At 40.0% G+C, this 144,179-nt stretch overlaps 8 protein-coding genes and 1 pseudogene across 33 annotated transcripts; 7 read left to right on the forward strand and 2 right to left on the reverse strand.

Moving 5' to 3' along the window:
* The first annotated feature begins 2,472 nt into the window (after positions 1-2,472).
* On the forward strand, positions 2,473-14,030 carry LOC103719273 (Noc2p family). 2 transcript variants are annotated; one of them, XM_089929437.1, is made up of 13 exons: positions 2,473-2,732; positions 5,637-6,063; positions 6,171-6,265; positions 8,585-8,656; positions 8,737-9,261; positions 9,422-9,736; positions 9,888-9,956; positions 12,016-12,345; positions 12,422-12,628; positions 12,735-12,821; positions 12,911-13,005; positions 13,216-13,347; positions 13,440-14,030. In XM_089929437.1, exons 2-13 carry the CDS (start codon positions 6,042-6,044, stop codon positions 13,747-13,749), a joined length of 2,259 nt encoding a protein of 752 aa, XP_089785563.1. In that variant the 5' UTR covers positions 2,473-2,732; positions 5,637-6,041; the 3' UTR covers positions 13,750-14,030. The 2 variants fall into 2 exon arrangements, with proteins under 2 accessions (XP_089785563.1, XP_089785564.1); XM_089929438.1 differs by lacking the exons at positions 5,637-6,063; positions 6,171-6,265 and having other exon boundaries at positions 2,478-2,732.
* Positions 14,031-16,580: 2,550 nt separating this feature from the next.
* LOC103719274 (vacuolar-sorting protein BRO1-like) lies at positions 16,581-32,124 on the forward strand. Its single transcript, XM_008808433.6, has 8 exons — positions 16,581-17,487; positions 17,972-18,922; positions 20,944-21,033; positions 25,772-25,840; positions 28,258-28,398; positions 29,979-30,027; positions 31,027-31,130; positions 31,359-32,124. Exons 1-8 carry the CDS (start codon positions 16,819-16,821, stop codon positions 31,863-31,865), a joined length of 2,580 nt encoding a protein of 859 aa, XP_008806655.1. The 5' UTR covers positions 16,581-16,818; the 3' UTR covers positions 31,866-32,124.
* A 5,082-nt stretch (positions 32,125-37,206) lies between these two features.
* On the reverse strand, positions 37,207-49,917 carry LOC103719275 (uncharacterized). 24 transcript variants are annotated; one of them, XM_088717716.2, is made up of 9 exons: positions 49,472-49,917; positions 48,423-48,839; positions 46,665-48,317; positions 46,419-46,555; positions 43,843-43,921; positions 42,646-42,735; positions 42,448-42,550; positions 37,822-38,001; positions 37,207-37,681 (listed from the first exon to the last, which is right to left on the reverse strand). In XM_088717716.2, the coding sequence occupies exons 1-3, from the start codon at positions 49,851-49,853 to the stop codon at positions 46,774-46,776; spliced, it is 2,343 nt and encodes a 780-aa protein (XP_088573842.2). In that variant the 5' UTR covers positions 49,854-49,917; the 3' UTR covers positions 37,207-37,681; positions 37,822-38,001; positions 42,448-42,550; positions 42,646-42,735; positions 43,843-43,921; positions 46,419-46,555; positions 46,665-46,773. The 24 variants fall into 24 exon arrangements, with proteins under 24 accessions (XP_088573842.2, XP_089785565.1, XP_089785566.1 ...); XM_089929439.1 differs by having other exon boundaries at positions 43,843-43,926; positions 48,412-48,839; positions 49,472-49,900; XM_089929440.1 differs by having other exon boundaries at positions 48,412-48,839; positions 49,472-49,884.
* Positions 49,918-52,099: 2,182 nt separating this feature from the next.
* Positions 52,100-59,276, reverse strand: LOC103719282 (uncharacterized; annotated as a pseudogene).
* LOC149767882 (pentatricopeptide repeat-containing protein At3g09650, chloroplastic-like) lies at positions 59,199-61,084 on the forward strand. The gene is made up of 3 exons (XM_089929368.1): positions 59,199-59,511; positions 60,326-60,361; positions 60,450-61,084. Exons 1-3 carry the CDS (start codon positions 59,199-59,201, stop codon positions 61,082-61,084), a joined length of 984 nt encoding a protein of 327 aa, XP_089785494.1.
* A 17,671-nt stretch (positions 61,085-78,755) lies between these two features.
* Positions 78,756-79,918, forward strand: LOC103719276 (ferredoxin-thioredoxin reductase, variable chain-like). The gene has a single exon (XM_008808452.5). It carries the CDS (start codon positions 79,068-79,070, stop codon positions 79,557-79,559), a length of 492 nt encoding a protein of 163 aa, XP_008806674.3. The 5' UTR covers positions 78,756-79,067; the 3' UTR covers positions 79,560-79,918.
* A 20,428-nt stretch (positions 79,919-100,346) lies between these two features.
* LOC103719283 (uncharacterized) lies at positions 100,347-102,885 on the forward strand. Its single transcript, XM_008808458.6, has 2 exons — positions 100,347-101,512; positions 101,646-102,885. The coding sequence occupies exons 1-2, from the start codon at positions 100,445-100,447 to the stop codon at positions 102,633-102,635; spliced, it is 2,058 nt and encodes a 685-aa protein (XP_008806680.3). The 5' UTR covers positions 100,347-100,444; the 3' UTR covers positions 102,636-102,885.
* A 17,442-nt stretch (positions 102,886-120,327) lies between these two features.
* On the forward strand, positions 120,328-122,581 carry LOC120103909 (Hus1-like protein). Of its 2 annotated transcripts, none has more exons than XM_039116918.3 (6): positions 120,328-120,607; positions 120,703-121,148; positions 121,592-121,769; positions 121,863-121,949; positions 122,033-122,102; positions 122,191-122,581. In XM_039116918.3, exons 1-6 carry the CDS (start codon positions 120,556-120,558, stop codon positions 122,261-122,263), a joined length of 906 nt encoding a protein of 301 aa, XP_038972846.2. In that variant the 5' UTR covers positions 120,328-120,555; the 3' UTR covers positions 122,264-122,581. The 2 variants fall into 2 exon arrangements, with proteins under 2 accessions (XP_038972846.2, XP_038972845.2); XM_039116917.3 differs by having other exon boundaries at positions 120,338-120,607; positions 121,863-121,945.
* Positions 122,582-128,178: 5,597 nt separating this feature from the next.
* On the forward strand, positions 128,179-140,468 carry LOC103719277 (katanin p80 WD40 repeat-containing subunit B1 homolog KTN80.4). The gene is given in 13 exon segments (XM_088717290.2): positions 128,179-129,098; positions 129,409-129,539; positions 129,657-129,772; positions 129,882-129,994; positions 129,997-130,109; positions 133,563-133,738; positions 138,620-138,812; positions 138,913-138,987; positions 139,060-139,260; positions 139,331-139,400; positions 139,459-139,557; positions 139,731-139,844; positions 139,847-140,468. Coding segments are annotated over 13 exon segments (1,596 nt in total). The 5' UTR covers positions 128,179-129,067; the 3' UTR covers positions 140,011-140,468.
* Positions 140,469-144,179: the final 3,711 nt, after the last annotated feature.

Genomic DNA, 144,179 nt, shown 5'->3' on the forward strand with positions numbered 1-144,179 from the left:
AACACACAATGCCTGAATTCTGTTTTGCTTGTCTTTACAATTTTTTGTTGCATTCATGCCAAATAATCTTTGAAGTCTCCCTCGCTCACTAGTTTCATGTTGGATTTTGAAAAATAAAAATAAGGGAGACTAGAAAAAAGAAAGGTTTTTGAACTTTTCAAAAAATTTACCAACCATTTAAATGGCAACAGAGAAAAAAGGCAAGCCTGATCCTCGCCAGTAATTATTGGACTGAGGAGAAGGATGCTATGTAAAGCTTGTTTTCCACACCATAAGGATTTGAAAAGCATAACTTCTTCCTCGTACAGGAAGGGATGGTGTATAACCCTCTGAGCTAAGGCCGGTTTGCAGATCCCCATTTTATTTTGTATATTGTTGTCATTATTAATATATATCAACATCATTAATGCTTTATGTATCAAAATAACTTTAATGAATATTTTCCTTTTCTTCATTAAATTAAGGAAAAAGCTTCCCTATTGAAACATAGCAGAAGAGATCTTATCACAAGCAACAATAAAGAGACTATCACTATTACCACCATGGATTATTACTACCACTACCACCGTCATAATCCAAATAACTATCACACAATTTTTAGATTTTAGTTTCAAAAAAAATGGTTTTGGTTTCGAGGAAAACGGAAATAGAAAATGATGCCAAAAAAAAATCCTAGTGTTTGGTTTTCACCATTACCATCTATTTAAGGATTAATTATGTTCACAGTGATATGGAGAATTTTCTGGTACACGTATGATAATTCAAAATTTATTTGAACAATGTTTATAGCCTTTGTTTAAGGAGGGTTGTCATGAAAAAAATACAAATTGAAATCTACATTGTTGAACATGATATACACATCATAAAACATATATAAACAAAATTTGATAGATTCAGATGTTTCTAGATTATAAATCATGAAAAAAATCATATCAAACTATTAAAATAATTTTATGTTTTGGCTGCTTGATGTATAGATAAATGACCTCCAAGAAACTATCTCCTAATGATTTTTACAATGTAAATCATAATCAATGGTATATATCTTCCCTATAACATGTCCTTATTATGGACACCAACTCTAAAGTATTCAGCATAAACACAATGGAGGGGTAGAGCCTGGTAGAGCTTTTGAGCTAGACTACAATGAAACCTTCAATTAGGTATAGTAACGAATATCACTGGCATTGAAGGGTTGGTCTTGACCAACTTTGATAGTTTAGAAAAACTAACAACTCAAACCTCGGTCATTTATTAAAGGGTTTTTTGCATGAATACCCACTAAAGATTCAAATTTTCGTGAATACCATCTTAGAATTTATATTTATTTCTGTACCCTCATAGAACACAGTTTTTGCACAAATGCCCTTAATATAACAGTTCTTCTAACATCGTTAATACAAACTATATTTATTTTAATTAAAAATAAAATAAAATTGTGAAATTACTTTTTTGTCCACCATCGCGATTGTCTTGTTTCTTTTTGCACATCTACTCATTAAGGATATTTTAGTCATTTTAATTTGAAACTGTTAATTTTTTAATGACGTTAGATGGCGTGGATACATAAACAAAAACAAGGATAAAAAGGGTAAAATAGTAAAATAAATATTTTACGAGGGTATACATGCAAATTTTAATTTTAGAAAGGTATTCATGCAAAATTCGATATTTATGAGGATATTCATACAAAAAAACCTTTTATTAAATGTCATATTTTAAAATCCAAATGACTCATTAAAAAAATAAGCAGACCCGATCACCTATCTATGATAACACTTAGCTTGCCAATCTAACATGTTTAACTTATTTAGTCGACATGGTTAATCTATTTTGACACAAGTAAACTATTAAATTGACATAATTGGATTTTTTATGAGATATATAATCCAAGTCATAGTTCTTGACTATAAATATATCCAACTAGATCATAAGGTTCAACAATCCAAACCCAAATACAACCTTTTTAATGAATGTGCTGGTTGGGTCAACCTATTTAGGACATGAACTACTTTATCAAACTTCATAAAATTAGCCCGCTAATTTTGTTCCAGCTTTGTGTAGGCAGGTCAAGAATTGCCATACATTACAAGAGTCAAGACTAGTACAGATTGGGAGGCCTGAAAGTAGCAAGGAACTTGGATTAGTAGAAATTCGGGTCGGATTTGAGTTTTGGGTAGAGTTAGCAGGCTCTGGATCCGACCCAATACCATCTATTAATCCGTCCTATTTATGCCGTCCAAATCCGTGGAGCCAGATAGCTCTCGCCCGACTAGAGGTGATCACGGGCCTTCTGGCCCGCCCGGCCTGGCCCGAAATTTTTCGGGCTTGGGCATTGAAAAAGGGCTCATTGGTCGGGCCTGTGCAGGAAAAATGGCCCGATCAAAAAAATTGGACTGAGCCTGGAAACTTTTAAAAATGGCCCGGTTCGGCCCGACCCGGCTATAAAACACTGATATAATATATTAAAAAAAAATAAAGAAACCCTAAAACTAAAGTCCTAAACCCCCCAGCCCCCCTCCCCCTTCCCTCGCTGAGAGCCGCCGCGACCCCGCCACCGCCACACCCCCCCCCCCCCCTCTTTCCGATAGCCGCTCCCTGTAGCCGGTTTCCCTGTAGCCGCCGCCTCCTCTCGGTGTCGTCGCCTCTTCAACGACCGACCGGCGGCTCTTCGCGTCCTTCTCCCCCGGACGGCAACCTCCGCGGCTCCGGTCACCGACTTACAGTCACCGGTAAGATTTTTCTCCTCCTCCTCCTCCTCTTCGAGCTCGATCCCGGATGATTTTTGCCCAAGCTCGGAAGTAAAGCCCCATATAGCTTCAAGCCCGGATGGAAGAGAGAGAGAAAGAGAGAGAGAGAGAGAGAGAGAGAGGGGGGGGGGAGCGAGAGAGCTCGGAACTTCCATTAGGTTTTGAAATATTTGGGACTCCAGAGCTTCCCCATCGGGCCGGATTTTGAGGTGGGGGGGCGGGGCGGGGCGGGGGCGGGGGGGGGGGGGGGGGGGGGGGGGGGCAGCCCGAGGCATTCTTTAACGAGGCGTCCGCCCCTCGGCCTCCGCTTCTGATCGCTTTTCTCTCTTTCTCTCGTTCTCTCGTTCCAAGCCTTCGTTGTTTTTGGTAATCGAAAAGTGAAGGCCGATCACAGGGAAAACAACTGGTTTGTTTTTGATAACCCTCGGCGAGGGTGCATCTCAACGTTTTGTTTTCGTATGTTTTCTTCTTTGATTGCTTCTATACTAGCCTTTAGTAGGATTGATTTATTGCTTATCAAGTATTTTTCCCCCTTATTTGGTCGAATTTGAATGATTTGATCGATCAGAGCCAAGAGCGGTCCTGGAAGGTGACTAGAGTTTGAGGATCTTGAGTTGATATCTCTTGCTTTTGTTAAAATATTCTGTATCTTGATCAATTATTATTTGCACAACACGGTTGGATGATTTGTATACTAGCAAACTGGCGTGTCCTACGCACGTTTAAAGAAGTCCATATCAACAAGTAATACTGTGCTTATGAATAGATTGTCACTTAAATTTGTACATCTCACAGATGCTTGTCTTTTCTTTGGAGCTGTTTGTTAAGAATTATGTAAATCAGATCTTTGTTGTCAAAATTTAAAATCTCGCAGATGTATGAGTCTCTTTAATAGATGAGGAGGTTGTCGGAAAGATGTTTGGCTGGAATTTTAAATTGGTGGAAAGTTTTCAAAAATAAATTTAACTGAACTAAGAACGTTAATGCTCCCTATAAACTATTTTAAGATATCATCTTCAATTAAGCTTTATTAATTAAGTTTAATAACATTTTAGTCTACCTAATGACATAAAAAATATTTTTGGCATATTCCTCTCTCATTTTATGATGTAGTATAGATATTAAACGCCTTTAATTTAGCTGGGGCTTCGGTCTTTGTGATATCAGTCATAAATGTGGCTCTATGATTCTTATTTGTGTTAAGTCATATTCCCTGTTCCATATGACTTGGATAACAAAAATGGAAAAGGAAAACGATAGTTAAACCCAAATTTGGGATAGATTACATGGGACAGTTGACATGGCATGCCAAGTTAGATCCCATCTAGATATTTCTCAGATAAAAAAAGTCCATTTACTTTCTCATTGTGGAATGATAGGACAACAAAACTAGAAAAGGGAATGCTGGTTGGCGAGACATGTGGTGGTTGCTGGTGGTTTGGCATTAAAGCTTGAGAAAAATCAAGGTAGGGAGCATGAATACTAAGGACAGGGAGGGTGCAAAGTAAAGGCAAGGGGACAAGATGAAGGTGTCGACTAAGACGTCAAAGCAAGGCCCCTATACCGGTGCCACACTAGCACAGTCTTAGTACAGTACGATACAGAGTTTTTTTGGCGTACCAAGTGTCGGTACACCACCGGTATTGAATATCGGTACCAAACTGGTACGGTACGCGTTGTACCATTCGGTTCGTGCCAGTACGGCGTACTATGGGTCAAAGAGAAGTGATGGCAAGATTTTGGTCCTGAATGGCGGCGAGGTGAAGGGAGAAGGAGACAGGTATGATGGTGGCAGGGTGTTGGTGGGGCAACATAGTAGGCTTGGACGACATGGATGTTAGCGACAAAGGTTAGGTGGTCGTTAATGCTAACACTATGGATGAAGGGATGTGGCAGGCAAAGAGGGAATGGAGAAAGAGGGCCTCCATTAATGGTGGCCTTCAATGGGAGGCAAGTTAATGTGTAGAGCGAAAGGGCCTCCATTAATGTCTAGTGGAGCTTGGAGCTAACCTTGTTGAGGGATCCTCGCTGAACTCCAGGAGGTGGTGCTGTCAACGATGGCCTTGGGCCATGATGGATAGAAGGAGGGGATGGTGGGGGAAAGGAGAAAGTAGAGGGTGTGGCAAGGCAAGAAGACATAGGTTGGCTAGTGATTGCAAACGACAAGCAGGTTGGCGTGACAGAGGAAGATGAAGGTGTTGTTGGGCCGTTTCTTTAATTCTAAAAATCACTCCCGGGTTTAAGTTATCTAGGTGGACATTTACATAATAGCCATCTCAACTTGCCACGTCTATTGTCCCCTGTTTCTGTCGCATCATGGATTTCGCTAGCATTGCTTGTAGGAAAAGAGATGCTAACATGTCCAACATGCCAGCTGTCAGTGATCAATTCATTGCTTGTGGATGCCCTGCTTGCAGCCAATCATGTCTTGCCATTGTTTGCATGTAAGGCCATGTGTGTAGGAGTGTTTACCAGCATAGGAGCTGTTGATAAAAAAAAGAGAATCATGATTATCATTGACTGGAAGTCTCATTATAAGTTCTTTCATCTTGAAATAGTCATTTGACTTAGTGATAGACTAATTGGGACTTTAAGATGCTCATTTATGCAAAATTAGTTAAAAAGTGCAATATTTTATGCTTGTTCTTACCTTCATTATATAATATTAGGGATTGGTTGCTCTCCAAAATATTCTTCACCACTACTTATCAATCTTATCTTCTCAATGACAATTCTAACATGGCTAATTCTAGGTTACTGTTGGCTGTTCCAATATTTTCATTTTGTCTGCCTTTTACGAGATTTGATCCTTTCAATGATTCTCTAGTGTTTACTAAATATATTTCTGCTACTTTTGAATGTTCAAATGCCTTTCGCTGTTAACAGTTTTTCGGCGAGCCTCCAACCACCTCTTCTCTCGGTCGCCGGCGTCGTCCGGCGAGGAGCCTCCACCTCTTTTGCTTCTTCTCTTGGAGGCGGCGCATTGCGATCAGGGACGAGGAGAGCGCCGATAGGGAGAACAGGGAAGAAGAATTACTGGGAGTTGGGGCCCCGTCGAATCGCAACTGAACCAGCAAATCCGTTTCGACGAGTTACAAACACTATAAAACCCAATCCCAAACCGGTTCATGTGCATCGACCTAGCCGAAGTGCTCTCGAGTCTTTCCCGACTGGTTTCCTCTCCTCTAGGGAGGGATATTAGGGCGGCTGCGTGCAGCAAGAAGCTTTTTGTTTTTTAGTTTTTTCCGCCTCTTATTGCGAGAACGACCAGAGTAGAATTCAAGCAGACTCATGTCGGATATCGAGGATACAGGTCTGTTCCGGCAACTATCGTTTCCTTGCTTGGTGTTTCACATAATAATAACAAGAATGGAAGATCTCGTCGTTTAACTTGGCTCTAATTTTGTCTCTTGGGATTAGATCATAGCAAGCATGCTGAGGAAGAAGAAAGTCCCTCTCTTTCGCGGAGAAAAGCTAAAGAGCATGTCGAACAGTTGGAAAGACTTAAAGAAAAGGTGGGCGGCTCTCCTTCTTCTCTCATGTTGCTGCCTAGTATAATAAGATTTCATTTGCTTATTTGCATCCAAGAAAAATTTCTATCTGAGAACTTTGTTGATGCGGAAAAGCAACATTTGGATAAATGCTCATGCTGACAGGAAAAAATTGTTACCACATAACATGTTGATGTATAAGCATATTTTAGTCTTATATTATGGGTCCACACATTTTTCGCGAAATAAAATCAAGTTATGAATTTTATATCTGACATCTGTGGTGAAATAAAGCATGTTTCATAGATATCTTTTAGAAATTAAAGTGCAAATACCTACGAATATCGAGTCAAAATGCCTTCATCGTGTTGCTGGAATTGTTTTCTTAGGTGTATTTTATGATTTAGGTACATTTTAGTAATCTAGGGGGTCATAGGTTGCAAAATTAAGAAGCTATATATTTTGGGTCATTCAAAGTCTTGCTAAAAATTTGACAATGGTGTCTCCACCCTGTTGAACAATCACTTAGTATATGTGATTTAGATATGCCTATCATATCAATATGACTGTTGGTAATGTTCTTCCAATGAAGATGCAAAGAATGGTTGCATTGCCAAATTATGTAAATCGCATGGAGGTTTCAACTTTCAAGTGTCACAAGACATAAAATATTTGTTGATGTATCTAATATGGGTTATATCTTATGACCAGCTATCATATCGATTGGCCACATTTGTCAGCTTAATAGATTTCAACCTTGCAGCTGACAAGTGGCTAAACTTTAAGTTTGCTTTCTGGTTTAAACTATTGCTCCATATGATACCATCTTGTATGACATGTATAGCATGGAGGTCTGGTTGATGCACATCCTCTGTACTTTGCTGAGTGCGCATTGTGTATATGTTTGATTTTTAGATGAAATGATACCAATATGATACATAAGATTCTATAGTAAAGGATTAACCTATTTCAGTTGATTGAGGAAATGAAAGAAAAAAGAACACAAAAAATGGTTTCCTTTTGTTTAATTAAGCTGCGAAAACTATGGAGAACGTCTTAGATATAGTGTTTGTGAGTCAGCTATCCACTTGATATTAGGTGTGTCTGATGGGACTTATGGCATTTTGTTTTTTCCCGCTCCCTCTCTCGTTGTTAGATTTCATCACCAAAGATCAGAGAAGAAGATTCTCCTAGCACTAACTTTGTCTTCTTTAGTTCCTTAGAAAGAAATAGGGCCTTAATACTTTTTAAGCCCAAATATTTAAAGAATGTTCATTTGTAAAATTTTCGTTTCTTCATGATTCTTGTTTTTGGTAAGTTTATGGTTTTGAACTGTGAATATCTTGCTTGTTTCTAGTGATGCTCATCAAACACAAATGTTTTCACTGTTTTTTCATGCTCATTTGGTTCAAACATAGGTACAGTATTCAAAAGTCAAAACACTACATGCTAGGCATTTTAAAATTACATTCTAGGATGAAAAGTTTCATCTAGACCTAAGACCTTTCTTCTGGTTTAACACAATCTCTTCTGTCACCTCCCATTTTTGCAAATTAGACAAGATGTTTATTAATTAAAGGGGACTAAATTTGATTGTTTATAAAAAACATTTGCTAGAATGAAAAGAAATTCTGCTTTTTTTGAAGGGTTGTGTTCACTAATTCATTTATATGCTCACACAATTCACTTTTAACCACCGCTTGTTTCTGATAATTTTTCTTCATGAATTGAATACTTTCTTGTGCATAGGATCATGCACATTTTGATTACTGAAATTTTATATGTGACACTAGAAAAGATGGTTTCTCATAAATCTTTAGAAAATGGTAGATTATGATTTTTAACATTCTGTTGCCTTGAAGCTTCATGCATGAGTTGTGTGAACCCATATCATCACATTTATTTATAAGGTAACTTTACTCTTCCAACTGTAAGCCAGAACGTTTACAATGGAAACTGACCGACAAAAAACTAAGCATCTGCAAGTATTAGGACATAGTAGCCAATTTTGGTCTTGTAGCTAATCTGGGATGATGTGGGCTTGTATTACCTAAGGTTGGCTTTTGCCTTCATTGTTTGCTGATTAAGTGAATGAAAAAAAAGAAGGAACTGCAATTGTCAATATCCAACACTAATTCTATGAGTTTGCTTTCCCCCTCTCCATTGTTCAGTAAGATATGTTTCTTATTTTACTAACAAGTGTCTTTCTTTTTAACCATTCATGGAATTTTACATCCTGGGAGGTTCCAGAGAAATGATTATCAATCAACAAAAAAAATCCTTGATGGCATTCATCTGATTATGTTATCTGATTACTTTGCAATGGCATTTTTCACCCTGCAGGATCCAGAATTCTATCAGTATCTGAAGGAGCATGATAAGGAGCTTTTAGAGTTTGATGATGAAGATATTGATGTGAGTATATATTGATTTCTTTATGACATTCTTGGTGTAAGAAACTGTAAATCAAACTTTTTGCTGAATGGGCTATTTAGGAGGGTGAAGGAACTGATTTGGAGGAGGATGTGGAATCTCAGCCTACTCGTGAGAAGGAACAGAAACCAAAAGCCAAAGTTATCACAACTGCAATGGTTGATTCATGGTGCAAAGCAGTCAAAGAAGGTAGTAAACTTGGAGCAGTTCGATCTCTGCTGCGAGCTTTTAGGACAGCATGCCATTATGGAGATGATGGAGAAAATGGTTCAGCACCAAAATTTAGTATCATATCTAGCAATGTATTTAATAAGATAATGGTGTTTGTTCTGAATGAAATGGATGGAATTCTTCGTGGGATGTTGAATGCCCCTAGCTCTGGTGGGAAAAAGGAGACCATTATGGATCTGACAACAACTCAAAATTGGAAGAAGTATGGCAGCTTGATGAGGCTATATCTTGGTAATGCACTTCATATATTAACACAAATGACAGATGAACAGATGATCTCATTCACCTTAAAGCGTGTCAAGGCATCAGCTGTCTTTTTAGTTGCCTATCCTGCTATCTTGAGGAAGTATGTTAAGGTACATAAGTGTTTATGCCCTCCTGCCATCTATAAATTATAAGCAGGATGTCTGGTCTTCCTTTTATGTGCATGCATATAGTTTCAATTTTCAAAATGTTGTATGTGAATAAGAAACTTTTGGTCCTGGATGCCACTGCTAATTGTTTTTCTATTTACAGGTTGCCTTACACTGTTGGGGTACTGGAAAAGGTGCTCTGCCAGTTGTTTCATTTCTATTCCTGAGAGACTTGTGTGTTCGTCTTGGTTCTGATTGTCTTGATACATGCCTTAAGGGTGTATACAAGGCTTATGTTTTGAATTGCAAACTATCCAAATCTGTAAGTAGATCAAAGTTGCAGCACATTCAGTTCCTTGGGAATTGTGTCAGTGAATTATATGGTCTGGACCCACCAGCCGCATATCAACATGCATTTATTTTCATTCGTCAACTGGCAGTGATATTACGGGGTGCCCTCACTGAAAGGGGGAATAAGGTAATGTTAAATCCATCATCCATCTCTTAGGTTTCTTATATCTTGGATTTCCAATTTAATTTTTGTTCACATATTATCGTAATGCTTTTGATTTGGTCTGCATTACTTACTCTAGTTGTTCTGCTGTTGCTCTTTTTGTTGTTCTTCAAAGGCAGTAAAAGATAAAAAGAAAGGAAAAAAGCAGCAAGAAAGCAACAAGAGCACGAAGAAACAAGTTGAGGTGAGCTTTGTCAAGATTTTCTTAAGCCTCTCCTCATAATTATTGTGTAGTTTATGATCTTCAGCATAATTGCTTTGCAAGCGAGAAACCTAGAGTTTATGTCTACATTCAAGTTGGACTGTGAGTTTTAGCCCCATTATCACTATAATGGAAACATATAGAAAGGTAGTATTGGTCCCTGTTTGGATGCAAAAATATACTACCATCAAGATATGCTGCCCTCCTTTTTGCTCCAGTAGCACATTCTCCTCCTTTCTTCCTCCAAAAGTTATTGTAGGAATTCTCCCTCACCCTTTCCTTCTCCAAAACCCGTCCACCTCTGCCATCCCATATGCAAACACAACCCTTTCCTAAATCTGCAAATGATGTCCTATTTTCTCTCCTTTCCTCCATTAATAAATGACAGTCACTGCATGGTCATTAATGAGCGACACAATGATTTTTCCACCATTAATAATTCCCTATTCTTGCTTGAACTATTGTTGCTGGGTTGGTTGAATAAGCAACATAGATATACAGGACTTGAGCCAACACTTGGTTTCACATGCATATATATATAATGTTTATTGATGTAATGAGTTTTCTTACCTCTGAAAGATTGTAACTTTCCAAATGATAACAGTTTTTGCTTGGTTGTAGTTATATTTGCAGCTGAACATACATGCGGTCTCTCTCGCACATTTTGGGGTGGGCTTGTGAGCATGTGCATGGGTGTTGGACAGGCATGAGTTCACCTGCATTTGTTGGACAGGCATGAGTGCACCTGCATTTGTATGCAGCTCTACTAATGTTCCTGAAGTATGAATTCAGTTCCTTTTATATCAAACCATGCCTCCTTCCATCTCTACCTAGACTATTCACAAGTTGAGTACCATGCCTTCCTCCTGTTCTATCTGGGCTCTTTCGAAGTTTAGGGGTAGCTTCTTGATTGCATGAAATTGGACTATAGGACCAACTAGCTAGGTCTCCCACCCTGCTTGCTACTTATAAGCTGTCCAAATCCCTTCCCCCCTTCCCCCAAAACCATTGACTAGAAACTTGATACTAATTATCTTCTGTTTACCTTTTTTCTTTTTTGGTGTGGACTGTGGAGGGTTGGGGGTGATGATTGATAGTCATGGCAATACCCTTGAGCACTGATCTGGAAATCTACTTGTTAGACAGTGTTGAATTATGACATTCCATGTCATATCCTCAGATATGTTCACATGAAATATTTTGTTATTTTGCTTTCTTCTGGAGGGAACTAGCAAGAGGGCTATCTATATACTTAAAAATACTAATGAAGAAACAATACTGAACTAGCAAGAGGAACCAATATGTGCATTTTTTTTTCTGTTTGCAAGCATATTGTTAAATGTTGGATTTATGGAAAAAACAGTACTTTGATGGGTTATGTAATTGTTAGTGATTAAGACAAAACATTTCATACCTCTCAGTAGCTACAGCTCTGTAGTCACAAGTGAAAAATCTTAATGGAAAGGTGGTTGTAGCTCTAGCAGCTGTTCGTCGCTTGGTCTGCAGCATCTATAATCTATAGCCAAAGATGATATGCTCGCTTTGCATGCCCATGTTGCACTGTTCGAAATCTACAATCCTTTGATTTGATATCCTACAGTAATTCTTTGTTTGAGAATAAATGATATCTATGGTACTTCTGTATGTGTACATCGATTTGCTACTTCTTCAACCATGCAAGTCCGTGAGTTAATCGAGCTTTTCAGTATAGAATGTATAAGTTTGTGAGGTTTTTTAAATTCAGCATCTTACTTTGTCAATGCATAGTGCCCAACAACAATTATTTATATTGCTAGCTAAATGCAGCGGACCGGCATTTACTTATTGTTGAACAATTTTAAAAGAATTAATCGAAAAAAGGACAAGAATTAGGTTTACACTTTACATTATATTTTCTGGCATTGGGAAAATACACGTAGACATTCAATTTACTTCAGTGTTTGCATTTTTTTTTTTTTTTGCTAGTCATTATTACTGAATATTGGTTTATTGCTTCCTACTGATTATGGTTTAATGGATGTGTTTTTCCTTCTTTGTCCAGAAAGCATACCAAAAGGTCTATGATTGGCAGTTCATATTCTGCCTTGAGCTCTGGACTGGAGTTATATGTGCCTACAATGCAGAAGACGATTTCCGACCTTTGGCTTACCCACTTACTCAGATAATTTATGGGGTGGCAAGTTTAGTTCCAACTGCTAGGTACTTCCCTCTCAGGTTGCGTTGTGCAAGGATGCTCAACCGTGTTGCTGGAGCCACTGGTACCTTTATTCCTGTGTCTTCGCTCCTGCTTAGTATGTTGGAAATGAAAGAATTGAATAGGCCCCCTACTGGAGGTGTTGGTAAAGCTGTCAATTTGCTTAATGTTAAACAGGTGAAATTTATTCTGATAATTTTACCATCCAAACTGAGCATGTTGGAGGGAAAATAACCTGAATCTTCTATTGCAGGTAGACAAGACTACATTGAAGACACGTGGTTTTCAGGAGGCATGTATATATTCAGTGATCGAGGAACTTGCTGAACATTTGTCTCAGTGGAGCTACTCTGTTGCCTTCTTCGAGTTATCTTTTATCCCAGTTGTTCAGCTCCGTAGCTTTTGCAAATCCACCAAAGCTGATAGGTTTAGACGAGAAATAAAGGAGCTCATCCGCCAGGTGTTGTAGAATATGCACATATATAATCATTTAATTAGCTGTGTAAATACCAATTAAATTAAGGAAAATGATGATGTTTTCATGGTTCTTGATTTCTTCTTGCCAGGTGGAGGCCAATTGCGACTTTACAAACTCCAAACGAATTGGTATTGAATTCTCACCGAGTGACCCTGCTGCAGCATCATTTCTCAAGGTATGAACTGGGGCCCCATTTTCGCTTTTTCTCTTCATTTGTTTGATGTGTCCGTTATCAGAAACTAACGATATTTGGTTTTGCTATAGGCTGAAAAGGAATCTGGGAGCAGTCCTCTTTCAAAATTTGTTGCTAACTTGCACCTGAAGGCTCGACGGAGGATTGATTCAATGGTGGAATCCAGGTTTGTTTTATTGTGTCACAATTGAACAGTGCTTGTTAATTGACATTTTACCTGCACATTTTAGCATGCGATGCCTATTAAAATTCCTAATATCTTCACATTGTAGAATTTAGCACACCCCCTCCCCCCCAACACGCGCGCACAAAAAGTTTTGTCAATGTTGGAAAGTACTACTTTTGGTTATAAATACTTGTGCTTTCCTATTGCCAGTGTCCTTGTGGGTGCAGAATCTTCTGTTTTTGCCAACAAGCTATCTGAAATGAGGGAACAAGATGATGATGGGGATGTTGAAGAAGGTGCTGCTGTGTTCAGCTCATCCTGGTTGCCTGAAAAGAAATCCAAGTAGGGCTACTAATTATTATTATTATTCAATGTCCTTCCTACTTTCTCTGTCAATATGTCTGGTAAATCTGATAACATACATTGGCATGCAGAGTTAAGCATGAGAAAAAGAGTTCGAAAAAGCGAAGCCATGAAAAGGAGCAAGATGTAGGCGCAGATGAGGATGTGGTGGAAGATCTTGTCCTAAGTGATGATGACGACGACGGTGAAGATGAGGGCTTGCCTTCTGATGAGGAAGACCATGACTCAAAGAGAGCATCACTAAAGCAGGAGGGCAAGAGACAGAAGCTGGCCTCCTCATCAAAGCAAGGGAACAAGAAACATAAGTTGGCTACTGCATCTTCGAAAAAGAGAGGCAGGCCACGCCCTAAGAAGAAGGCTAGGAAGGGTGCAAATAATTAGCATATAGATCGGTATCTCAAAAGGAAACTTCTGTTGTTTTGCAGCGCAGCCCAGGGGCTGAAGATTGGTCTTGGATAGATAAACCCAATTTTGATGTCAGAGAGCAGATTTTTACTTTGTATAAGGCTAATCTGACCATAACACATTAGTTGGTGCCCTTAATTTTTGCATAAAATTCTCGTAAAAATTCTGAGAAATCTTGATGTTAGAGAAATGCATTTCTAGATGTAATTACTTGAGAGCATCATTCAGTAAACATATTCCAGCTTTCTTTTGGTGTATCTGGATTCATGAGAGATGCATCTTTTGTCACTTCAAATTATTAACAGAACTAATTCATGCGACGGTCATCAGCAACTTCTTGAATGAGCAAATTCCTAGATTTTATTCCTTCCGTGCTAGTATCAAAAATGCTGAGCAGCCAGATCTTAAGCAACTAGAATCACAGAAGTGTATGTAATTGGAAATTTGAGTCATGCTTGGGTGTTGCTTTAATAAATGCCCTCAACTGCCCGAAGCTGCTCCACCTTGAGCTGTGTTTCTCTGTTGGTTTGACTTGAGCTGGACGGACGCATGCATTTACTAGCTACCTTCACTGATGCCATAACAAAAGATCATAACCAATAAAATACCTGTCATTCTATAAAATTTTTGGTCTCCAGTTTTCATTATAACCGTTTGGCATTTAGAAGTGATTTTTGAGAAAAACATATTCTATATACTTAGCATTAAGTTAACTGTAGTATTGTAAGTTTGTATTATTTGTTATTCAAATAATTTGATTTATGTTGGTAATTAGTTGAATTGCTGAGTATTGTATTACTATTTACTACATTTATCATTGCTATATGATAGCTATTCTTGCTAGACTTTTAAGCTGTTTACATGCAATTATTTCGCCATTATTTAAACTAATATTATCATTAAGGTTCGCCATTTTAGTATCAGACTCCGTACCGGTGCCATACAGTATAGTATCAGTACGGTATGAAACAGAATTTTTTTTGGCATTTCAAATATGGTATACCATTTATATCAGTTACTGATATCAAACCGATATAATATGGTATGTTCTCGTCCACTCGTGTGCGGTACGGCATATTATAAATAGTTACACCACATCAAGAATTTTATATATATATATATATATATATATATATATATATATATATATATATATATATTGCTAAAACAAAAAGGGGAAGGGGGAGGAAGAGACAAGCCCACCCTTGCGTAGCAGTGCTCACTGGACCTTTATCCCGCCAGGAGAATGTTCGATGCGGGCAGAAATGACCGTGTGTTGGGCACGCTGGTCGGTTTTACTCATACTCTCCCCACTCGTGGGCCCGGCTCGTTACCCCTCTGGGCTTCGATACGGTTACCTTCCGTGTAAGTACGTCACACCTAGCACCACCGAGGCTACCAGCGGACCAATAAGCCCTTCCAGACCACGTGTCTGAGCAAGGAGTATCCGGTCTTCACAATTTAATCGACGCCCGCGTGTTTCGAATTCGGAACCACTTGGTTGGAAGTAAGGCCCAGTTTCACTAAGCTACCACCTCGGTGGCAATTTAGGTCCTGTTTGGGGGACCTGTTAGTAGTAGAGCTTTTGGAAGTAGAGCTGTCTAAAGCAGAGCGTTTATAAAAAGCTGTTTGCTGTTTTGTAACTACATTTCTAAAGTGCTGTGGCACTTTAACATGTGTTTGGTAAACAAACTGAGAAAGTATTTTTTGTGTGACAAAATGATCATAAAGAACATTACCAGTATTATACAACAGAGCATAATAAAATATGATATATATTAATACATAAATATATAATATAGTATAATATTAATATAATGTAATATAATATTATTATAATATAATACTATAACATTATGTATTATAGAATAATAATTTAATATAATATTAAATTATTTAACATAACATATCAATGTATTATGATATAATGTAATATAATATTATATTTATAGTATAATACAATAATAAATATATAAAATATTATAATTATTAGTGTAAATTAATTTTTCATCCTTCTAATAACCATTTATCTCTCTAATAAATTTTCTAGCTAGGTGATAAAATTGATTAAATAATTATTAATATTATTTATTTATTTATTTATTTAGATCAGATTATTTGCCACTCACTCATTATTTTTCTTTTTATTTATTTATTTATTTATTTATTTATTATTTTATTTCATTGAAATATAGAGGGGTCGCCGGCCATGGGTGGTGGCCAGTATGGTGGCTGCCACCATGGGCAACCACGAGCTCCCAACACAAAAAAAAAAAATAAAAAAAAAGAAGAGGAAGAAGGAACAGTGACGGCGGCGTTGAGAGGAAGAAGAAGATAGAGAGGGAGAGGAAGTGGATGGGTGAGAGAGGAAGAGGCAGGATGAGGGTTTTGGGAGAAAAAAGTGAGATTTAAATGGGGTATTTTGGTACAAAAACAGTTTCCCGACAAAGCTGAAAATAACGTTTTCAGAAAGCTCCAAATTGGAGCTTCTCCCTAAAAGCTGTTTTCAGCTTCCCGCAAAAGCTGAAACAGCTTTCCGAAAATTTTACCAAACACCATTTTTTATCTAAAAGTACTTTTAGAGGGCCAGAAAGTGCTTTTTGGCCCTCCAAAAGCTCCCCAAACAAGGCCTTATTTATTTTTAATGATAAATGTTTAGAACTCAAAAGTTTGTCATAGTAAAGATGTCAAGAACTCCATATATTCCTCAACAAGTTTTTAGTTGTTTTTGATTTTGATAAGCTCTATCAATCCATCCTGATGCGACATCTAATAACATTAAATAGAGGGCCGGCCCAAATGAGACCCACAAAATATACATAGTTCATACGGACATCAGAGATGGACGGCCAGGATACGACCGTAACACGACTCCTTATCCCTGTCTTCTCGTCAAATGTTCGGAAAAATCCTTCCCTTTTCTTCGTCTTCCTCTTGAAGTAAAATGCCCCCTCGTCCCCTTCTGTCGATTTGACCGAGAAAAAAAAAAGAAAAGAAAAGAGAAACCCTCGCTCCCGGTGATCCGATCCATTCCTTCTACCGGCGATGGCATCTCCGGCGGTGGTGAACGTGATGTTGGCGGTGCACGAGAAGAAGACGGCGGCGGTGGACCTCTACCGCCCCCTGCGACAGTACATCGCCACCACCTTCTCTGAGCGCGAGGCTCAGGCCAACGAGGACGACCTCGAGGCCGTCCGCCAGATGCGCTCCGACCTCGAGAACCCCTCCTCCGCCGCTCCCTCGCCGGAACTCCGCCGCGACCTCCTCCAGCACTACTTCCGCGCCCTCGCCCTTATCGAGCCCCGCTTCCCCATCTCCCCCGACCGCTCCCACGTCCACTCCCTCCTCTTCACCTGGCACGACGCCTTTAAGCCCAACAAGAAGGTATCCCTTCCCTCCATCCACCTCGAGAAGGCCGCCGTCCTCTTCAACCTCGCCGCCGTCTACAGCCAGATCGCCCTCTCCGCCGATCGGTCCTCACCCGCCGGGCTCAAGCAGGCCTGCAATTCATTCCAGGCTGCTGCGGGGACCTTCGCCTTTCTCCGCGATCAGGCTGCCGCCAAGGCGGTCGCCGCTGGGGCGACGCTTGATTTGTCGCCCGAGTGTGCGTCGATGCTCGAGCGCATCATGCTCGCCCAGGCGCAGGAGTGCTTCTATGAGAAGGTTATTGCTGATGCGAAGCCTCCTGGGCTCTGCTCCAAGATCGCTCGGCAGGTATGCGCCGGATCTCTCTCTCTCTCTCTCGATCTTGAATTCTTGATTGATTTATTAATTGGAGATTAAGAATTGAAGATATTGTTCTATGATTTTTTTAAGAAATTGGATTTGTGCCCCAGAATTGTTCTGTTTATACGAAGGTCATATAGATTTTATGCTTTCATCTATATGCTTCATACTTCACTCTGTTTTGGTGGATATTAAGTTATTTGAAGTCTTTTTGGTGATTTAATCAGAATGAATGATTTTTTTCGATTATTCGTCAACTATTATAAGCAGTTCTTGAATTCTTGCGCCTTGTTCAAGTCTATCATGCTTTTCCTTAAAAATCTGGCTTAATATCTTTTTTTTTCCCCTAGTTTCAACAATTTTGTAACTTAGCTGAGATTCAGTGGAATCACAACTTTTATGGTGCTTTCTGAAGTTTTACAATCTCTGAGATTATGTCGTGAAACCTTTTGGTGTGTGGTGACTGCTGTAGGTGGGTCTCTACTATGAGGAAGCGTATGCAGCCATCAATGCTTCTCCACTCAACCAACACTTTGACCGGACATGGGTCTCCCATGTGCAATTGAAGGCATCCCAGTTCTATGCAGAAGCTTGCTATAGATATTCCTTAGAGCTTCATGAAAAGGATGAGATTGCTGAGGAGATTGCTCGGCTAAAGATTGGATTAGGTGCCCTCACGGATGCAAAGAAGTCTGCTAAGGGAGTTGCTCAACCTCTCATAGATGCTGTCTCCAGATTGGAGAGCAACATGAACCGCAACCTGGAGAGGGCCACCAAAGAGAATGATCGTGTGTATCTCATGCGGGTCCCAGCTGCTGGTTCCTTGTCGGCTCTACCAGGAGCCTCTCTTGTCAAGCCTACACCAATGGGTGAAGTTTTAGACGCTAAAAAGGAGAGGTTGTTCTCAGGTCTCGTCCCAGACAGCAGCACCAAGGCCCTTTCCAAGTACACGGAGATGGTTGATGATATTATCCGAACCCAAGCAGAGAAGCTGCAGCAAGGAAGTGAGATAACAAGGGTTAAACTTAAGGATATGGATCTGCCTGATTCTATTCTAGCTCTGGAAGGTAATTTCAGCTTGCCTATGGATCTTAAGGAGGATATTGAGGCTGTACAGATCAGTGGTGGCCCTTCTGGCCTGGAAGCGGAGTTACAGCAAATCAGGGATTTGAGAAGGGTCAATCAAGAGCTTTTGGTGCAGACTGAAGAGCTACTCCAAAAGGAAACGAATGAGGATACTCAATTTAGGACCCAATTTGGGACTCGGTGGACGAGACCTCAGTCCAGCACCTTGACAAAAAACCTGCAGGATAGATTAAATAGGTTTGCTGCAAATCTTAAGCAAGCTGCTGACAGCGATATAAGGATTGAGCGAGCTGTAAAAGACAATGCTGCACTTATGGCGATCCTCGATCGCAGGCCGGTATGTTAGTTGCTTTATATGCATGTATTTTTTTCATTTTTATAGAAATGTTGCTAGCTTGTGAAAAATTTACATGAAAGACATTGACAGCTTTCTGTTCGCAAGACATGTCATATGTTGAACAACAAGCTTATGTTCACAAATATGCTTAGACACAGGTAGGTAAGGGTGTAAGAGTGAAAATGATTTAGAGAATTACTATTCACTCAAAGCATGTTAGCCACTCAAGATGATTTGTCCAGCTGGTCCCTTGAAGTCACTATTATCTAGCAAGCAGGAGATACTATAAATTGCATGTTGTGTCCATATTTGATATGTCTCAGATGCTGATACCTGTTACATATGATAGGATACTTCTTAGATGCTTATTTTAGATACCCTAAAAATGGCTTTGGATACCTCTGCAGACTTCTCTGAGGAGTTTATACTTTATAATTTTACCTGGGACCTCCTTGGATGCTTAGCACCTCCTGCTATATTTCAGGTTGAGCAAAATATTGTATGAGATCAACGTCTGTAGCTTTTGTTCTTATTTTTCTTCAAAATGGGTTCAACTTTCAACATTGATATTGTTGATATCTGGTACATGTTTCACTAACGAAGCACTAAATAAACTGAATACAAACTTATTGTACAGTATAGGAAGACAAGCCCAACCGATATCTTTGTAAGATTTATAAGGATTCTGAAGAAATAAAGACAAGGCCAGAGAAGTCATATACTATAGATTCATATGTATGTATGGATAGATACTCATATTAGTTTCCATTTCTATCTAGTGATATTTAACGAATGCATTGACTATTCTGGCAGCTTAAAATGATTTAGTTTTAGTGTATCACTAACAATCGATGCTATATTAAGACCTAAAAAGGAACCTGGTACTAAGATGTTATCAACAAGCAAAGCCAGATAATGGTTTTTTTTGGGGTAAAAAGCAGCAATTCATATAGCTCTAACGCGAGTACATCCTGCCAAGTCAGAAGAAAGTAAAAAGTACAAAGGGGGCGGAAGCCAGATAATGTTTGCAAAAATTGAAAGCCAAAGGTAAGAACAAGAAAGACTTTCTGCCCTTCACCAAGGTAAAATTATGTAGCAGACCATGCATCTCTTCAAGCTCTTCACCCAAAAAAGAAGAGAAAGTAGGGTTGCTTATTATTATGTTATATGAGCCCTTAAAACATTTTGCCAACACTTTAATATACATATATAGAATACTGCAATGTAATTGTTCTCTTAAATAAAATGAAAATCCAAAATTGATCCTACTTGCTAAATATACCTAATCAAATGGAGAAATGATCCATAAATAGAAACAAAATTTCAGTTAGTCCGAGTGTGAAACTGACTGAAAGCCTGAAACTGACTATCTACACCAAAACTAGTTACTTTGGGCCAAAATTGACTGAAACCATTGAAACCTGAAATCAGCTAGTTTCAACTTGGTCTTAGCTGAAAGCAGTCCATTTTGATCGAAACTTGAATTCTCGATCCTAATTATGCCTTATAATTTATTCTACCCATTTAGTTTAAGCATTTCTCCAACTAATTAAATCTTGATTAACATCCGACCTTTTTGGTCCGTTAACTTATGTTACTTTGCTTGATACCAATTTGAATCATGCTCTTATTTCTCATATTTTAAGTTCATTTGTTTTCCAAATCCTCTGTTTTTTTTTTTTTTTAATCTTTCTTCTAATTCACTTTTTTATTGTTTGAATTTTGAATACTTTCGATTCAAAATTTTGATCTTATATTAAATGTTCAAATCCATCAATTGCTTCCTTGGCATGTAACCTGTAGTCCTGGGCATTTTGTAGCACTAAGAAGCTACTCTTCTTTGAAACATTTTGTTTTATTTTAGAAGCTTTATGTGATTACTTATTGCTAGGGGTATAATTATTTTTTATGCTTCTTTCTGCATTTTGTTTTGTATATGCCAGTTCTGGTTTGTGTTTTGTTTTGTCTTTATTCTTGTTTGTTTCTTTGCATCTGTTTTTTTAATTTATTATATATTGCAGATAGAATCAGCCCTTCCAAGTCTTGCAAGGCCAATTATGTCTTTGGATGGCAATGAAGATGCAATAGTGGGAGCCCTCAAACAAAGCTTGGTAATTTTCTCTTAAATGTTCCACTTTCCTTCCATTTGACGAAATATTGCAGGAATTAATTTCTTTGATAAATTGTGAGGACTTGGTTGATCTTGTCTTGAATTATCTTCCATTATACTCCCTTACCCCCCCCCCCCCCCCCCACCCACCCACACACATAAAAAAAATAAAATAAAATCCCACAGGGCGCTGCCAGTCCCCCCAAATTCCCTTTCCCCTCTAATGCATGCAGACCTTTCCTGGTCTGACACTATCTTGAACTTGAAACATTGAGCATGTTGTCATCTGTTCAACAAAATATTATAGTTTGAAATTTGTAAAAGTAAGGCTGTAAGACTTACACCATATTCACAATTGCTCATCCATATACCAGGTAGATATAGGCTAATCTTTCCTTCATCTCATCATTTTTATTTACATGCATTTATGTTCATTCTCTCTTTTTTTATATATGTAAATTTCTGGCGATGAATTATTTTGGTTTTCATACTGTGTTATTATCATGGTATGCCATACCGGCCCGAATCGGACGGTATGGAGTGTACCATACCATACCGGTTCGGTACCGGTACCGGTACGGGTACGGGTGACATATCGACATTTGGTATGCCAAAAAATTTCGTACCGTACCAACTGGGTCCAGTACCGAGACAGCGAACCTTGGTTATTATTAATGATCAAAAGATACTTACAATTTATGGCTAACCCTAGTCTATTGGAGATGGTTGAATAGATCCCACGAATTTCTATGTTGTGGGAATGAGCTTATTATATGTTTTTGAATTACCTGAATGAGGATGTTTTTTTATTTCCACACATTGGTGGTCTTGAGTATATAATTTGTTAATAGTTTAGATTTGGTGTGCTCTTATTTTGATTTTTAAAAAGTTTGGAAGTCATGGCCAATTAAACATTGGTCAAAAGTGAAAGTTAGAAGACATGGATTTTAGGCAAGATCTGTTTTTGCATTTGCCTTAGACTACCAAAAGAGAAGACTTAACAGAGGGGGAAATCCAAAAGGAAAAGTCAAGCTTAGAGTTTGGGAATGAAGAGAAAAGAGTTAAGTTAAAAAAGAACATAAAAAAGAACTAAAGATTTTTTTCCCCTTTTATGTGTGTATGTGTTTTTGTATTGGGGATTGGTCATGGTGAACCTACAAGATTGCTGCAGTTTGGGCATTGCAGAGTGAATCTGAATATTTTTTAAAAAATTTATTGATAAAATCTAATGTCTGTGCAATTTATATAGCATTTTATGTATATGAAGCTTGACCATTTATATCTGGTGTTTGATTTATGCCATGAGTGTGCTATTTTGGATTCTTGTGACTTCCAGAACTTATTACAATTATGATAAAATTTAAATTTCTAAATATTATTGTATTTGGCTATTGTCAATCTCCTTGATTTAGTGGCTGGATTGAGTCATCTTCTTCATCAAAAACATTCCCATGTTCCTCATATTTTGGGTAAAACTAATGTTGAAAATTCTTGGGATGTGTTCTTTATTGCTCAAGAGAATAAATTTTGTTTACAAATTAGCTGTTTGAATACAAAACTACAGATAAAAGAAGGACTATTGTACTATATATGGTCTTTGTTTCATAGATGAGGAATGCTAAGATCTCTTATATGCTTGTAATTCAATTGCATTCTTTGTTTTGGCCATTAGATTTCAGGGAAGAAAAATTGGTAAAGGATGAGTGACCTCATCCTTTTATTGTTTCTGAGTTTTGTGATGTGGAGTTTGTGACCATCATGTATTGTGATCTTTAATCATCTTCTATAATTAGCCTAATCAAGATACAAGTGTGTGAAGTATTATAATTCTTGGTAATATGCTCTTAAAACATTCAAGTTGTGGCTTCAACTGTTTAAAAGGATTCATTTGGGCCTGCCTCACCTGAAACCTGGATACACGTAATGAGTACATCGTCATCAATTAGTGAGATTATATGTTAGTTTATATGATAAATCACTTGAAACCATGCAATGCACATGTGAAAACAGCAATCAACATTTATATCTAAATGCATCTTCATAGATTAGTTAGCAACCAATCCATTCAAACCGTGTCTACAGATCAGCCAGGCCCTGTCTAGTTGAAGTCTTTATACAAACTAATGTATCTTTTACAACATGGCATGCGATGCATATCATGCCATTCCCTAGCGGAATCGGGTTGTATCTTTCACGAAAGAAGGATTCTTCTTCCTTCACGTGAAACCACAGTTGGATAAACCACGGCAGGATCACCCACTGCACAGATCTCATAGCACTCCGAACTTTGTCATTCATCCATCAGCACAGATCTCAAAGCAAGCAGCTGATGATCTAACAGTGGATTCATGCGAAAGAAGGTGAATCCTTCTTTCGCATGAAAGATACACCCCTGTCCCTTCCCTAGCTCTTGCTGACACAATATGTTACTTTGATCCTTGGATCTATAGTAGAGTTTTCCTGAGTCTTCACTTGAAGTGGTAGATAATTGTCAATGATCGTGACATCTTCTAAAGGTAGGAATCATTCTTTTGGTATATAACCTATCCAAAAGTAAATCTTTAGTGTCATCTGTTATGAGTGTATTTCAAACCACAAATTGCAAAAGAATGTTATTTCTTGTCTTTTGTTTCTTTCATGATTGTTTGGTTCTGCTCATTATTCTCTTTTCTAGTTTCTAGGGTCAACCACCTAGTTTTCCCTCTATGTCCAAAGCAAGGATAATGCTGTATTGGAATCACCAGAGAATGATGTGTATGATATGAACAAGAAAAAATTGTCAACCCAAGATAGAGTTTTCAAATCACGTTTTGACTCTAAAACATTCAAATAAAGCTGTGATGAGCATAATAATTAGACTATAGGCAAAGGTTATTACTTTTTGGTTATGACACCAGTTTGCAAATGGTTCTAGTTGGTGTTACATAGACACATATGAGAATCAGATTCAGACATGTCAAAATGTCTGACTTGGCTAGAGGCAAAGCAGGACACATGGGAGTAATAGAAAAATAATTATAACAAATATGCTTTGTCTGTTGTATAAAAGAAAATATCAAAAATTATTCTTTGGTAATTATGCATGAATCTAATTTAAACTTACTAATTATCTTAAGGATTATACAAAATGATGCTTTGCGAATTTTGTTTCAATTTCTATGTTTTTGACCATTCTCTAAGAAGGAACAAAACTCACTTTTTAAACATTATTATACTGCATCAAACTCATTGTTGGGGCAATCCAACTCTACCAATTTCTAGAAGCTGCAAACAAAAATATCTGACAAATAGTGTTTGACATGTATCCAATATGGATTCTAAGAGTTGGACATGAGTGTCCGGGTAACACAGGCTCTGTTGTCCAAATGAGGGTGTTTTAATTGAAATGAAACATGCACAGTTGATTAGCGCAATGTCTAGCTGTTGTATGGGATTGGGACTTGTGGCAGAATGTGTAAGAAATGCTAGGCCTTCCATACTTAAGTTTTAGGCAACAAGGATGAGTATTCTTCCTTCTGTATTCCATGTTTTGTTTCTCCTAAGACTAACATGTTTGGATTACTTGGAAGTTGGAACCCTTGTGGTTCAACAAAATTTCGTCAATGCTTCACCTTTTCCATGTCATGATGTATTCGCAGTTGAACCTTGCCAACACAATCAAATATGTCTTTTTTTTTATAAAGAAAACAATACAAACAAACTATGGAACTTTGAAAATTCTTTGTTCTAAAATTAATTGTTAACTTGAATAACAAGTCTTTTACTTCTTTTTGCAAGATAAATTTTTCGGTTGTCTCCCTCATTCTCTGTGTAGTAGAGTCTCTAAGAGTACATTAAGAGACATAGTTATTCATCTGTATAATCTCGTAAACTGATTCTTGGTGATTGTATCATCAGATTAGTACTTCATAAAACGATTACTAGCTGTTGTCTTCTTTTTTTTTATTGTATCCCTTAATTTACCATGTTATACTCTTTTTTCCATTATTGCATGTATGAATTAGTGTAATATCTTTGAGCTCTAGTAACATGTGAATGTTATATATGGGTTGTACGAAAGTGTGCAGTGCGTTGAGTTTTTGCTGTTTCTTTTATGCGCAATGGAGGCACCTTTAGATCTGGTGTCTTTCACCTAATTTAATAATGACTTAACAAGTACATAAGAATATAGAATTCTAATGTTATTCTTTGTTTGCATTTGCTTGTATGTTTTAGAGGTGGCAATGGCTTCAATGAATGTATGTATTTTTCACTTTTACTGCAATTATAACTTGTACTATTTTTTATTGATGCTAAACATATTAATTGTGCTGCCAGGTGTATTTCTTTGTTTGTGTTTTATTTTTGTGTGTTGTGACTATCTCAATAAGCTAGTAGCATGTGTTTTTAAAGCTGTCTAAAGGCAGCCAACTACTAGGGGAGTGAATTGGTGCTGAATCTCATCTGGGCAGGGCTGAAGAACTTACAAATGAGGCCTTGAACATAAATAAGGCTACAGTGTTTAATCTGTTCGTTTAACTTCATTAACATTCTCACAATATACTTGTATGCATTCTTGCTGCCTAACCTTTTATTATTGTTCTATGTTCTGTTGAGATATCAGATGTCAGGCTAAAACAAGGAAAATGAGTACTATTTTTTCCTCTTTTTGTCATAAAGTTTTTCTTGATTTTTCTTTAGTTTTATCTGTAGTCATGCATGAGCTAACTGTTACCCTAACAACCTGCTTGTCTACTCAGAGGCAATTAGAGATTTTGGGTGCACAGAGGGCAGGCCTTGAAGACATGTTAAAGGAGATGAAGAGAAAGGTGAGTTTCATTATAGATCATAATGTTATCATCCTGTCTGTCATATTGGTTCCTTAAGATTGCCTAATTTGGAAAACCAGCATACTTCGATGTGTCTTTTACATGCTTGGTGAATATATAAGTAAACATAAGAATAATAGAAGACAAAACATTGATACTTCTATGCATGGCTTTAAGCGGTAATCATCATGGCCCAATATGTACCATGCCATTTCTTTCTGGCGTGTGGCACTAGCATGGTGCTGGCTGCATGCCAGTATTTGGCATGCTTCCATGCCAAGCATTCCAAGTGTGCCAAGCACTGGCCCTAAACATTACAACTTGATGCTTACCATGCTATTGCTAGGGTATCACATCACTGGTATGTGATACTAAATTCCTTGCTTTTGTGTAAGTAAGCAGTGAAGCAAGGTTTTCTATACCAATACGTTCCACCCTATACCAGGCATATTGTACCGTATCGGTATCGAACTGAGACTTGGTATGGGGGTGTACTAAGTCTCAGTATGCCAAACCGACCCTCATATCAGGCATACCAACACTGTATCTGCATGGTACCATTACAAGGTCCGATACCGAGATTGCGGATCTTGTAGTGAAGGCTTGTGGTTGACATAGAGAATTGCCAATTAACACACTACCGCATATGTACATTATAACTATTAGAACAGTGCTATGAAGTGGTTGTAAAGCATGTCAAACTATATGTGAAATATATAGTATTATTTTAAATTAAACTATCCATAAATCAGACCATAATAATATTATTTAAATACAAAATAACATGATTTAAATATAGATTATGAATGATGTTGTTATTTTCAATTATTGCCTGTTATATCCCAATGAATTGGCTATTACCATTGTCATAACCTGAAACTAAACATAGTTGTCCATTTCATGGATACTGTTCCTAACAAATTGAGATGCATGCAAGCAGCCTACACACTAATACTGCACAGGACAAGTATTATAATGACCATTGTAGTTGACATCCTTTTTGTTGTTGTGAAATAAAATGATATGCATACAATAACCAAGAGTGAGAAATTAATTTGAAGAATAATATCATGATATAATAAATTATGACTTGTCACATAATGACACTATTAGGTTGTTATTACCTGCTATGTAATGTTAAAGCCATGATTTTCATTTCAAACAAGATGTCGATATTAATTAGTATGGGCCACTGAAGTGATAATATCTTGACATATCAACTACTATGCTATGACTATCTAAAGCATAGGAGGAAGAAAGCACTTGGAATAGCGGAGAAGATAGTAGGGGAATGGGAGATATCAAGTGGAACCCACCACTATTCAAAGAAACGAACTCAAATACACTATTTCTTCGCTCTTCATTCATCGTCTACCATATCAGTTTATATAGACATCATATAACTCTTTGTATCCCTTAATTAATACATGAGTACTTTCGATGAGGCACAAACAACAATTGCCTTTATAAACTGTAAAGAGGCACATGCACGAATTGTAATTAATAATGACTAGAAACCCTAAAAGACATATTCCATATTTATGATACAGAATAAAAGCTTAACAACTGCCCATTATTAATGGCTAATAATTACTGTATGACAAGACTTTCACTTGTGATACTAAATTTGAACTAATCAAATGGGCTCTCCAGAATGGGCTGATATGAAATGACTGGTCTGCCTCTCCTGCATCAGTTTCATTTCAACATTCTATGTCTCTAGACCATTTTATTGACTATGTTTCTGTGCTTTTTCCTGAATAATTAAATGTTAAAACCAATTAGAAAACCATGGTTAATCTTATTGTCCTTATGTCAGCTTTCAATTTTGATATCTCAGCCATTAATTATATTGTCAACTTAAATATCTGAATATCTAAATGATTTTAAAAGTCATTTAACCCTCACTTGAAAACTACTGCTTAGTTTATCCCCATGTTAGTCACCCACCAACATTGTGCTAAACAAGATTAGAATTTGAAACCTTTGTTTATAATCTATAACCTGTATATAAAGTTACTAGCAAATCTTGCTTTGGCCATTGTTGTTATTCAAAAGAGACCTGGTCAAATACTAGACTTTTGCAAATAAGAGATATGATGTAACAGTAACCCTCAAGAGCCTCCTGATCCATTATTATCATTCTGACAGAAAAAGCAATAATTATTTGCTCAATTCAACCTTTAAAAGAATTTGTTTGAAAAGCAAAAGAGATACCATTATAACATCAGTTAAAATGGGAAATGACAATTTAATAACATCATAATTTGAGTACGCTATTATTTTTTATTATGTACAAAGTATCTAGGGTCTTTGCTTTCTTACATATCCAAAGAAAATTGCAATATCTATCAGATTTGACAAGTCCACTATGTCTTAAACTTCATGCATATTTCACCATTCTGCATTTATTGCAGGATGATATACTACCAAAACTGATGACAAGCACCGGGTCACATGAGGATCTTTTCAAGAAGGAGCTAGCAAAGTATGACCAAATCTGTGAAGAAATTGCTCAAAATATTGAGGCACAGGAGCAATTATTGCTTCAAATTCAGGTAGGCTATTTTCTTGTTTCTTCTTTAGAATCGTGAAATTATTATCTCATGATACGTCGTGTGAGTCAATTTTTTTAGATTTTTGCCAGGAATTGCACCTGTTCTCAGATAGGGAGTCATTTAAGTTTGCAGTCACTACTTGCCTTATGTTTTAACTCTTGGGAGCAGTCACAATATTATTAATGCTGGTCAATGATAAATCCTATCACTGCAAGTAAAATGTTGCTTCTACACTGACCAATTAATCTTTTTAAAAGAAAGGGTGGAAGTATGTTCTCATTGCATTTCTGTTGAGACTATTCCTTGTCATTTTAATCAAGCTCAACCAAGTTTGGGTCTTAGGTATTGGCCTGGAACTCGAAAGGTAATAATAAGCCAGGAAGAGAAAAAAACGGAGGGACTAACAATTTATGTTTTCTACTTGTTTGCTTGAAGAATTAGCTCATTCTTTTCCATCAATCGATCAATGTCATGAATGAACAGCAGATGTTGAATATTTCCTTTTATGCAATTACTAATCTGAATTGATTAATTATTATCACAGGCAGTGCCTAGGCACCTAGGTGACCGCTCAGGCAATAAACAAGCCTCATGATGCATAGGCAACATCACCTAGACCATCATGCCTAAATTTGTGCATGCAAACTAAAGTATGCATGCACACATACGCATACAGAGAAAGAGATATAAACTTCTACTATTATGACAGATACTAGTCTGAGCCTTTGTTTGTGGTTCCTAAGCCTCTAGACTTGCCCAGCATAAGCAGATAACTATCTATCAACAGCACACTTGCTGCTACCTGAGTCCTCTTTCTCAAATCCTTACCCCGCTTCACAAGTCATGACAACATTCTAAGTTTTAATGCAGGCAATTGCAAAGATACTTGTCAGAACCGGCATTGATGGTGAGGGTCACCATGAACTAATGTGAATTTCAAGTATGATTAATGCAATGACTATTATCTATCCTAACAAAACTCACAAAACCTCACCCGCCTGAGATTTGTTTCCATGAGGGGCCTTCACCAATTTATATAGATAAATTGTGGCCCTTTGATTTTTTTCTAATGCCAAACATTAGAAAATTTTCTTTCAACTAACATTCTCAACAACCAAACATAGCTTCAATGCCTGTAAATCTCCTACCAGCTGTTTGCATTAAATACATCCAGATGTTCAACTCATGCACAATAAAAATGAAAAATATCTTAGTCGGCTTTAATTGGATTTGTCACTGAATAGGAGTGGCTTGTAGAAAGTCTCCCCTTTGGTTAGAACTTATAGGTTTGCTGGGCAAGCCCAAGCTTGGTAGCTAGGTCTGCTGGGATTAACTTTAGGCCCAGAACTTAACCTACTTCATTCCTCTATATGTTCCTGACTAGTCAATCTCTATTTCTTTTCGCTGTTGCAAGAATCCACTGAACACTATAATGGTATAATGTTGTTCTAATCCTAACATTCCAATTGCTGCCTTTATGCAGAAAATGATGATTGTGCTTCCTCTTTCATGAATCATTTACATTTATGATGATTTTAGCTGTGCATCCTAAAAAGAAGCTATGTTTATTTTTTCTGCAGGCACAAAATGATGAATTTGCTTCTGTATTCAATCTAGAAGACTACAAAGGTGTTCTATCTTTTATCTGTTTTTCTGGTCACTTTGGGTATAGAATTGCTCATATTCTCTGACAATAAAGGATTTCTTTAAAGAAAAATCGAAGCCTGACTGGCTACATATTATATTATGCATGTTTTTTTCACTAAACTTTCTTCTCATAGACTTTTATATCTTTCATTTATTTAATGGTTGTCCTGAATTAGTGCAAAGTTTGTGCTCTTTCGGTATTGAAACTGTAGATATCTTATCATTATGACGAAGGTGCATATCCATAGATTTCTGGTTTTTCTTATTAGTCCTAAAAATTATTCATTAAGAAAACATAAATTTCTATTTTACTGTGTCTAGCTATTATTGGCATGTTATTTTAAGTTAATTTACTGTGAGTTAAGTCTTGGGTTACATATACATGTAAATTGATGGTATATTGTTATATCAGGAATCTGTGGCTGAAATAGCTGGTTAATGTCCAACCGATCATTTATGATTCCAATGAATTGGCTACATGAAAGAATGTCATGGTTTTTAAATTTACTTTTGGAATTACCAATCACAGGTAGATTTTAACTGAATTCTGTTATTCATGTGAGGTATTGCTTTTGTAGGAGAATTTTTGTGGACATGACTTGTTTCTTTCTGATATCCTTAGTTTATTTTCGAGTATAAAGCTGGTGGAATGTGATTATATTTGTATTAACAATACTACAATTATAACACTTTTGTGGAAGGCTTCCCATATTCCAGTTTTTGTTTCTGATATTTTCGATAGTTGACATAAATTATTTGACTTTGTTCCAGTTCTTTTGTGGAAGTCTTTTGACTTTTGTGGAAGCCTGGTGTGTGGTCCATGCTAAGTGGTTATAGCTGTTCATCATAAGCCTTATGCTATGGATTCTTCTAAGATAAATTATTCCATAAGCTTAAGTTGACTATTCTTTTATATGCCTGATAGCTCATATATCTATATGCTCCCCTCACTGATATTAATTCAGAAAATTTTATTTCCAGTTGCTCGGGAGAAGTCTTACAAACAGATCTCTGCCGCCATAGCAAAATATCGAGAAATCAAAGAAAACATCAACGAGGGATTGAAGTTTTATGTTACTCTTCAGGTTTGTGAATTTTACACTATTTCTCTTATTGAATCTCTGCTCAATCTGCCATAATCACATAATGGTTCATGAGCTCCATGTGCTTGGTAACTTTACATCACAATAACTGGAAGCATGTTGGTGATGATGATTTATTAAGTCTCTGTACTATGTAATGCTCCAGTGTAAATTTACATGTGCTTTGTTACGAAAGTACGAACTAATCTTCAAACATGTTCTGCGCAACAGGATGCAATAACAAGCATAAAGCAGCAGTGCAGTGATTTCGTGATGACCAGAAATATCCAATGCCGGGAAATGATTGAAGATGTGCAGAGGCAGATTGCTGGTCTCAACTTCAGAGCTGATGGGAAAACAGGCTACAACTACCCTATGCCCGGGCAGCCGAGCTCACAAAGAAACGCTCCTCAACAGCCAGAACCACAGAGTGCTCCTCCTCCATCTCATCCTCAGCCATCATACCATCACCCATCTGGCGAGCAGCCGAGGCCTGGATATTCTCAGCCATACCCTGCTTATGCTACTCCCCAGCCGCCACCATACTATGCCCCCAGCAGTCATTACCAGCGTCCTCAACAGCCGCCCAGCCAGGAGTATGGGCAACCAGCATATCCCGGATGGCGCGGACCATACTACAACACGCATCAACAGCAACCAGGTTCGCATCCTCCGCCCCCATACACTGTGCCAGGTCCTTATCCCCCTCAACAAGGCAGTTACTATCGGCCTCAGTAAAGTACATACAGTGTCCCGACTTTATTAGCTGCATCATCCCCTTTGTTCCATCGTGAATGTCTATGAGAGATCATATTCGTTATCGTCTGCTCTCTGTATTCTTATGCATAGTTTGTGTGATTAATTTGTTGTTCTAGAATAATTTCATCCAGTGATTGAGCAGGAAGATACTGTGCTTGATATGCTCTGCATGTTGTTGGAAAGTCATGCTGAAACTGTTAGAACCATATTTTGTATTGGAAGGGTTTTGATGGAGAAAGCGAGTGTGAGTGAGCTTGTGCCACCATATAATGGTAATAATACAATGCATAGCTTATACGTTGCTACCTAGATGTACACAGGATTTTCAGGAGTGCCAACAAGACAATCGGAGAAAATGTGCATCGAATTGCTGGAGCAATATCATGGTTGGATTGGGGACAATTATCAATATGTCATGGCAGCGCTTGACTGGAACTTGCTTCAAAATATAAAACAGTAAACATCAAATATAACATAAGCATTATGTGGCCAGATCGGAGCGGCGGTCCAGAGAGGGCCATAATTATAAGTTATGCAAATCCAGCGACATGATAGTATCAAGTCTTGTCCCTTGAAGGGAACAAAGTTAAAAAAAAAAAAAAAAGGGTACGAATGATGGTAGTTGCTGCAAACAGGATGAAGTAACGTGAGATGAAGGCATCCATAGTCAGCGATACGAACATCAAAATCAACCTCTATGCCACTGCAAGCACATTCCTTGACCTTTATTTTGGGGACCTTTCGAGTGCCGGATATTAATGTAATTACCATACGACCCTAAAGCCTCCTGATGTATCAAACACTTCTCGTAAATGGCACCCGAGAAGCCCTTGACATGCTACCGGCATTTTGCTGATGAGTCATAGATACCTGGTGGTGCAGTCCAACAAACACAACGTACAGTAGCCTGCACCTTGTCCCCATATCCTCAAACAAAATTTATATGGGACGGGCACAATAGAATATAATATAGGATGGAGCTCTTATTTTGACATGTTTCTTTTAATGCTCACATTAAAGAAGAAATCAAGAAGTTAAATAGGGCTAGAAGTACTCTTACTAACAGAGTCCGTCAATTTCATAATTTAAAAAAAATAAAAAAAATAAAATTACACACACCAAGAGAGATCGTCTATGGAGAGAGATCATCCGCATCTTTATTTCCTCGTGCAACCTTTCTATCTATCTTCTTCATTATCAAGCCATCTATCCCATCCATGAAGTCTTCTTTCTCCTTCTGAGTCCCTTTTTTTCCTCCTACAAATTCCTCTTTTTTCTAGAATTTTTGCATCTAAAAGTTAATGAAATCCAAGGAATGATATGCATATAATTTCTTAGGTTAACAAAGCTAGAAAACTATGTATTGATAGTTTGATACTGATGAGCACTATGCTTTGAAAACTATGTATTGATTTATTTAGATATGTGAATTGGCTTGAGAGATGATTAATTTGCTTGGTGTGTATCACCTGACCATATAGTATGTACTAATTAAAAATATATTATAAAAACTGTATATCGATTCATCTGGAGGTGTGTATTAGATTATTGCTAGTTGTATATCAAATAAACTTGTAGTCTATATCAGGAAGTCGATAATTATGTGTCCCGGGTCATTTAGTATGTACTAGTAAATATGATATTCTGCCTGTGTATTAACTTGCTTGGAGATGTATATTTGGTTGTTAGATGGCTAATTTGCTAAGTATGTATCATCTGAATATTTACTGTGTACTGGTGAACATCACGTTGCAGAAACTATATATCGATTTACCTAGATGTATGTATTGGCTTGCTAAATAACTAATTTGCTTGATATGTATTGCTTGGTTATGTAGTTTGTACCGTGATTTTCTTTTTTTTTTTTATCATGGGACTAATAACTCGGTTAGTAGAAAAAATCTATGACTTTTCCGTTTCTTCTTTAAGATAAGCACTAAAGAAATTGTGGCAAACTATGTAAGTTTGCTCCATATTTTTTCTCTGGTGCCCGCCGCATATGATTTTTGTTCCATATCCTTCATGTTGCCCCAGTGGCCGGCAAATAATATTTGTCAAACAAAACAGTAAGACTATATTAAATTACAAATTTAATTAAATATTATTTGACTGTTATGTGCTGAGCCCTAACCTATTCTTGCATGATGATTCCATGCAGAGTCGTCCCTCTTCATCTCTCGTCTCTCTCCTCAATATCCGCAGCATTCTCATCTAAATAATCTATCCTCATATTGAAATTTTTGTCATTGCCCTGGTTGCATCTTAGGAAATTATAGATCATGCAACATGCCATGATAATATTCTGTACCTACAAAGGATGCACGGCACAACAACGGACTGCAGGACCATGAAGAGGCACTTGAGAATGCAAAGGGCCTTCCCCACAGCATTCCTAAGTTGTGGTGCATACTGGAGATTATTGAACCTATCTTTTTTATTCCGATACGTCCTGTTCTATGGTCCCCGTCGTTACTCACCATCTTAGCAGCCCTTGACGGAGAGCTATGAACTTATCCAAGTTGGCATAAGAAGAGTCCATTGAGATAACATTTTCCTAAAATTGAAAGGAAAGATGCTAAGAAAGTAGTAACAAGGCATGCCACAAAAAAAAAAAGAAAGAAATGTTGGAGTAGATCATATAGCATGTGGAATGGTGAAGCCTCCCTCTTATAAGAGGGAAAAAAATTTAAGGGCAAGCCAAATTAGTGCACAGTTCTACCGTAAACAAGGAAGCCACATTTCTTTTTCTTCAGAAGGAAAATAGGGAAAAAGAAGGAAGCAGTAAGTGACCACTCACCATAAATCCAGGAAACCATCTGGTGGTGGTGCAGGTGCTGGCAGGAGAAGCGGCACCTCAGCAGGAGCGGGAGGAGGAGGAGGGGTTATCTAATCCAGTCAGTAAGAATGACGAAGAGAAAAACAAGTGGTTACCCCCTCAGTTGCTTGCAGGAGTTGACTCCAGCCCTGCAGGAGTCGGCTCGAGGTCTGCTCGAGTCGACTCCAAGATTGAAGGAGTCGACTCTCTCAGGAAGACAGAGCGTGCTATTTTTCGGTGTCGATCCCTTGAGCCGACTCGAGGATTTCCGAGTCGACTCGAGGATTTCCGAGTCGACTCGAACTTATCAGGAGTCGACCCCTGAAAGTGACCAGTCGACTCCTGATCACGAGATTGATTGAAATGGTGGCAAGATGGGCTTTTGACTTAGGGTTTCGTAGGAAAGTTTTCTTATGTGTTGGAAACCTACAAATAGGGGTCTTTTGTGAACCCTAAAGTTGTTGTTGAGAGTTTTGTTTTGAGTCCTATCTCTCTTGTAACCCTAGAAGGTTTGGATCTCTCTTGTAAGCCCTAGTTGTACAATCTCCAACAGAGAAGAGAAATTGTTGTAACCCTTGCTGAATATATTTTGAATCTGTGTGTGTGGCCTCTGTGGACGTAACCCGTATTGGGGTGAACTACGTAAAATTGTTGTTTTTGTGATTGTTTGATTTATTCTCTACTACTTCTTCTCGATTCGTCTTTCCGCAATTTGGATCCAAAAAAGGAAATAGCACGATCGAAGGGTGAGTGCTTTCATCCCCAACAGTAGGTTGGTATTTGAGTAAATGTAGATTAAGAAATTAAAACTGAAAAAAAGAAAAAACTCTTTGAACCTTTTGGCAAAATTCCTTTTATCATAACAGAGTAGAGCACACCAAATTCTACTTTAAGAGAGCATTGCATACAGCATGCCTTAAAATAGAAAGCATTATACCATTTTTTTTCGTGTTTTGTTTCTTATTTACATTTAAATAGTCTTTGAACTCTGTTAAATAAGAGAAATCATTCCAAATCATTATAATTAGTGCTCCTCCAGCTTTCACTCTCTTCTAACAACATTTAGATTTTTGGCTCGGCTTGAGATTCATTCTGAACCAGTTCTACTGGTTTGCGCTTACTTTGGTTGGTAAGCTTCAAACTGAGCTTGATTCCAGGTTTTTTTACTGCTGATTTGGTTTGACACCTCTAGTAAGGAACTCTGAGAAAATTTTGATGCAACGTCCGGAGATTAAACACTATTTTTTTTACCTGAAATTTGTGGGGGAGTGGTTTGCCAAGGCATGGGTAGCACTTGATGTCTCTGCGCAGGCCCATGGGAAGGCCCAGGAGCTGGTCTTCTTCGACCACTCCTTGGGTTGCCAGCATCTGCCTTGGGTTGCCAGCCAACTGCAGATGCCGGTGACGCATCCATTGCTCCGTGTCAGTGCTCTTAATCCTCCGTTCGGCCGATCGGACCATTGTTGCTTGGAGATAGAACTGTTGAATAACCAAAAAAATAGAGGAGGAAAAAGACTAGTACTTGCATCATGCTACAACTTTACTAGGAATCGCTGGTCTCAACTTATTTCTTTGATGGCGAAGCTTGTATTAGCATCCAATAATTGTTTGCTTGTCTAGCTCCTCCTCTTGTACTTGTCCTTATAAATCTTGTTCCTAAGGATTCCAGTGAGGAATTGTTTCTTGTAGTTCTATTATGGAATTTCTTTACGAGGAGGAGGAGAGGAGATTAATATCTCCCTTATAAATCTTGTTCTGATGGATTTCTTGCTTCACTTGGAAAGGTGATTAATATTTGCATGTTGAGCTTCTCCCTTGCTTTCCTCTCTTATGTTCGTTGTCTTTGAATCTATTAATTATGAGTTAATTTATCGTTGGGATTTGTTGCTTGTTAGTCTCCGTGTTGAAAAGACCGTGAGTAGTCCATGAAAATGAAATAAGATATCATTTGGATTTTTGAGAAATACTGGAATGTACAAACTTGCATATTTCCAATGAGCAATCCAAAGAGCATCAGTCCAAGAATGGCGATGATAATGGCAAAATATACAAAATATGCGCTTGTTGAGAGGTTTTGCTCCAAAATATACAAAATATCAGGGACACATATAGTTCGGATTACACATTTCAAGGATGATCCAGATATAATGCTTACCTTAGATTCTTCAGTCCCCACCAGAAGTAGCAGCAGTACTACTGAAGGAACGGTGAAGATGTGACGCTAGTAGAGAACATATATCGACACATTAGTTTATCAGAGAACATATATCGACACATTAGTTTATCATCACAAGTTTGCACCATTCTCAGCTTTTGGTAGCTTGGTGGTTGGGGCTGATTCAACAAGCAGAGCCTCCAGATGAAAACCATGAGAAGATCCTTACGCACTCTGAACGGTAGGCACGCTGGCTTAGAGCTGAACAAAACGAAGAACACACTCTGGAACGCCATTCACTTCAAACAGCCACCAACTTCGTTAAAAGATCATTCCACCAATTATCTTGATTTCTTTAAGAAAGTAGGCGTACTCCAATTCTCTGTTATTTAATCCTCGTACAAAGGACTTCGTTGTGTATTTTCCCTATGAACTACAATCAAAGGAGATACGATACCTATAACTACATAAGAACCATTACAGGTTCTACTCACAAGTTTTCCAAGCATGGGTGCTGTATGCGTACAAATATGAATACGGTGCCTTCGAATTTTTCTCAGTAAGAACAAGACTATTAGATGAGGTAGTAAATTAAATCATCTGAAATACGAAGTCTACCCTCAGTGTGATTAGAGCCTGCTATCTTAGTTGCAGAACTACCAGATACTAATAAATTTTGGCACAGTAAGACTTGGAAAAACTCCACATGCTGTAACCCTAAACTGGAGGTCCTTCAGGAAAATGAGATCATAATGGTAGGGGTCGCATTCAAACAGTGGTGGGCAGCAGCTTGCAGATCGTCCGCAGCAGGAGAGAGACCGTAAGCTGCAGTATGTATAAGGGGGAAAAAAGTTTTAAGGGCAAGCCAAATTAGTGTACAGTTCTACTGTAAACAAGGAAGCCACTTTTCTTTTTCTTCAGAAGGAAAATAGGGAAAAAGAAGGAAGCAGTAAGTGACCACTCACCATAAATCCAGGAAACCATCTGGTGGTGGTGCAGGTGCTGGCAGGAGAAGCGGCACCTCAGCAGGAGCGGAAGGAGGAGGAGGGGTTATCTAATCCAGTCAGTAAGAATGACGAAGAGAAAAACAGATGGTTACCCCCTCAGTTGCTTGAATATAGCTCCTGATCAACCACCAACTATCACTGAAATCATCAGTATCCAGCTGATAGTCAGCAACATGACAATCATGATTCGAAATACATAAGGAGTAGTTATGGATTCTTAAAATTGCATCGAAATGTATCATATAACACATGAGAAGCAAAGAGCCAATATAATAACATCCATAGCAACTAAAATCCATTACAAAAACAACCTATAGCAAATGAAGTTTGACACTTGTAGCACTTGGGTGTAGGGCTAAGATTGAATTAGATACATATCGGATACTAGTATATTTATATTCATATTTATTTTGTTTGATAAATATAAATATAGATACAAATATTAGTTAGATATAAAAATTCATATCAATATTTATTTTAAACGGATACCAATATAAATCGGATCCCGAAATGCTTACGAGACAAACAACAAAAACGCGGGCAAAAGGAGTCCACGGGTCAGGATCCAACTACTGAAAGTATGAATAATTAAGCTTTATATTCACAAAATCGAAGATATTACTAAAAAGATGATAAATCAAGTTAATAGCATATCAATATAGTAGTTTACTTCACTTAAAAGTTTATGCGTGCTACATAAAATTAAATAAGACTACAAATAAAATCAGATATTCAAATACGAATCGAATAGCTCTCTATCTATGTCTATATATATATATATTGACAAAAATGGATACAATTTTTTACCCATAACTAGATAGATTTGAATATGAAAATGGATATGAATGTGAAAAATTCCACATCGGCTAAACTCATTTCAGAGCCTGAGCATATGAGGAAGGTATTTCCAAATCCTGCAGACACAATTTGGGTGGAAAACAAAACTCGAAAGGGGTCTGAGCGGAGCGCGCGCGCGAACCCCAGAACCGGACAATATCTGGCAGGGAAGTCCCGTGTTCCCCCTCAAGTGGCCCCCACGTGGGCACTGGGTGCCTCACATGCCCCGCGTAGGCGGGGGCGTGACATTTGGTATCAAAGTCGAGGACGACTCGTCCGAAGATGGGTGAATGAAAGATCCCACATCAGCTAGACTCGTTTCAGAGCCTGGGCATATGAGGCGGGTGTCTCCAAATCATGCAGACGCGTTTTGGGTGGAAAACAAAACCGGAAAGAGATCTGAGCGGTGCGTGTGCGCACGTGCAGGCTCCGGAACTGAACAATATCTGGAAGGGGAGCCCCGTATTCCCTCCTCATGTGGCCTCCATGTAGGCACTGGGTGCCTCATGTGCCCCGCGCAGGCAGGAGCGTGACATTATTTATGTGAGGACCCGTGCGGGCATGTGTTTAGTCCCACATCGGTTATTCGCTGGGTAGATCTTGGGTACTTATACAGGATCAAGGAACCAAATAATACCTTCTGGCTAGCCATTTTGGGTGAGATCCTCGGTTGTTACAAATGGTATCAGAGCGAATTCAGCTCATAACCAATATGGATTAGGGGACACTGCAACACGTAGCCTAACGAGAACATCAGAGCTTGAACGGAGGGAGTATGTGAGAACCTGTGCGGGCATGTGTTTAGTTCAACATCGGTTATTCGCTGGATAGATCTTGGGTACTTATACAGGATCAAGCAACCCAAATAATACCTTATGGCTCGCCATTTTGAGAGAGGTCCTTAGTTGTTACCGAATGGATATTATCCGATCTATTTTCATCTCTACTTGCATGGCAAAAATTGTCCCAAATTTTCTAAAAGGATGGAGTTAATATGGTAATATGACATCATGAATATGAACGCTAGGTGTAGTACGAACATTTTAGGGGCGGACACGGGGTTGAAGAATATGAAACAAAAGGGCTAACGTCGGAGAGGTTGTAGTGATACCAAGTAAAGTTTGAAAAGACGGGAACTTTCTTTCTCACATCCTTTCTGTTGTTGGGATTTAGACAAGCTACATGGTTACAATCGACTCTTGACTCGTGGGATCATTGTTACAGAAGATAAATATATAGGAATATCATTCACAAAAGGATAAAACACATGATCGAGCTAAACAAGACACTATCTACTATAACTTGGAGTTAGCTACTAAAAGTTACTTTTAGTAAAGTGACATGCATCCATTTCACCCCAACGAAATATTAGATAAAAGTGTAAAAGTAAAAGATAAAAGTCATGGCATCCATCCAAAATAACTAGAATGGGGTCGATTGATTATGAGCCTCCCATGCCCCGAAGTCATTTGAAAATGGAGAGATTGAGAGAAAAAGAATATCTTTCACTTTGTGCCCATTTTTCTTGATGTTGACTACATTCATAATTTTACTAGTTAAATAACATTAATGATAATATAATTTATTGTTAATAATAAATAATAATACATATATGTATGATAATAATATATTTACTTATGTATATTTATATGTAGATATATTTATATATTTAAATACTATATATACGTATATGCATAAACATATACATATAAATGTGTATATATGTATATGCATATATACTATATGATTAAATGAAAGAGAGAAATGCTTTTTTAGATTCTTTCTGTTAAAATTTTGTGACTACAATATCCTTAGTTTCTCTCTTCAGAAATATCTGAACAAAAAAATATAATTAAGAAATTAGTAGTGCAACTCTACTTTTCATTTGCTTTTATTTCTTATCAATATAATTTTTTTAGATATCCCAAACCAATTCGATTCTATTTAGGAAAAATAAGCCGCTATCTATCTCTTATCCACATCCCAACCCACTGGCTTCTTTTTTAAATTGGACTTTTTCAAAATTTAAAAATAAAAAACTATTTATCTAATCCAGGTATATCATCACTCTTATCATTTAGTTTTTTAAAAAAAATTATTTTTTACTATATTGTATGTTTATATTTCTGGTGTATATATATCTATATATACATATATATATACATACATGCATACATTTATAGATAGATAACACACACACTCTACACTCTATGCAACTTTCGTCTCTTGAGAGGAGAAAGTATCAACTTGTCTCAAGTTTAAAAATCACGTATTTTAGTTGTCTTTAACCTATACATCAATTGGATACAAAAATATTTGATTAAAATGATATAAGATCATATTTTTCTATGACCTAATTATTAAAATTTATCGGTTTCCAATCTATATATATTTTAATATGTATAAGTGATGAATTTTATCATATATTTTAGCACAGTAGTACAATAGAAACTATTCATTTTTGCATTCATTTGATGTAGTTAGAGATCACTAAAATATATAATTTTTAGTTCATAGATACTTTTAGCAACAAAGACCATGATTAATGATGTTAATCTTTGATTTGGATAATGCATTACTAATTTTGGATAAGTACAAAATCCCCTCTTTCTAAGAGAAGCTTAGTCAAACTGGTATATAAAGTCTAGTTTTATCACACACATGGAGCAAAGGTGGGTTTACACTTAGCTTTTCCATCATTGGATAAACATTTCACATGCAGATTTGTGCAAGGTTAAATCCTTGAGCAATTTAAAAGCTTATGTTCATTAAATAAATTCCAAGCCAAAAGGGAGGAAGAAAATATTAAAATAAAAAGAAACTCTTCCAACCTCTTATGATGGTAATATATTAAATGCACTATGGGAGGAGAAGCAACTTTTGGTTCTCGAGGCCTCATTTTTCTCTCTCTACCAATTTTTCAGGTAGAAAGAAGTCTAACTATCAACTAAAAAAAAAAATTATCTCTTAGGCTCCATTTGAGGATGCCGTAGCTTTTGGCTTAGATAACTATTTTTTTTGGCAAAAACTGTATTTTAAGATTAAAAACCATTTTTAAGCGAAGTAGTTTTTACTATAAAAATATTTAGCTGTCAAGAACCAATAGCTGTCATGAAGCTGTAGAAATGATTTGCTATATATTTGACCAGCAAATCTAAAGCTATTTTTCAGTAACAATGACCTAAAAAGATAGATACCAAAAAAATGATTTAAAATTGTTTGGCTATAAGGCAATTGCTAAACATAAACAATCAAAGATAATTCTCTAGTTAATTGCATATGGAACATACTGCAGATAATGAATATCCTAAGTAAACAAAGTCATTAGGTAGAACCATTGATATCAATCAAATGCCAAGAAACCACTCAAATAGTAATCTAATTCAATTCGGTCATACAAATCCAATTACTTGCGAGAAGAATATTAGAGAGCAAGTGCAGAGGCCCAACTTCGGCACATCTTGCCAACTTCGGCACATCAAACAGAACACACCAACCCAAGAAATTAGAGCATTATATTGATCAGGAACAGAGATCACAAACATCAGGAAACCAACATAGAAAAGCCCATCTATAAGAACTTCAATATCAAATCCAGGGTTTAAAAAAAGATCAAAAAAAAAAAGAAAAAACAGAATTTAAAAATTGATAATTTGCCAAAAGTCCTATTCCATCCTGCTGTCCAATAAACCCAATTTATAAAGAAGGATAAGAGAGAGGAAAGAAAGAGAAGCAAAAAAAGGACACCTTATAGCAATCCTCCAAGTGCCAACGAACTCTTAACAATTACTTGAAAATTAGAAGCAGCAATCCGACCTCCCTGCATCGCACTCATCCTGTGCACAAACCTCTGATCAAAAAGTTAAGCATAAACACTCCCAATACATTGAAAAACAACACAAAAAGAAACAAACAACATATGGATCAATGATGTAAGCAAAGTACCTTCTGAGAATAATAGAGATGGTGGAGAGGAGATAAGTGAAGGAACCCCCTTCTGCAACAGAGTATTGGTATCACCCTCCCCTTCTGCTCCTGCCTCCATTTCATATCAAAAAACAGAGCAAATAGATGAAACAGAGAAAAAGGTGGCACCCTTGAGTCAAACAGGTCAAAACAGAGAAAGAAAGAAATGCCAAGAAATTTTGTACCAAGTATATAGAGCAAATTCAGAGTCACAATCAATTATGGCCATATCATATATTCATGTAAATTGAAAATCTTCATAACCGTTATAAACTTTTGAATCAACACTATACTTATTGATTCTCAACGATATTATAATTGCTGTATCTGTTCATCTCTTCTTTTCTTAAGCAAAGCCTCCTATAGATATTAACAAGATTTGAAATATCATGGCCTATATGCGTGTATGTGTATGTGTCTTCTAGACTTTGAGATAGTGCAAGTCTAATTGGAGTTCTAGGTTAAAAATGTTTGTGCTTATGTTTTGTACATTACAAACTTCCACAAACTTTGGATGATTTTTTCATAATTCTAAATTACTTTCGACATAGAAAGAAAAGACAACATATAGGATGGATAGAAAGAGCCCTTTCTTCGACTTGACCTGTAGCCTAAAACTACAGGATATAAAATGATCCAACAATTTAAGACTCACCAAAACAAGCCTCTTAATAAACTACTAATTAACAAAATAATTGAGATGTGTTCAAATGCTATTTGCTTCAAAATGCACTTTAACTTCCACATAGAGAAATCTCCATTTTGCAAAATAAGAACATTAAATAGCTAAAGACCTATATATCTTAGCATTATCAAACCAAATTTGCTTCAAAGCTCGTTAAGTATTTGTTCTTAATTCCCATGGAAAGCTCTTAGTCTCAGTCCAAACGACTTAACTTTCATCTACAAAATGGAGAATTAATCTTCAGTGACCAGTAAGAATAGAAACAATGAAGCTGACCACCGATAGAAATAGTTAAAATTTACGAACTACAAATTTCATTTGCAAAGAGAAGTAAAGATATCATTTTTGTCTTTATTTTTATGAGTAGTATATTATACATGCTCACTATAATCGATCTAATTTGTTCATACCGTGAGAATGAAATGTCATTAATTGACCAACATCTATAAGATTATGTGCACTTAAGTATTACGTATTACTTCATAGGGTACCTTGAGCTGTGGATGCTGACTGCTAGTATTCACCAGATGCAAGAAATGGTTCATATTGCTAGGCCATTATACAGTAAAACTGGCCTAAAAGAAAACCATAAAAAGAATCAAATTTTTGATACAATTAGAAAAGATAAATGAAAGCCTTGTTGTAGGAAAGAACGATAAATTATAATATAATATCATATACCATGCATGTACATGAAATTGTTCATGTTGATTTATACTATTAATTTAATTAAACAATTCAAGATTGAAATCAGATCGAAACTTGATGGAACCTCAAATTGCCAAGGAGACATAAATCTTAAGTTTTTCTTTCACATGATTATTCATTAAAAGCAATTAAAAAGATATCAAACGGACCACAACATTCTTGGCTCTTTTGGGATTTAATGGACAAGTACAAAACTACCATGGTCTCCAAATCCTTTAGACATTCTGTAATTTAGAAAAATGTTTTGTTATCATTTTCTCCAAAGTAGACTTCATTCTAGCATTAAAAACTCTATATTTAACATTGGCATGTTTGAGATCTTGTATAGTCACCTTATTCGAAGCAATGCTCATTTCATTCAGTTCTGCGAAATTTATCTCATCTTTTAATTGCATTACCATGGGTATTCCTTGCATCCTCTAGTATAACCAGTGATTTAGCTCCAGCCTAAGCTTCCTTAAAGGCTTACAATTGCTACATGATAAACCTCTATGGACAAAGAGGGCACCTCTGTAACCCTTATAGTCTCAAACTAAAAGCTATAATCATCAAATACTTCACCGGTCTTGGCATGTCTTCTCTATATCACTTCAAGCCATAGCAGCTAGAGAGATCCAAAAATTGATTTTAAAGATAGTCAAAATATATCTATACAAAATGTCATCAACTTCATACTGACAACCATAACTTGCCTCAATATTCTCACTGTTAAATTTTACTACAAAATCACCTCATGTCTCATTAGCTTCCTTCATGTTGTCTCTTTAGCTCCATCTTGGATCGCTACGCTAACAAGACTTTTACCTTCCTTTTTTTTTTGGAGACATGAAAAATTCAACTCTAGCAAGCAGATTAGTACTTGTTCTTCCATATGAAAAGAGAAAAAAAAGGAGGGGAAGATGTTCCTAAATATCTATTAGATATCAGTTAACCTCTATAATCTTTTATTAGATGTTCCTGAATTTTTGGAGAACCTGATGTTAGCAGGGATGCACATTGGGTGATGCACAATGGCCTACTCAACCCAGCTCTTATTATCGAAAGATTGGGTCAATAATTTTCATAGGTCTATCTGAGCTTAGGTTATAAAACTTTTGAGTTCGGCCCGGTCTAAAACCGGCCGAGCATGGAGCAATAATTTATGAGCCCAATAGCCCAAACTCGCGGACCCGATATTTATATAACATATACATATATATTTAGCATATCACATAAGTATGATAAAAAAATATACTGCTAAAAATTGCCGGTCATACTAGTGGTTTAATTAAAAAAATGTCTTCGATTAGGTCAATCGACTAGGTTTGATGGTACTACTAACTAGATGTTCTATTGCAACAACCATGCCTACAAGTAAGAAGTAGACATGTTGCTTTTGCTAATAAAAATAATAAATAAGAACCAAGCTCAAACCAAACATTGGACATTGATGAACTAATTGATAAATCACCAGACTGTCACTTTAATTGGGAACAGTTGCCCCATTATTCCATTATTCTGTCCACTGAGATTCATTACTTGTCCTATACTTCTTCCCTACTTATTAATTTAAGCAACTTGCTATAATATTAGATTACAGGTGGTGATGGGCAGCAGCAAGATCCAGAAAATGCTTGGGCCCCATATTGGTAGCCTCATGCACTCTCTCTCTCTCTTCTAAGTGTCTTTGTATTATATTTGGTTGTTAAAGGACATAATTGCATTCCAAGTGGAAACAGGGGCTGCTAGCTGCAGGGAAGGAGAGGCTTGGACTGGGTCAAAGTGGAGTCAGAAAAGTTGAAAAGGGCCACACTTTGGTGGTACCACAACCAAAGGTGATGCATGACATCCACATGAAGAATATATGTGGAGTAGGTAACAAAAGCCTAATATATGTGATAACATGAAAATTTAACTTGTCCATTTTGAAATGATCCCATAAAGGGTACATGCACCACCATAAAGCTTAGAGGCAGTGATTGGTATTCGAAGTAAACAAGTAAAAACAAAGATTCTAGCAATCAATTTCATGACAGAAAGATTCAATTGAAAAGCATGGTACGGATGATGAGCAGGTGGGTGGGATCTCTGTTTTTGGAAAAATATAAGCTTAGATGAAAATTTTAAGCAAGCGAAATTACTCATAACAGAGCATCTTTCTAAGGAATAAAGAAAAAAGAGAGCAAAGTAAAAACAGATGGAAAAACCTCAGCACCAAAAACAGGTATGCTTGAATTTTCTTTTCAGAATTCTTCTCTACATTTAATATTTCAGAGAATAGACAAAATGGTGAAATGAGCAACAGCTACATAAAAAAGTTTGACCTGACAAAACCATATCATCATCAACAGGAATATGTTACATAAGATGTTTATCATACCTTGACCTCGCCGATATCTCCTGATGCGACAAATTTCCCCTCAAATATTGAGGTCATCATATGAATCACTAGACTACTTCATGCTTCAATTATCTTTCCTTGCTAGATAATTGTTTCGAAATAGATAATTTGAACCCCTACAAGATTGATAAGTAAGTTATACACAGAACAAAATTGATAGATGAAGCTTAAGATCACAGCATATAAGACAAAAGAACTAACAGTCAGTGCTCGTGTTAAACTAACTTTTGTTGAAAGAATTTCCGGGTACAATAGCTCATGCATATAAACACAGTGCCATCAAGCTTGAACATATAAAGTCCCTTGAATTTGCTATGCTTCATAAATAAACTCCTTACTGGATATCCGGGGCAAGAATACCACTTTTGACAATCATAGCTTGCAACGCAAATAATGACTGCAACTCATTTTTCTTGATGAAAGCACTACATATAACAGTACACAACTCCTCATCCGGGTATATGCCAACATACAACATCATCTTTAGAAATATTGTTGCTTCATTTACAAAATTTCTTTTGCATAATCGATTGATTGCTGCACTGAAATCTTTGATTGAAACTTCAAACCCAGATCTTATAATTTTGTCAAAGAGCATAATAGCTTTACCCGGCATTCCTTTTGCACATTGTGCTTTGACTATTGTGGTATAAGCAAATTTCCTCAACCTGACACCCTTATCCAGAAGAGAATCTAGAAACTTTTCAGCACAGTCTACTTTGCCTTTCAAGCAAAGGATATTAATAAGAAGGTTATATGTTACAGGAGTAGGCATAAGATTGTGTTGTAACATTTCGTCATGTATGCGAAAAGCCATTTCTATGTTTTGCACTTCACAAAATCCTTGCATAAGTATATTATATGTAATTTGATCAGCACATATACCTGATATATGCATATCCTTGAGAATGTCAATAGCCTTTTGTAGCCTCCCTTGCTTACAGAGCCCCTTCATGACTACACTGTATGTAATAACATTGGGCATGATTGCTTTCTCAATCATTTCATTGAACAATCTTAACATTGAATCAGTATTTCCAGCTCCAACAAAGGCATTCATAAGAGTGGTGTAGGTCACTACTGTTGGATTTATTCCATTAAGCTCAATTTGCCTAAGAAAGTGCTCTGCCACAGTTAACTTTTCAATCTTGCAAAAGGCAAAAATTAGGGTATTATATGTGACAATAGTTGGAGATAACCCTAGCTTAAGTATCTGTTCATACAACTCAAGTGCACCGTCAACATCACCAATTTTTGCATAGCCATCAATCACAATATTGTACAAAATGATGTCCACCATCTGACCACTACTGGCTAGATTGTCCAAATACCACCTTGCTTCCACCAGCATCCCTTTCTTGCACAGGCTTGAAAGAGTTGCCCCATGAGTAAATGAATTAGGCATCACTTGTTTGGAGCACATCATTTGGCACACTTGAAGCGCCCTTTCAATTTCTCCTAGTTTGCAGTACCCATGGATCAGGATGGAATATGCTACCAAATCCATGTGCAAACCAATAGCTTCTATCTCACCAAGCAACTGATGTACTTCACCAATTTTTCCTTTTTTAAACAGAGCATTCAAAAGCACACTGTATGCAACAATGTTCAACTGAATCCCTCGAGCAATGACCTCCCTCCGCACCCTCAATCCCTCTTCAACATCACCCTTTTCACAATGCCCTGTAATCAGTATAGTATAAGTAATAAGGTCTGGCCTCAGCCCTTGTAAAGTCATCATGTTGATGAGCTTCGAAACCTCACTCATCAGCCCAAGTAAACGGTATCCATTTATGAGAATGTTATACGCCACAACATCAAGCAATATGCCATCCTTCTCCATGTCCTCAGAAAGCTTCAAAGCTTCCTCCATTAAACCTGCTACACACAACCCATGTATGAGAGTAGTATAACTGTATCTGTCCGGACGCAACCCATATTTAAGTATCAGAGAGAAGATAGATTTAGCAACCTCTACCAAACCTGCATTACATAATCCAGACATGAGGGTGTTGAAAGTGACATTGCAAGATTTGACCTCTTTTCGACCCTGCATGTCTTGAAAGAAGGATATGGCATCCTGCAACCTCTGCTGCTTGCAAAGACTGTCAATGAGGATGTCATAAGTGTATTCACTATGAGTAACCCCACGGGCTCTGATTTCTTTGTAGATGTCCCAGACCATGTCTGTATGTCTTAAATTGTACATCAAACTATCATAAGTGGATATTGAAGCTTGCATGTTCAGGCTGTCCATCTTGCTGAGAACATAAAGGGCATCATGAATCATTTCCAATCGAGAATAAATATTTGTCAGCATGTCCCATACTATACTGCAAGAATCCCAGTCTCTGAAGTTATTCTGCAGCAATTCACAAAAGGATGGCGCCGAACCAGACCCTAAAGAGAAGCAAATATAAATAAGTTATTTAAGTGTAGCTATTATTTTTAATTTTTCGAAGCAATACCTAGGATTTGAAACGTGGACCACCTGAAAGGAAAGCCCCAACTGAGCTAAAGTATAGCTATTAACTGCAATGCACAGGGCATATCAAAATGCAAATACAAGATATGTAAAATACAACAAACTAATTTTTTTTCTTACAACACCTATTATCTTAGGTGGTTTTCCCCCCTTCTTTGTGTGCACTTGCATCAGTAGTTTGATTTTTACGGGACCTTTCCGCTTGGAAAAGGCTAATTGCCAGGCATCTAGTAAATGACAAAGTAACCAAATACTTAGCATGAAAAGACAAGGAATTTAGATTAATCTAAGATAGGGTTGTATGCTTCTATTATCAAAATCAGGCAATATTGATGCCAAAAATCGATCTGGACAATTGACATTAAAACAACAAAAGGTAATCCGAAAAGGTGATCATAATATGCAAAAACACAGTAAATAACAAAGAAACTGCAATTTAATAGAACATTGGGAGAAAAGGGGGTCATCAAATCCAATGTACAATAGAACCAAGACTATCAGTGTTTTGAAACTAAAAGTTTTAAGTAAAAAAGAAAAACAATCAAACCTTCTTCGTGCAGCATTTGCTGCAAAACGCTGTTTATCTCCTTCAACCTCCCCTCCCGAGCCAAAGCATGGCAAGTCTCCAGACGAGCAAGCCTGGCGTCCTCTAATCTAGTTCTTGCCACCTCCCAATCCATAAAGTTTCCATCTTTCCCGGCCCCGCGGGATTGCCTATCGACCCGCGTCCGATTAGGGGGAAGAAACAGTGGCCCATGCCCTCGTTTCGCTAGGGTTAGGATTTCTCTCACCGAATTCTTGGATGTCAACGAATCAATAAAGAGCTCGTCCGCCGCTTCCGCCGCCGCCGCCGAGGAAATCGTGGGCTTGGGGGCTGGAAGCTGAGGAGGGAATCGGCAGAAAGGACGGAACTTCGATCGGAAGAGCATCGAAGAGGGAGGGTTATCATGGCGTAGAAGCGGGAAAAGACAACCCTAGCCGGCTAGCCCTTCCCCTTTTTTTTTGCCAATGAGAGCCAATGTCCCGGGCCAAGGCGAAGCCCGGGCTGCAAATCGGGTCCGGTTTGATTTCGGGTTCGGGATTGGATGCAGGTCTTTTTATTTTTTATTTTTTTTTTATTTTTTACATCGGCAGCCCGCATTGAGCGCTAGCACCATTTTTTTTTTTTTTGGTAAAAGCGGCTACTCATCTCATATAGATCGAACGTGAGTACAACCATCCAAATTATAGGAAAGTAAAAAATACAAATGTAGGGAAATGCCTGATGCAAACGTCCAAAGAAAACCTCCGAAATACCGGACGACAAAGGAGGCAACCCAGTCTGCTGCCCGGTTTGCCTCCCTGAACACATGTACCGCCTGAAAGTCAATAATCATCTGAGTCGTCCTACGAGCTAGCACCATGCTTTCGAACTCACCGATGGTCCTCCTCCATGATCCATATGCCTTTGATGGAGGATCCATATGCCTTTGATTGTGCGCATTATTTAAACTCGTGTCTTGTTGCAACTCGGGAGAAGCCCTATTAGCTTGGTAGGTTGGCTTGAGTTAGGGTTTATCCCATGGATCACACTTCTCTATTTAGCAACCAAAGATGGTAGTACATCTCAGATATTTGGTTTTATTAATTATTATATGGCATGTCCAAAGTAGCACATACTTAGATGTTTATAGCATATGTATATGATATTATGATGCCTCCCAAAATATGCATGATGTTGTGAGCTTATACAACTGAGGAGAATAATTTTGGTATTCAAAGAGTTTCTTGCTTAAATAGTTGCAAAGATCTAGGCCCAACATAGATAAATATCAAGTTGCTTTTTGGCTGGTCAGGGATAGCATGTTTACATAATGCGTTGTTTGTGGCATTTTTTTTTAATTATCGGTCGATCGGCATGCATTGAAAAAATATAATGCATTATTTGTGGTATTTTGTTTTTTGTAATCATATGTCGATTGTGGTGTGTTTATAAAAAAAAAAAATCTTCGTCACAATATAAATTAATCATATGTCTTGGTCGCTAAGTTTGTAGTGTAAGGAAAATTATAGATGGAGAGAAGAAAGAACTTATCAGTTGAGGCGTAATTTCACTGTCCTTAAGAATAGATCGCGCCCCTCGGAGATTGAATCTCGGTGTAGCAGGTAATGGCGGCCTATCCTCCAGGATACAATAACTGGATCACTCCAAGCGTACACTCGCAGATGCAGTGATACTGTCGAACAGCCCAGAACCGCACTCTTGGAATGACAACAGAGAAGAGTATCTCGGGAAGAAGAACAGAGAGACAGAGAGGCAGAGGCTTTCGGGAACCAGAGGGAGGCCAGAGAGCCAGAGAGAGGAGAGATTTTTATTAGATAACTCTATCGGAGGGGGGGGGGGGTCCCCCCCTGCGCGTGATAATTGAGCGCGACGCGCCCGGTTAAACGTTTCCGGATCGGATTCGCCAATTTTGGCTTGGACCTCCATTGGGCTCATGCGCGCGTGGGCTACCTACTTTCTTTGCTTCACCAAGTTAGAAAGGCTGAATACTACATAAAGACCTTTTAAGTTTTATCTCTTTCCAATGTGGGACTAAAGGAAGTACACTAAACAAAAAGGCAAAAAGCAAAGAAGGGCAGAATTGGAATTTTAAAATATTCCAACAATCCCCCACATATTTTAAAATTCAATAATAAGTTAATGAGCGCGAGAGTTCAATGCATTAAATTGGTGTCTTTGAGACTATGAACCATTTTTAGGACTAGTAAGTATGACTTACAGAACTTTTGGTGAAACATGAAATTTCTATGAACCAAAAGTCCTTTATGTAAATCAGTGACTCATAGCCCATATTGACCTCTCAAGTTCTGGGCTTGTTCTAAACGGGTTGGTGCAAATAGGCCATGCACCTTACCTGGATATTCATGAGTGCTTTAGAGAACTGCCTAATTCTCATAGGAAGCGGCCCCACTCCCACACCCATATAGGTGGATCCATCAAGTGTGTACTGCAGGTAGACACACCATCCTTAAGGACTATGGTATCCATTAAGAGCTTTACCTCATCCTTATCTACTGCAGTTTGCACTATCTACACCATAGGGATGGATTTTCAAATTAAATATGATAGTGTATTCACAGTCAACTAGCGACTTGTTATTACCCATATGAACATGCTTCATGGGATCTCCAATCACACATGTTGGGTTTCTATCGTTATTGACTTTGATATAGGCATTAGTCCCATCCCCCTCGATGTTTCACTCACTAGTTTTCTACCTAGTGGTTTTGTCAAAGGATCGGCCAAATTCAACTCTGACTTTACAAACTCAAGGGATATAATCCCATCATCAAGCAGCTGCCTTACAATATTATGTCTCAACCTTATGTGTCTATTCTTTCCATTATAAACTTTATTCTTAGCTCGATATATAGCAGCTTGGTTATCACAAAGAATAGACACAGAAGGTGTTGGTTTATTCCATAATGGAATATCTCCCACAAGATTTCTAAGCCATTCAGCTTCAGAACCTGCCTTTTCTAAGGCAATAAACTCGGACTCCATCGTAGACCGAGCGATGCATGTTTGCTTGGATGATTTCCAAGATACTGCACCCCCACCAAGAGTAAAGATATATCCACTCGTGGATTTCATCTCATCTGAATCAGAGATCCAATTTGCATCACTATACCCTTCTAGTACAGCTGGAAATCCACGATATAACAGACCATAATTAATGGTTCCTTTCAAGTACCTTAGTACTCTATGAACAGCACTCCAATGATCCTTACTAGGATTATGAGTATACCTACTCAATCTTCCTACTGCATAAGCAATATCAGGACGAGTGCAGTTAACTAAAAACATTAAACTACCAATGATACGAGCATATTCTATTTGTAAAATACCATTTTCTTTATTTTTCCTTAAATGTATACTAGCATCATATGGAGTAGATACGGGTTTACTATCATATTGCTCAAATTTTCTTAAAATTTTCTCAATATAGTGTTCTTGTGATAGCATAAGTCCATTAGAACTTCTTGTTATTTTAATCCCAAGAATTACATCAGCTTCACCCATATCTTTCATATCAAAATTTGAAGCTAAGAATTTCTTAGTATCTATAACTATATTCAAATCAGTTCCCATTATAAGCATATCATCAACATACAAACAAATGATTACAACAACATTATTAACAACCTTACTATAAACACACTTATCAGCCTCATTAATTAGAAAGCCATTAGATATCAATACTTTATCAAATTTTTCATGTCATTGTTTAGGTGCTTGTTTTAATCCATATAAGGATTTTACTAATTTACAAACTTTGTGTTCATTACCAGGAACAACACAACCTTCAGGTTGTTCCATGTAAATTTCTTCATCTAATTCTCCATTCAAGAATGCAGTTTTTACATCCATTTGGTGAATTACTAAATTATGAATGGATGCTAATGCAATGAGTACTCTAATAGATGAAATTCTAGAAACTGGTGCAAAGGTGTCAAAATAATCAATATCTTTTCTTTGTGAGTATCCTTTTGCTACTAATCTTGCTTTAAACTTATCAATTGAATTATCTGGTTTTAACTTTCTTTTAAAAATCCACTTACAACCAATTGATTTAGCACCTGGAGGCAAATCAACTAAGGTCCATGTATGATTAGACATAATAGACTCTATTTCATTATTAATAGCCTCCTTCCAAAAAGGTGCTTCAGCTGAAGTTATTGCTTCTTTATAATTTTGAGGTTCATTATCAACAAGAAAGGTGTAAAAATCATTTCCAAAATTTTTCTCTTTTCTAGTTCTTTTACTTCTTCTTAAATCAATTTCATAATTTTCATGTGCCTCCTTTTCTTGTTTATTATGAGGCAGAGAGTCAATTTTTTCTTTACCTAGTTTCATAGGAAAGATGTGTTCAAAGAAATCAGCATTTTTAGATTCTACTATAGTGTTGGGTTCCATAATATTAGATTCACATTTTAATACCAAAAATCTATAAGCAGCACTATTTAATGCATAACCAATAAATAAACAATCAAAGGTTTTAGGTCCCAACTTTCTTTTCTTTGGTTCAGGTAATAGAACTTTGGCCAAACACCCCCACACTTTAAGATATGTAAGGTTAGGTACATGACCTTCCCAAAACTCATAGGGTGTCTTACCAGATTTTTTATAAGGTATTCTATTTTGAATGTGACAAGCAGAAAGAATAGCTTCCCCCCACAAATAAAGAGGTACTCCTGAGCTTATTAACATAGCATTCATCATTTCTTTTAAAGTTCTATTTTTACGTTCAGCAACTCCATTAGATTCAGGAGAATATGGTGGGGTAATCTCATGGATTATACCTTTATCTTCACAAAATTTATTGAAGAGATTATACTCATATTCTCCTCCTCTATCAGTCCTTATTCTTTTAATTTTCTTATTAAATTTATTTTCTACTTCAGTAACATATTGCTGAAATTTTTCAAAAGTTTCATCTTTAGTCCTAAGTAGATATACCTTAGTGTATCTAGAATAATCATCAATAAAAGTTATGTAAAATCTTTTTCCTCCTCTAGTTGGAGTGTTTTTCAAATCTCCTAAATCAGAATGTATTAATCCAAGTAATTCAGTTTCTCTTTCTATTGACTTATGACTCTTTTTAGTAGATTTAGATTCTACACACACTTCACATTTGTCATTCACATTTCCAAAGGTAATATTATTTAACAAGCCTAGGTCTTTCATTTTCTTGATATAAGAAAAATTAACATGTCCTAATCTACCATGCCATACATCAACAGAATCAATCAAATAAGCAAAAGATGATGCATTTTCATTCATAGTTTCGGTTACATTCAAGACAAATAAACCCTGGTTACAATAACCCTTCCCAATGAAAACATTGTTCTTAGTCATTACAATTTTATCAGACTCAAAATACACTTTAACTCCAGCCTTTCCTAATAAAGAAACAGATACTAAGTTCCAACGGATATTAGGAACATGCAGCACATCATTTAGGGAAAGGACTTTTCCTGATGTTAGCTTGAGGAGTACTTTTCCTTTGCCAACCACTGGCGAGGGTCTCGAATCACCCATGAACACTTGTTCTTCGCCTTCATTCAATGGAGTGTAGGAAGTAAACGCACTTCTATTTCCACAAATATGTCTGGTAGCCCCAGAGTCTACCACCCAGTCCTTTGCTCCCATAACCATGTTGGTTTCAAACACAACTGCTGCAATAATATCTGTCTCCACCAAGTTAGCATTTGGTTTAGCAGATATATCATTCCTTTTTCTAAACCTGCATTGATTAGCATAATGTCCAGGTTTTCCACAAACAAAACAAGTTCCTTTCTTTTTAAAAACAGGACCTTGGAACTTAGGTTTCTTATCATTTTTGAGATAAGGCTTCTTGGATTTTGAACGAGACCCACCTGGTTTGCTGACTATTACATTGGCTTTTGAAGTCATTTCCTTGGCCAATTGTTCTCGGTCTCTGACTCGATTTTGTTCTTCTATTCTAATATGAACAATAACATCTTCAAGACTCATATGTTTCCTTTTGTGCTTCATGCTATTTTTATAATTTTTCCAAGACTCAGGTAATTTTTCAATCAAACAGCCGGCTAGGAAAACTTCTTGAAGCATTATATCTTCATTTTTAAGATCAGTGACTAACCTATGAAAATCATGTATTTGGGATGACACATCCCTATCCTCGGACATTTGAAAGTGCAGAAAATTTCCTATAGCATATTTCTGTACTCCAGCATCTTCTAACACATATTTTTTATTCAGATTTTCCCAAATTTCTGCAGCTTCTTTGTATGAACAGTAGACATCAAAAAGTTCATTGGACAGTGTACTCAGAATTGTGTGTCTACAGATTTTATTTCCATGTTCCCACTCTTTGAATTTAGCGTCAAAATCTTCAGACCCTTCTATCGGTTTTGACTGATTTAAATACTGAGCAAAATTAAGCATATCCAATGCAGAATAAACACGTTCTTGCCATCTCTTAAAATACATACCATTGAAACTCTCAATTTTAGAAGTATCAGGAATTGATCTAGCAGTAATCATAGCAGAATCCATGCCGATCTATTCTTAAGATTGTAAGAAAAATTATAGATGGAGAGAAGGAAGAACTTATCAGTTGAGGCGTGATTTCACTGTCCTTAAGAATAGATCGCGCCCCTCGGAGATTGAATCTCGGTGTAGCAGGTAATGGCGGCCTATCCTCCAGGATACAACAACTGGATCACTCCAAACGTACACTCGCAGATGCAGTGATACTGTCGAAGAAGAACAGAGAGGCAGAGGCTTTCGGGAACCAGAGGGAGGCCAGAGAGCCAGAGAGAGGAGAGATTTTTATTAGATAACTCTATCGGATCTGATGGGGTTTAAAAAAGAAATAAAGAGGCGTATTTAAAAGACACGTCTTTTTATGAAAGAGGTGTTTTTTAAAGATGCCCGTTTTATCAAGAGAGAACCAAAGAGGTGTTTTAAAGACGCGACGTTTTATTCAAAACAATTCAAAAAATAAAACGGCAAAAAGAAACCTGACTCAAGCCCGGTCCCCCCCTGCGCGTGATAATTGAGCGCGACGCGCCCGGTTAAACGTTTCCGAATCGGATTCGCCAATTTTGGCTTGGACCTCCATTGGGCTCATGCGCGCGTGGGCTACCTACTTTCTTTGCTTCACCAAGTTAGAAAGGCTGAATACTACATAAAGACCTTTTAAGTTTTATCTCTTTCCAATGTGGGACTAAAGGAAGTACACTAAACAAAAAGGCAAAAAGCAAAGAAGGGCAGAATTGGAATTTTAAAATATTCCAACATGTAGTGGGTCGTAATAGCTGATTGATCATGATAGGTAGGTTAAGTTGAGCAAATTTGTTATCAAACTACGATTCTCGTTCCCTTGCCACGTGGAATGCTAGTAGTTTTTTTTTTTTTGAAAGGAAATTTCACTACAGAAAAAGCTAGATTTTCCGATGTTAGAAGGAAGCGTCAGAAAATCTTTGTTCGGTGCCAAACTTTGCCGACGCTAGTAAAGCTAGACCTAAGACGACGCTTAAAAGCGTCGCCGAAGGTCTGGACCTAAGACGACGCTTATAAGCGTCGTTGGAGACCAAATCCCTTCACAATCTCGATTGATGCCCTAGCTACACCCTATGCCGACTCAATCCCTTAAAATCTCTCCTCTCCTCTCCTCCTCTCATACCCCTGTGCCGACCTCAATCCCTTAAAATCTCTCCTCTCCTCTCCTCTCCTCCTCTCATCGTTAGATCTCTTCCCTCTCAATCCCAGCCGCCATACCCGACTCCTCCCTCCTCAAGCTCTCCCTCTTCGTCGCTGTGACCCCGCCGACCCTCCAGCCGCCCGCTTCCCCCAGAGCTTCGCCGACGGCGCCATCGACCTCGGCAACTCTGTCAGGAAGAGGGCGTACTTTGGCGACGGCTCCGAGGTCATCACTGGGGCCATCCACAGGGTTCGTGTGGTGCTCTTCGAGATGCCGCTGTCATTGGGGCCTTCCTCCTTTTGGGTGAGCAACCTGTTCTTATTCTTCGTTCTAGATTTCTTATGATAGTGTTTGGAAAGAAGATTCATCTTTCCTATTAACAGGCCTCTTTCCCTTCCCAGCCTTCTTTGAGCAGAGAAACACCTTCGGTTGCTTCAGAAATGCTTTCTCGATTTGCTCGGCCATGATTGAATCAGGCGGAGGAGGGCCTTCGAGCGCGGGAAGGAGACGCGAGCAGCGGCGGTGGTTGTAGCGGGAGAGAGGCGGCAAGAAGGAGACTCTGGTGTTGCAGCCTCCTGAGTAATCCATGGTGAGTTAAGGTTCTTGTGGTTTCTTGATAACAATCACATGGTGAGTTGCAGCTTCCCGAACCCACTTTCCTGGCTTCGACGTCGAGGTTAGGGCAGCCGTTGAGGGATCGAGCTCCGGCTCGTCTTCGTCCTCGCCGGCGGCTCGTCTTCTGAAGAAAATTATTTTTTTAAAAAAAATTTGAGGCTTTTAGCAACGCTTTTAAGCGTCGCTAAAAACCGATCTTTTACAACGCTTTCCCAAAGCGTCGGAAAAATTTTTTCCCACTCAGGTATCGCCGACGCTTCGGCGACGCTTTTGGTAGCGTCGGACGAACCTTTACCGACAATTATAAGCGTCGGGAAAGACTTTAAAAAGCGTCGCTAAGTCTCATTTTTCTTGTAGTGTTAAAGGGAAGGGAGAGGAACGTCAGTATATCTATTGACAAAAATTTCATCTTAATCTACATGATCTACTCCAAATTTGATTATATATGTCAAACGGACAGCTAGCCGGATAGAGGTACTCTTAAAACCAAAGTTCACTAGAATAAGGATTTATTACCTACAAGTAGAGGAAATGCTGGTAGCTCGAGTGGCTCCTCGGGTGCACCTACCAAACCCAGCTTACCATGAGACTTCAAGAGCTCCATCAAGGGCAACAGAGAATGTTTCGCCGAGGCTGTGTCAGGATACCATTCATGGTACGTGCGGCAGCCTACGCGCATGTAACAGAAGGGGGAAAACCATCCATAGTTGGCAAATGAAAATTATTAATAAGCTCAAGATGAAGCCAACTAGATCCTACTCAAGTTTGCGAGTCAGAAAAGGTGGCGAAAAGGTTCACTGACACAAAATAGATAATAATAATAAGAAGTTCTCAAGACAAATATTTTGCAGAAAGAAATTAGTGTCAGAAAAAAAAAGCTATTATGTTCGAGCAACTAAAGACCTGACCAATAATAATTAATCTGGATCTAATCTGGACCTATCACAAATATTCCGTACCTTCATTTGCTCAGCATTGCGACTAACAAGAAATGCATCTGCTCCGAGATGCTCGATTGCTTTCGTCTCCTTGCTCGGCGACGTGCTGATGACCGTGACCTTGGCCCCAAAAGCCTTGGCGAACTTCACGGCCAGATGGCCAAGCCCGCCAAGCCCAACCACACCCAAGTGCGTCCCGGGCTTAGCGAGCCCGTAGTACCACATGGGGCTGTAAACGGTGATTCCGGCGCACAAAAGCGGCACGCAGGCATCCTTGGGCAAACCGTCGGGAAAACGCAGAACATAGTGCTCCTCGACGACGATCCTCTCGGAGTATCCACCGTAAGTTACCGCGCCATCGTGGTAGATGTTGCTATATGTGAGAATGGTTTTGGGACAGTAGCTTCCCATCCCCTCTTGCAATCGTCGCATTCGTCACAGCCGACGCCTACGGCCTACGACGTCGCCCACTCGGAATTTCTGCACCATGCTGCGGACTTCCGCCACATATAATACCCTAATTTTTGCTTTTTGCAAGATTAAAAAGTTAACTGTGGCAGAGCACTTTCTTAGGCAAATTGAGCTTAATGGAATAAATCCAACAGTAGTGATCTACGCCACTCTTATGGATGCCTTTGTTGGAGCTGAAAATACTGATTTAATGTTAAGAAAGTTCAACGAAATGATTGAGAAAGCAATCATGCCCAATGTTATTACATACAGTGTAGTCATGAAGGGGCTCTGTAAGCAAGGGAGGCTACAAAAGGCTATTGACATTCTCAAGGATTTGCATATATCAGGTATATGTGCTGATCAAATTACATATAATACACTTATGCATGGATTTTGTGAAGTGCAAAATATAGAAATGGCTTTTTGCATACATGACGAAATGTTACGACACAATCTTATGCCTACCCCTGTAACATATAACCTTCTTATTAATATCCTTTGCTTGAAAGACAAAGTAGACTGTGCTGAAAAGTTTCTAGATTCTCTTCTAGATAAGGATGTCAGGTTGAGGAAATTTGCTTATACCACAATAGTCAAAGCACAATGTGCAAAACGAATGCCGGATAAAGCCATTATGCTCTTTAACAGAATTATAAGATCTGGGTTTGAAGTTTCAATCAAAGATTTCAGTGCAGCAATCAATCGATTATGCAAAAGAAATTTTGTAAATGAAGCAACAATGTTTCTAAAGATGATGTTGTATGTTGGCATATAACCAGATGAGGAGTTGTGTACTGTTATATGTAGTGCTTTCATCAAGAAAAATGAGCTGCAGTCATTATTTGCGTTGCAAGCTATGATTGTCAAAATATACTACGGGCATACATATGTTTTATAACAGAAGCATACAACCCTATTTTAGATTAATCTAAATTCCTTGTCTTTTCATGCTAAATATTTGGTTACTTCGTTATTTACTAGATGCCTGGCAATTAGCCTTTTCCAAGCGGAAAGGTCCCGTAAAAATCAAAATACTGATGCAAGTACACACAAAGAAGGGGGGAAAACCACCTAAGATGATGGGTGTTGTAAGAAAAGAAATTAGTCTATAGTATTTTACGTGTCTTGTATTTGCATTTTGATATGCCCTGTGCATTGCAGTTAATAGCTATACTTTAGCTCAGTTGGGGCTTTCAGGTCTACGTTTCAAATCCTAGAAATTATTCAGAAAAATTAAAAGTAATAGCTACACTTAAACAACTTAGTTATGTCTGCTTCTCTTTAGGGTCTGGTTCGAGGCCATCTCTTTGTGAATTGCTGCAGAATAACTTCAGAGACTGGGATTCTTGCAGTATAGTATGGGACGTCTTGGCAAATGTTTATTCTCGATTGGAAATGATTCATGATGCCCTTTGTGTTCTCAGCAAGATGGACAACCCGAACATGCAAGCTTCAATATCCACTTATGACAGTTTGATGTACAATTTAAGACATACAGATATGGTCTGGGGCATCTACAAAGAAATCAGAGCCTGTGGGGTTACTCATAGTGAATACACTTATGACATCCTCATTGACAGTCTTTGCAAGCAGCAGAGGTTGCAGGATGCCATATCCTTCTTCCAAGACGTGCAGAGTCGAAAAGAGGTCAAACCTTGCATTGTCACTTTCAACACCCTCATGTCTTTAGCTCAGTTGGGGCTTTCCTTTCAGGAGGTCCACGTTTCAAATCCTAGAAATTATTCAGAAAAATTAAAAGTAGTAGCTACACTTAAACAACTTAGTTATGTCTGCTTCTCTTTAGGGTCTGGTTCGGCGCCATCCCTTTGTGAATTGCTGCAGAATAATTTCAGAGACTCGGAGTCTACCCTCAGTGTGATTAGAGCCTGCTATCTTAGTTGCAGAACTACCAGATACTAATAAATTTTGTCACAATAAGACTTGGAAAAACTCCACATGCTGTACCCCTAAACTGGAGGTCCTTCAGGAAAATGAGATCACAATGGTAGGGGTCGCATTCAAACAGTGGTGGGCAGCAGCTTGCAAATCGTCCGCAGCAGGAGAGAGACCGTAAGCTGCAGTATGTATACCTATCATCCATATTTTGGACACAATTACATAAATAATCATAAGCAAGGCATGACACCTGTTGTGGTTCAAATTTGACCCAAGGGTGACCACGACGGTGGAGCTGAGGGAGCTGCCGGTGGTTAGAAGGAGAAGACGGGAGCCACCTCCTGCACGACGGCCGCGGACCTGTATAAAACCTCACTGGTGTTTCCGGTGAGGACCCCCCAACGATTAAGTTAGAGTGGGGTAAAATTGGTCCAGCCAAAAGTTCCTTAGAAGTTATATGACCGAGCTATTTATAGTCTCGGTGGAGTGGCCCAGATGGCAGAGGCACTGTCGGCCTTCATCATGAGGGGGCATGACTCTGAGCCGGATGGTGCGTAGCTTAGGCAAGCCGGTAGCATGCAATATTGGCCGTTCTTGAGAACGGTAGGGTGTTGACAATTGCATCAGGGCATGACCGGAGTAGTCAAGGCATCGTCTGACTGCTGAAGGCCGATTATGAAGACGTGACACGATAGTGTAGTAAAGTACGGCCACGTAGGTAGGCGTAGACCCGCACATGGGTGCGATCGTTGGCAAGGCCGAGCTTGTTAAATAGTCGCGTCATTCGTTTGACGAAGTCGGCTTGGCGGGTATTGGGAGTAGCTCGGCTTCCTAGGTTCCGAGGCGTGCTCGATGGAGCGCCCCAAGCTCGAGGGTCGGAGCGTACTGCTGAAATAGGCGCCCTGAGCTTGGTTAGGACAGGTCAGCGAGTGTCTGGAGGCACCCCGAGCTTGATCGGGGGAGTCGGCGAGTATCTGAAATTGGTAAAGCTTTTGGCGGAGTCCTGAAGACGGGCTCGCCCTGGGCCGAAGTGAAGATTCCGCCGATTGTCGTTGACGTTTACTGGGCCGAAACTGGACGATCTTTTAGTTGTAGGCTGGACGATCCATTTTTCCCTCTATCAACAACATAAGATACCCAAATAAAGTTAAGAGAACCAGGCATATGGTAGAGTATGACAAACAGTCTAGACTGGGCATCATAAAGCATGATGTGGATGTCAAAGATACAGGTCCAAAATATAAGGTGTATCAGCACCCATGATGATATCCATGACATGAATACGTAAAAGTCACATAACAGAGCACCACCATCACCAGTGTGAAGCAAACATAACATCCAATTAATAAATCCGGAATCCAGATCAAGTAAGAAGAACTCGCTAGTCCATGTTCAGAGGCCGGTGGGATCAATATATCATCAGGCTTTTTGGGGCAACGAGGGGGAGGGATCATGAAATGATAGAGCAAATATCCACTCTAGTACAAGCTTAGACTGCACCTGCATGAAAGTGTATCTTTTGTTCATCCTCGAAGGGATCATAGCATGCAATGCAAGAATGACCTCCTCAAGCAACTCTCTTAGGTTGTCCAGTCTGCCCGTACACACTCCTGCAAGGTTTAGGATCTGGGCCTCAATAGAAAAAAAAAAAAAAAAAAAAAAAAAATCTCATGTGGCAGCTCAAGGAACTGCATTTTTCGTTTAGGGCATGCTAAGCGTACCATGGGACAGCCAGCTCTCCCCATGATCTTAAGCACAAAAATCCTCTGGTACGTGCACAAGAACGGATCGTATATAGCTATCTTCCTATTTTGCCACGTATCCTGATCACATCCATTTTAAAGTGGAATTCGAAGAATAAAAGCGAGATGGAACTTCTTCTACTAACAAAGCCCATCTATCACATAACTTAAAAGAAAAAAAAAAAGAAAGAAGAAAATACATGAAGCATTGTGTGTGAGGAAGTCTGCTCATATCCCTTTCTTCTTCCTCACCAATCTATCATTCTCTTTCTATCTTTCTTTTTCCTCTCTTATTTGCTAAATGTGTATCGCGTGGACATAGACTGTGTATTGATGAATGCTATATTCTAAAAACTATATATTCTTATTTGCTTGAAGATGTATGTTGCGTCACTACATGACTTACTTGCTAAGTATGCATCACGTGGTTATAAATTGTATACTAGAGAACACCATACTTTGAAAACTCTATATCGATTTGCTTGGACGTGTGTGTTGGATTACTAAATAATTTATTTACCAAATGTGTATTACGTGGCCATGGACTGTATACTGGCGAACACCATATTTTGAAAACTTGAGCATCAATTTGATTAAATGTGTGTATTGAATTGTTAGACTGCGTACTAGTTGTTGGGGGGAAAAATGGACCACCCACAAATTAAAGCACCCAAATCCGAAGGCCGAGCCGAGCTCATGCAAGCCGAGCTCATCCAGGTTGCCGAGCTCAGAAGATCGAGCTCATGCAAGCCGAGCCGAGCTCAGAAGGCCGAGCTCAGAAGGCTGCCGAGCCCAGAAAGCTGCCGAGCTCAGAAGGCTGCCGAGCCCAGAAGGCTGAGCTCATGCAGGCCGAGCCGAGCTCATCCAGGCTGCCGAGCTCAGAAGACCGAGATCATGCAGGCCGAGCCGAGCTCCGAAGGCCGAGCCGAGCTCATCCAGGCTGCCGAGCTCAGAAGACCGAGCTCATGCATGCCGAGCCGAGCTCAGAAGGCCAAGCCGAGCTCATGCAAGCCGAGCTCAGAAGGCTGCCAAGCCCAGAAGGCCGAGCCGAGCTCAGAAGGCCGAGCCGAGCTCATGCAAGCCGAGCTCAGAAGGCTGCCAAGCCTAGAAGGCCGACCTCGTCGTCCACATGCTGCGGCCATACCCTGCAGCAGCCTCACCTCACCATGCTTTACTTGCTGGCCACGCCACGACATATCAACCAGGGACCATACCCTGCTACGACTGTCAACGTCTCACCATTCCCAAGAATGTACTGCACTGCACGCCACAAGCAAGCTCTGGCTACACGCCATCTCCTCCCATGATGGGAACGGGCCATCCACGGCAACTCATTACTTCCACGCCCATGTCGAATCGTGACGGTAACTCATTAATTCGTCCAGTCACATCACAGGTAACTCTGGCACTCCCCCTATAAAAGGGCAGCTTCTTCCTCTAAAAAGAGGCTTCTTCCTCCTAAGGGAGGGCTTCGGACTTCTACATACAGTCCATCTCCTTCTCCAAAATTAAACCCCCCTCTGACTTAAGCATCGGAGGGCCGACGCCGGAAACCCCGGCCACCGGCTTCTTGCAGGTCCCCCGGAGGACGCCGCCCGCCGACGGACCGCCACCCGCCATTCTCGCGCCGGAGCTCCTCCTCCTTAGCCGACGGCCCCCCTCGGGTCCAATTTCCAGCAATAGTTGGCGCTAGAGGAAGGGCCCGAGTCGTGACCATGAAACTAAGGAGCAAAGGGGCCTCCAACGCCTTCCGGCGTCCCGCACCAAGTTTTGGACACTCAGTCCAGAACTCGCCACCAAAGCCTCCGGCGGATCAAGTCCCTCAGGTCCAACCAGAGGAGTTCAACCTGCTTGTTCAACAAGTACAAGCACTTACTGCGGCCGTTCGAGGCCTACAGCAAGTAGAAGACCACCCTCTACTCCCTCCTCATGAGCATGAGTCCTTAGGACGCCGCTCGCAACGTCATTTTTCTGTAGAGCGTCGCCACCACCAAAGCTCCCATCGAGCTCGACCTTCGAGCCGGGAGGGATTGTCATGCATCTATTATCCTGTGAGCTCGCACCGAAGCCTCACGCCTCAAGCCCGGGAGCACCCATCTGAGGCGGGGCCTGCCCCATGCCGAGCTGCAACAGGAGTCCCACCCGAGCTCGGCAGAAAGGTCGAGAAACTCAAGCGGCAGATCGAGGCGCTCCACAGCCAGAGGCTGTTGGGAACCCGCCCATGCCGCTGATATTTCAAAAAATTTTCAGATGGCAGCGGAATCGGCATGCACGGGTTCGACGTTCATCGCATGAACGTTGTTTCGAGACCTTTCGTAATTAGGTAAGAATTAAAACTTTTAAAACTATTAGGAAGATCAAATCTTCACCTTGCGCGGGTAGATGATCACCGCAAATCTGAATTCGTGGTTTTGGAAGAGGATTCGCTTGAAGCCGTTCAAACGTCCGGCCTCTACGGGTATCCCCACGAAGCAGGATCCGATCCAAGCTCTCTATCTCACCGGGGTGCTAGCTTCCTTGCAGAGATAGCTTTTGATGGCTGATCTCCTCTCTTTCAATCAACCCTTGATTGTGCTTGAGAGGAGGAAGAGGAAGAAGGAACTCAAGGAAGAAGAACACAGCTTCTGCAGCCTTCTTTCTTTTCCCCGCGTTGGAAGAAGGATTGGAGGAAGAGGAGGCGGACAAGGCTCTCTTCTTTTTCCTTCTTGTTGGCGGCTGAACCAGGGAGTTGGGAGAGGGTGGCGGCAGCAAGGAGAAGAGGATTCAATTGCTTAGGGCGCCGGCCCCTAGTCCTCCTTATAAAGGGATTGGAGCTCCTAACTTTTAGGAGTTCCAATGACAACTTGCCTAAGAAGGGGGGGCGCCGGCCCTAGCTTCTTCATGTCGCCCTAGCCAAGTGAGAGGGGCTGATGTCCCTCTTACTTGGTTAACCTAATCCTCTTCCAAAGAGGATTAGGTGCCTCTCTCATGGTTTAATCCCAATCCAATTAGGATTAGCCAAATTTGGTTCAATCTACGCTAGTCCTAATCCAATTAGGACTTGAATGAATCATGACTCAATTGAACTCTTCAATCCTAATCCTATTAGGAGTCATGTTGATTCATTAGATTAATAATTAATTTAGACTTAAAGAATCCTAATCTAATTAGGATGTATTTAATTTTAGTCCTAATCCAATTAGGACTCTTATTTGAATCCGAAGTCCTAATCCAATTAGGATTTCTAGGAATCCTACTCCAAGTAGGAATCCAATTTTAATTCAAAATTCCTAATCTCATTAGGATTGTAGGAATCCTATTCTAAGTAGGAATTCCAGTCCTACTCCAACTAGGATTTCCAGCCCTAATCCAATTAGGACTCTAGGAATCCTACCCGAAGTAGGATTTGTGTTTAAGTCTAATTAATTAATTTCCTTTGTTCACTTCTTCAACTTCTGTCAATCAAATTGATTTCTTTGTGATTCCTAATCACGATTTCAACCATCGGATCGGTCAATACTTCTAGTGTGTGTGACCCCATAGGTTCTATTCTGACTGGTAGTGAGATATATTGTGATCTCTATCACTATATCATTGAAAACTCCTTTCAATGGGTTGGAACGATTCCAACTCAACTCATTAGGGTTTATCGATCATCAAGATAATCCCTATGAGTCCCACCATCCACCAGTGACACCTAGCAGCATGTAGTGGCTACCCAGCAGAATGGAATGATGAACCTCTAGGTGCAGTTAACATGTGATACAGTCCTACTATCGTGGATCCCTACAGGACGGAGGTCATGGACAACTCGTCAAATCCCATCGTCTGTCATATGTCAAGATTTATTCGACTTGAGTTCGCTAATGGAAAACTCTTTTTCCACTTTATATTACTGCCCTGGCCAAGGTCTTAGAACTCAGTCTAACAAATCACATAGGATCACTCCTCTTCTATCAAGGTCGATAGATTCCTTATAGGTGCATACTCTACTCCTACAGTGAACTTACTGCAGCCAATCTACACTGCATGGACCCATATGGCTAGAGACCATGTATGTGTGTAGTCAAACTACAATAACCTCACTGTGAGTAGCTGAAGCACCGCAGGTCAAAGGACCAGTCACACTACTGCAACATCAAGCAAGTCACTGACGAGTGGATAGACATCCAAGTGACTTCTTGTCTTGGTCACGCTCAGTACCCTTGTTCTCTAACAAGCACCTGCACTATCACTTCAGTGTCCCTACACTGTGGACTCAAGTCTCGTCCATCCAGAAGGAAGGTGATCTGTGCACTGATCGGATCGATCACCGTCCTCGTGATGATCCATTGATCAGGAGCATTTAGAAATTAATCACCAATGATACATGGCTCAAATTCTCAACTCTTGAGAATATGTATCATCATCTTATTAATTTCTTGGACGATTCATAGACACATAAACAATATGAATGAAAAGATGCCTTTTATTTATGCAATAATAAATAGTCAAGTACAAAATTATGTCCCTAGAATCAACAATGTGTCAGCCAAATTGGCTTCTAGGGCATACATCTAACAATCTCCCACTTGCACTAAAGCCAATTGGTCATATATCTTAGGCCCATCTTCTCAAGGTGGGCTTCAGTCTTTTGCTGACTCAGCTGCTTAGTGAACGGGTCTGCCACGTTATCCGCAGAGTCTACTCTCTGCACCTCTACATATTTCTTCTCCACATAGTCGCGTATGAGGTGAAAGCGCCGCTCTATATGCTTAGACTTCTGACGAGACCTTGGCTCCTTAGCAAGGGCTATGGCGCCATTATTATCGCAGTAGAGTGTTATGGCATCTGATGTCATCACATCCAACTCTGCAATGAATTTCTTGAACCAGAAGCCTTCCTTAGCAGCTTCAGAGGCGGCGATGTATTCAGCTTCCATAGTAGAATCAGCAATGATCGGTTGTTTAGAACTCTTCCAATTCACCGCACCACCATTGCACAAGAACACGTATCCAGATGTTGACTTCCTGTCATCGACATCAGTCATGAAGTCTGAATCTGTGTACCCTTCTACCTTTAACTCTGATGATCCTCCAAAAACCAAGAATAAATCTTTAGTTCTTCTCAAGTACTTAAGAATATTCTTCACAGCTGTCCAGTGTTCTTCACCTGGATTCGACTGATATCTGCTTGTGACACTCACAGCAAGAGCTATATCAGGTCGTGTACATAGCATGGCATACATGAGGCTTCCTATTGCCGATGCATAAGGAATCTTGCTCATGCGTTGAATCTCTTCAGATGTGTTGGGGCACATCTTCTTGGAGAGATGAATTCCATGCCTTAGGGGTAAGAGACCCCTCTTGGAGTTTTCCATGCTGAACCTTTTCAGCACCTCCTCTATGTACATTTTCTGTGACAGGCCAAGCATCCTTTTAGATCTATCTCTATAGACCTTTATTCCCAAAATATAGGATGCTTCCCCAAGGTCTTTCATGGAGAATTCTTTTGACAACCAGACCTTGACCGAGGTTAGCATGGGAATGTCATTCCCAATCAGGAGAATGTCATCTACGTACAATACGAGAAAAACGACAGCACTCCCACTAACCTTTTTATAAACACATGGTTCCTCTTCGTTTTTGATGAAATCAAACGTTTTGATTGCATCATCGAAACGAGTGTTCCAACTCCGAGAGGCTTGCTTTAGTCCATAGATGGACCTTTGCAGCTTGCAGACCTTGTGATCTCCATCACTAGAAGTGAAACCCAAAGGCTGTTCCATATAGATATCTTCATCAAGATATCCATTCAGGAAAGCAGTTTTCACATCCATCTGCCAGATTTCATAATCATGAAATGCTGCAATGGCAAGCAATGTTCGGATGGATTTTAGCATGGCTACAGGTGAAAAGGTCTCCTGATAGTCAATGCCTTCGCGCTGACTATACCCTTTCGCCACAAGCCTTGCCTTATAGGTCTCTACCTCTCCATCCGAACCTATCTTCCTTTTGTAGATCCATTTGCATCCAATAGGTACAATACCTTCTGGTGGGTCTACTAAGGTCCAGACTTGGTTGGAATGCATGGAGTCTATCTCTGACTTCATAGCTTCCAGCCATTTCTCGGAATCGATATCAGATATCGCCTCGTTGTAGGTTTTGGGATCCTGTATGTGATCCCTATCTCCCACTAGGAACATTTCCTCGGTATCCTCTTCTAGTATACCTAAGTATCTATCGGGAGGATGAGAGACCCTACTAGATCTACGAGGTGGTCGAGGGACATTGTGTACTGGCTCTGTATGAATGGGTTCAATAGGATCCATGACTCGTTGCTTTTCAGAGACTTTCTCTTCAAGCTCAATTTTCCTCCCACTGCCTCTATCAAGGATAAACTGATTTTCCAAGAAGATGGCATGACGGCTCACAAACACATTGTGATCCTCTGAGACGTAAAAATTGTATCCTAATGACTCTTTAGGATATCCTATAAAACGAGCACTTATGGTCCTAGCCTCTAACTTGTCCGCCTGTAGTCTCTTGACGTGGGCCGGACATCCCCAAATCTTGAGATGACCCAGACTTGGTTTCTTACCATGCCATATCTCATACGGTGTGGTAGGAACGGATTTAGAGGGAACTCTATTCAATAAATAAATCGCTGTGAGTAAGGCATCTCCCCAAAGGAACATAGGTAAATCAGTGAAGCTCATCATGGACCTGACCATATCCAATAGGGTCCGATTCCTCCTCTCTGACACCCCGTTGAGTTGAGGTGTACCCGGAGGTGTCCATTGTGAGACTATGCCGTTTTCTTTGAGATAGTCCCGAAATTCCCCACTAAGGTATTCTCCTCCTCGATCTGATCGAAGAGCCTTAAGAGGTTTTCCAGTTTGTTTTTCTACTTCATTCTTGAACTCTTTGAACTTTTCAAAGGATTCAGACTTGTGTCTCATAAGATACACATACCCATACCGTGAATAATCATCGGTAAAGGTAATGAAGTAAGAATAACGTCCCCTGGCTAGCACATCGAATGGGCCACATACATCTGTATGTACTAGGGTAAGTATTTCAGTGGTCCTCTCCCCATGTCCTACAAAGGGCAGTCTAGCCATTTTTTCTTGAAGACAGGACTCGCAAACTGGATATGACTTGGAAGTCAATGAGCCGAGAAGCCCATCTTTATCCATTTTGTTCATCCTATCCTCTCCAATATGGCCAAGTCTGAGGTGCCACAAATATCTTTGGTTTATCTCATCTCTGGATCTTTTAGATCCTTTGGCACTCACATCTTGCTCGGTAACATTCACAGATACATCCATATGTAAATGATAGAGACTGTCAATCATAAAACCACGTGCGACTATTTTATTTCTCAAATAAATAGAACAGCAGTCTTTGTCAAATGTAAAAACATGACCTTCCTGTGCTAGACAAGAGACAGAAATCAAATTTCTGCTAGCAGCAGGTACATAATAGCAGTCTCTAAGTATTAAACTAAATCCAGACGGTAGTCGCAGATGGTAGGTGCCCACAGCCACAGCAGCAACTTTTACCCCGTTGCCAACCCGAAGGGTTACCGCACCTTCCGCCAGCCTTCTACTTTCCTTTAGACCCTGCATGGTAGTGCACAAATGAGCACTAGAACCAGAATCTATAACCCAACTAGAAGTAGAAGAAACCGTTAGATTAGTTTCAAATATGAGCAAGTCTATACCTTCTGAAGGTATGTCACCTTTCTTGTTCTTCAGGCTCTCGAGGTATGAAGGACAGTTTCTCTTCCAGTGGCCTTCGACATTGCAGTGGAAACATTTTCCTTTGTTGTTAGCCTTTTTCTTTTGAACTTCCTTCTTGGGCTTCTTGTCTTTCTTCTGCTTCTTAGCAGGCTTCTTTTTCTTCCAAGTAGACTTTCTCTTGGAACCAGAAGTCAACTCAGCAGCAAGGACATTGCCCCTTGAACCTTTCAAGGCTCCCTCAGCAGTTACCAACATGTTGATTAGTTCAGTCTTAGTGCATTCAATCTTATTCATGTGGTAGTTTACTATAAACTGACCAAATGAATCAGGAAGTGACTGTAGGATCAAATCCACTTGTAATTCCTTGTGCATGTCCATACCGAGCTTCTCAAGCTCCTCTAGGTCCTTGATCATGGTCAGACCGTGATCATGGACAGACTGCCCCTCGCGCATCTTTGCTTTGAAAAGCCTCTTGGACACTTCAAAACGAGCTGTGCGACTCTGCTCACCATACAACTCTTGCAGGTGTGCCAGTATTTCCCTAGCAGTCTTTATATTTTCATGCTGGCATTGGAGTTCATTAGACATGGATGCCATCATATAGCATTTTACTCTAATGTCATCATCCAACCACTTTTTATCATTTCACGCTGAACATCAGTAGGACGTGCTGGTAGTGTGGGGATATCTGAATCGAGTATGTAGCCTATCTTCTCACAGTCCAAAACTATTTTGAGATTTCTAAGCCAGTCCTTGTAATTGGTTCCGGTCAGTCGGTTGGTCTCAAGAATACGGGTCAAAGGGTTTGAAGCTGACATTGTATCTGCAGAGAGTAAAGATTCTAGTTAGACTTTTGTACTTGATCCTAATCTGTTCTAAGGTCTTTTAGAACAAATGTAACTCCCACTATTTTCTCGAATCCCTCACACTCCCCTGGTAGGGAAACGGAAATCCCACACGACTAGGGTTTCTAATGGGTACTGCGGTCCCACCAATTTACATGCCACCTCACCTAACAGTTATTGGTGACACATAGATGGATGAGTGTACAACTCTTGTACAATGCTTCTCAAGCATGATGCAGTGTAACTTGGTCTCTAAGCCATGAAGACCTCACCTAACAGTTATTGGTCCCATTTCTTAGTTAAGTCAGACCCACCGTATAACCGTAGGAATAAAGTCGTCATTGGGTCCTCACCTAACAGTTATTGGTGCCCAACCCCACCTTTACCCTACAACATCTCATGTCTATAGAGAGGTCCAGCCCCCCGATGCAACTTGACCACTGTGTCCAGCCGAGACAAATCAACATCAGAAAGGCCTTAGCAGCTCTACTACAGTGGAAGACCTATTGACTTAATATTGGTTAATCAGGTCTTAGTGTTTGCAACTTGAGCCCTTCATAAGAGGTAATCGAACAATTGGCCAGGTAAGCAGGTGGGAGGCTCCCCTTACTCAGAGAATAAGGTCCTAATTAAGTAACCACCTTTCATGCTTTCCTAGACACCAATTAGATCAATTAATCTAATATGACTTGCTCATGTCGGTTCACTCTCGACTTGATTGAGGAGGTTTTGTTTTAGGTCTCAATTGGGTTTGCTACATCACATGTAAACCTATCTACCCGACTCGCATTCACATCACATGCAAACGGCTCATCACAGACAGTTATAATCGCAGCATCAAATAAAGTTAAACTTTAAATAGGTGATGATCATGGATTCTAATTAGGTCGTATTACAAGCACATGCACATCAATCGATCAAGTGGTCTTCAACTCTTGAATTGGTTCCAAGCCTCCTTGATTCGATCCTTGATCAACCCTTGATCCCATCGCCATCAATCGCTTGGATCACCTTTCATCTCATGCCTTTGCTTCAACTTGATCGTTGATGTACATCACATCACAGAAATACAACCAGATGTAAAATAAAAATAAAAATAAATTACATCTCCTTTTAGGAGGCACGCAGGCCTCTCAAAACATCAAATAAGATGCATGCAAGCATCTGAAAAATTACATGACATCGCAGATCACATCGCAGGTCATTACATTTGATACCAAAAAGGTTTGAATCCTATGATCATCACCGTATGCAACAATTATAATTTTCAGATCTGAAAACTAACTGATTATATCATGACATAGGTCGCTGATCATGCTAATCATGATTCTAAACTTTGTAATCCCATTAACAATGCAATTAGAATCATCTTTTTATCACATAAAAATCAGCATGCAAAAATCAGCACCCCTGAAAAATCTGCATGCAGAATTTTTCAGCATGCATGATCATTCAATTTTCAGATCCAATAAGCCTTTAGATATTTAATTCTTACCTTAATCTACGAAGCCTAGGCTCTGATACCACTGTTGGGAACCCGCCCATGCCGCTGATATTTCAAAAAATTTTCAGATGGCAGCGGAATCGGCATGCACGGGTTCGACGTTCATCGCATGAATATTGTTTCGAGACCTTTCGTAATTAGGTAAGAATTAAAACTTTTAAAACTATTAGGAAGATCAAATCTTCACCTTGCGCGGGTAGATGATCACCGCAAATCTGAATTCGTGGTTTTGGAAGAGGGTTCGCTTGAAGCCGTTCAAACGTCCGGCCTCTACGGGTATCCACACAAAGCAGGATCCGATCCAAGCTCTCTATCTCACCGGGGTGCTAGCTCCCTTGCAGAGATAGCTTTTGATGGCTGATCTCCTCTCTTTCAATCAACCCTTGATTGTGCTTGAGAGGAGGAAGAGGAAGAAGGAACTCAAGGAAGAAGAACACAGCTTCTGCAGCCTTCTTTCTTTTCCCCGCGTTGGAAGAAGGATTGGAGGAAGAGGAGGCGGACAAGGCTCTCTTCTTTTTCCTTCTTGTTGGCGGCTGAACCAGGGAGTTGGGAGAGGGTGGCGGCAGCAAGGAGAAGAGGATTCAATTGCTTAGGGCGCCGGCCCCTAGTCCTCCTTATAAAGGGATTGGAGCTCCTAACTTTTAGGAGTTCCAATGACAACTTGCCTAAGAAGGGGGGGCGCCGGCCCTAGCTTCTTCATGTCGCCCTAGCCAAGTGAGAGGGGCTGATGTCCCTCTTACTTGGTTAACCTAATCCTCTTTCAAAGAGGATTAGGTGCCTCTCTCATGGTTTAATCCCAATCCAATTAGGATTAGCCAAATTTGATTCAATCTACGCTAGTCCTAATCCAATTAGGACTTGAATGAATCATGACTCAATTGAACTCTTCAATCCTAATCCTATTAGGAGTCATGTTGATTCATTAGATTAATAATTAATTTAGACTTAAAGAATCCTAATCTAATTAGGATGTATTTAATTTTAGTCCTAATCCAATTAGGACTCTTATTTGAATCCGAAGTCCTAATCCAATTAGGATTTCTAGGAATCCTACTCCAAGTAGGAATCCAATTTTAATTCAAAATTCCTAATCTCATTAGGATTGTAGGAATCCTATTCTAAGTAGGAATTCCAGTCCTACTCCAACTAGGATTCCCAGCCCTAATCCAATTAGGACTCTAGGAATCCTACCCGAAGTAGGATTTGTGTTTAAGTCTAATTAATTAATTCCCTTTGTTCACTTCTTCAACTTCTATCAATCAAATTGATTTCTTTGTGATTCCTAATCACGATTTCAACCATCGGATCGGTCAATACTTCTAGTGTGTGTGACCCCATAGGTTCTATTCTGACTGGTAGTGAGATATATTGTGATCTCTATCACTATATCATTGAAAACTCCTTTCAATGGGTTGGAACGATTCCAACTCAACTCATTAGGGTTTATCGATCATCAAGATAATCCCTATGAGTCCCACCATCCACCAGTGACACCTAGCAGCATGTAGTGGCTACCCAGCAGAATGGAATGATGAACCTCTAGGTGCAGTTAACATGTGATACAGTCCTACTATCGTGGATCCCTACAGGACGGAGGTCATGGACAACTCGTCAAACCCCATCGTCTGTCATATGTCAAGATTTATTCGACTTGAGTTCGCTAATGGAAAACTCTTTTTCCACTTTATATTACTGCCCTGGCCAAGGTCTTAGAACTCAGTCTAACAAATCACATAGGATCACTCCTCTTCTATCAAGGTCGATAGATTCCTTATAGGTGCATACCCTACTCCTACAGTGAACTTACTGCAGCCAATCTACACTGCATGGACCCATATGGCTAGAGACCATGTATGTGTGCAGTCAAACTACAATAACCTCACTGTGAGTAGCCGAAGCACCGCAGGTCAAAGGACCAGTCACACTACTGCAATATCAAGCAAGTCACTGACGAGTGGATAGACATCCAAGTGACTTCTTGTCTTGGTCACGCTCAGTACCCTTGTTCTCTAACAAGCACCTGCACTATCACTTCAGTGTCCCTACACTGTGGACTCAAGTCTCGTCCATCCAGAAGGAAGGTGATCTGTGCACTGATCGGATCGATCACCGTCCTCGTGATGATCCATTGATCAGGAGCATTTAGAAATTAATCACCAATGATACATGGCTCAAATTCTCAACTCTTGAGAATATGTATCATCATCTTATTAATTTCTTGGACGATTCATAGACATATAAACAATATGAATGAAAAGATGCCTTTTATTTATTCAATAATAAATAGTCAAGTACAAAATTATGTCCCTAGAATCAACAATGTGTCAGCCAAATTAGCTTCTAGGGCATACATCTAACAGAGGCAAGGCATGAAGATGACTTTGAGTTTACCACCAAGTCACCTTTTTCTCGCCAGATCGAAGATGAGCCGATCCCACCGAGGTTCAAAATGCCTCAGATAGAGCCCTACAATGGGACCATCGACCCTCTTGACGACTTGGAGAGCTACCGAGCCCTTATGGCATTGCAAGGGTCCTCGGAGGCCGTGCTCTGCAAAGCCTTCCCTGCAACCCTCCGAGGAGCTGCTCGGCTTTGGTTCTCCGGTCTGAAGCCGAGTACTGTATCCTCTTTTGAGCAGCTCGGCAGACAGTTTGCTGCCAACTTCGCTGCCAGCCGACGCCAGTGGCGAACATTGGATTCTCTCCTAAATATCAAGCAAAAGGAAGGAGAGTTCCTTAAAGACTACATCGACCGTTTCACCGCTGCAACGTGGGAGGTTCGCGATCTCGACCAGTCAATTGCAATGTCTGCATTGAAGACTGGAGCTCGGTCCTACAAATTTGTCTTCTCGATTGAGAAGAGCTTCCCTGCCGACTTTGTTGAAATGTTGGCCCGAGCTCGCAAGTACGCCAAGGCTGAGAAAGCCATGGCCTCTCGGTGGGAAGCAGCCAAACGACCTGCCAAGATGCAAAAGAAGCACCCCGAGGAGCGCTCCCAACTAAGCAGCAGATCCCCCTGGCGCGAGGAGAATCCTTCTCGGCCCAAAAGTCCAGCTCGGCAGAGTTTTTCCCTCCAAAAATTTGAGGAATACACTCCCCTCAAAAATCCACCCGAGCCGAGATCCTCATGGAGATTGAGGGTCGGGGCTACCTCCGACCTCTCCCAAAAATATGGCCGTCAGAGTTGCAGAAGCACTCGAAGAAGTACTGCCGCTTCCACCGAAATTACGGCCACGACACGGAAGATTGCTACCGGCTCCGTGACGAGATCGAGGCACTCATTCGCCGAGGTCGACTGGGTCGGTTCGTCCGTGACTAAAATGAGGGAGCCAGAAGAACGGGACCCAGAGCCCCCATTATGAAGACCAAAAGGGTGTTGAAACCCTTCATAGCCATGCTGTAGTTATTGCAAAGTCTGATGTAAAAGGACTTGTGGATAATAAAAGCACTACGGATATCTTGTTTCTTGATGCCTTCCAATGGTTGTAAAACAACTGGAGAAGATGAGCAACCCTCTGGCCGACTTCACAGAAGGTCCCGTACCGGCGAAAGGGGTTATCAGCCTGCCAATCACGGCTGCGCGTGCGGCCCGAGAGAGTACTGTGAAGCTAAACTTTCTCGTAGTCCAGGTCGGCTCGGCCTTCAACGCTACTATTGGCAGACCAGGCGCTCTCCGAGCCGCGGTCCCTATCTGCCACCCCCTCATCCAGTTCTCCGCTGGCCGAGCTTAATATGGAGAAGAAGACTCTCTCAATATAGCTCCTATATACTACATGTCGATGACTTTGTGGCCTTGGGGGGCAGTGGCGCAGCCCAGAACTCAACGCCTGCCCCCTAAGGGTCTCCAACGACTCTCCGCCGGTGCTAAGCCAAGTCCTGAGGGACTTTGGAGCTCGGAAGCCGTCAAAATGCCTCCAAAAGGTACGAGATGTCACTTTGGCTTTAAATAATTTCAATATTCAATATATTTCCAGGTCGGAGAAGGCAAAAGCTGGCCTGCAAAAATCTACATCTCCAACGTGTGCCCCGATCTGAGTGGGGGTGCACGGTCGCCAACGGACAAAGTCCGTCGTCTCCAGATATCTACATCTCCAACGTCACCCCAATTTGAGTGGGGGCGCACGGTCGCCAAAGGACAAGGTCCGTCGTCTCCGGATATCTACATCTCCAACGTCGCCCCGATCTGAATGGGGGCGCACGGTCGCCAACGGACAAGGTCCGTTGTCTCCGGATATCTACATCTCCAACGTCGCCCCGATCTGAGTGGGGGCGCACGGTCGCCAACGGACAAGGTCCGTTGTCTCCGGATATCTACATCTCCAACGTCGCCCCGATCTGAGTGGGAGTGCACGGTCGCCAACGGACAAGGTCCGTCGTCTCCGAATATCTACATCTCCAACGTCGCCCCGATCTGAGTGGGAGCGCATGGTCGCCAACGGACAAGGTCCGTCGTCTCCGGATATCTACATCTCCCTGCTGAGTCGACCACAAGCCAAAGAAGGCCACTGAGTCGACCTGAAATACTTAGCTCCAATTGCATGAGAGGTACACCCTACTTGGCACGTACATCTCCATAGACATTTGGCTATATTACAGGATGATCGACGACTGGACTACTTCCTTCGCTCGAGCCAAAAAGCAGCTCGAACTCGGAAGTTGGAGGGTAGTGTTGGGGAGAAAAATGGACCATCCACAAATTAAAGCACCCAAATCCGAAGGCCGAGCCGAGCTCAGAAGGCCGCCAAGCTCAGAAGGCCGAGCCGAGCTCAGAAGGCCGAGCCGAGCTCATGCGAGCCGAGCCGAGCTCATGCAAGCCAAGCTTAGAAGGCTGCCGAGTACAGAAGGCTGCCGAGCTCATCCAGGCTGCCGAGCTCCGAAGGCCGAGCCGAGCTCATCCAGGCTGCCGAGCTCAGAAGACCGAGCTCATGCAGGCCGAGCCGAGCTCAGAAGGCTGCCAAGCCTAGAAGGTCGAGCCGAGCTCAGAAGGCCGAGCTAACCTCAGAAGGCCGACCTCGTCGTCCACATGCTGCGGCCATGCCCTGCAGCAGCCTCACCTCACCATGCTTTACTTGTCGGCCACGCCACGACATATCAACCAGGGACCATACCCTGCTACGACTGACAACGTCTCACCATTCCCAAGAATGTACTGCACTGTGCGCCACAAGCAAGCTCTGGCTACACGTCATCTCCTTCCATGATGGGAACGGGCCATCCACGGCAACTCATTACTTCCATGCCCACGTCGAATCGTGACGGTAACCCATTAATTCGTGCAGTCACATCACAGGTAACTCTGGCACTTTCCTTATAAAAGGGGAGCTTCTTCCTCTAAAAGGGTCTCCTTCCTTCCAAGGAAGGGCTTCGGACTTCTACATACAGTCCATCTCCTTCTCCAAAATTAAGCCCCCCTCTGACTTAAGCATCAGAGGGCCGGCGCCGGAAACCCCGGCCACCGGCTTCTTGCAGGTTTCTTGGAGGACGCCGCCTGCCGACGGACCGCCACCCGCCATTCTCGCGCCGGAGCTCCTCCTCCTCCAGCCGACGGCCGCCTCCGGGTCCAATTTCCGGCAACACTAGTAAATATCATATTTTGAAAATCATATGTACTAGTGCACTGTCGGTTATGTTTTGAAAACATGAAACATATATGGCGGGCGAAGAGGTAAGGAGTTTGACGAGGGAGAAGGGAGGGATAATAGATATTGCGGGAGGATGCTGCATGTATTTTTTTTCTTATCTTTTTTTGAAATGGCAAAAAAAAAAAAAAAAACACTTTCCGTTGCCAACGACCTGTCGTTGATCAAGTGTACTACCACCTACCACATCAGCTAATTTTCTGGTGGACGCGTGAACGCATCTCGAAGTCTGAGCTGGACCTCTTATCCCTTCCGTGCGCCAGCGACCAAATCCCTCTTGTTGGCCCGCCCGCTCGCGAAGCCTCTCGTTCCGTCCTCCCTCTTATCCTCCACGCGACCGCTCGCTTATTCGTGCCCATACAAATATTCCATTTATGACCACCACTGGTATTAATCCGATCCGATAAGTGTTCGACGAAAAGCCTACAAGAAATTCTCACCCTGCCTTTTCTCCCTTTCCCCGGCTCCAGTCCATCGAAGCCCTTCTATTGCCCGCCAAAGGTTCTCACACAAAGAGAGGATCTTGAGAGATCAAGACAAGGAATCCGAGAGAGAGATTATTTGATCGGAATCGGGATGCCAACGGCGGCGACCATCCCCACCACCGCCCTCGTCTCCGCCCTCCTCTGGCGTCACCACGCCGCCGCCCCTCTCCCCTCGCCTTCCCCCGTCGCCCCCGCCCGCCCCGCGATCGGCGTCCCCCGGCGTCCGGCGGCGTTATTCCGGAGGAGAATCTCTTGCCAGGTCGCCATCACTACCGACGCTTCTTCCTCCTCGTCGCCGTCGGTGGCGGAGGAGGAGGCGGAGGCGTTGGCCAAGATCGGGCGGAGGGTCCGGGTGAAGGTGCCGCTGAAGGTCTACCACGTCCTCAAGGCCCCCGAGCTGGATTTGGAGGGGATGGAGGGGGAGATCAAGCAGTACGTGGCGTTGTGGAAGGGGAAGCGGATCTCCGCCAATCTCCCCTTCAAGGTCGAATTCCACGTCGCCGTCGAGGGCCAGCCGAAGCCCGTCAAGTTCTTCGCCCACCTCAAGGAGGACGAGTTCGAGTACCTTCCGTCATCCGATTGAGCTAAGTTGTGTAATTTGATGTAAAGATTCCAAATTTCAGAGAGTCTTTTGGAATTCGGTTATGGGGCAAGCTGTGTTTATGGATGGAATTATTGAGTATCCATCTCCTTCTTTTCCTCCCCAAGACCTTCTATTATACCGTAATAGCAACATGATGGTTGTAAATTAATTAATAAATAGATGGGAAGGGAAGAAGGCACTTTATAGTTCTGCCTCCAAGTAAGTTTCTTGTCATTTCTCCTTTCTGTTTCTGCTGTTGTTGTCAATTTGGGTAACTGTTTGAAACAAGATGACTGAGTTTTGTTGTATAATCAGATATAGACCTTTAAAGGAATATGTTTCTTCCCTTTCTGATTGAATTGATATGGTGATTATATTCGTTTTTGATTGTATTACCTGATCTTGCTTACTTTTAAAGCGAAAAAGGCTGTTACATCGAAGTTCATAAGGATTTCAGCGATCTCTTGAGTCTTTGAATGTGTGGATTTTGATATCCATATAAATATTGACTGGAATTTTGATGCATTAAGTTATAAAATTTGTCAGAAGAATATGGCTTTTTGCTTCTGATATAGTTGAATGGAAATGAGATTCACATGGCAGTACAGTACATGGAAATGGGGTGTTGAATGGAGTTAATGGACCATTGAGTCCTTGCTAGTTTTCTGGTTGCTGATAATATTGCCTGGGGTTAGATGAGAAAAGTTCCTTTAGAACTGGATCTTATATAATCATGTCTGGTTTGATTTTTGAGGTTGGTCTGTGGCATGCCTTATTCAAATCCAAGGTATCAATTAAAACCTTTTGAAAATGATTTTTTTTTTTTTTGTAAATTGTGGCCTCTGACAAATTGTGTATGAATGAACATTGACAAAATCTCTGTGTGTGTGTTTCTATTGAATGCCCTTTTGCTACCTCACTCAAAAGAGAAAAAAAGGGTGCCTTTTTGCTAAACAGTTAGCTGTAACTTCATTATTCTATTCATTTCATAAGAAGAACTGAAGAAGTATTGCTTATGATGTTAAGTGGGTAATCTTTGAGTCCCTTATAATCTCTTGATTGTTTCTCTTGATTGATTCTTGGTTACTTTTTCCTACCTCTAGGAATTGCGAGTTCTTTTTCCTTTTTGGCATATTTATAACCTTGTTAATGACCTTTCTTTTATCAGAGGCAAAATTTTCAATCTTTTTGATGGGAAGAGGCCCTTTTCACAAGTGCTGTTGTTCTATATTCTGCATTACATTATTTGGAAGCTTCATCTAGTGTAAATTTTGCGTTCTTTTTGTTGGTAGCAAGTGGAAAGAATTTGTAAGAAGTCATGATGTTTTACCTAGATGAGCTCGATGATGATTATCCTAATGGCTGGAATGACTGTCGTGCTTGGGTTATAATGGGAAATGCTGGCTATAGACAGTTCTTTTGCTTGTAGCCTGTCATATTGCACTATGCGGCTACATATTTGATGTATGGAGCTTCATTTTTTGGTATCATGCGTCTGGATCACCTGTTCTCATTGCGCTGCTGCATTCTTTATGTTGTTACCAAGTTCACAAGAAGTCTTATTGTTAAGCTCTTACTTATTGTGATGCCTTACGGATTTCTTTTAATGCATGCTGGTTTCAAGAATTTAGTATTTCTGTTTTCTGTGCTGCTGTCTGGTGCATTCTCTTTCTCTGAATTATTTTCTGTGCCTTTTACTTTATAGGTATTTTTATGCTGAATAAGATTCCTATATTTGTGTCAGCAAACTTTTTTCCTAAATGTTTTTAAAAGTTAGGTCCCAAGAAAACTCTTTTGGACTTGTCTATGAGGTTGTTAGCCAAATTTCCTAAGCCAACTTCCCCAAAACTCATTTAAATAATATGCTATTTGTCTAGTAAATTCTCTCACCCATGTTCTCTTTAAAGAATGACTATACAAGAGTATGCAAACTAAAATGTGGAGTATATTTATCAAACATATAGCAAACAAGCAATGTTGAATAATGGAATCACAACCATGCATCAAATGCTTTTTCATATATACCATGCTTAGTCAGTTTAATGAGCTTAATGTAGATACTTGAGTCATAATACTATGATCCTGGATATTATTCATGTGACGTAAAATCAATTAGCAAGTTCAAAAAATTGAGCAAATAGTTTTTAAAGGCATATTTTATGATCAAATCTTGAATTTACACGTCAAAGTGTAGTTATTTCTCATTATATTCCCAACATTTTTTTTTGTTCAGGGCCTTAGGGTGTTTTATTCTGATATAGTGAAGTTTTTTTTTTTATTTAAGTCAATAAACAAATGTAATGAGCTATAGATTATATAAATTATATATGTGTGTTTTGCAAGATGAGACATCTATTAATATGGTCTTCAACCCATTAGGAGTAGCCTCATGGATTTACTTATTTTATTGTGATTTGATGGTACTATGAAGGGCATTAGTAAAAATATTTACTTGCTTGTTTATTATATCATGGTCTGGTTCATGGACTAAAGTATTATAGTATAGCAATTTATACTAGTTGTACCTTAATGATAATGCACTAATACAATAGTACTACTATGCCTCGTAGCAATGTTTTAGATCCTAGCTGGATGGGGTGTGTCTTGGCTAGCCCATCCCATTTCTGAGAAAACGAGACCAGGATGAAGGCAGGACTCCAAAACCCATCTGCACAAGGAAAGAAGAAGAAAGAGGAAAGAAAAGAAGAAGGAAGAAATGAAAGAAAGAAGAAGAATAAGGAAAAGAAAGAACGGTAGAAAATGAGAAGAAAAGGAAGGAAAGAAGGAAGAAGGGGAAGAAAGAAGAAGAAAATGAAAGAAATAAAGGAAGGAAGAAGAGAAGAAAAAAGGAAGGAAAGAAGAAAATAAAGAAAGAAGAAAAAGAAGCAAACAACAAAGAAACGAAGGAAAGAGAAGGGGAGAGAGATAGAGGATATCTACTAGTATGCTCAACTGGGACAGCCATAGGGATGGGGCCGGATAGCAGGGCTGCCTGTTTCATGGAGAAATCGGTTCATTGCTGTGCCATAGGATTTAAAACTTTGCCTCTTAGTGCCAAACTGTACCAACAAGTGATACTACGTCTCACTTTTTCTGTGTTGGCACTGACAGGTATACCATGTGTTGGTATGGTACCATGGCATACTAGTGTGTATTGTATCACAAGGTACTAATGCAAAGATCTTGTTCTGAGTTAAGTACCTTTGATTCAAAAAAATTATCATGCTAATTTAGCTTATCGAGCATTCTCTATCTTCATTAGGAACTAGGACTTCATGTAACCTGATTGATTTCCTTTGTCTGGAAAGTTTATTGAGAAATGATTTTGCCGCTTTGATGTAGGTTGGATTCTTCTTTGCCTACTCTATATAAAATTGGAGAAAATGTCCGAGTGATTTGTCTGTAAAATTCTAGAACTGCTGAAACCCATTAGGTATTGCCTCATGAATCTTAATTTTGTTCAGTTTGAAGAAGATATATTATTTTTAATATGGTAGTGTATGGATCTTTCATCATTTGTTTAAGCTTATACTTCTTGATGTTTGAATTACATTGGCAACCTTTGTTAATGAGTTGCCTCTCTTATCCTGTCCATTCAGTCTGTTTACATCCGGTTCAGTGACTTAGCTATACTGGCCTTATATTATTGTGCCTTTGTAAGTGAAGAACTTTTAGAAATACTAATCTTTATGAGGCCTCAACAATCTAATCTGTGATCAACACTGGACCAAGGACTTGCTAAACAAGGGAAACCCTGATACCTACAAGAAAATAGATGCGTCAAAAATTTGTATCTGTTAGAAGTTACAGAGAAAAGTTGTCTTTTTTGGTAAACTATTTGTTTTCCTTGCTGGAATAAAAATAAAAAGAATACACTAGTAAAAATCAGAAGGGAGTATCCAACTTGGTAAACTATTTGTTTTCCTTGTTGCAATAAAAATAAAAAGAATACACTAGTAAAAATCACAAGGGAGTATCCAACATGGAGTCTGCGAAGCAGGATAAGTGTCTTGTTTTCAAATTGAAAATGATATAACAAATTAAAAAGAAACGGTAGAGAGATGAAGCAAAGTGACGGTGGAAAGTGATTATCATGATATCATCCCAAAGTTTCTTGGTCATGAGAACATAGATTAGGGGGAAATATTCAACAATTCAGTGGCTCCTAGGTCAACGGCCTTGTTTTGAAACTGGCCCCATTGCCTAGTTTAAGTCCACATCTCTATTCCTGCAAATTAGCATCTTAATGAACAAGGAATGCTGCTCCAATTCTGCTGTCCATCTTTGTGTAGCACTGAATGTTGGCAAGCAGCATAAGTCCTTTAGTAAAGTTTGTTAGAGAAGATGTGAGTATTGTTTAGAAAGATTACGGTTTTCACCTGTCAGGCCATAGAGTAGATCTAGTGAAACTTGATTTTACCAGGGTTTCAATCCCTTGAGTAGTTTCAGTTTTGGCAGTTTCTCTGAGTTCAGTCAAAAGTTAGAAAAATCTCAAAATGAAAACTAGAAAAATAAAAAAATCAAGTTATTTGGCATTATTTAATCGTGTTTTGCTATTTATGATCATAGTTTGTATATTTTGGGTAATCTCAAGTTGATAATAAACTGTATGGATGCTTAATATGTTATGCTAAACATTTTATTTGCTATAAACTGTATGGTGTTTTAATGTATCGTGTTCTCCTACAATTTTTTTCCGACTTCTTTTAAATTTTCTACACTTTTGTCTATTTTTGAGATTTAATGTATGCAAAACATTAGGTTCCATGCTGCTTTTCTTAAGGAGATTGGTAGCTTCATTCATGAGAACAGGACTAAAGTCCCTTGCTATAGGCATCAATCTTTGCGAAAAGCTAGGCGGGAAACCCGTCGCAAGCTTTCGCTTTCCCTCTTTTTTTGTTAAGGGAAACTAAACTCCGAGTTTATCAGTTTCTTGGAGAGGGGTGCGGTTAAGGTTGTTGCATACGATCTAAGTTGAGTATTTAATTAGATTCGGCGATCGCATCAAGATAAGCAGAAATGAAACGTTTCTTCTATTTAGACCCCTCTACACTCTATCTTTGCTAATCACTTAGGGCCCGTTTGGTTCGCGGGAAAAGAAGGGAGGAAAGTGTGGTCAATGGAAAAGTGATAAGATGCATTTTGTTTGGTTAGAGTTTTCAAAGGAGAGAGATGGAAAAGCTGTATTCTCATAGGAATATGATTTCCACATTTCATGGAAAAGTCTTTTCCATGAGAAACATGGGAAATTTACTTTCCCATGAGGCAGAAATTACTCAATTTTTTTTTTCCAAAAAGGCCCTTCAGCATTAAAGTGGCATTAAAGACCTAACTTTTATTAAGGGTATAATAGAAATTATACATAACTTTTCCAGGAAAGTGGATAGTCAACCAAATATAAGCACTCTAAAAATCTGTCACTTTCCCATGTTAAACCAAACATGCCAAAAGTACATTCCCAGGCATTCTCTTCCTAGGAATCTTCTTTCCAGGAATCATATTTCTAGAGGGGAAAATGCTTCCCGCGAACCAAACGAGCCCTTAGTTATCCTCCATGGCAATACCTAACAAGTTAGGGAGTTACCATTTTCTCCTACTAGACATTTTCCAAATTCTATCCTGTTTCACCTCATAGTCTGCATAACACCTTCCTAACCACCAAATTCTAGATGCATAAACAAACCCCCGTCATAAATATAGCAATCAAAATAAAACATGAACTTATATGGATTTACTTTTATATTTCCAAATATGCAGGGACCAAGTCTTGAAACTAATGATTCAAAATTTGGAATGCGTAAGACAGTTACATAGAACTCCCAGTCGGTCATACATATATAAGACCACAACTTATTACAGGAATATTTGGTTTTGCCGATGCTTTTTAATGGATTTGCCAATGCGAAAAAATGCTGCGAGTCAGATTTCCGGCCCTTTTTAAAGCGTCGTAAAAACATTGACAATGCCACCATAGAAAAATAATTTTACGATGCTTCAGAGGCCCTTTCTTGTCATAAATATTCATGACCAAGATGCTAACTATATAATTTTTGCCTGTGCGGACATCATCAAGGATGCCAACAGCCAACTATAGAGTGTTGAGGAGGAAAAATTGTAGAGATTTAACTCCCAGGTTACCTTATTGTATGGGCACTTTACATGAATTTCTTTATCTGTTGAAAATTGAAACTATTCTGTACAGTGTAGCAGATGACTCAGGTGCATGCGCTCTTGCTGAAACTCACTGTGGCAAAATAAGACAAAAAACTAGCCATGGATTCTGCATGTCCTTTTCTTAGGTGCATATAGATCCTAAGAGATAAATAACACTTGATCTTTCATGCATAACTTTCAAAATCTAAAATAGATGTTGCCATCATTTTTTATAATTATCCTTTTAGATAGTCCCTTTTTGTTGAAAAGCTGTATCATTAAGCATCTCAACGCTAATCTTTGGCCCAAAACCTCTTCCTGGTTAATTGAATGACTCCTTGTTAAGCAAACAGAAAATTTTCAATTGTAGTTTCTAATTCAGCAGTAAGACCCGGCTATACTGGGCTCGAAAAAATTTCTGTGCATAATGACTGATATGCTGCTGCTGAAAGCATGTTTCATGTTTATTGCTTTCCTTTTAGTTAATGGGTCATCAATCAGTACGAGTTGAACGGGATGGATATTTCACCAAAGAAGGAAGCTATGACTGCCGAGACCGTTAATAGGTATTTTCTTTTACGGTTCATATTCCGGGTTGGGTTCATCTCTGTAGTAATCGGATGAACCGGATTTTAGACATGAAAAAGTAAGAACTCCGCGGGACCGAGTGGTAGTACATAATCCACATGTAAGAAGTATAGAACTCTGCCAACCAAGTAGGATATCTCAGGACAAGGGAGAATCAAGTTAACTTTTAGGCTGGGTAATCCGCCAACGTCTGTCCTCAGAAAGCCTGAAACTTTATTACTTGCAACTCCAAGGGTGTTGAAGAACCTCAAAAGTTGGAAGGATAAACTCGCAGACATTGAATTTAGCACATCATCGAGCTTAGATTCATTTTCCTGACTTTTGCACCTGTCTGTGCAACAAAGATTTGGTATCAAGGATACCATGGGGAATTAAGACTCGGGATAATATCAAAGGTAATTACTTATGGATTCTTACAGCAAAAGACACTTTCTGGAGTGTTAGAAGTAAGATTCACCATTTCAGTACTGGGCCCCGTATCGATACCATTTTGTTACCATATCGGTACGTTTGGTACTAGGGCCGGTTTGGTGTATGAGCACTTAATACCCCTCTGTATCGATATAATACGATTGGTATACGTTGGCACCGACTGCTATGTCAAACCATAGTTAGAAATGAGTCTCCCTAAAGAAAACTTTTGTCAAAAGCACGGACAGGGCAGATCTTTAATTGTTGCCTGTTGACAGTGTACTTGCTACCAAATAACTTGGATTTCCAATCCTAAAGTTTGTTCAAGAAAATTTCTTAACATAAATTTCGTGCACAAGTCATGAAATCTTGAATAATTTTTCCCGTTGAGGCTTTGAAAAGGCTTTTTTTGGTGGACATGGCCCTTGATAGGAATGAATGGCTAAGAATATTTAAAATTATAGTTTACATACAAAAGAGGCGTTGACAGAATGATTGCGGCAGAGTGATGTTTTCCTAGTAAGCAGAGATGATATCGCTCATCAAGAGGATGACATGAAAACTGTAGAGAGTTCTTGAAGTTTATCAAATCCAAATTCTAACTGGAAAAAAATAGAGCACTATTACATGTTTACAATAGGATGAAACAACGGGATAGAAGATAGATTTTTGATTATATATTTTGCCTAAACCTTTAAGTCAAATATTTTGCAGTAGGTTTCCTATGAAACCTCTTATTTACATGCAACATGCAATGCATGAGCTCTGACTTTAAGCAGAAAGTGATATTGCAACTTGCAAGTCAAACATCCAAAGGCCATATAGAGTATCTAGCTAATTAAATATTTTTTTTCTTTACTTCTTGAAGATCATCACTGATATATGAAATGAAAAAAAAAAAGAATTCTAAAGCTTGCATTTCATTTATCCACTTACTCCATTCCTTTTAACTTTCTTATAATTTGATTCTTTTATCTTATGGAAATCAGACAGATTACTCGGCTGGTTCATGATTTTCCCTTTTTTGAATGGTTCATGGTGTAATTTGGAATTTAAAGAGGGGAAGGAATTTTCTTATACCTACTCATTCTTCTCACTGGGAATAGACTCCCTTTGGTGAACTCGATGCTTATTTGCCTTGCTACTTCATGCCTGCTTTCCTTTTACTTCGTTGGCCGAGGAAGAAGATTGACCCTATAGGAGTCCTTTGGAAAGGAAGAGGTACTATTAAGTTGACCATTGCTTGGCCAGTTGGAATCTTGTTTGCCGGCCAAAAATGGAGGCTTAGGAGTAAGGGATCTGTGAACTTTTAATGAATCTCTGTTGATCAAATGGTGGTGGAAGTTTCTGCAGGAAAGAAGATTGATTTGGAAAATTAGCATCAAATGTTGATACTTGTTGCTGGAAATTGGACCCGGGGGCCGCCGCGAGACCAGGGGAGGAGGAGCTCCGCTGCTGAGAGGGCGGACGGCGGTGCGCCGGCCGACTGCGTCCTCCATGGGGATGAGAGAGCGGAGAAGAGTGCGTCCTGTCCTGTCCTGCAAAAAAGCCGGCGGCCGGGCTCTCCGGCGCCGGCCCTCCGATGCTTAAGTCAGAGGGGGGCAATATGTGGAGAGAGCAAGGAAGAGATATGTGGAGAAGATGAAGAGAATATTTGGCTGAGATAAAGAGGATATTTTCCTCAATTGTGTCTGTGCCGTTTTTTCTCTCCTCCGGTCCGAGTCCGGGGTCCTTCTCCTTCTTTCCCCCAGGTTCCCTTTTATAGAGGGATATTGTGTTACCTGGGAGGTGACAGGGGAATTTGTCCTCTTTTGTAATAATTGGGCACGATTTGGCCCATTAATGGCGTAATGGAGAATAAGGCCGAATCAGACCGAACCAGGGAGTTGTCACGGTCGATCGGACCTGTTGGAGTGGTTGAACCGCCGGCCGTGGTGGGCCTGGGGTCCGTGGATGGTAAGTGCATTTATTACCGAGTGAACCGGCGGTCAGGGAGAGCCATACGCTTTGATGGTTCAGTGATCCGGAGATCGCCTTGAGCCGTGTTCATTAAATGACTAAGTGCATCGGAGACTTGAGGGGGTCTCATGCATTAATGGCAGGTCGTGCCGAATACCTGCGGAGATCTTATGCCTTGATGGCCCAAAGATGGTGGCAGGCGGCAAGTTGTAGTGGAGTCGCGTATATAGCCGCCAGACCTTTCGAAAAGGTTAGGTGGGGATGAGTATTGGTTAAGGCATCGGCTCGGCAGGGGTGCCGAGCCGAGCTGGTCGCCCAGAGGGGCGCCCTGTGGCGGGGTCACTTCTAGTACTTCTGGTCGGCGCCCTTCGGGCGGGCACCTTCTAGCCGAGCGCCTCTATTTGTTTTGGTTGGGCCTTTTCGGGTCGGCGCTCTCTAGCCGAGCACCCTTCTGGTTGGTGCCCTTTGGTCGAACGCCTCTCGGCGCTCTCTCTGGTCGGCGCTCTTTAGTCGGGCGCCTTCCTGGTCGGCGCTCTTTGGCCGAGCGCCTTTCCGGTCGGCGCTCTTTGGCCGAGCGCCTCCGTGGCGGCATGACTTGTGGTTTTTCCCCCAACACTACCCCCCGACTTCCGAATTCCAGTTGGCTACCAGCTGGAGCGCGGAAAGTAGCTTTAGTTGGGTTATTACGGATTCCGAAAATTTTAATTTATTGCGCATTTTGAATTATCGGACGCTTCGAGGTGCCTTTAGTAGGCGGCGTCTCTTCTTTCCCGAAAAGCCTCATTATTGGGACACCTTTTGCGAAGCGTCCTCGCGTCGTGGGCTCATGATGGGGCCGCACGATCCGATGGGGCGCTTCGGCGTTCGAAGCGCTAGCCCTAATTAAACGCGTCGTTCTGTCTTTTGGACCGACACGTGTGGTCATCTCAACGGGATGCGGCTTTTCTTTTTACCGATCGGGGCCGTTGGGGAGGTTTATATAAACCCTCCCCTGGCCCTCTGTCCCCTTCTTATTGCCTTCTTCCTCCAGCTTTTCTTCTCCCAGCTTTTTACAGTCCGAAGTTCTTTTCTCCGGCGTCTTTCTCAGGTCCCCCTTTTTCTTTTTAATCTCTCTCTCTCGCAATGGGTTCTCTTCCCAGTGAAGTCGTGTCTACCATGAGCGTCCTGGAGGTCGAAATGACCGAAGAGTGGTTTTTCCCTCTTCACGGGTTCCGTTTGGAACCCGCCAAGCGTGGGGATCGGGTAACCGATCCTCCGGTAGGCCGGATTGGAGTGTACCTAGAGTCACTCTGGGCCGGTACCTTGTACCGTGTGCGTCCTTGCGCCGAGGCGACTGAAGACGCTCCTCTGCTCGGGGTCCGTTTTTTGAGGACGTCGGCAGAGAAATCCAAGAATAGATAAGATAATGTAAACATTAAATAAATGGATACCTTGTACCGTGTGCGTCCTTGCACCGAGGCGACTGAAGACGCTCCTCTGCTCGGGGTCCGTTCTTTGAGGACGTCGGCAGAGATCCATCGATGGAGAACGAGCCGAGCTCGTTGGCTGAAGCCGATGGAGAACGAGCCGAGCTCGTCTTGGTCAGTGAAGACCGCATCCCAACGTATCGGGGCATCTCGACGTCTCGAGGCATCCCGGCCGAGGTCGGGGTAGGAGAACGAGCCGAGCTCGTTGGTCGATGGAGCACGAGCCGAGCTCGTCGGTGGAAGTCGACGGAGAACGAGCCGAGCTCGTCTGGTCACTTAAGACCGCATCTCGACGTCTCGAGCATCCCTATAGCCGGGGCATCCCGACGTCTCGGGGCATCCCGACGGATCGGGGCATCCCGACGTCTCGGGGCATCCCGACCGTGGTCAGGGTAGGAGAACGAGCCGAGCTCGTTGGCCGATGGAGATCGGGTCGAGCTTGTCGGTGGAAGTCGATGGAGAACGAGCCGAGCTCGTCTGGTCACTTAAGACCGCATCTCGACGTCTCGAGCCATCCCGACGGATCGGGGCATCCCGTTGTATCGGGGCATCCCAATATATTGGGGCATCCTGACGTCTCAGGGCATCCCGACGGATCGGGGCATCTCGACGTCTCGAGGCATCCCGACCGTGGTCGGGGTAGGAGAACGAGCCGAGCTCGTTGGCCGACGGAGCACGAGCCGAGCTCGTCGGTGGAAGTCGATGGAGAACGAGCCGAGCTCGTCTGGTCACTTAAGACCGCTTCTCGACGTCTCGAGCATCCCTATAGCCGGGGCATCCCGACGGATCGGGGCATCCCGTTGTGTCGGGGCATCCCGACCGTGGTCGGGGTAGGAGAACGAGCCGAGCTCGTTGGTCGACGGAGAACGCGTCATGAACTCACGAACATCTTCAGGGAGTCCTCGTAAGTCCCCCATCATCCCGAGACATCGGGGCATCCCAACCGTGGTCAGGGGAGGAGAATAAACCTGGTACCAGGGGAATCGGTGAGCTTGAAATGAGTATGCAGACCGTAAGTTTATTATAAAATGAAATTCGTAGAATGAAATTCAATAGTTGAATAATGAGGGACCCATTGGGGTTCTACTGGTGGTACACGCGGAGATTTTCAGAGCTCCAGCTCCGCGGAATGGGAGTCCCATCTAGAGACTCCAATTTATAAGCTCCGGGTCGGCGGACGCGCGTGACTCGGTATGCTCCTTCCCAATTCGGGGCCAGCTTCCCTTGCTCAGTTGGTCGGGAGGCTTCAGCTCTTCTGAGGACGAGGTCCCCTGGTCTGAAAGATCTGACTTTGACCCTGGCGTTGTAGTACTGAGCTGTCTTTTGCTGGTACCTCGCCATACGAACTCGGGCGGCCTCCCTTATTTCCTCGACTAGGTCAAGGTTGCTTCTGAGCTGCAAAGAGTTAGAGCTGGCGTCGTGATGCTTGACTCTTGGAGAAGGAAGCCCAATCTCCAGTGGGATGACAGCCTCCGTCCCATATGTCAGGTTGAAGGGAGTCTCGCCGGTGGGGACGCGGAACATCGTCCGGTAAGCCCACAGGACATTGTATAGGTCTTCGACCCACTGTCCTTTGTATTTGTCGAGCCTGGCTTTGAGACCCTGCAAAATAGTACGGTTTGTTACCTCGGTTTCTCCGTTTGTCTGCGGGTGCGCGACCGAGGTGAAGCGGTGGTCAATGCCAAGCTCGGAGCAGAATCCTCTGAAGTGAACGTTGTCAAACTGGCGACCGTTGTCAGAGATGAGGATGCGGGGAAGCCCGAATCTGCAGATTATGGACTTCCAGACGAAATCCCGCATCTTCTGCTCGGTGATCCGGGCGAGGGGCTCGGCTTCCACCCACTTTGTGAAATAGTCGATGGAGACGACCAGGAACTTCCTTTGCCCGGTGGCCAGTGGAAATGGCCCTAGGATGTCAATTCCCCACTGGGCAAAAGGCCAAGGGGAGCTGATTGAAGTTAAGGGAGCCGAGGGCCGGCGTTGGACATTGGCGTTCCTCTGGCACCGGTCACATCTTTGGACAAAGTCCATAGCGTCCTTCTGGAGCGTCGGCCAATAATATCCTTGGCGTAAAATTTTGTGGGCCAATGCTCGCCCTCCCAGATGATTTCCACAAATTCCTTCGTGGACTTCGCGCATGGCGTAATCAGCCTCCGTTGGGCGGAGGCATCTGAGGAGGGGAGATGTGAAAGATCTCCGATAGAGCCTTCCCTCATACAATATGTACCGGGTGGCGGAGCGCTTGATTCGGCGAGCCTCTCGTTCATCAGTGGGGAGGACTTCATCTTGCAGATAGCTGATGAGTTCGTCCATCCAGCTCGGCTCTAACTCAGTGCAGAGGGTCTGCTCGGGCTCGTCTGTACTGGGCTTTTGGAGATACTCCAGTACTGCCTCCTTGGGAAGCTCGCTCATGCGAGAGGACGCCAGCTTTGACAGCTGGTCGGCCCTGAGATTCTCCGACCTGGCAATATGTTGAATGTAAAAAGAGTCTAGGGTCAAGGCGAGATCCCGTACCTTCTGAAGGTACTTTTGCATGGTCGGATCTCTGGCTTCGAAGTCGCCCACGATTTGGTTGACGACGAGCTGAGAGTCACTGAAGGCCTTCAAGTCCTTCACTCCTAGCTCTTTGGCTAGCTTGAGCCCGACGACGAGCGCTTCGTACTCCACCATGTTATTGGAAGCAGGAAACTCGAGGCGCAAGGCTTGCTCGGCGACCACCCCCTCCGGGCTGGTGAGGACGATCCCTGCTCCGCTACCCCCCGAGTTTGAAGAGCCATCGACATGCAGAGTCCATGTCAAACTCGGGGTCTGCTCCGTGGGTGGCTCAGGTTCGGGCTCGACCTCATCCGGTATGGTGCACTCGACTAAAAAGTCTGCGAGCGCTTGTGCTTTAATCGCCGGTCTGGGTCGGTACTCGAGGTCGAACTCCCCGAGCTCGATGGCCCATTTGATGATCCGACCCGCACGGTCTGATCTCTGCAGGATCTGCTTGACCGGCTGGTCGGTCAGTACGGCCACTGTGTGGGCTTGGAAGTAGGGTCGGAGCCTCCGAGCTGAGACGACCAGAGCATAGACAGTCTTCTCCAGCTTGGAGTATCGGGTCTCGGCGTCCCTCAAGACCCGGCTGGTGTAATATACTGGCTTTTAGAGTTTACCCTCCTCTCGGACTAGGACCGAGCTTACTGCTGCAGGGGAGACAGCTAGATACAGGTAGAGGAGTTCACCCTGTTGAGGCTTTGTGAGCAGGGGAGGGGAAGCCAGGAGATGCTTGAGCTCTTCGAAGGATTGCTGGCACTCGTCTGACCACAAAAAGTTCTTCGGCTTCTTGAGGGCTGCAAAGAATGGAAGGCAGCGCTCGGCCGAGCGGGAGATGAATCTCCCGAGGGCTGCCACTCGGCCCGTGAGCCGTTGTGCCTCCTTGACCGTCCTGGGAGGTGTCATCTCTTGAAGGGCTCGGATCTTTTTAGGATTGGCCTCGATTCCTCGTTGCGTAATGATGAAGCCGAGGAATTTGCCGGAGGTGACTCCGAATGCACATTTGGCTGGATTGAGCTTCATCTGGTACTTTCGGAGTGTAGAGAATGCTTCACCAAGGTCGGCCACATGATCTTGTGCCAGCTTGCTTTTCACCAGCATGTCATCTACGTAGACCTCCATGTTTCGGCCTATTTGGTCTTTGAAGATCCGGCTGACCAGCCTTTGATAGGTTGCCCCGGTATTTTTTAAGCCGAACGGTATCACCTTGTAGCAGTAGGTTCCCCCGTCAGTGATGAAGGCTGTCTTTTCCTCATCTTCTGGCGCCATGCGGATCTGGTTGTATCCGGAAAAGGCGTCCATGAATGCCAGCAGCTCGTGACCCGAGGTGGAGTCCACGAGCTGGTCGATGCTGGGAAGTGGGAAGCTGTCCTTTGGGCAGGCTTTATTCAGGTCGGTGTAGTCCACGCACATACGCCACTTCCCGCTGGCTTTCTTGACGAGGACCACGTTGGCGAGCCACTCCGGGTAGGATATCTCCCGGATGAAGCCAGCTTCAAGGAGATTGCTGACCTCCTCGGCTGCTGCTCGCTGTCGTTCAGGGGCGGCGCCTCGCTTCTTTTGTCGCACGGGCTTGCTGGTTGGCTTCACTTGGAGCCGGTGGACCATGACCTCCGGATCTATCCCTGGCATGTCCGCAGGCGACCATGCGAAGACGTCCATGTTGTTTCGTAGAAAATTAACGAGGCGACCCCTCTCATGCTCGTTGAGGCCAGAGCCGACCTGCACGGTTAGCTCGAGTGAGTTCTCTCGTAAAGGAACTTGAATTAGTAACTCACCGGGCTCTACCCGCTTTTTCTGTGGGTTGTCCCGTGCCTCCAGAGTCTTAGTCGAGGGCTGGTCAGTTGCTGGGGCAGGCACCTCGGCTGGTTGTTTTGCCTTGTGGGTCGCTAGGTAGCATCGCCTTGCCACCATTTGGTCTCCTCGAACTTCGCCGACTCCCTGGCCGGTGGGGAACCGCATGAGCAAGTGGTGAGTTGAGACCACTGCTCGGAGGGCGTTGAGGCCTGGCCTTCCGAGGATGGCATTGTAGACTGAGGGAAGGCGTATTACGAGGAAGCTCATCCCCACGGTACTTTCACGGGGGGCGAGCCCGGCTGTGACCAGGAGGTCGATTTCGCCTTCTACTGGGACTGAATCCCCAGTAAATCCAACTAACGGGGCATTCATCCTCCGTAGCTGCTCTTTTGTCATCCCCATTTTACAATATGCACCAAAATACAGAACATTCGCCGAGCTTCCATTATCGACCAAGATGCGTTTTACATCAAATTTATTTATGATCATGGAGATGACCACGGCATCATCATGGGGAGTTTCGACTCCCTCTAGATCATCATCTGAAAAGGAGATGGCTTCAGAGGCGCGCAGGCGCTTTGAGGAGGTTTCTTCCCCCGAAGCTTCTCCAGCCGAGGCCCCGCCTCGGATGGTGTTGATGATGCCGGCGATGGGCCTGTTGGCATTTGAACCTTCAGGCTGTGCAGCTCCTTCGACTGGCTTCTTCTCTTCACGCCGGCCTTGCACGAACCGATCGAGCACCCCTCGGCGGATGAGTGCTTCGATCTCATTTCGGAGCTGATAGCAATCCTCGGTATCATGGCCGTGATCCCGGTGGAAACGGCAATACTTTCGGAGATCACGCCGGGTTCTGGTATCTTGTTTTGGAGGTGGGAGCCGGATACGATCCCGACCCTCAATCTCCATGAGGATTTCAGCCCGAGGAACGTTGAGGGGAGTGTAGTTTTCATACCTCCCTTCGGGTGCATGGGCCCGCAGTGGGAACCTCGGGCGGAGTGGTGACCTTTGCTGTGGCGGTCCCCTCAACCGGGGTGGACTCTTCGAGCGGGGCGGATTCTTGGCTCGTCGCGGAGACGGGCTTCTGGGCTGGCCGCGCTCCTCGCGGTGTCTCTTCTTGGGGTTCTGCTCGGTCCCGCCCCGCCTAACTGCCACGGCCTCTTCCGCCTTGGCGTACTTCTGCGCCCGAGCGAACATTTTGGTGAGGTCCGCGGAGAAATTCTTCTCGATCGAGAAGAGGAATCTATAGGATCGGGCTCCAGTCTTTAGCGCCGACATTGCGATTGACTGGTCAAGCTCCCGGACCTCCCATGTTGCGGCGGTGAACCGATCCAAATACTCCTTGAAGGACTCTTCCTCCTTTTGCTTAATGTCCAGGAGGGAGTCGGATGTCCGTCGCTGGGGCTGGCTGGCGGCAAAGTTGCCAGCAAATTGTCTGCCGAGCTGCTCAAAGGAGGAGACAGTACTCGGCTTCAGCCCGGTGAACCACAGCCGGGCTGGCCCTCGGAGTGTTGCCGGAAAAGCCTTGCACATCATGGCCTCCGAGGCTCCTTGTAGGGCCATTAAGACCCGGTAACTTTCCAGGTGGTCAAGGGGATCAGCCTTGTCGTTGTAAGGCTCCACCTGAGGCATCTTGAACCGTAGTGGAACCGGTTCATCTTCAATCTCCGGAGAGAAGGGCGACTTCGTAGTGAACTCGAAGTCGCCATCACGTCCTGATTTTCTTTCGTGGAGCGCCTGGATTTGGCGCTCCAGCTTTTCGACCTTCTTGTCGAGTTCGTCATTCTGGAGGACCGCTGCAGCGGTTCGTTCGGGTGCAAGTTGCCCCGGAACCGACTCAGCTTCTGAAGGTTGTGGCCAGCCTCCGTGGCCTCTGACTGGGTGCTCTCTCCAGAAGGAGGCCTGGACTTAAGAGTCCTGACCTCGAAGGGGAAGTCCGCTTGTAGGGGGCTCCGGTTGGACTGGAGCCGGAGGAAGCGGTGCCGTTGGGATGCCCCTGGGTTGCAAGCTTTGGACAGCGGTAGCCAAGGCTTGCACCTGTTGCACCAGGGCATCAAACTGCTCCGGCCGAACTTGAGGGGTTGACTCGGCCGGAGGCGGTGAGTTTTGGACAGAATGTTCAGGACTGGGTGGAGGACGTCGAGAGGCATTGGAGGCCCCTTTGCTTCTTAGTTTCATGGCAGCAACTCGGGCCCTTCCTCTAGCGCCAACTGTTGCTGGAAATTGGACCCGGGGGCCGCCGCGAAACCAGGGGAGGAGGAGCTCCGCTGCTGAGAGGGCGGACGGCGGTGCGCCGGCCGACTGCATCCTCTGTGGGGATGAGAGAGCGGAGAAGAGTGCGTCCTGTCCTGTCCTGCAAAAAAGCCGGTGGCCGGGCTCTCCGGCGCCGGCCCTCCGATGCTTAAGTCAGAGGGGGCCAATATGTGGAGAGAGCAAGGAAGAGATATGTGGAGAAGATGAAGAGAATATTTGGATGAGATAAAAAGGATATTTTTCTCAATTGTGTCTGTGCCGTTTTTTCTCTCCTCCGGTCCGAGTCCGGGGGTTTTTCTCCTTCTTTCCCCCAGGTTCCCTTTTATAGAGGGATATTGTGTTACCTGGGAGGTGACAGGGAAATTTGTCCTCTTTTGTAATAATTGGGCACGATTTGCCCATTAATGGCGTAGTGGAGAATAAGGCCGAATCAGACCGGAACCAGGGAGTTGTCACGGTCGATCGGACCTGTTGGAGTGGTTGAACCGCCGGCCGTGGTGGGCCTGGGGTCCGTGGATGGTAAGTGCATTTATTACCGAGTGAACCGGCGGTCAGGGAGAGCCATACGCTTTGATGGTTCAGTGATCCGGAGATCGCCTTGAGCCGTGTTCATTAAATGACTGAGTGCATCGGAGACTTGAGGGGGTCTCATGCATTAATGGCAGGTCGTGCCGAATACCTGCGGAGATCTTATGCCTTGATGGCCCAAAGATGGTGGCAGGCGGCAAGTTGTAGTGGAGTCGCGTATATAGCCGCCAGACCTTTCGAAAAGGTTAGGTGGGGATGAGTATTGGTTAAGGCATCGGCTCGGCAGGGGTGCCGAGCCGAGCTGGTCGCCCAGAGGGGCGCCCTGTGGCGGGGTCACTTCTAGTACTTCTAGTCGGCGCCCTTCGGGCGGGCACCTTCTAGCCGAGCACCTCTATTTGTTTTGGTTGGGCCTTTTTGGGTCGGCGCTCTCTAGCCGAGCACCCTTCTGGTTGGTGCCCTTTGGTCGAGCGCCTCTCGGCGCTCTCTCTGGTCGGCGCTCTTTAGTCGGGCGCCTTCCGGGTCGGCGCTCTTTGGCCGAGCATCTTTCTGGTCGGCGCTCTTTGGCCGAGCGCCTTTCCGGTCGGCGCTCTTTGGCCGAGCGCCTCCGTGGCGGCATGACTTGTGGTTTTTCCCCCAACAATACTATTGGAGGAGGAAGTTTGGCTGTGCTCGTATCTTCAAAAGCAATTAGAGAAAGGTAGGAGATGGATCTGAAACATTCTTTTGGAAAGATTGTTGGTTGGGTGAGCATCCTTTAGCTGATCTGCTCTTAAGACTCTTATCCTGAAAGAGAACCAAGAGAGCGTAGCAGATTGGTAATGGATTACCTTTGATTTGGCCCAAGTACTGTAGGGAGGAAGAGGAAACTTCCAATTTGTTTCAGATTTTACAACTGATGTGTCACCCCCCAAAATCTCATCTAAAAAGACTAGCCGGAAAGTATTTTTTGGGTTATTTAGTCCTGTATAAGTACCCAAGATCTCCTCAGTGATTAACTAATATAGGACTAAACACATGCCTACACGGGTCCTTACATACTCTCTCCATTCAAGCCCTGACGTCCTTGTTAGGCTTAGGGTTCAAATCTATGGGTTGAGTTTACTCTGATACCATTTGTAACAACCCAGAACTTCACATAAAAAGGCTAGCCGGAGGTATTTTTTGAAGTTTTGTAGTTCCGTATAAGTACCCAAGATCTCGACGAATAACCGTTGTAGAACTAAATACACGCCCGCACAGGTTCTCAAATGATTTGCTATTGTTGTATCCAACAAGACTACATATTACTCACCTGATCGGTGGTTGCTCATCCTTTTGTCAATCTTTCTAACTAATATAGGAAAGTTATCATCAATTGATGGAACTTCCATTTTCTTGTTAATCTGAGAGATCAAGTTTCTGTGCAACTTCCTCGTTACTGTCTCCTTTGAAATTAATCTGAGGAAGATACGGGCCAAGTGACTGAATTATCCTTGTCCTTACTATTTGTGGTCATGATCACTGAAGTAATTAACGGTTGCCATTCTTCACATAATCAAGATTTAGTCCATTGAGTTATTTGATCTGTTTTCTCCCTGTACTTTCATTTTCATCATGTTTATTTTAATCCAATAATGATCTTCTAATATTATTAATACTTTTCATGTTTAGTCATTGGATTTAGATAATCATCAAAATATCATCGCCGCCGCCGCTGCCGTCGTCGTCGTTGTCGTCATATCAAATTATTATCGTTATCATTATTGTTATTATTATCATAATTATTATCATTACTGTTACTGTTATCATTATCATTTATCATGATCATGATCTATATGTTTCTCTTTTGCTATAACCATTGCCTTGCATTTTAGTTTCAAGTTAATCCTTTCGATAATTTTCTGTTGTTGTAAGTCTCTTCTTTCTGCATGACTTAAAGTGATAAGTATGAATTTTCTTAAGTTTAGATTTTTTTTGTTTTCCATTGGTCGTTTGTGTGTTTTGTTTTTTTGACATTCCCAGTTTAAGGATTTTCGAATTCTCTTATCATTTATCATTATCATCATCATACTTGCATGACATTACCTTATTTGCATGGTGCTCTTTTCCATTTGTTTGCTGCTACGCCTTTTCTTTAAAAGACCACTTGCATATAGCCTGTATACATAGTTCGTTTTGCCTCCATCTCTTATTTATCTATTTTATAAAATAATTTATGTGCCCTTGAAGGTATTTCTGCAGTCATGCATGTAACAAGCTGATTCCTTGCAATATGTTGCATTCCTACGCATTGAGTGTTATCTTGATTCTTGTATTTTTTGTATACCAATTTATTTCTAATAATTCAGAACTTATCAAATGAATTTAAAATAATTCAAATAATCACAAAAATCAATGAATTTACATGCTCCTTCCACTTATTTTTCCAACCAAACACCAAAAATAATTTATTTTATGAAATAAATGATCCTCTTGCAATAGAGGGACGACGGCTCTCCCACAGTTACATCCGTCTACCAGAAGCAGTCTAAGATAGCTTTATCCAAGTATTTAGCTTAGCTAGATGGTAAAAAATATTAAAGGGTCCACTAAATATGGATGGTAAATCCAACAGGTGTCCAAATTACCATGCAAAAACCAGAGGTAGACCTTCATGTGAAGTATGGAGTAGGAAGAGATAGGATGGAAAACCCTAAAATATTTAAAAAACAACAGCCTTCCTAATCCCACATGCTCCAACGGTCGATTCCATTTCCAGACCCCTTTTGTTACAATTCTTGCTGCCAAATCTGGAAGACGTGGTTTGTACCTGCTCCGAATATAGCCGTTGCAACATTCAAATACCCAAAATTTGAATATAATCTTTAGACAATAAATTAATAATTTGACCAGGGTCCCACTGGAAGGTGGCCATCCGACCAAAAGCGGGGAATTCTTTTTGCACCGGACGTTCAACGGCTATCTTACGGTCGAAATGGAGTTAGTGGTCCAAAGACCTCTCTCTCTCTCTCTCTCTCTCTCTCTCTCTCTCTCTCGTGCGAAAAAAAGAAAGGACCCCTCGTCTTCTCCTTGGTTCTCGGACCACCATCCACTGTCTCTCTCCTCCATAGCCGTAGTGGTGGATTTATATTAAACGCTGTAACCCATAGACACACTTTTAGCTGGTCTTTTATCTTCTCTTCCTCCTCTCTCCCATCTCTCTGTTCCTCTTTGCAACAAATGGGTCTTTGTTTCAGCAGGAAGGAAAGCCCTTCCCCTCCTCCTGATCCCATTCCAAAATGTATTCCAAACGAGAAGAATGTAGAGGAGAAGAAGGAGAAGCAAGGAGCAGCAGCAGCTCAGCCAGTGGCAGAAGTAGCCACAGAGAAGAAGCAGGACGTTGGCATCACCCAAACTCCAAAGAAAACTCCTGCTGCCGAGGAGAAGGATAAGATCAAGAAAGCGGAGACACCCACAAAGAAGAGCCGCAAAAGAGGAGAGAGTAGTGGCAGTGGTGGCGACCGGAGTCCTCTAGGCGCAGTGAGGACTTCGAGCTGCACGAAGGAGGAGGTGGATGCTATACTTATCCAGTGCGGCCGCCTCAGCCGCAGCTCATCAGGGAAGGCCTCCACTGAGAGTGGGGGTGGGCATAGGAAGTACTCGGGCTCGAAGCGGAGCTACGATTTTGATAATGAGAAGAAAGGGGAGGAGGAGGAGGAGGAGGAGGAGGAGGAGGAGTGGGAGAAGCCAATCTCTAGGCCTTCTCCCCGCAGGAGGACACCCGGTAGGGAGCGGTCAGGGAGCAGGGAAAGGAGCAGCGGCGGGGGAAGGAGGGTGAGCCGATCACCTGGGAGGAGGTCGGAAGGTCCAACTTCATCTAGCTCTGCCGGCGATAATTCGAAGAAACCTGCGAAGATGGTGTCGGTCCCGGCGAGGGAGAAGGGTGGCGGGTTGGTCACCGAGGCTGGAGGTGTGGGTGCAAGGAGGGTCTCCTCCGCTGCGGCTAGTAAGAGAGCTGGTGAGGCCAGGGGACTGAGGAGCGCATCCCCTCGGTCCCGGTCACCTGTGAATACCACGAGGACGGCGACTGAGAATGCCGTGCATCACAATCCTCAGCCTTCTCAGCCTCAGTCCCTCAGCCGGAACTCATCGAGGAAGGCGGAGCGATCGCCTTATAGGAGGAATCCGATGGCCGAGCTCGATGAAAACTCCCTCAGGGGAAACCAGAATGGCAGCAACAATTGCAAGGCACAGAAGATCAAAGAAGGGGAGGAAGGGTTAAGGAAGCCAAGTCAATCACAGACTCAGGTGAGAATCACTTAGCTCTTATGTTCTACTTTATGAAAGATATTTGTTCTTCTATGGGTTGATCTTTTTTTTTTGTTCTAATTTTTCCCTCTTTTTGTTGCATATTGATGTAATTTGATTTGTCTTATCACAGAAAGCAAGTGAAAACATTGCTAATTTGCGAAAATCCGAGCAGAGAAATGGAGGAGCAGTGGAGGTTAAAGGCACCAACGTGATCACCAACTTCGTTCGCGAGCAGCCGATGAACCGGCGAGCCAAGGAGCAGCAAATGGAGCCTGAGATAGGGGAGGGAGCTCTACAAGTCAAAGGGGCTTCAAAGGATGGCGAGGCTCATTTGACAAGCAATGGAGTGGAAAGCAGCCTCAACCCAAGAACCATAACAAGGACTAGATCCTCGAGGAGATCTTCAAGAGATTTCGATCATGCTCTGGATCTCAACCCAGACAATCACCTCATTCCAACTTCCTACACCTCTTTGCTGCTTGAAGATATCCACAATTACCACCAGAAAAACACCGCCTTTTCTCTCCCGGCCTGTGTCTCCAAGGCCTGCTCCATCCTTGAGGCAGTGGCTGACCTCAAATCCTCCTGCTCCGAAAACAAGAGCTCCGATGCAGACCGGTCTAACAACGATGATGGCTCGCTCGATGGGCGATTCGGACGAAGGGGCTTGGTGCCGAAGGGGCCATTTGTCGAATCTGAGATCGTTGTGAAGGATGATCTGATGGAGCCCAGCCTCCACAAATATGTCTCGGTGAGGGACTTGGGAGGTGGTGAGATGGAGCCGCAGGAGTCAGCAGGGAGCAATAGCTTCATAGGACAACCCTGGTCTTCTCCTTGGGAGCCCAATTCAGGTGATTCCACTGACCGATATTGGACTTCGCAGTCCATCAATGGCGATGAAGTTGAACAGCAGCAGCAGCAGCAACAGTCGACGCGAGAGGTTGCCCGCAACTCTGAAGCTCGGGGCAGAAGATTGAGGGATGGATCTACTACCAACAGCCTCCCAACTACAATGTCATCAGGCAGCAAGAAGAGAGAGCTTGATCATCATCGCGCGCTTCACCGCGGTGGTAGCGGCTTCGGTGGTGGGAGTGGGAAAGCTGCTGCTGCTAGCTCTTAGCATCAATATTAGCTCTTAGCATCAACATCATGTAGCTTTAGTGTTGCAAACTCAGTCATGCCTAGGTTGATGTCATAGCAAGAAAGTTTGCTCTTCAAAGATGTGATTTTTTTTTTGTCTCCTATACATTGTTCGGATGTAGTCATCGCAGCGGCAGAAGCAACAATGTATGCCCTTTTGATTGTTCTTCTTGTGTTTAATGTTCAATGGAGAACTTGAATCACTTTGTTTCAGTAAAATTGTTTAAGTATGTGCATTGGATTTGAACTTCGGATGCTGCACTTCACTAGATGCTGTTTATGATTGGTATCATGAAGTTTGTATGACCCATTCAGATTACATATTTGTCATGCCTGCCTGCAGTTTAAGAGCAGACATTGGAACCCAGAAATTCAGTGCTGTGATGTGGCTCTACAAAACCAATGCTAGCTAAAGCCAATGTTCATAGTATTAGTTGGATTTCTGAGTGATAAGAAAAATATCATCTGCAACATGGAGCTACAGTCCAATGACTGCAGCTGTCATAAAAGTTCCTTATTATTAGTAGGTTCACTAAAAGTGAAGATGCACATTACTTTGATCTACCACAATGAACTTGAAGTTGCTCAAATTAAAATTCTGATTTTGAGCTCTTATCCTTAGTCCAGTTGTTGTTGATGTGATCAACAGCACACAAAAATATTAGACTGCCTTATGAGGATCGAAAAAGTAGTGAACTTACAACCACGATCTAGGTATACCGAAAAAAATTACACTATTATAAAGAAATAAACTAGAACTCCTCTGTTATTCAAACTTTTCATTAGAAGACAAATTGAAATTCCTTATCAAGGATCAGACAAGTAGTTAACTGGAAATTAAATTATGATTTTGTCAAGAAACATGACATTATGTTGAAAATAGTCAAATAATAAGAGGATCGCATGCTGTGCCCATGCATACTAGGAGTCCTTTATAATTCACTATCTTTGAACCCAAAATTGTTATCAAGAATAAAAAATATAATGAATTGGGAGTCAAACCATGACTCTGTCAGTAACCATGGGTGGAATATAGTCTAATAATAGCACATGATTAGAATATGTTGAACATATCAGGTGATATGTACTATCAGTCATACTTCTTGCAATAGATCTCTTTCATGCTTCTTAACCTTGTCATATAAACTCTTTCTGTTCCTTACTTTTTGCTCCACTAATAAGGACTAACTGTATGCAAAACCATTGATCATATTGCTATTTAATGGACAATTCTTAAATAACATGAAAACCAACACCAAGTTGGTTCGTAAATATGTTTTGAATGGTTAAACATATTTTGAGTACAAAAAAATAGTTTAACTCTACTTTTACTTCTATAGCTTGGTGGTTATTAGAAAATGTGCATATAAACCTTACATTTCATAAAATTGCACATAGAAATTAAAAACACATCTGTAAAATAAACATAAGTTAAATTCCATATGTAAGGCAGATGCCAGTTTATCTTTTTGTAACCATAATAAGTTTAACCATAGATGATAGTCAAATTTAGGTTAACTTAGAGTTGGAGCAAATAGAATGGGCCTTATTTGAATTGTTAAATACGAATAAGGGAGGGTGGTTCCCATGAATATGTAATAGTGGGTGTTCTATTCAAAAATCGTAATGATAATTGTTCAAGCCATGATGAAAACATATTCAATCAAACTAACATGCTATAGGGAAAGTTTTACTCCTATTTAGCTCCTAGAATGTTTATATGGCTATTGGATTAACATCCTTGAGTTACTCCAAAGCTTTATTCATTTCCAAAAGAGTTTTCTTTTTTAGTAATGACCACAAGATAGCAATAGAAATTAAGCTAAATTGGGTACATTGAGTAGTCTCATTGCAGATGCATTTCAATGAAGGGGGACTTCAAAATTATCATGTTGTTGGCAAGCAAAATGACAAATGCAATAATTGTTCAAATCATGATGAATGGTTTGATAGTCACTGGAAGCAAGATTTTTCTAGAACCAATTGTATTGATCTAACAAGTTTATTTTGATAAAAATGCATTACAAAATTACTTGCCATTGAGATCAGCCATCGTCAAACCACATGATTCTCACTACCATCAACTCCAAAATGTTAGCCTTCTCTTCTCTCCTTGCTAACAGTCTCAAGCATTTCATGATTGTTTATATCACCCTTGATTACCATGATGCCAGCAAGGTCACCACTTCTCTCGCAAAAGAGTCCTCCTTACCATCCACATCTAAACCATTGATATTGCTACCAATGGCACAGAGTTCTTGAGCCTCACTCATATGACTAGCAAATTGATAATATTTCAAATCTTCTCTTCTCTCCTTGCTAACAATCTCAAGCATTTCATGATTGTTTATGTCACCCTTGATTACCATGATGCCAGCAAGGTCACCACTTCTCTCGCAAAAGAGTCCTCCTTACCATCCACATCTAAACCATTGATATTACTACCAATGGCACAGAGTTCTTGAGCATCACTCATATGATTAGCAAATTGATAATATTTCAAATCTTCCAAATAGCTCAACCTTGATTAAGAAGGTTGCATCGGTGCCATACAACATCTTGGTGCTCTAGATTTATGAACCAATTATCACATTTAGCATTGATAGTGCATCACCTGCAATATATGCACCTCCTACAACATATGGATCGGTCCCAGCAAAGAAGAAGGTGGTTGACTCCATTGCGGAGGCTCAAGTGGTGGTTGATATCCTTGTGGATTTTTAAGAGGTAAGGGTTGACATCCCCCTTGAGACTCTGAAGGAAAGGGCTAACACCCCTACTAATACACTAACGAGTAAAATTTTAATGTGTCAAGTGTCACTTGGAGCAATGCTTAGGATTGTCATGAAGGATATCTTCATAGGTGCCTATTGAGTTATTTGGGTTAGTTGAAATAGATGACACGAATAAAATTTGTGCTCTAACGCAGTCATAACCATTGACTTTATGAGCTATAAAAAGATTACCTAAAAAGCAAGAAACTCTTGTTGAAGTAAAATGAATCCTTAGTAGGGTCTCAACAAGGCTTGTTGATGAGTTAAGAAATTAGAATTTCTTTAGACTAATCTATGTAAAGAGATGGCTCATTATTAGTGCCAAAAGTTAACAGGAGAGCCACCTATTAAGCTTGATGTACAAATATTTAGAAGATCATGTTCATATATATCACGTCATTTTGACTCTCAAGCAACATTATGTTACTCCTCATCATTACTACAAGTACATGATAGGACTTTTAAACTAACTGGACTCTCTGATAGGACAGAGAGAGGGCACTTCAAACTAACTAGACCTTTCTTAAAAGGACTAATGTCGAATCTTTCCAAGTAATATGATGATGATAGATAAGAACAATAAGAGTCCTCCACCATTGGTGAAAGAGGTCTGTTGGTGTTTGATGACCCAAAGATTGATTCATAGATTGATTTTGATGATCACAACACCTTGAAGTATAGATACTAATGTTTATGTTGCAAGGAGAAAGATATTTATTTTGCAAGGAACATAGCAAGTTGGAAGAACACAAGAAGGCCTCTAAAAGCACTCAAGAAAAGTTGGAAGAAAGCTACAAGTTATTGGCCCAAGTCTCAAGTTCAAAAGATTCAAATTGGAGGAGCAAATTCAAGGAAAATTTAAAAGAATAGTCTTCGAGTCGACTCCTGAGGAATTCGAGTCGACTCCAATGCTTGGCGAGTCAACTCGAGAGTAGAACGAGTCGACTCCAGGGTGTAAAAGGCAGAAAAGTCAGAGAGGGATTTTCGACCCTGAGATTCGAGTCGACTCCTGAGGAATGCGAGTCGACTCCAATGGTTGTCGGGTCGACTCCAAAGAAAGCGAGAGTCGACTCTCAGTGGTACACAAGGGAAAACTCAGAGAAGCAGTTTTTGGACACTGAGATTCGAGTCGACTCCCACAAAGTCCGAGTCGACTCCAAAGACAGCGCAACCCCAAGACAGAAGACGGTATTTTCGTCTCTGAGAGGCGAGTCGACTCCAAGACAAGTCGAGTCGACTCCAAGGCAGCGCGGCTCCAAAATACAGAGGATCAGTTTTCCGACTCTGAGATTCGAGTCGACTCCCAGACAGCTCGAGTCGACTCCAAGGCAGCACTACACTAAGATGGCAGAAGACCAACTTTCGAAAACTGAGAGCCGAGTCGACTCCAAGGAAGTTCGAGTCGACTCCAAGACTGGACGAGCCAAAAGACAGAGGATCGGGAGTTCGGACTCTGGGATTCGAGTCGACTCCCAGGATAGTCGAGTCGACTCGAGTGGACAAAATTCAAATTTGGAACAGTTGCCGAGTCGACTCCGGAAAAGCTTGAGTCGACTCCCGCTACAGCCGAGTCGACTCCTGATCGCGCGAGTCGACTCCGATCCCAACGGTAATATTGTCAGGAGGTGCAGACTGGTTCCAACGGCTATATTTTTGTCTCTAACGGCTATATTCTTGTTTCCACTCCATCTAAAGCTATAAAAACAAGAAGAGAGCTAGGGGAGAACTCATGGAAGTGGGAGAAAACATTTAGGAAAGAGATTACAAGGAAAATCTCCCATAAGCACAAAAAGGGCCATCCAAAGAGAAATAGAGAGAAGAAGAGCTTCCAAGTGAATCCCAAAGCTTCCTCTCCATCAGTGTGCTGCCTCGGTGATCCTCTACTTCGTGCCAAATCAGAAGAGGGTCAAGTAAAGAAGAAGTCGAGCTCCTCCATCTTCAAAACTCGTTTGAGGGCTTCTCTTTACTCTGTTTGTTTATATTGTTATATTTGCTTGTTTAAGAAGCTTTGATTTGTTTTAAACTTTGTTTTATTATCTTGTAACTTGATTCAATCACGGGATTGAATCAAGGGGTTAAGGTTTGTTGGTGAGCCAAAGGGAAAACCAACGGTGTAAGGTTTGTTGGTGAGCCGAAGGGAAAACCAACGGAGATAGGTTTGTTGGTGAGCCGAGGGTAAAACCAACGTGAAAGGGTTTGATTGTGAGCCCGGGAAAACAATCGGGGAGGTTCTAGTCGGTGAGCCTGGGAAAACCGACCGAGTTCGTTGTGCGCTCGTAAAACAACAAGTTGGGTTGTGAGCTTGTAAAACAACCGGCTGTAATCTGTAGGATTATAGTGAAATTCCCAAGAAGTCTTGGGGAGTGGATGTAGGTGCTGGGGTGCACCGAACCACTATATGTTTGTTGTGTTTGTAATGCTTCTGCTTATTGTCTAACTAACACACTCACTTACTTAGATAAACTGCTTGCTTAACTCTTATCTGGACATCCTTTAGTTGCAAGCATATTTAATCAAGTCACATTCTATACATCAAACTGTTGCTAAGTTTAACTTTCATTGCGCATATATACAACTTAGCATAATTAATCAAAAAGTACTGGAAGTAGTTTAAAAGTTTTAAAAGACCCAATTCACCCCCCCTCTTGGGTTGTATCTACTGGGCAACAAGTGGTATCAGAGCAGGTGCTCAAATATTATTTGTAGTCTTAACCGACTAGAGCCAAAGATCATGACAACCCCACATAACGTATTACTTGCTGAGGGACTTTCCACAAACAGACCTCCACTGTTTGATGGATCTAACTATATTCAATGGAAAGCTAGAATGAAAATCTTTACTCAATCACAAAACTATGAGTTATGGAATGTCATAACAAATGGACTACACACACCCACGAAATTAATTGAAAGTATGTTCGATAAAAATTTGGCTGAACTAAATGCTAAGGCTATGAACCTTCTCTACTGTGCATTTAATAAAAATATTTTCAACCAAATTTATATATGTTCATCTGCCAAACAAATATGGGATACTCTTGAAGCAACTTATGATATTTTCGAAGAACCCCATGTTAGTTTACTTGAGGATAATTGCAAGACTAACATTGAGCATGCAGGAAACACTCTAAATCAGGAAGAAAGATTCAAAAGCTTCCTAAAGACAAAGAAGAAGAGGAAGCTAGAAGAAAGGAAGAAAGAGATAAAAAGGAAGAAAGCCTTGACCAAGAAAGAGTCAAGCAAGAAATTAAAAGTTAGGAGCAACAATGATGATATTAGCTCCAAGGAACTACAAGAGGTAACTAACTCGTGCTTTATGGCACAAGAAGACAAGGTAAAATCTGAATCTACTCTTACCTCAAATGATTTTCAAGAAGAATTATCTTATGATGAATTATTAAATACTTTTCATGATTTGTATGGTGAATGTAGAAAATTAGCTGTGAAGAATAAAAATCTTAAGAAACTAAATCTGAAAATTTCAAAAGAAAGAAATTCTAATAATGAAATACAAGATAAACTAAATTCTGAAAATAAAATTTTAAGGTTAAATTCAGAACAATTAATTCAGAAAAATCAAAATTTAATTAAAGAAAATCAAAACTTAAGTAAAGAAATTAACCAATTGAAGTCTTTTATTAACAAATTTACTGTAAGTTCAGCAAGATTAAAAATGATGTTTGAAAGCCAACATACAGATTTTGATAAATCAAAATTTGGCTTAACTCCTTCACTTAGCAATGAATCCCTAAAGAAAAAGGTTATCAATTCACCAAGCAATCCATTAAATAAGATAACTTATTTCAAACATGAAAAGAATGGGCATAACAACTTTACCTATCGTTCTAACATAATTAAATCAAGTAGTAAAGTTATTACAATTAAACAAATTTGGGTTCCAAAAGGAACTATATGTCCTAACTCTCAAGGATCCAAGCAAGCTTGGGTACCCAAAATGAAAATATGAGGATGTAGACATAGATGTGCCAAGATACCCATGAAACAAATAGATTCATACAAATGGGCATTCTAGACACATTGAAACTTAAAATATACTTATGAAAAGTAATTTTAAATAATAATAATAATGAAATCAGTAATCCTTGCATCTCATCATTATTTTTGCTTTAGTATGAATTGCTAGTATTGATCAATTTTGTGATATAGAAACTACTTTTGGAAATATAATCAAATCACTTCATTTTATAGGATACTTTACTCACCCTTGGATAAAGTTGCTAAATGATTAATCATTATTAAGATTAATTCTATGAATTCTCTATATGCTTGATTGAGAGTTTTTATCCATGGCATTATTGTTTATTGATCATAGATATGATAATGTGTACTTGGTATGCTTTTGAATATATGCACTATGAATACCAAGATTAAAGAAACCATCCTTGGCACATAGAATCAACTCATGCTAGTATGTACTTAATCTCAAAAGACCTTGCCATAGGCTTACTTAGATTATCTACTTAAAGGTCAAAGTTTTGCTATGCATGCTAACTAAGGAAACAAACAAAAATCATTTCTAAATCTAAAGATGTTGTTTCCATCACTAAGTTTTCAAAAGCTTACATTGGATTTGTTCTTGGAAAATAAAACTGAAGTATTTTTCTGTATTTACTGAATCTTGTAAAAGCGTTTCAAATGAAAAAGGTTTCCAAACTGTGAAGATCATGGCACAGTGTTGAAAACCAAAATCCTGATTAAGGTTATACAGAAAATAATATTAAATTCAATTATTTCAGCTCCAAGGACATCATAAGTAAAATAGGGTTAATAGAATTCTTGAAGAAATGAAAAAGACAATTATGTATGATAGTCATCTACTCAAATAATTTTTTAAAAGACTATCATCACTGCTTGTCATACATATGATTTCTATTAGATCTATTTTTGATGAAAATTTTGATCTTCTGAAAAATGGAAAATGAACCATTGCATATCTTTCATATTTTTCAGTCGTACATGTTATGCTTGATATGCTCTTATGAAAATAATGCCAAATCTGATAAAGATACTTCTATCCTTGGATATCATTCATCAAGCAATGCATATAGAACATTCATGAAAAATTCTAGTTGTAGAGGTATCAATTCATTTTATTCTTTATGAGACTAATGATTTATTATCAAAATACTAAAAACAAATTATATATGTATATGGTTAATCTTTTATATATAACAATCTGAAAAACTTGTTAATAATTAGAACCAAAATTGGATTTTTCAGATATGCACTTAATGAAGAAAAATTGATAACTACTAAAAGACTAAATCAAGAAAAGATAGATCTTGATAAGATTTTTGCATGATTAGAAGTAAAGATCACCATTATTATTTGTTTGCTTCATGAGCTTTATAATCTGTCAAATGAATGTGTAGAATTCACTCCTATGTGGTTATTTCATTAAAAAAAAGGAGATCTATGTAAAATAACCACCATATTTAAAGATTACACATTACATATATGATAAAGCAATATGTGATTTGGAACAAGCATCAAAAGCATGATAGAATAATTATTTTATCATATACCTAATAGACCAGATTGTGTGATCATTATGTGCCCTTGTGCAAGACTTCAATCTAACTCTAATGAATCATAATTTATTGATAACAAATGAATCATAATCTGAATTTTGATAGAAACAATTGTTTAAGGCAATTTGATCAAAACTTAGCTAGCATGCCTTATTGACAATTATCTTAAGCAAATAGAATCTAAGCTAAATTGATGTTGAAAATAAGAAATTGATTTGATCTTGATAAATCCTTCTATTGTCTCACATGCTTGTACTTGAACCATATTGGTTAATGAAACCATCTCTTTAGTTCAAGTGATATGTGCTTGCTTATACTTAGGGAATCTCTTGAGAAAAGTGACTCAACATTCAACTAGTATCATATCTTATATCGAGTCATCTAGTTAAAAATATGGTGGATGAATGTTTTGTATCTTGAAGAAACCAATGACTTTCTTTCAAGAAAGAAAAGGAGTTTGTTAATAATGCAGGATCCTTGAGCAAGAAAATGAGAGATCTCAACTTGAAGGATATCTCCATGTAAGATACAATAAACATTCACTTGCAAACAAGAGAGAGGACCTTCTTCAGCCAAAGGTTCATACATAAGAAATCTAGTAGGTATTTGACTGAAGAATGCAGAATGGATTGGTAATTCTAGATACTTCTTGAGCAAAGTCAACAACTTAAGTCTTATTATGGCATGATTAAGTTCTTTAATTATTAACTTTTGATATCATGGCTCTATACATATTGATTGACTTATGCTCTTAGAAATTGTTTCATGGTTTGCCTAAACTAAAAGATTTCTTTGCCTATATCATAACCATGAAATACACAAGTTTATGCTTAAAATTTTGATTTAAAATAACTTGTAAGAAATTATGAATCATTGAGCACAATAAAAATATTGTTTGCATGATATACATCTATATGATACATAAGATTATTTCTTTATTCTGCTCTTTCATGTAAATTACTTGAGAATAACAAAAAGAGAGAGAGATAAAGAAAAGAAAATGAATATTATTCAAGAGGTGTAGAATCTAAGCAAAGGCAAATACTCCAATCTTAAGGAAAAGTAAAATAAGCATAATATATTTGGCACATTTGGAAGGGATAAAATCCATAATTAATTACACTTAAACAGGGAGAATTCGAAGCAAACATTTTAATCCTTCTATATTGCTCATCATAGGGATGGTGCCAATGGGGAGGCTAGTGGTAGTACCCGGCACTATTTGACCCAACTATTCGGTGTAGGGCATATTAGGGACGGCACAAGAGGGAGGCTAGTGGTAGTACCTCGTGCCCCTTCCCAACTCCACCGGATAGGGAGCAAATAGAATATAAAGCATAAGAAAGTTAAAAATGAAAGATAAAGTAAATGAAAATATATAAAAAGAATCAAGTCTAATTATTAGTCACTTGGAAACACACCATAAGGATGAAGTCAATGCAAGATGATATTTAAATAGGGGGAGTGTATTTGAAAAGAATTGACTTTGATCCTTGACATGCTTGTTATTATTATTTTAATGCATGACTTAACACTTAATATATTTTGCATATAGTATGATGTCTTGATTTATGGGTTCTCAATATTTTGTAATGTTTCATACTTGGACAATTTGATTGAATGCATGAATTGCTACATAACATCTTTTGTTTAGTTTTATTGAAAAGAAATTTCAGATTTGTCATTCACAATCATTGTTAAAATCTGAAAGCTAAATAAAATTGTAGAAAGGAGAAGAGAAGAATATCTCTATTTAGGGAAAATAAATTAATTTTGATCTATCTTTCTACTCGCCTAACTTTGATACATAATGTCCTAATACTTGTTAAAATATCCTTTATTTTGTATCGAAACTCAAAATTAAACACAAAGATTCTGAAAGTGCTTTAATGGTATTGAAATATGTATTTTTCAATCATAATAATTTAAGATGAGCCACAATGTGAAAGATACATATCTCAAATTATGACTTAAAAGGCCTCTATTGAAAATCTTTATGAAATTCAGAATTTGATTTTGTATAAAAGCTTAAACTCCATATGATTACTAAATAAAATGTTAATGTAAGAAAAACAGAATTTATTTTGATTGCTCCGATACGCATCCGAAACATATCTTTTCTTATCATTAAAATGTACCAATATTGGTCTAAATGATGTGTCTTTCAATGATCTTGATTGCAAGTAAATATTTTTAAAATATATGACTTTATTTTAATATTTAAAAAATTTATTGAGTTTCATGTATACATTGCTGAAAAATTGTGATTAAGAAATTGAGTTCTATAAATACATATACTTCCATGATCATCTATATGTTTTTCTCTCCTATATCATTAAAGACTTTCATCAATAGAGTGAATGATCTAAAAGAAAGAAAATGTAAATGCTTTTGAAAGAAACTAAGCTTCAAATGAATTACTTTTGATTAATATTTTCATACATTTTCTCTAAGATTAGGAGAAAGCATAACTTGTTCTTAAAAGATTAACAAGAGTGATTACTATAAATTGTGAATATTTCTAGATCACTCTACATTCTTGATATCATAAAGTTTCAGCTCTATTCACGTTTATCATTAAAATCTGAAATTCGACAAAAGAAAAGAAAGATTAAAGAAGAATGCATCTTTTAAGGGGGAGCTTTAGATATTTAGTATCTTATCCTAAAGTCACTTCAATTTGATGCATACCTTGCACTTTATGGATTGATTTTGATGAACCTCCTTATATTGCAAGACATGCTTTAATTACCTTGAGATGAGTTCTATAAAGGTTGTCTTATCTCAAACCTTGAGTCTTGTAAAAATAAGCTGAAACTTATAGAAAATATATTTTTGAGATTGACGATTTTATTGAACATTATCTTCAAATTTTAAAACTCTTAGATGGAATGATCAATTGAGGGGGAGAAAGAAAATTTCAGAAGGAGAGGTCTTATGGAACTTAATCACATAAATCTATAACTAAAGGAGAGAGAAAGAATACTAAATGAAAAGTGATTCTAATACTCTCCAATATGTATCATCTGAAATTTAAATCTGAAAATCTTTATGATACACCTTGAGGCGTGTTATTTGGTTAGTATATCTCATGCATCACTCTTGAACCAAATTGCAAATCTTAAGAGCCTCTAATTTAATGAAAAAGGAGGAGAACAATGTATTAAATTTTCTTGAGTATCTCTTAGAAAATCTATTTTGAACCTCACTAATGAGTTTTAATTGGCTTACTCTTTAGAACTTCTATTTTGTGCCAATTCATTATTTTATGTATCAAATTGTGCTTATTTTCTAAAGGAATAAAAGAAAGTCTTTAAAAGAGCTCTAAGATGTATCACAAATTGCATGATTTCATAATTTGGTATTTGTGCTCAAATGCACTTATTATTATAAAGAACCTTTGAAGTCATTAAGAATTAATGACCCAACATGATGATATGTCTTTCACATATATAAGTTTTGATCTTTTACTCTGAAAATTAATCAAAATTGCTCTCATGTTTGATAAAATACTTAATAGATTGGGCAAAAGGTCTTAATTGAACAAGCTTTCATACTTATTATTGAAGAGAGGTTAGATTTCCACTCGTGTTTTCATTGAATATCATTTGTGGTACTTCTTGAATTAACCTAAGAGAGATTCCACCCACACTTGATTAGAAAACTATCTGTGGTATCAAATTAGAAAACTTCTTGAAATCACATTCAATGTGTTCTGCTCTGAAATTATCTTAATTGGCTCTGATCTGTGCTCACTAATCTGATTCCAATATTATTGCCTTGAGTTAAATGATTCATATCCTGGCAATAATATAACATTCAAACCAGAGTACAGTAAGGGAAAGAAATATTTGAGTGTTCTGATCTTTGTGCTTAATGTTTCACTATCTTTTTGATGCTGTCAAAAAGGGGGAGAAATATCTAAGTATATGCTTATAATGCTTTGTGATAATCAGCTTGAACTGAAATATATTGATTGTGTTAAGCTGATTAAATCTAAAGCATTATCATGAAGTATGTTTTGTTTTAAATATACATGTTGTCTACTTCATGCAACTTTGCTATGCATTACTTCTAGAAAACAATATCTTTTATATTGCATATACTCCAAGTTTTGTCATCATCAAAAAGGGGGAGATTGATGACCCAAAGATTGATTCATAGATTGATTTTGATGATCACAACACCTTGAAGTATAGATACTAATGTTTATGTTGCAAGGAGAAAGATATTTATTTTGCAAGGAACATAGCAAGTTGGAAGAACACAAGAAGGCCTCTAAAAGCACTCAAGAAAAGTTGGAAGAAAGCTACAAGTTATTGGCCCAAGTCTCAAGTTCAAAAGATTCAAATTGGAGGAGCAAATTCAAGGAAAATTTAAAAGAATAGTCTTCGAGTCGACTCCTGAGGAATTCGAGTCGACTCCAATGCTTGGCGAGTCAACTCGAGAGTAGAACGAGTCGACTCCAGGGTGTAAAAGGCAGAAAAGTCAGAGAGGGATTTTCGACCCTGAGATTCGAGTCGACTCCTGAGGAATGCGAGTCGACTCCAATGGTTGTCGGGTCGACTCCAAAGAAAGCGAGAGTCGACTCTCAGTGGTACACAAGGGAAAACTCAGAGAAGCAGTTTTTGGACACTGAGATTCGAGTCGACTCCCACAAAGTCCGAGTCGACTCCAAAGACAGCGCAACCCCAAGACAGAAGACGGTATTTTCGTCTCTGAGAGGCGAGTCGACTCCAAGACAAGTCGAGTCGACTCCAAGGCAGCGCGGCTCCAAAATACAGAGGATCAGTTTTCCGACTCTGAGATTCGAGTCGACTCCCAGACAGCTCGAGTCGACTCCAAGGCAGCACTACACTAAGATGGCAGAAGACCAACTTTCGAAAACTGAGAGCCGAGTCGACTCCAAGGAAGTTCGAGTCGACTCCAAGACTGGACGAGCCAAAAGACAGAGGATCGGGAGTTCGGACTCTGGGATTCGAGTCGACTCCCAGGATAGTCGAGTCGACTCGAGTGGACAAAATTCAAATTTGGAACAGTTGCCGAGTCGACTCCGGAAAAGCTTGAGTCGACTCCCGCTACAGCCGAGTCGACTCCTGATCGCGCGAGTCGACTCCGATCCCAACGGTAATATTGTCAGGAGGTGCAGACTGGTTCCAACGGCTATATTTTTGTCTCTAACGGCTATATTCTTGTTTCCACTCCATCTAAAGCTATAAAAACAAGAAGAGAGCTAGGGGAGAACTCATGGAAGTGGGAGAAAACATTTAGGAAAGAGATTACAAGGAAAATCTCCCATAAGCACAAAAAGGGCCATCCAAAGAGAAATAGAGAGAAGAAGAGCTTCCAAGTGAATCCCAAAGCTTCCTCTCCATCAGTGTGCTGCCTCGGTGATCCTCTACTTCGTGCCAAATCAGAAGAGGGTCAAGTAAAGAAGAAGTCGAGCTCCTCCATCTTCAAAACTCGTTTGAGGGCTTCTCTTTACTCTGTTTGTTTATATTGTTATATTTGCTTGTTTAAGAAGCTTTGATTTGTTTTAAACTTTGTTTTATTATCTTGTAACTTGATTCAATCACGGGATTGAATCAAGGGGTTAAGGTTTGTTGGTGAGCCAAAGGGAAAACCAACGGTGTAAGGTTTGTTGGTGAGCCGAAGGGAAAACCAACGGAGATAGGTTTGTTGGTGAGCCGAGGGTAAAACCAACGTGAAAGGGTTTGATTGTGAGCCCGGGAAAACAATCGGGGAGGTTCTAGTCGGTGAGCCTGGGAAAACCGACCGAGTTCGTTGTGCGCTCGTAAAACAACAAGTTGGGTTGTGAGCTTGTAAAACAACCGGCTGTAATCTGTAGGATTATAGTGAAATTCCCAAGAAGTCTTGGGGAGTGGATGTAGGTGCTGGGGTGCACCGAACCACTATATGTTTGTTGTGTTTGTAATGCTTCTGCTTATTGTCTAACTAACACACTCACTTACTTAGATAAACTGCTTGCTTAACTCTTATCTGGACATCCTTTAGTTGCAAGCATATTTAATCAAGTCACATTCTATACATCAAACTGTTGCTAAGTTTAACTTTCATTGCGCATATATACAACTTAGCATAATTAATCAAAAAGTACTGGAAGTAGTTTAAAAGTTTTAAAAGACCCAATTCACCCCCCCTCTTGGGTTGTATCTACTGGGCAACAGTGTTGATGAAGTGGGTGACCAAGATCTTGCTACCATCCATGATGGCGATGAAGATGTCGACAAAAATAATAAAGTGGGCAATGAGGCTGGGGTCATGGTCTCCCCTAGTGGAGGTAGACCATGGATCAATCAAAGGTGAAGAATAGGTTGCCCTCGATAGCAAACTAAGAACCAAGGCAAGGGGCTATTATGCAAACTGCCAAGAGGCCAAGGCAATGGTTATTAGGGGAGTGGTGAAGGCCTTTGATGAAATGGTATAAGAAGTTGATTGCGGCCCTTATGGTGAAGGCACGATCACCGTCATCGAGGAATCAATCCCTTTTTCCGAGCTCTACAAAATGAAGAAGTGTCAGAGGAAAGCCTAATAGTGGCTAGAAAAAAAAGTCAGTTTAGTTCATGATCTTTTGGTTGTTCAACGAGTCCGACAGTCATCAAATCTCATGATGATGGTATTTGGTGGAACCATGAGCATTAGATTGACCCCCTCAACTTTGGGATTGGTGGCATGGGGATGACTTGGAAGCTCTTTTTGGACTCTAAAGCATATGTGTTTTGCCTTATTGATCTTGAACTAGTGATCATTCAATATGGTGAGTTTATTTGCAAATCGGTGGATGCCAATCTAAATTATTTTTTTGATCGAGGGATGATCTTGGTACTAACTAAGGAGGTTTAATGTTTTTGATCTAGAAATTTTTATTAAATGTAGTATTTTAATTTTTGGTTAATGTTCAATCTGATTTGCTTCGTCTGTTGGTTATGGCTTGGATTTGTAGATTTTGATTTAGATTTAGAAATTTCTATATGAGGGTGCAATTATTTTTTTCCTTTCGTCATTTGATTGAATTTGATGAGTTATAGATTTCTTCGTGATCATTTAGAGAACAGAAGAGTATTCTATTTGGATTGTGAGGGCTACCCAATAACTTTTTTGGGCTCATCCTCGGATTGTAGAATCTCGGATTATGAATGGGTCTAAAAAAATTAAAATAAAAACTAATAGGAATATAATAATATGTGTTATATCATAGTTTGTTCCTCTTACAAAATAGTATTACAAATATTATGAGCAATGTTAGTTAAATTAAAAATAAATATACTATTTTATTATATAATATAAATTAGATTATAAATTTTTTTGTAGTTTATCATTATATGTAATAATTAAATATTATTATGACATGCACCAACAATTGTAATTAATCTGTATTGATTTATATTCACTCCACTTTCTAACTTACTGGAATCTAATCATTATTGATTGTTATATAGGCTTCAACTTATCTCTACAAAAATATGTAACAAGAATTATAATTATTTTCTTATTATAGGGTAGTTTAGTAATCCAAATAAAAATGGGGTGAGAAATGAATAAACATTCTTTTTTTTTTTGGGAGTAGTATAGATTTTCCACATGCATGGCACATACTAGCTGTCTAAATATTATCTTTTTTGATTGATTTATCAATTGATGAACCCTTCTAGTTAATCAATTTATGGTATAAGCACTTATGTTAATACATTAGCTATTGAATTAGCTTAGTGACCACTACCTCCATAATATATGTCATCAATGAATTGATTTTATGATGTATAATTATGCATATATACATAAAAAGTACAATGATTTCTTCTACAATCTATGATATGCCTACATCATATCCATTTTCGTACCCTATCAACAATAACACGAAACCAAGGGTGCCAATCCTTGACCCAGTTTGAAGTTAGCATGTGTTGGGATTTTTCCAAGCCCTCCCTTAGGGGTTCACTGCCACGTGTGGCTAATGGAGGCCACATGGTGGCATTGGTACTTGACAGTCCAGCCTGCCGATGCGCTTATAAGGGCGCATTGCAAAGCCCCTCCTGCCCATCTGTCACTTAGTACGGGGCTCTGCTCTACCATTAATACCTATGGGGGGTGCCCTGCAGTGGTCAGCCTCGGCTTAAGGAAATAAAGTTGCACCTCTACTAACAACAATTGCTTTTGGTATGGTGGTAAGCACTTGATCCAATAAGTGGTATCAAAGCGAGGTTGCAGGTTCGAACCCCCAGGGTGTCTCTTGAGGGGATTGTTGGGATTTTCCAAGCCCCCCTTAGAGGTTCGTTGCCACGTGTGGCTTATAGGGGCCATATGGTGGCATCGATACTTGACAGTCCAGCCTGTTGATGCAATTAGGGGGGCTCATTGTGAAGCTCCTCCTGCCTATCTGTTACTTAGCATGGGGCTCTGCTCTACCATTGATAGCCATGGGGGGTGCCCTACGATGGTCAGCCTCGGCTTAAGGAAATAAAGTTGCACCTCTACTAATAACAATTATTTTTGGTATGGTGGTAAGCGCTTAATCCAACAGCATGTTTAGTGAAGACATATTTGTATTGGTTTAAAAACGTTGGCTGGCACAACTGACCTATTTATCAAATGAATTTGGTTCAAATTTAGAGGCTTGACACACTTGATTAAACTGCTTTCACTTAATAATTAGGTTAGATCAACATGGTTATGACCCAAATCTTAAAGAGATCTATTATAGACTCATTTAGTTATGTTTGAATATAGTTATATGTTAAAATAATGCCTATTAGTTATTATATAGAGCTATAAGTTAATTAGATATGAAATTAGTGGATAACATTGGTTATAAGTTGATTAGTTGAGTCAATATTACACTAAAACCTTCACTCTAACCTACAAACCTAGTACCCAACCTAGACCTAATCCATTCTCGACCAAAACTCAACCCCAAACGGCCGATGAATAGGTTGGATTTGGCCCCAAGTTAGATCTATTGAAAATTTCAGGTTGAGTTGTTTGAGATTTTTAAACTCAGCCAAACTCGCTCCATACTAATTACTCACTGTATTTATATACATATATAGTATTAATCTTATTTATATAACCTCTAATTTTTGAACAGTTAATATATGAAAATTTTATAACTTAATGGGATAGAATAAAAACAATCACATATTAAAACATATTTGGATGCTTGCAGACGTGATGAGTCTTTGTTACCCCGAACCTAGACCCAACCCGACTTCAACATGCCGGATATGGAACAAAATGTTGACCCGAAACCCGATATCCTCCTCCACTTGTTTATTAATTGGGTTACATTAGTAAGGTTTGGATTGTATCCAATCAACTATTAGGTAAGATTTGGTTTGTATTCATCAACCTATTTATTAAAGATCAGGTCCATAATTTTCTTATGTTTCTCCACCTGAGTGGGACCCGTTGCCACCTCTCCCTTCCGGAATTTAGGGAAGGTTCTTGGCCGTTTGAAATCGGGATGAAACTACAAAGGCGGGAGGAACGCCGAAGGCAAAAATCCTCTTCCCTTCCAAACAACAAACCACCACTGAAAAGTTGAAACCAAGGAGAGATGAAGTTCAAAGCTTTCCTCACCCAGGATGGCGTCAACCTCCTCGACAAGCGTATGCTTCCCGCTATCCCTTCCCGTTTCAACGCTCCTCCTGTTACTCATTTCCTCAAACACCTAACCTCCACTCTCTCCCTCTCTCGTTTCCAGGCTTCCTCCCGGCCCTTGATAAGCTCGGCCGCATCTGCCATGTCTACCTGACGCCCGATCACGCCATGTTCCTCCACAATCTCCTCGGCGGCGATGGCGTCCAGTCCGTCGCCCAGTTCAAGAAGGACGTCCTCTTCCGGGACTACCGCATCTCCAGCCAGAACGCTGACCGTATCGCCTTCGCCATCGACGCTGCCCTCCTCCACCGCGCCCTCCGCAGTGCTGTCACCATCCAGACCCAGGCCGGGGATGGCACGGCCTCTATCCAGATTAAGCTTGTCAAGAAGCTCCCTGCCGGGTCTCGCAATCCCGCGCCATACCTCACCTTTGAGACAAAAGGCCTACGCTCTGCTGTTGTGCAGGACGTCCCCATCTCGAAGCCTCTCTCTCGGACCGATGTTCTCCAGCTTCAGTCTGCCCTTGATGCTGCCCAGGACCTCCCCCGGGTCTCCAACCTTACCTCAGTTTTTTTTCCCCTCTTAATTTGCATGTTCATTTCAATTTGGTTTTTTGAAAAAAAATCTGTTTGTTTAATTGGCGATTTCCTGCATCTGGCTTAGCTTCTGTCTTTTATCTGGAATCAAAATCCTTTTTTGCCCTCTTTTCTCTGTGTATTGTAAGTCCCATCCAGTTGGTGTTGCTCTTCTCTTTTTTCCTTCTTTCCTGATAATCTGGGATGGATTACTAAATTCCTTTTCTCTTTATGGATTAAAATCCATTCTTTTGGCTTGTCTGCTATCTTTTTTAGCTGTGATAGAATGCTGATAATCCTCTCCTTTTCCATCTTGGATTTTTGAACTTGAGGCAATTGGTGGAGCTCATGTCTATTTTGGCAAATAATCTGATATTCAAATCCGTTTTTCTGTAAACCGTCAACTTTTGTTGGCAGACTCTGGTTCAGGTACCGGATCTGGCCCAGATGCAGAACCTGGTTGACCGGCTCAAGAATGTTGGGGATCTGCTCGCCGTCGCCATTACACAGTACGGGGACCTCCATCTGCAAGTCTCGACCTCTCTCATCACTGTTGGTTCAGAGTTCAGGAGGCTCAGGGTCCTTGGGGTGCATGGTATGGCTTGAATCCTGTCTGTTGGTAATTGTATGCTCGAAAGAAAAAAGAACAGCTTTATGGAAGGATGACATGTTTGGTTATCAATTTCAGCCAATGCTCCAGTGGGGGACCAGAACTTGAGTGCTCCAACACGCACTGAAATGGCAATTCAAAGGGGGGAGGCACTTTCCATTGTTTGTAATCTATTTGGTTTCCTTTTCTTGCCATTTTTTCTGTATTGATAGACCTGCTTATGTGGATTGTTTTGTGTGCTTATGCAGCACGTGAGCATGAAGCACCTTGCAAGGAGTCTGCAATGCCATTTGGCCAAGCCAGATTGTGCCTTTTATGGTTGGGGTCTTTGAAGTAGTCAATTACATTATCTTTACGTGGACCGGATTGGTTGGCTTACTGCTAGTTTATTATGAGTTCTTTGCAGGTATAGCTCCACAAGGTGCTTGCTTGATGGTGATATTCCAGTTCTTCATCCCGGGAACAAGATTGACGGATAAATCCATCAGCTTCCACTGCAGACTTCCAGTCCTTGACCCAGGCTCTAGCTGAGAAAAGGCAGTGCAAGATTACATGATCTCGAGTAGATGGTTCCAAAAAGATTAGACAGCATCTCCCATATACTTCATTCCTGGAAGGAAGGTTCGTAATCTAATCTGTTAGTTGAGCCACTAGATGATTCCTATGTACTCTTATTACATTCTCTGTTAATAATTTTGTAGTGTTAGGATTTGTCTTCCTATAGTTAGATTTGACTGATGAGAGTTGCTGGTAGACAATGTACATTTGAAAAGAATACAAGAATCATCTTTTAGCGATTTCATGTTGTATAATGTGATTGTTCTCCTGGTCGTCACTGGGTTGCTGCTTCCCTTTATAGAATTATGGGAGTTAGCATCATAAGTTGTTATTGATGATGTCTTGTATTTAGAAAAGGGCAAGGGAAAGGGTCTCTCCTTGGGCCTTCAACCCACTCCTGAATTTGTTGAGTTGTTACATATGTTTTTTTGTAAGGATCTTTAGGATTTAGATGGTATCATCTTGTATTCAGGGGGTCTTGAGTGGCTGTGGGGCTAGATTTTTTATAACTTTGTGTTTGTATTCTCCACCATATTTGTACTCTCCACCATCTAGTGAAACTTTCTCCATTGTCTCCGCATATAGGCAGAGGCTGCGGTGCTGAACCATGTGTATGCTTTTTTTTTTTATTAACTCCTTGAGAACCCTAGATCAAGCTATTTGTTGCAACATGCATTCCATCAGTATAGGCCATGACTTCCAACATGGTGGTGCTTCTCCATTGCTCGAACAGAGCCATCTGGACAAATGCATAGAAGTTTTGATGAAAAATGTTGGATATCATAATTAACAATATATTTTCTGATATCGTATGTAATGTAGTTGATAAATATATTTCGTAATACTTTTTATATTGATCTAGAGGTTTATGTTAATTACTATACATGTTGAAAGGTATTCATCTGAAAGTTCTATCTATGGATCAATTTTACCATATATCTGGTACTCATGAGCTGCTGTATCTGTCTCTTTGTCGTACTGATTGCAAAGAGAAAAGATACCAGCTTGTAATTCAAGATTCCTACAACTGAATTCTGGAAGAGATAAGTATTGTTGATAATAGAAAACCATGAAAAGCTTAATTTCCTTAGAAGTTCAATATCAGCATTCACAAAAAGTTGAAACTGTTGTGAATGAGTCTTATATTTTTTGATCGGGTCGATAGATCATTGTACATAAAGTTGGCAGTAACGATATGTATGTAGATGTCTTAGTCATACTGACTCTAATCAAGTAGTTGAACCTTAAAAGTGAGCAAATGTAGTTTCTGATACTTCACACAAGATTTCAAATACTGCTGGAACAGGACGGTACTTCTAGGCTCTAGTTGGTTTCCGGCACCAGTAAGTACTGTAACGGTACAAGATGCAGTCCCATACCATGCGTCTACCTGGTACCATACCATTCAGGCAAAAAAACTGGTACGAGTTCACAGTATTACAAAGATGGGAACTGCAGGAGGTGTATCCACATCCTCTGAATGGACAGTAGGAAACTAAATTTTTGTCTCTTCTCTTGTTTGCTGTTGCATGTCCCCTGATATCAAATACTTAATTTATAAAACAATAACCTCGGTGAGTCATTCAGTGAAATTCCCTAGAGAAATATTAGTTACATATTATTGTTGATACTTATATCATCTATAATAGTTTTTTATCCCGTTATTGCATGCCAGCTTAAAGTTATGGACTATTTCACTCGAGCCATGTGTTATATTTTTCCGTCTCTCAGCTCATCCATCTCAAATATGTCAACCAACATGATATAGGTTTGTTATTGAACATTTTTGTTTCTGCTTGTTATTGAGCTTTTGTTTTTGTTTTTTTTTGTTTTCTGCTCGTTTTGAGTCTTTTAACCTTAACCATCTTAACAATCACAGGAAATTGGACTTATATAGTTTTGAACTGTATTATTCCTTATCAGCTCGGTTTAGTCAGTATTTCATTCAGGTGTTGATAAGTTTCCAAAATAATTGACTTCAAACTTGTAAATGTGTTCCATGTAAATGTTAGACCAAGCTTGGATGCTAGCTGGTGGTTCATGTGGTATTAATAGCAGATTTTAATCAATGTTGATATTAACAACGGATTTTATCTTTTCAATCATCAATGAAGTTAGCTTCTTCATATGCAACAGAAATTTGGCTATTAAAAATTTTTATTCGATATAATTTATTATATTTCTATATTGTATTTCAAAAATAGTTAAAGAAAAAAATTGTATCGCATAAAAATTATATCACTATAATCCTTCCACCATCAACTGAAATGAACAAAAAAAAAAAAGGTGAAAAAGGAAGCAAGGGAGGAGAGGTTTGAAAGATTATTTAGAGGACAGGTTATGGTGGGTTCCCTTGATGGAGATGCACCAACTCATGTGCGGACCCAACTCAGACATACCACCACCTTTCTTTATCTCGTACTCTAGTTGTGTTAGCCCATTATTTATTGCACCACGACATGATGTATGCTAGGACGATGGCCATCAACGTCACACACGCTACAGAGATTTTTTTTTTTTTAAATAAAATAAATGGTTAGAGTTTTTTCTGGTAATCAAGTTACGGTAAACTATAGCTTTGAAGGGATACGAGGTGTGTCAGTTTGGTGGTTCGGCTGAGCGATATTAGAGATAGATTTGCTCAGGCCTCATGCATAGTTGTGGTGTTGTATGGTTGTATCATTGTGGCTTGCAGATCGGTGGCACAATGGTTATGTCATGGCACAAAAGTATCCTGATAATTGAGACATCTTAGGTGAGCAGTATTTTGGCTTGAGCGGCAAAGCTTTAGAGTTGGCATAGAGGTGCTGATCTATAAAGCACTCTTAAGAAAAGTCTATATTATGGCATGGAGGTATGCATGAGCATTGCGGTAGATCTGAGGGGTCGGATTGCTTGCGGGCACTCAAGAGTGTTGCTTGTGTCCACTGTTCAGTTCGATATAATTGCATGGCAGAGGCATAGAGGTGCATGCTTGGTTATGGTGCTGGACTACTACGTCTTGGCCTGTGGCATGTCAGGGTGCTACATGGGTGTTTGAGTTAGGAAAACACTCACCCCGTGATGGTTGTGTCCGCATCACCACTGGCGTGCTGGGGATAATAAGCAGCCAAACATACCAGCAGCATCAATCCATCCTTGAGCATATGCTGTTTGACACTTTTTGTTTCTTCTTCTTGTATTCAAGTAGGAGTAATTCATATAAAGACTGCTTTCAACTTCTCGGTGACTATTTTCAATAGAATAAAAAGGTAATAGAAAGTAGATGTTTGCGTGACATATCCACATGGTTCAGAGTATAGTTATTTACAGTTCAGGCACCTAGGGCATTGCTTGCAATGAAGATTTAGACTGGAATTATTTGTGATGCAAGCTGCCATGTACACAACAAATTGCATTACGACCATCTAGAACCTATAAAGCAGGTTTGAGCGATGACAAATCAACATACACCCTCATAACGAATTTTCAGAGAACTAGAATTGGTGTTTCAAAACTTTGAAAAATGCTGTACTAATATGAATGTAGATTGAAAATCCTGAAAATTTTGGATTAAGGGTCCTCTGCAAGAAAATGTTTTCCATTCTAAATTTGATTTTTGAGTGTAATTTGTCTTGATTGATCTTTGCTTGTCATTGCTTCCATCACCTATACAAATGCCCCTAGGTTGCTAAAGAAATTAATCTTGATTTCAATATTGCCTTTAATGTCATTTTTTTATTTGCTTATTTTTGTCGCTCCCATAGAGTTCCGAGGAGAATTCCAATTGGTTTATTTGTTAAAGTCATTGAGAATTATTTGTTAAATTAATCGATTTGAGTTCTATTTTGACTGTAGTTCATGATCTTAATAAATATTGATGTTTTTTTATCTTATTTTATGAAAATATTAAAAAGAGAGAGTTTTGAGATGCTTATGTAAAAAAATAATTTGGTGCATCCATTAAATGTATTTTTGGGCTCATTAATAATCATTTAGAAACTCAATATTAAAGTATCTCATGATTATGGATAAATTATTGAAATATTGATTCTCTTATGCTATATAGTACAAAATACTCTGCTCGTAGTATTAGTCTTTAATAAATAATTTGCTCCCACAAGTTGAGGAGCATCTTCAAAGCACGAATCGGCATCTCTTCCGGTCTTTATAGTAACTTGCAATAGATTTAACCAACTTCATCATAATGTTACTGTGAGGACCTATGCGAATATGTGTTTAGTCTCCACAACGATCATATACTGGGTAAATCTTAAATATTTATATAGAGCCAAAAAATCTAAATAATATTTTCCGACTAGTTTTTTTGGATGAAGTCTTGAATTATTATAATTAGTCTGTGAATACTTATTCTTTGCACTGCTATCATGGTATAGGGACAACCAAAGACTCCGTAAGCTTTAACAACACCAAACTAGCGTTAGTGTGCTGGGTGCGCCCTCCCTGTGGTTGCATGGCATGGGGCTAGATTCGTCATAAGAGACTAATTTGGTTAGGCCTAAAAGGCACTCCTTAATCCATCCTCATCAATGCATCATCTCCTACTAGACCGTTTGCATGTCAGTCTTGTTTATTGTGAAGCTAACTAGCCCACTAATTGGCTCGCGTATCTCAATTTTTCTCTTTTGATAGAGTTGCTACATTATATATCCATTTGAATGTGAACATAAATATCACAAAGCTGAGTGGGAATGGAGGAGATGCAGTTCCAGAGAATCGAACCCATATGATTTGCTACATATAACATTACCTAATCTGTAGCATCATTAGCCTCTCGATACGCAGGATGGCTTCAAAGGTTGCAAGAGATAAGGTAATCCTCAAATAGGCCAACAAAAGTGGATAAGTGTAATCACTCTAGGCTGCCGACTTGGATACCAAATGATCATAATTTTTGAATCCCCCTCTAATACCATTGGTTGCCTCAAGAATAGTAGTGGCATAGATTAACCCTTCCATACTTCTCTTAATTTTACCATCTGAACAACAGTATTATAGAGATGACATCCACACACTGCCACAAAGAGCGGGCTAGGAATGTGAACAACAAAGCTACTCGAACATTGGTTTAGTCACCTAGCACACTGCCATTGAAATTGATCTTCACAAAGTAAGGATGTAGGAGCTCCTAGGTGATGTAATTCACATGAGAATGCACGAGGATTTCAAAGATGGAGTCCCAATTTTCTCTAGCTATCAAAGACCATAAGAAAGTATTTGAGTGGATGAACCCTAATGCCGGTAGTTGGGCTCTCATCAGGGTCGTCGGAGGGGATCGAATAATGTTCTTGGACATGCGACTATTCTTAGCCAACCAAATCACAATCACATTATAAACCACCTAGCTCTTCATCTTTCATTCTTTTAAGTAGCCTAGGAATGTGAGGCGAGGACATGGATTAAAGTTCTAAAACTCTTTTCCATTCACAGCTATTTTGTATTTGGCACTAATCCCTCTTTAAATTAGGTTTTGCTGGAGTTTTATTTACTTCAGAAAATGAATTTTCTTTTCTTCCTGCACTTCAACGTTCACTTTGCTATATACTTGGACACATCTCAGCTGATTACTGGGTTATGAATTATGATGCCACCAAAGCCACTTAGTTCTTCGCATCACAGTTTTTCTTATATACTTTTATATATTTTTATTTTTTTATACGACTTTCCATCATACCTTAATTACAGGAGAAACCCTTCCACTTAAAACATGGGCAGCCAAGCAAAACCCCGAGGCAAATACCCAGTACAATGGGGATGGAATTAGTTATATACACAAAAATAATCATATAAAAAATTCTGTATTATTTAAAAATTTTTAATTTTAATTTTAATTTTATTTTAAATTTTAATTTAGTATAATAATATAATCGAATTTTTAAATTTGTCCAATGCAGGTTCTGATTATAAATTTCTTCTGGCTGCCGTAATGGAATTATCTCGTAATGTTATATGAGGCATCATCATCTTCTGTGATATAAGCCGATTACGTGATAATCTCGTCACGGCAGCGAGCAGATTCATAAAAATCCAACTTAAATAAATTTAATAATTTAATATATTAATTATATTAAATTAAAATTTAGAAAAAAAATAAAATTTTTAAATAATTTAATTTTTTTGCATTATTTTTTTTTAAAAAACGGAGGACGGAATTATAATAGAAGAAAAAAAACCCCAGCTCCCGTCAAAGATATTGGAGGTAAAGGTGGGCAACCAAACCGAGAAGAAACGAAGAGAAGAGAGGGAAATGTCAGAAGACATGAATCTTCCTTGGAAAAAGCAAAGAAGTGGAGAAAGGTCCGGCCTTTTTAATCCAGACCCAAGAAACACTCGAAAAATAAGAACAACTCGACCTCTGGTTGCAATTTGGAACCCTTCCCTTCCTTTCGGCTTCTTCTTCTCTTTGATATCTCGAGGGAAGAAGGGGAGAGAGAAAGCTCCGGAAGTGCCCACAAATCGCTGCTCTTCTACACGAAGATTCGATTTTTGTGCCTCTGGTTGGGAGTTTAGGCGGGCGGGAGCTGTGGACGGAGAGCAGCTGGTGGAGCGGTGCTGCAATGGAAGAGGGGAGGTGAGAGAGAAGGAGATATGCGGGGTTTGGCTTCTTGAGATCCGTCATGGGCTGAGGAAGCGGAATTTGAGATCGAATTTGGACCTTTTGGTTATATTTTGAGGAGAGAGGAGAAGAAGAGGAGGCTCTGTTTTGTTTGTTCCGTCCCAGCTTCATGATGACCACCAAGCGTGCCTATAAGCTACGTATCCTCTTCCTCCCCCCCAATTTTTTTCTTAAACCTTTGCTAGGATTTGTCCAAAATCAACCAAAAAGCCCCTTTTTTGTGTTTGAGTTTGAGATTTATGATTGCTTGATGGATCTATTTGTCCTAGCTCAGAAGTTTTTAAGAAAAGCAAGTTCTTAAATTATTTGTGGCTCATTAGATGATTTTTTGATTTTTATGAAAACTCTTTTATTTTATATGAATTGTCATTGACATTTAAGAGTATCTGTGGTTTGGTTCATTTGGGAATTCCGGGTTCTATTTGGGTATCTTAACTTGATTAAATCCAGGGGAGTTTGTAACACATGCTTCCAATGTGAATTGCCTCAAGATTGGGAGGAAGACTTCAAGGGTTCTTGTTACCGGTGGAGAAGATCACAAGGTCAATCTCTGGGCTATTGGCAAACCCAATGCCATACTGGTAGGATACTTTTTATTTGCTGCACCAGATTCCTTACATTCTTGGCAACTATATCTGGTTACTTAGCTGGGTAATATGGTTTTGCCTATGTTTAATGAATCAGCTGACAATGTGCAGAGCCTGTCAGGCCATACAAGTGCAGTCGAGTTGTTAAATTTTGATTCATCAGAAGCTTTAGTGGCTGCTGGAGCTGCCAGTGGCATGATAAAGTTGTGGGAATTAGTGGAGGCAAAAGCTAAGAACCAGAATTGATCCCCGTGGTATGCACAGGTTATTTTTATGATATACAAAAGTAAAACATGGGGAATTGCTTTGTGATGGTAGGTTGTTTTCTTGGCCTGCAGTTGTTTGCACTCTAACAGGGCACAGGTTCAACTGTGTATCTGTTGATTTTCATCCATTTGGGGAATTCATTGCATCTGGATCTACGGATACAAACCTAAAGATGTGGGATGCTGAAGGAAGGGATGCATCCACACATACAAAGGGCAGAGCGGAGGGGTCAATGCCATTAGATTCACCCCAGATGACCGATGGGTTGTTTCAGGTGGAGAAGATAACATTGTGAAGGTATTGCAGCAGATCTCACATTTTGGGCTGTCTCCTATCTATGAAGTTTCAAAACGAAGAGTGGGACTTTTTGGCATTTTTATATTATTGTATATTTTTCTTTCATTTTTATTTTCTCTCTCTTTTTTATAAGGTGAATGCTATAAAAACGATTTGGTAAGAATTGCTGGCCATGTTTAGTAATAGAAGGTGGCAAATAAACACATTATTTTTAATTTCTTTACCCTATATTTCACAAATTTGAGGGATCTATTGAACCCAAGACCATGTGAATTCACATTTTTCTAATTTTTTGTAAGTAAATAGAACTATTAAAAATCTCATTTCTGTAAGTCTTTTACAACACAATGTCTTCAAATTTGGAAATTCTATGAAACACAATGTGGTCATGCATATTCACATTTTGACTTGTTTCATGGAAAAATGCAAGATTGAAAATATGTAATTTCTATCATTTTATGCTAATTTGTGCCCCTTAAGTCTGGGGATTTTGTGAAAACTGATATATAATAATCTCATAACTTTTGAACAAAAATGTAGTACTTGGGCGCAAAAGTATACTACTAAGAAAAGTTGCATATTGGACTTTAGCTTTTTAAATTGAAGACCTAAGATAACAATTTTTTTTTAATTTATTTTGAGAATAGTTAAATGGGCATGGCCGAATTAAAATTTATTAAGGAAAGTTAGATAAAAAATGAGAGCAATATTATTCTTGTTATTGGTTAAATGTGACTTGAGTGAAGTACTACTGATGGCAAGTTGGTTGAAACAGGATAGCTATTGAATTAGATTCTAGGATGGAACATTATTATGTTTGGAGAAACTTCTGAGGAAGGGGTTGAGACTTGAGAAAGAACTGGGAGGGCAAGTAGTGAAAGAATGTATTTCAACTTCTTCTCATATGGTTCTTGGCAAAGGCCTTTAGTCATTAGGATACAGATATAGTATCTTATGTTCATGAGACACTATTGTAAGGAAAAACCTGAGACATTTAATCACATTTTCATGTTGGCTGTGGGTGTCATTTTGGTAGAGAACTAAGGATTGTGGAAATACTTGAAAATAGAGGTGGAAAAAAGCCGTAAGTGCTATTGTTTATTTCTAGTAAATAGAGATACATTCGTAATGATGAATTTAAAAGGTCGACATCTTTTCATGTTGTTTTCAGATTTCAATTGGTTAGAAAATTTGGAGATATTAAAAATTAGTGTGGAAAAGATTATGATCACTATCTTGCTCTAAATTAGTGGGTAAAAGATTATGATCACCATCTTGCCTAATTGCTAATTCAGAGTATTACAAGAGAATGTAGATCTTGATGTCTACAGGTATCAAGATTCAAGCCTCTAGATGGTTATCATGATTAACCATTTATGAGGGTGGGCCTTGGTCCATTGTGACTTGGGAGTCATAGGTTTGAAACATAGAAACAACCTATCCGCATTGGGAGTAAGGCTGCATATGTTTGACCCTCCCTAGTTTCTGTAGTGGTAGGAGCCTTATGCACTGAGAGGCCTTTTTAGAGGATGAACATTGGCATAATAATAAGGTTTCTCCATTATGACCTGGAGGTCATGGGTTCAAAACAAGAAAATAGCCTCTCTGCATGTGGGGGTTAGGTTGCATACTTCTGACCCCTTACAAATCTTGCAATGCTAGGAGCCTCATGCACTGTGCTCCCCTTCTAATTGCTGCCAAAGGGATCAATGTTGACAAAAAATGGCTCTTGTCTTGTTGATGAAGTAACCTTTGGGCTTTTGCTGCCCCAAGATGACTTCATTTGGTTAGTTTTTTAGCACTGTTTTGCTAGAGCTAATTTTGTACCTAGCTAGCTGGTGATGTGGAAGCTTGGCTTTTAATGTATATTTGACATGAAAAGCATGGTGCCTTTTCCATGAAATGATTTGGTGGGAAGTGTGGAAGTAGATGCATAAATCTAGGCAAAGTTTTGTATTGATGTTTTTACAAAATGTATTTGAACCATCCAGTAATTGAAAGAACTTCTTCAAACTTGAAATTGATGCCTTAAGATGAACCTATTTGTTATATGATATTCACATTGTTCTTCTTTGGTATTCCATGTCCTTGACTAGGTTGGTCTTTTTCTTCTTTTGAATATCGTAATTGATAAGATGATTCTAGCCCTTGATACATGGATGCTTTGATAAGGATGGTTGCACCACTTAATATTTAGCCACTATAACAAATAGAGATATGTAAATAAATAATGTAAAAATAATTGGTGAATGTTTACATATGTAAATAAATAAGAGCTTATAGAAAATGTAAAAGAGAATGGGGATATGCAATGCAAATCCATTTGACCCCCCAAACACGGGATATCTGAGAGATCAAGAGCCCTATCTCCTTAAATGTGGAACTAGAAGTTCTAATGATTTAACATTCGTTCAAAATTATTGTTGCCACAATGATGTAATGGTCTTCCCCTTTTCCCTATAGCAAACTTTAATCTAGATAGTTCAGTCATTGTAAGGAGAAATAATTTAATGTTTATTTGTGGATATTAATAGCTCAATGTTTATTGTGCTATGGCTTTTTAGCAAAATGGTGGGAACCCACTTCACATTTCTTTGATAAATGAAATAAGACAAGAACTACGGACAAGACAAGAAACAAAAAAAAGCTAAAAATAAAAAAAAATATGGAGGAGAAGAAAGAAGGGATAAGGTAGGAGGACAGATCTAGTCCAATCATCAAAACCTGGCCCAACAAAAACTAGCCTCCTGAACAAAAAGACCCATTAACAATTTGGATATGCCTCAGCTAGTCATAAGATGTCTATTTGTTGTGCTAACGATCTTCAACTATCTTCTATTGTGAAACTCCATGATTGGAGTTGCCATCGTAGGGCGAACATTGCCACCTCTATATAGCCTATGCTTGTCTTCATCACCATTTCCTCTCAACTTTGGCTACCACCTGGCCATTCTCCTCAATCTCTTTCACCACAACATCACTAAGATCATGGAAGGTTGAATCTCCCATCACTTCAGCACCAGACCTCTTAGCCCATTTGGCTCAAGTTCTAACTGCCACCATCCACATTGCCTCTCATTAAGTGTTTCAATTGCACCCAAGTTTGAAATTTCCATCATACTAGATGGGTCGGTTCTAAAAGAGCTTAGAGGTGCTTCCATTCCTGAGGGTCCATCTTCACATGATGGGTTTGAGCCTACGTCCATTTCAAAAGGGCCCAAGCCTGGTCATACTGTAAATATCCAAACTCTCCTTGAATTCAAAATTCAAAAATCTCTTTGAGGATTGTGATCTAGTTGTCCCACTACCTTAACAGTTGGAGCCCACCATTCTCATCTACTGGTTGCTAGTTCTGTTAACTAATAAGCATTTCCTAACAACACTGAGCACAAGAGCCTAACAGGAACCTAGAGTTTAACAGAAACCAGGACTTATTATCTTCTCTGTTATTAGGGGGTTGTACCAATGCCGACAAGGCCAAATTTGAGGGATTGTCTCCCCATCCACTATTTAAGTAGGAGCATTGGTTGGATGGATTTCGACTTTCTTAGCCATCCCAACCAAGGGCACCTTCATTTTTTGGAGATGGAATTTCAATGCCTAGGGAAAGCAGAAGAACCTGACACCATGTATGGCCCCAAGCATCCATCTCTAGCTTCAAAACCTCAATTGAGAAGAGAGACAAGAGGGAGAGGGAGAGGAGGCGAGAGGAGAGAGAGGGGGAGAGGCAAAACAGGGTGAGGGAGAGAGGTATCCTAGGATGTGTATAGTAGAGGTGATTGGAAGGGGGTAGAAGGGAGGAGAGGAAGATGGAGAGAGGCAGAAGAGGGGTGGAGGGAGAAGAGGAGAGGAGAGGGAAAGGGAGAGAGGTGGTTGGGGTGGGTTCAGAAGAGAGGAGAGAGGGGGAAGGGGGGAGATAAGAGAGAAAGGAAGGCAAGAGGGAGAGAGGAGGGAGTTATGTGTTTTGCCTACTAATTTCCTAGCATAATAACATTAAGCTTTATTTGCTCAGTGGGATTTGTTTGGTAGTTTTGTATGTTTATTCATTATTGCCCAAATTTGACTTGTGAAATCACAGTTGCTTTATAGTTGATACTCTGCAGACAATGTTGCTGTCTTTCTATCAAACTCACATGCATATCCACTGATCTTTGAGTTGGTCTTTTGGAGTGTTTTTTTTCCGTAAAAGACTTGTAGTTTGTTCGCAAATCAAACTTCCAAGATACACAAACAAAAGCTAGGTTTTATTTTAATCAAGAATAAAAATTTTGTCTATAGATATTCGTTTCTAATTATATATGCTTTTACTTTTGCAACTAATAATTTTGTTTATTATCTTTTTGGAAAAAACTATACAGGTTTACTTGACAAAACTGTTAAATTTTGGGATCTTGAAATTTTTGAGAAGATTGTCACCAGGACCTGAGGTATCACGTATCTTTATAGCAGAATTTTGTGCATCAATTTTTGAAAATTTCTGTTGGGATTCTGGTGTGGAGATTATTGTTCTTTAGTGTTTTATTCTTGTTGTTATCGTGTCATCAATTTAAGCAACCACAGAGGTGCCTTATAAAATACAATGTTATCATATTACTATCATACTACACAAATATCATGATAGTGTGCTATTAATGTTATATAAGTCAATGTATTATATCTTTTTTTTATTATATGTCGCTATAGGTTATTAGTGAGAAAGGTCGTACCTAGTTATGGTCCAATAGCCTAGGGTCCTAAGAGGAATAGACTGAGGATAGGCCTAACCTTTGGTATTTGTTTTGCACAAAAAGGCTGCCCTAGGACTTGAACCTGCACCATTGCGCTTGTCAACCCAAGCCTTTTACTATTGGACCAAGGAATGGCCCCTTTTATAGGTTATTAATAATGTCAAATAATATCATAACATAATTAAAATGATATTAATGTAAGTATTATATTGATAACATCATAATTATATTACCATATTATTAAATTATTTAATTAGCTATAATAATATCAATGTACTGTACAAGTAACATATTTCATAATTGTATACTACAATATTATCGTGCTATTGTCCTATTTTAATTCAGAATATAATATTATTAAAGAAATAATATAAGAATTTAATAATAATATAGTTGTAAAGTTACATAGTCTGATTTTTATGTCATTTCATAATATCATATTACAATATTAAACTTACTCTTAATGCTTTGATGCACAGCCATATTGCAATAAGTCATTCTTGAAAGTTCTTCAACAATGAAAGTAAAATCTGGCAATACTTTAATTTGGACTTGGATAATTTGAATAACATGAAATGAAAGCTACAAGCTGGTACCATTTCCTTCATTGAAATAATTAATATCTATTATAACAACTATAGGAAATATTATGGAAAAATAAGTGAAATGTTTGATTCTATTATTTTTCCACCTTGATATGGATGGATTTCTCAAAAAGAAAATGATAATACAATCCTAAAAATTGGATATAAGTACCAACATTTTGCAGCTTTTTAATTCCTGAGATATCCCTAGCTAATCTCTTCCTAGACTCATGGCCCCAATGTTCTGAAACTCGGCCAGGACACTGACCCATTTTGTTGTCGAACTCATGGGTCAGTGGTCCAACCACACTCATGTGAATTTAGATTCTTTATTTTTTATTTTAATTTCAGGTGATCCAAGAAATTTAATTAAAACATGCTACAACATGATGCTTCTAAATGAGAAAACATCAATATGTTGGTTCTTGAAAGTAATTGCTAAAAATATAACCTTAAACAAGAGAACTTTGTGACAAAAATAACAATAGCTAGTTGGAGTTACCACTTCTAAATAAAATTTTCATATTCACATATCTTAAATGTAAGCTTGTACACTCTCAATCAACAAAGTCACAATTATAGAAATCCATCTTTTGTATTTGACTTGTCTTTAAATATATACTTTGAGATCTTAAATTTTGAATGCCTAGATTTCTTTATAGCTAGAAATTAATGGAAACTACTTATCAATTTATACAGCCATTTTTTTTTATGTAATTGAATTTGTACAGCCATCATTCACATGCATCTTAGAAATTATATTGGATATTCATGGCATGCTGTTTATGAACTCATGCGTATAAGAACTAGCGGTATTCATATGGTGGTGTCACCAGCATGGAGTTACATGGTTCTCAGGATTGACAAAAATTCAGGTTCACCAACATGAACTCACCAAGTGACTAATCTTATGATAAATCTGTTGACTGGAATAAACTGGAATTATTTAATACCTTATATTTTACTTAGTCATTCTGTTAAACATCCCTTGCTGTTAGATTGGTGCAGTAGTCCAAGATTATCAAAACCAACAATTTATCCAACAGAAGATTTGCTCCCATTGCTATGTTACATTCAGCCTGAAAAATTTGTGAGGGCTGTTTGTTGATTTAAGACTACTTCACTAATATAATAGTAAGATGGAGAAATTTGATGGTCAGATGTCCATCGTTGGAGCAAACTCATGACCCAAAGAGGAGGTGAAGAAAGAGAGAGAGAGAGAGAGAGAGAGAGAGAGGCCAGACTGTTCTTTAATGGCACCTTAAATACTCTATCCTGAATTCACTAAACAGTTGCTGAAATCCTAATATAAGTTTCTTGGATTTGGAAGACTCCACCAAGGTTAGAAGCAAAAAACGCCCTCGCAAACATGAGAACCCATCTCTAAATCGAGGTTGTAAAGTGATAAGATTTCCAAAGTCGGTGTTGGGGGATAGTCACAACACTTGTTGATGGGGGCCATGCTATTGTTGTGCATTTGAGCACCAAGAGGTGGATGGACACTGCAAGAGGTCCCCAAAGATGGTGCTAGAAGATTGTTCCAACGCTGGTTCATAGGGCCATGCTATTATTGACCTTCAGCTGTTGGGAGGTGAAGGGCATAGCGAGTAATCATGATTGGTGGTGTTGACCCCGAGCATAGATCTTAAGGAGGCAATAAGGCACTTACTAATGAGACCAACAATGATTAGTATATGGAGTTAATGATCATGTTGTTTTGAGATTAGGATAGGATGTTTTGAGCTAAATTTAAGGGCTGTGATTGCCTCTGGACAGAAATTATCGGCACTTTATGTGTTGTGTACACATAGATATATGTGTCTATATATGCGTATGTGTACATATATTTAGTGGTACATCTATGAGTTTGCAAGTTATTTAACTGATTCACTAGGTTTATTTAGAGTTTTTTAATATATGTTTAGATACTTAATTGATAACTAACCTTGATACTAAATTAAGCATAATGACATTTTGCGTAAAGTCTACATACAACAATGATAACTTTATATCAAAAATATAATGACACTTTAGTTAAAGTGTCCATATACTTGATAACTTTATATTAAAAATGACAAGGGGCTTTCGTTAAACTTTCATGAGCCTCCACTGAAATTGTCCAACACACAAAACTAAGAGTCCCTAGCATGACAACCAAGAAAATAGGGCTAAGTGTCAAGATTCACCAACCAGTACCAAGGGTCATATTCGCATGCTACCGGTTTGGTATGATACCAATAAGTGCCATACTGAGTTGAGGTGTGCCGGAGAGGAATGATTAGGAGAGGAGGGGAGAGAGGGAGAAACCCTAACACTAACCTAAAAGGAGGAGAACCGGGGGAGAGAGAGAAGACAAAGGGGAGAAAGAGGGAGAGGGAGAGAGGGAGAAGGAGAGGGAGGGAGGGAGAGAGAGGCGCACGGATTCGGATGCTCGAAGGGGGATGACATTACTACTGGTGTTGGTGTCGATCGAGAGAGACAACATGGGCTAGGGTTCGAAGAAGAGGAGGGAGAGAGAGATCCCAACACAGTTGGATGGTCGAGGTCGGGGTGTTTTAATTTATAATGAGCCGAACCGTCCTTGTTCTTGGCTGATTCGATTTGGTGCATCTGGTTCAGGATAGTTCAACATACCCTATATCTGGCATTTCTTGTTGACATCAGCAGAACAGTTGTATCATGTTGTGTGGTGCGAGGTCCAAGTGCCAAAAGTGTCTACACTTCTAGACAACTTAAAAATAGAGTATCCAAGACCCAAGAGCCAGATCCAATCTCTCTCTAGAATGGTAGGATATTGCCTATGAAGACGAAGATTAACTGGATCCACTATTTTCTTCAAATTATATGGAAATTAACACTGAATAAAATATCAAAATTTCATCGATCAGTTAGTATCCTCCTTTTGCTTTGTTTTCTGTTATTGGTCATATCTAATTCTGATGTTTTGATAGCTCTTCCATTATTCTTTTTCAGTTGGACCATTATATAACAGCCATGGACATAGCACTTGCTAGTTTAGTGTTTAAGCAATGATTTCTGTGTGTTTTGATAGAAAACACTGAAAGTAAATTGGGCTAGAACATTATTCATGATGTCTGCAATCAGGATCTCAGCTTGTTGCTTAGACATTGTGATTTCTAAATAGTATGAACTTCAAAGATTATTGACCCTTCTCTCACCCCCTCTTGCATGACATTAGGAGGAGCTCGAGGAAGTGCACATCCTTCATAGCTAGGCACATCTACCATGAGGTGATTAGAGCGGTAGATTGGGTCGCCTCCTATGTAGTGGAGCACTCTGGAGAGTTTTTGTGGACTGCCACGTCAACTGTCCCAACCGTGCTTCGTGACATTTTATTTTCGGATTTTCTTAGAAATATTTATACCAGGATTGTATGAGCCGTCTGCCCCACCGAACAAAAAGAAAGAAAGATTTTTTTTCTTTACGAACAAAAAGAAAGAAAGATTATTGACCTTCTTTCTTCAATTACAGACCAACAGTGTGCATTCCATGACTTCTAACCCTGATGGGAGAACTCTATTTTGTGGATTGCATGAAAGCCTGAAGGTGAGTTTCCTTGTTTGTTATTAAGTGGAAATTCTACTCTTTGTCAAATAAAGAAACTAATTTTGCTTCCAGGTTTTATCTTGGGAGCCAATAAGATGTCATGATGTAGTGGAGGTGGGATGGTCTAGATTGTCAGATCAAAACGTCCATGAGTATAAACTTCTTGGATGCTCTTATAACCAATATTGTGTTGGAGTATGGGTTGCTGACATCTCAATATGGTCCAGATATGTTCTTTATAAAAATTTGTACATGTTCTGGATTTTGTTATGCTGAAGAATATATATTTAATCTTAAAAAGTAACTTATGATGTATGATAGCTGATATTATGAATTGCAGCAGGTTGAGCCTTATGCAGGGACCAGTGCTGCTAGATTAAATGGCCTTTCAGAATCAAGATCCAATACCTGTGGTAATCAGTTCCTGATAATTGACAACAATATAAAGACCGGTAAGCGAAGGTTAATCCATTTCACAAAATTCAGAAAACAGTATCATGACTAGTATGAGAAGGTTATCAGTTTCACAAAATTCAGAAACTGTAGCTAAGAAGACTAAACTTTTAATATGTAGGTTTGGTTCTTTGCTCTTTTACTTTGGTTTTGTTTTAAAATCTATTTAAATCCTTTAAGCATGATGTTTTTTGATGATTCATTTCTTTTGTTTAATTTTCTGAACTTTCAGCTCCTGGAATTGTCCCTGGTGCTCCCCGAAGAACTGGATTAAGCTCTGCGCTGAAATGACTGCAGCAAATTCAGCTACGCCACCAGGTGCTACAGCGTTAAAGACAAGTTCATCGAAGTTCGATGGAACAACCAATTTTCACAATGTTACAAGTCTGATGTGGTCCCCGTCGTTGACCCAGAACTACCTCAAGAGCTGATATGGCTGTTGACTCTAGAAAAGAAATGGATGATGTGGTACCTGTTGTCTCAAAACCAACTCAAGTGTGGCTTTGGCTCCTGATCCTGGAAAACAAGCCAGCAATGCGGTGCCTGCTGTTGTCACCAGAACTACTCTAGTCAAAGGTGACTGATTTGCATAAACTGTCAAATAACAGAGTTGGTTCAGAGAGAGCAAATGTAAGATTTCAATATAGATCCATGGGCAGCAAGAGCACCGAAACAAATGAAAATATTGACTGCACTGTCCTTCCCGCTGTCAATGGCTTTGATCAAACATCCGCTGGAAAAAAGAACCTGGAAAATGCTTGAATAATTAAGGCTGGGAAGGCTGAAGAAAACCTATCACTGGAGCCAAAGCTGAGTTACTCATTTCAAAATAGGGAGTCAAGATTCTCAGAATGACAAAAATATGTTTTCTGATTGTAAATATTTCTTTCAATAGATCCTTGCTCGACTATTTACCTGGCCTCCTATCATAATACCTGCTTTCTTTTTAGTTTGTGCTTCTATTGATGGGTTTAAGGCCACAAATTGGAGCTGCAAATATTATCTTAGCAAAATTTTCAGGATGCTCATAGATTACTTTTTTCGGTCTTTATATATCTATGTCTCGTACATCCCTCATATGAATGTCCCTTTTAATGCTGCATTAAGGTTGGCTTTCTTACAGCTATGGGTTAAATAATTTTTGCCTGTACTGTGGTTTTAACATGTCATTCCTAACTGTGGCTTTTGTCAACTTTTGTTCTATTTGATGCCACGCTCATGTACAGTATATTGTCAAATCCGTTCTGGGGAGAACTCTACTTTGGTCTTTGAAATCGTGCAATTTTTTAAAAATTGTATGCTAGAAATCCTCATCTGATAACTGTCACGTCCTTTTTTCCCCCATTAAATCACTTCTTAAACCCTTCAACAGAGATCTCAACCTTTGCTTTTAACATCATATATGCATTGTTTGTGCATGGTGTTACCATTCTAGTATTCTCTGCTTTCAGCAACTCATGTAATATTGTTCAGTAATGCCATCACTTTCACTGATTTTCTTTGTACTTAGTAGAAAATCCTTACCATATATTTTGATTTCCAGAGTCCCTCTTCACCTATTTAATATTTCCAACACAAGCGCCTTACATGTTACATTTTGATGAGAGGTCATGATCGTCCGGTAAAATTACTGAAGTATTAAAGAATTTCCTCCCATTTTAATCATACAGAAGTTCCAATTCCATTTTGCTTTAGGTTGTCTCTTTTCTATCTTGCAAGCTCATAATTGCTCGAGTATAGTTTACTACTTGATGTATTTTTCAGATTGCATGATTTGCATAGCCAAAAAGTCAAAACTGATTAATATTTTCTTTATGGCAAAAACCTAATTGATGTGTACATTTGATTGCTCTGTCTTTGCTAATTTATATATTTGATTTTAATCAGCTCATGGGAGATAGTCCAATAGGGTATTTAGGCAAAATCGACCCAAATTTTTTTATTTGTAGGAGTAGCCATTTCCACTTTTCTTTGGACCAAAATGCGTCTTGTCTCAAAATGCGTCTTGTCTCATCAGTTTCGAACATTCGAAGAAGAGAGAGGGAGTGGAATGAAAATAGAATAAAGAAGAAAAGGATAGCGACAAAAAAGAACCCCTTTCTCCCTAGCTAACACACAACCCACCACCACCTCCCACCATCATCCATCATCATCCGGTGTACCCAATCTCCATCCACCATCATTCATCACCGCTTTTGGTTTTCATAATTGTCCACCATTATTGAGGATCTTCAACACCATCCACCGCTTGCAACAATCTCTACCACTAACCACCACCATCAATGATACATAATCGATCTCTAGAACCACTAGCCATGAAACATCAAAAATCTCCATAATTAGCCACCAATTGATGACCTCCATCATCGTTCGCTACTGCTAACGATATCTATCACCAGCCACAACTAATGATCTGCACATCACTGCCCACCATTTCCAAAGAAATTAACATAATAATATAGGAGATTGGATATCTGTCATCATAATGCTAAGAAGAATTGCTCATGTTCTTATTCAGTCTGGAACGCTAAATTTCTAAATGGTTGCAGAAGCAGTGGATACATCAGTTATTTGATGCTACTGGCAAAAAACTAATGGTGCTGAGGCAAGACGATGAATGAAATGATTCTTTCTAGTGGTTTAATTTTCAGAAGAAAAGACAGGCCATGGGAAGAATGCTCGCCTTTAAAGTCTCAAGCAACAGTTATTGTTTCCGCAGGACTACTGTGGCTAGATGGAAACATCTAACCAATCTACAGTATTATTTTTTTTTTGTGTGGATATCACATGCAGCATTGTCACTTTCAGAGAAAGAGCCTACGTGAGGTGCCGGGCCATGTATAACATCAGATTCCCTGCATTTTTCTCACGGTTTTTTGTAGCTGTGTTCTAGAAGCAAGAAACTCGTCCAAAAGGAAAAGAGAGAGCAAAATTGATGTCTCCTTCATCTTGCCTTCAAAATAAATTCTTCCACCGTCCATGCTTTGGACCTATTGCTTTAGCATTATCTTGGCCTTTTGAGTTGCGATGATAAAGTTGAATACGATATATAGCTGAACCATGCATGCTTGAAGAATCTTACAAACCTGGCTTCAGCTAACCATTTGTACCTCCAGTAAGAACTCTACGACCCAAGGCCCAGTAAACACCATTACCAACTTATCTGTCTTTATATATACATAATATAAACAACATGAATGGTTTGTGTGGGGATGGTGGTGAACATATGCTCATGTTTACAGAATGACTCCGAACAGGCGAAAAGGAAAACTAGTATCAGGAAGGGGGAGAACTTTGAGGTGTGAAGGGAATGAAGCCCCACTAAGAGTGTCTATCAGTTTTATGATTTTGGATAAGCATCTGTTTCGATTTTTAATTTCATTCACCACGTACTGCTTGGGTGGTTGTCTTGGTGTGGAACCGAATAGGCTGACGATGCGAGTTGGTTAGAAGTCACGACTGATGCCCGCATGATTTGAAGGGAAAAAGGCTGAATTTAAATGCGAGTAGGTCTGGTGGACACGGTTTCTTTGATGGAATGATAACCTCAAAGCATTTCTTCATGGGTGTATGGTCTGACAAGTATTTGTCAGATCAGTTCTTTGGTATGACTCGTAATCCTAACCAGTTTTGCAGGCCCCACTGGAAGACCACGGATTCCGACCAACTCCAAATTTTTCCTTCGTATTAGTCTTACTAGTGTTACTAGTGACAGAAGGCTTCAGAGTTTAAGTAAATCTGGCAACTATGTTACTAGTGTGAGAAACATCACAAGTAAATAATTTTATGCAGCGATAATATTGATGATGTGTACCTCCAGCCGTTCTTGTTCAAGTAGTAGATCAAAGTCTATCCACAAGAATACTTTAAGAATAAGGAGTTTTCTAACCTATGCTTGCATAAAAACCATAAAATCGATGGAATATCACATGCTTAAAAATAAGCTAGGCTGGAGACCCTTATCCAATAACCAAAATCTTGTCAGTTTTCTTCTATTAAGAAAACTTCTTTGACTATACCTAGAGATAGTGGATAGTTATCTATCACCCATAATTATCCGGCAACTAAACTATATGTATGTTGGCCATATTACGTCTCATAGAGACGTATTCAATCTTCCTCACTTGGCCCACATGATGCAACCAGACAATCCTCATAAGTGACAGTTAACATAATAATATGGTTATAATCACTTTATTGCCACTCAACTAATTAGCTAATTATGTAACTATTATCCAAATAGAAATTCTCTATACATGAATCATGACAGTCATGCTTTATAGACAAGCACTTTCTTCTATATATTACAATGTATCATGGTTTCTAATTGAGTACCTCACGATACTTTATAAATAACCTTCTTAAAAATTATTTAGGGTCCAATTTTGCTTATCCAAATGGATCACGATCTTGTACATGACAAATTACCTAATGTGCACAATAAACATCATGTCATTAATTAACTAAATATATTTATAAACATATATAATAGTCAAAGAATTAAAAGAAATACTCAAAATGACCCAACAAGCCCCATATCGCAAATATGATCCCTGAACAACTTAGTTGACAAACCTTTAGTCATAGGATCATAGCCATTTCTTGTTTTTAACTTTTTCTCTGATAACCAAATATTTTATGTCGATATGCTTACTTCGGCTTCCACTTTTGTTCTTTTTAGAGAAGAAAACTACAACCAAAATATTATAGAAAGTCTCAATGGCCTAACAATGAAATCG

The sequence above is a fragment of the Phoenix dactylifera genome, chromosome 3 (assembly GCF_051530095.1).
Source record: "Phoenix dactylifera cultivar Ajwa chromosome 3, Ajwa_hap1_PhDact_Kaust_v1.1, whole genome shotgun sequence".
Classification (NCBI taxonomy): Eukaryota; Viridiplantae; Streptophyta; class Magnoliopsida; order Arecales; family Arecaceae; genus Phoenix; species Phoenix dactylifera.

Excerpts from the sequence above, each read along its gene's own strand:
- LOC103719273 (XM_089929437.1), top strand. The coding sequence starts at position 6,042 with ATGTCGGATATCGAGGATACAG. Across the intron at positions 9,262-9,421 it reads TCTTGAGGAAGTATGTTAAG|GTTGCCTTACACTGTTGGGG; the intron begins GTACATAAGTGT and ends TTCTATTTACAG. Across the intron at positions 12,629-12,734 it reads TAAAGGAGCTCATCCGCCAG|GTGGAGGCCAATTGCGACTT; the intron begins GTGTTGTAGAAT and ends TCTTCTTGCCAG.
- LOC103719274 (XM_008808433.6), top strand. The coding sequence starts at position 16,819 with ATGGCATCTCCGGCGGTGGTGAACGTGATGTTGGCGGTGCACGAGAAG. Across the intron at positions 18,923-20,943 it reads CGATCCTCGATCGCAGGCCG|ATAGAATCAGCCCTTCCAAG; the intron begins GTATGTTAGTTG and ends TATATATTGCAG. Across the intron at positions 31,131-31,358 it reads AGTTTTATGTTACTCTTCAG|GATGCAATAACAAGCATAAA; the intron begins GTTTGTGAATTT and ends TCTGCGCAACAG.
- LOC103719275 (XM_008808434.4), bottom strand. The coding sequence starts at position 49,853 with ATGCTCTTCCGATCGAAGTTCCGTCCTTTCTGCCGATTCCCTCCTCAG. Across the intron at positions 48,840-49,471 it reads GCAAATGCTGCACGAAGAAG|GGTCTGGTTCGGCGCCATCC; the intron begins GTTTGATTGTTT and ends GCTTCTCTTTAG.
- LOC149767882 (XM_089929368.1), top strand. The coding sequence starts at position 59,199 with ATGCTGCGGACTTCCGCCACATATAATACCCTAATTTTTGCTTTTTGC. Across the intron at positions 59,512-60,325 it reads CAAGGATTTGCATATATCAG|TTAATAGCTATACTTTAGCT; the intron begins GTATATGTGCTG and ends TGTGCATTGCAG. Across the intron at positions 60,362-60,449 it reads AGCTCAGTTGGGGCTTTCAG|GGTCTGGTTCGAGGCCATCT; the intron begins GTCTACGTTTCA and ends GCTTCTCTTTAG.
- LOC103719276 (XM_008808452.5), top strand. The coding sequence starts at position 79,068 with ATGCCAACGGCGGCGACCATCCCCACCACCGCCCTCGTCTCCGCCCTC.
- LOC103719283 (XM_008808458.6), top strand. The coding sequence starts at position 100,445 with ATGGGTCTTTGTTTCAGCAGGAAGGAAAGCCCTTCCCCTCCTCCTGAT. Across the intron at positions 101,513-101,645 it reads CAAGTCAATCACAGACTCAG|AAAGCAAGTGAAAACATTGC; the intron begins GTGAGAATCACT and ends GTCTTATCACAG.
- LOC120103909 (XM_039116917.3), top strand. The coding sequence starts at position 120,556 with ATGAAGTTCAAAGCTTTCCTCACCCAGGATGGCGTCAACCTCCTCGAC. Across the intron at positions 121,149-121,591 it reads CTGCCCAGGACCTCCCCCGG|ACTCTGGTTCAGGTACCGGA; the intron begins GTCTCCAACCTT and ends TTTTGTTGGCAG. Across the intron at positions 122,103-122,190 it reads GCCAGATTGTGCCTTTTATG|GTATAGCTCCACAAGGTGCT; the intron begins GTTGGGGTCTTT and ends AGTTCTTTGCAG.